This window comes from Thalassophryne amazonica, chromosome 1 (genome assembly GCF_902500255.1).
Source record: "Thalassophryne amazonica chromosome 1, fThaAma1.1, whole genome shotgun sequence".
Taxonomy (NCBI): Eukaryota; Metazoa; Chordata; class Actinopteri; order Batrachoidiformes; family Batrachoididae; genus Thalassophryne; species Thalassophryne amazonica.
Window position 1 is genome coordinate 148,958,852 of NC_047103.1, and position 144,179 is coordinate 149,103,030.

Consider the following 144,179-nt stretch of genomic DNA (forward strand, 5'->3'; position numbering starts at 1 on the left):
TTGCTTCAGGTTATGATCTAGAAAAACTATGGAACACTATTCTTAATACTGTATTTTGTGATTTTTATTTTATTACAAAACTGTCATGTTTCAAAAGGAAGGGGAGGGGGGTGTTAACATATGTACTAGTGCACATTAGACTCTGTGACTACAGCTTTTAAGTATGAAATCCATAATTTGATATGGATGCACATTCTCAAACCTTTCAGCAGGTGGCAACACGGCACTTGATGTCTTCCTCTTCACATGGACTCTGAAACAGTGTTCTAAAACATGGGTGTGTCTGTAGTTTCAGAGTATTTCAAATTCAGTAATTTGCAGCCGAGATGAAAGGTTTTGGGATCATTTTCTTGCACACATTCTGTCCTTTGTTTAATTCTGGTTTTACTTTCCTGTTCTGTTTTGTTCCATGTTTGGCCATGTAGTGAGCATCATGTTGAAGGTGTGTGGGAGACAAGTCTGACATAATATGTAGGCCACACAGAGTAGTGTTTTTGATTGGTCTATGTGTCAAAGATAACTACCAATTTATGACTTAATCCTCATGTGTTTTTAATTTGGTGAGGTACAACTCAATGGCATTTACTGTTTTTGAGATATTACAACAGCTAGCTGGGATGAACAAAGTCAGTCCTTCACCTGCCCATCTATATTTTTGTTGTTCAGGACTTGTGCTGCTCTCAGTGAAGGTAATAAATATGAGACTAAAACTTGGTGATGCTTCACAGTTTGAGAACTGCTTTAAAAAAAACCTGTTTACACGCTTCTTGTCTGCCATATTGAAACGACAACAACTAATCTCGAGTGCCTTCAAAATGTGAGTGAGGCCAAGTTGTTGTTGTGTAAACTGTAAATAGAATGTGTTGATGCAAGACACTCACTGCTAATAAACTGCTAATAAACTTTTATTAAACACATGAACTGTTTGACATTTCTGTTCACGTCACAACTTCTAAATATCATGCTTGTTCAAAGTAGGAATATCTGTTCTGGCATTTGGTAAATGTCTGTTAGTCTGGTTTTTCTGCCTGTCTGTTATGTCAAACTGACGCAAAGCAGTAAATTATGGGTACTGCTGAATGATTATAGTAAGAAATGACAGGAGCACTGACAAGTTTAACATGTCACTATAAGAACAACAGACAAGTTGATCCTGTGACAGATTTATCTGCTCCTGTTATTTAGAACGTAAAACTCGTGCCTCTGATCAGCTTGATGTTCTGCCTTTGTCTCCTTCTGGTCAGAGCTGATGCACAGTTCTGACTCCATTTTTGTGACTGAAACATCTCAGCCCAACTCTGTGCAAAGCACGAACTTCAAACTGCGAAAAAGATTTGGAGAAATGTCGAAACGATGCTTTTGTCCACTCCTCAGTGAGCTGTGTAGGACAGCTGCAGTTTCAAATAATCAGTCAGAAAAGTGGAAGTAATGCTGGAGTCGGACTGGGAGTGGCGTGCACCACCCCCCCTTTTCCCCTGCTGTCCATGTGCATTTGTTTTCAACTGAGCTGGTGAACACAATCCGTGGAGCCACATCTAGAGACGATACACAAAAATACATAAAGAACAGAGAGTTTATCTCAATTTACTTAAACATGCAGTAACAAGAACAGCAAGTCTACATCCGTTTTGTGTTTCATCTTTCACCTCTCACCATTCCGAGAAAGCCTGACCGATGTCGACGTGTGTGTGTGTGTGTGTGTGTGTGTGTGTGTGTGTGTGTGTGTGTGTGTGTGTGTGTGTGTGTGTGTGTGTGTGTGTGTGTGTGTGTGTGTGTGTGTGTGTGTGTGTGTGTGTGTGTGTGTGTGTGTGTGAGAGCGACCCCTCGCTCGGTCACATGCTCTTTATCTCTTCCTGTCTTCCTCCAAGAGCAGTTGTCTTTGCTTTTTTGCCAGCTCTGCCATGACAATGAACATGTGTTGGCTTGTTCTTATAGCTGTTTGCTCACCGTTGCCTTGAAGAGGTGGGGGGGGTATGTGTTGCAGTGTTGTAAAACAGCTCGTGTTTCTCGCAAGACCCGACATTCTCATTCAAAGGACATTGGGTCAGCATTCTTGAAGTTGTAAGGCTGGTTTTTGCTACACGACACCAAAAACAAGTCATTTAGTGATTACAGTTACTGTGGGACTACAAAAATTAACTTTCAAATGTTTCATACTTCACCTTTTAAGTGAAGCAGTGTCTAAATGATTATTTTGTATGTTTAACACACTGGTAAAGTCACTGTGACTTGCAACTTTTACTGATGATTCTGTAAAATCTCCCTGTACCCATCACATGGGGTTTGCATTTGGGAGAAAAGCATATAAATTTACCCTGAGCACAGGTGTTTGGACAGGAGAGGACAAATCAGTAATCCAGCAGCTCTGATACGTCGCAGTAGTACAGTGTCCTTGAGTACAACTCTGCTTTATTTTCTGCTGTTTTACAGTAGAAATGTTGAATGAAAATACAGCAATGTGCTGCGAACATGCAAAATCTCACCAAGTATGTTTGATCAATTTCTTATCGTGATCAAAAATCTTAAACAGTCGTGGCACTTTACTTTTAACTTATTACAAAATAGAAACACCTTATTTTAATGTGAAAAAGAAAATGGAACAGTTGAAACTTCAGATTTTCTGAATCTAATTTAGAATTAGATTTCACTAGTATTAAGAAGCTTAGCATCTCTTTAAAAAAAAAATCACAGTATCTTAAACTGCTAAAAAAAATATTAGTTGCACAGTAAATGTGGATCGTCCATTCTGTACCCTGTGCGCCAACACAGCAGGCTGTTATCAGTCGGCCCTATATGTGTCTCTGTGAACAAGTTAACTGAACATAAATTTTAAAATGCCTGGACAGATTTTCACGCTTGGTGGGAATATCACTTGGCCAGATATCTCAAGATGATTAACTTTTGGAGAGGATTGGCCAAAGGTCAAGGTCAACAAAAACATTGAGCGAAAAATATATTTACTGCTGTGTCTCCCCAAGCAATAGGGCAGCTAAAGGGGTAAAATATGATGTAATTTCTCTACTTCTGGGGATATAAACTACAGCATTTTCAGTGGGGATTTGGGCAAATTACATGCAAACAAAGTGAAAATGTAAAGAAAATGTGACAGTGCAGTGGGGAAGTGGACATATGTTGCGGTTTGTTTATGATCCTGAGCACAAACGTGTCCAGGCGGTTTTGCAGGTGAGAGAACGGACTTACTCTGGTTAGCTGTGTAGGCTAACACTTAATGACACAGCGTCTACCACCTCCTCGCCTTCTCTTCTCCACCGGGATCCAAAAAAAATATACTTTTTGCAACTGCTTCTGTGATTGCAGCCGAAAACAAAACTGTACACCATTTATCCATGTGAAGTGTGTATATAATGTGTATATATTAAATGTAGGCTCCCCCATAAGTGGCCAAATCCCGCGATATCACAGAGGGTTCAAACAAGATTACGGTCTCCCATAGGGTTAAAGAGATCTAAAGTTTATACTGATCATCAAAATATTTGTGATATACTGATGTCAGTGGTGTCACGATAACTTCATAAAAGGAAGTCGTGTTTGTTTAGCATGTGCAGGGTTTGTATCACCCCCCCAATGCATTTAATTTAATAGTTGTACTTTATGTTGCAGCTTCAATTCTAGAAAATAATCTCTCTCTCACTCACTCACTCACTCACTCACTCACTCACTCACTCACTCACTCACACACACACACACACACACACACACACACACACACACACACACACACACACACACACACACACACACACACGGTTAATAATTGGGCTTTTGCTGCCACCTCTTGGCAAAGCCTTTAAAAGAGTAATCCAGTAAGTGTTCAGATAAAAAGCCCCTGAAAATTCAAAATTCTCATCTGCTTGTTGATGTACATACAAGCGCTGTGGCATCTGCTGTGTGATGGAGAAAGAGGCAGTGTGTGTTGTGTTTGCTGTCAGAGCAGCAGTGGTATAAAAACCTGAAGAGGTTTTCTGTCCTCTTCCTAATAGTCAGTACAAACACACAGACTGGCCATTGTTGTCAGCAGTGTCCCACTGAGACACGAGCACGAGGCCAGATTTTCCCCACCTCATTGACTTTGCTGTGTGTGTGTGTGTGTGTAAAGAGCTTGCGGTTACAGCGTGCTGCCATGGCCTCACAAATATTTGTGCTTCCTGTGTGGAAGAATGAAGTGAATATAATCGCCTTCAGTTCTCCCTCTGTTTGTTTTAAAGTAAGATTTTGTGTGTTGCAATACATTTAATGTATAGGTTTAAGTCGTACACAGGCCCTGAGGCCTCTTGGGCCAGTGCTCACAGTCAGGGCCATAAGTATTTGGACTGATACTGTATTTTCCTCTGCACTCCCACAATGTATTTAAAATGAAACAAGACGTACTTGTTTTGTTGACTTTCAGCTTTAATTCAAGGGTTTTTAACAAAATATACCATTATGGTGTTAATCCCCATGTAAAATCCAGTGTTTACTGCAGGCGAATGCACAAGAGTGCATATGGACATTTCCTCCTCCTCTGCAAGGCGGAGCAAAAACTCAACATTTTCACTATTTTGTCTCCAATAGCTGAGTCGAGCTCTGTCGATGTCATTGTTTTTCACCTCAAACAAGAACCTTGTCTTTGTGTTGTGGACAAAGACATCTTGATCTTTGGGAAACAATCAATGGCATGGTTTTATTGTTTTCTGACACTTTATGGAGCAAGCAGGTTACAGCCCTACAGTCCAGTAATTTTGCTAACAAGGCACCAGCCAGACCTGGCAGCCTGATTGGCAGAGAAACGGTGTGCCAGCCTGTAGGAGGAGCAGCGTGGTGCAGAGTGTCTTCATATTATTCTTCCAATGAGGTTTAGTTTCAGCACTTTTTCTATAAAACACAGCAACATGACGAGCAGAACACAAGTTTCACAGACCAAAGAAGAAAAAAAGTCAACAAAAGCATTTCAGAAATTCTAAATAAAATCAGAATTAACCAGAAATAGGTGACTAATTAAAAGTTTGATTATAAAACAGAGATCTAAAAAAATACCAAATGATGTATTTGGCTGCTGTTGTTTTTCCTCTCCTCTGCAGTTGTTTGTGGGTCTGTCCTTCCCCTACGAAGGCCCTGCTCCCCTGGAGGCCATCGCCAATGGCTGTGCTTTCCTCAACCCTAAATTCAACCCACCGAAGAGCAGTAAAAACACCGACTTCTTCAAGGGCAAACCCACTCTGAGAGAGGTGAGGGAAGGGGAGGGGGCAAACGGGCTGCAACGATGCATTCGTGTGCATGCTGTTAATCTCTGCTTCTGCTTTATTGTCTCCAATCTGCAGCTGACGTCTCAGCACCCGTACGCTGAGGTGTACATCGGTCAGCCACACGTGTGGACGGTGGATATCGATAACTCTGCTGATGTGGAGAGTGCCATCCGCTCCATCCTCAGCCAGAAGGTAACCAGGAAAACACCACACAAGATCATTTTTGGAAATGTTAACATTTGGCTGCTTGCGTATGCACATGTGAACAGTGTGTTCTTGGATTCTTTTTCCAAATAGACACAAACATTACTGTAAATACACTGATACTTTGCCATGGAAACAGTTGAACAAAGGTGACCTTTTTCCCTAAATTTACAGGATTTCTAAATGTGTAGTGCATCACTGTTTGTGCCAGACATGTTTGCGGTAACGTGGCTTGTGTGACTACTGATTGGCCCCTTAAAACTGTAGCACCCAGCAGCTGCGTCCGACACTCTGGATGTAGCGTTTGTGGTGATTTATAATTATTTCTGCAGCAAGCTTACCTTCTCCAAAACAGAATAAGCCCCAGATTGACATTTGTGTTAATCCCACAATAACAACCTGTGACAGCACAAGATGGCCTCCACTGCATAGGATACATTTTTTTGTTTTGGTTTTACTGCTCATCAATCATGGCTAATTGATTTCATGTTAGTTGTGATGATTTTATGGCATTCGGTACTTTAATGTTTCCCATAGTCCCCCTCCGCTTCCCAGAATGCACCGCAGCACCAGCAGAGTTCTGGTGTTTCAAAGCCACGTGAACAATGGCTAGTGACGATGTGGATGGCGCTGATTCAGAGAGTTCACGAGTGATTATGATGACACGTTCTCTGAAGTTGAGAGGGTTATCTAGAGGAGGTGATGAACTTCTGCTGTGTCCCGATGTTGTCCATACTTCATGAAGTGTCTTTACATTGTCCTGAACCGGAACTCTGCTGAAACCGACCTCCCATGTGAGTCACGGGCTGCAAAACGGCACGTGTATGTAATTAAGTATGCTAATCTGTAACGGCAACTGTATTTGGCATAACCACACATGCCAACCAATGGATTCACTTTTTTTTTTTTATAAGGTCCACCAGTAGTCAAATGTGTCATGTCGGTGTAGCGTCTGCTCTAATTGGAATCCTTCAGTTTGTGGAATCATCTCTGTAACGAGGCAGTCTTGTCGTTAACTGCTTATACTTGCAAATGAGCCACATTCATTCGCAAATCTGGCACATCTTAAAAAAAAAAAAAACCTGGATTACCTCAATTATTATGGTTTTATGTTGAATTGAGGCCAAAATGAATGATACAGAAATAATTTGGGAAGTTGTCATGGGAGGTTTTTGTGAAAGAATTACTTTTATGGTTTCATTTAAGCTCATAACACTATAGTGGTGTTCGTAAAGAGGAACAGGAAAATAAATAAATAAACCCTGCCTGTATGTAATGTTGCTATTTCAGTTCTGCTTTCTAATTTGGCATCATGGGTTACACGAAGTCAAAGGCCGGAGAGAAGAGAGGTGGATAACATCTGTGCATCTGCTGCTCCTGCATATGTACAGCCAGGGTTCTGCACCTCGTGTTGTGTTGTGCTTCACCCTGCGGACCTGAACAATGGGTTTGTTCATCAGACAAGCCCACAGAGCCACATACGCTTTGTGAGCCACGGCGAGCTGCAACCTACCAGGCTCCGGTCCAGCTCGCTCAGCCTCCCTCTCCTGTGCCTCATCTTCTTTGGCTCACAAAGATATTGAAAAGGGACCAAGTGGCTTGGCACAAAACAAAGGGTTCAGTTGTTGGTCATCCGCGTTTGAAGTTCTGCTCTGCAAATGAGAGCCGTGTGGACACGACTCAAAAGACACTTGTACAAAGAGCAGACGGCAGGCTGATATTTCAGCACGCTGAGCGCTCGCTGTCCACAGTTACATGCGCACACAATCGCTGTGCATTCAGGCACATGTGACTTTACTGTGGCAGTGTGGGAGCCGCTGAGTCCAACACCAGGATATTTGATATTTCATATTAAAAGCATGTGACAGATTTAATTAATAACAGACAGTCTTTACTAATATTTGAATTTTGTGTGTAAATTCAGATTGAGCCCTATCTGCCGTACGAGTTCACCTGTGAAGGGATGCTGCAGAGAGTCAACGCATTCATTGAGAACCAGGTAACGCCTCTACGTGTCTGTCCGAAATAGAGTTGCCAACCGTCCCTTGAAAAACGGAATCGTTCCTTATTTGGAAATAAAAGTGTGCATTCTGTATTGACCTGAAACGGGACGCAGTTTGTCCCGTATTTCTGTGAGAATCAAAAAGTCTGTAAAATGTCAATGGAATTGACTGGCGCTTTATATGGAAACTTACGGTAAATTTGATCCCAGCCTCTCTCCTGCTCTTCACCAATGAGCTGACAGACACGAGTTGACAATACAGAATCACTCTTATCTCATTGGTCGAGGGACATCTGCTCGCAAGAAGATACCAACGTCACGAGCCGACGACGGTCGCTGGACGACAATAACAAAGCGCAGCATGGCTGATATCGAATCGATACAGACACCGACACTGCAGATATGCCTACGGACAGCAATGTCTGTAACGTCGTTACTCCTCCTAAAAAAAACAAAACAAAAAAGAATGCAAAAATACAGGGGCGAATGAGAAAAGGAAAATGGCTGGGTGGAAAAGGTGCGCGACAACAGCTAAGTATTGTAAGTATTGTTTACTTTTCAAACTTTATTTTTTGCACTTTTTATTACACTAAATATGTAAATGTGCACTGTTACATTGTTTTGGATGATGCAAATTTTCTGTTGTTTTGTTGTTAAGCACTACAGAGAGATTTTTATTTTATGCTTTGAAGCAGGACAGAATGCTCATATTGAAATTGTGAGTGAAAATTTATTTTGCACTAAAAATAAATTGCTAAATAATAATTTCCACGTGTTCGTATCAGAACAAATGCATGTATGCATCTACTTAAATTCAGGGTCAAGTCAACAGTCAAATGGTTAAAAATCATTTCACACAGACGCTGGGAAGGGTGAAGGCAATGGTCGGTCGGCCCTGGCGGTGAGGTGTCCCTTATTTATTTTTCAGAGAGTTGGCAACCCTAATCCGAAACTGCAGTGAGTGTTTCCGACGTTCCACTGACATTCTGAATTGATGTAGCCGATAACATCAGCACCTCCTGCTGAGGGACTGTACATAAGACTAATGAGGGAAGACGCCTGAGCAAATTGCAAGCTTTGCTGGCTCAGATTGGAGACTTTTGCCTCCTGTTTCACCATTTCCACTTTCATGGCAGAATGGCACAAAGATTTTATGAAACACACGCAAATGTCTGCTCGAGTTTGAAAGAAGTCACGTAGCAACTCAAGCCTGGATTTATACGGTACGTCTGGAAAGTATTCACAACACTTCACTTTTTCCACATTTTGTTATGTTACAGCCTTATTCCAAAATGGAGTAAATTCTTTTTTTTTTTTTGTCAAAATTCTATTCACAACACCCCATAATGATGTTCAATCAGATTCAGGTCTGGGCTCTAGCTGGGTCACTCAAGGATATTCACAGAGTTGTCCTGAAGACTATCTTGGCTGTGTGCTTAGGGTCATTGTCCTGCTGACAGATGAACCGTTGCCCCAGTCTGAGGTCTAACACGCTCTGGAGCAGGTTTTCATCCAGGATGTCTCTGTACATTGCTGTATTCATCTTTCCATCAATCCTGCCTAGTCTCCCAGTTCCTGCCACTGAAAAACATCCTCACAGCATGATGCTGCCACCATCATGCTTCACTGTAGGGATGGAGCCTGGTTTCCTACAAATGCCAGGTGTCATGCCTGGCATTCACACCAGAGTTCAATCTTTGTCTCATCAGACCAGAGAATTTTGTTTCTCATGGTCTGAGAGTCCTTCAGGTGCCTTTTGACAAACTCCAGGTGGGCTGCCATGTGCCTTTTACTAAGGAGTGGCTTCCATCAGGCCACTCTACCATACAGGCCTGATTGGTGGATTGCTGCAGGGAAGGTTCTCCTCTCTCCACAGAGGAATGCTGGAGCTCTGACAGAGTGACCATTGGGTTCTTGGTCACCTCCCTGACTAAGGCACTTCTCCCCCGATTGCTCAGTTTAGACGGGCGGCCAGCTCTAGGAAGAGTCTTGGTGGATTCAAACTTCTTCTATTTCCAGATGATAGCGGCCGCTGTGCTCATTGGGACCTTCACAGCAGCAGAAATGTTTCTGTACCCTTCCCCAGATTTGCATCTTGAGGCAATCTTGTCTCAGAGGTCTAAAGACAATTCCTTTGACTTCATGCTTACTTTGTGCTCTGACATGTACTGTCAACTCTGGGACCTTATATGTAGACAGTTATGTTTTTCCAGATCATGTCCAATCAACTGTATTTACCCCAGGTGGACTCCAATTAAGCTGTAGAAACATCTCAAGGATGATCAGTGGAAACAAGATGCACCTGAGCTCAATTTTGAGTATCATGGGCCTCTGAATACGTGTGTAGGTCTTCATGTGATTTTTGTTTTTAAAGTTTTTTGTTATTATTGTTATTAATAATAATAAATTTGAAAAAAAAATGTCAAATAGACTTCTTTCACATTGTTATTATGGGGTATTGTGTGTAGAATTTTGAAGGGGAAAAATTTACTCCATTTTGGAATTAGGATGTAACATAACACAATGTGGGAAAGTGAAGCACTGTGAATACTTTCCTGTTGCACTGTACATCTTATTTTCAATGTCTGCTATAAAAAATTGCTGTAATTCCTGAATATTTAAATTGATATTTTCTTAAATCACTGAAAATAAACTGAACATCTACATTAAAAGTACATTTCTATATTGTAGTGGTGTTCAAAGGCAAAATGATTAAATTATCTCAATGTCCAAATACTTATGGATGTGACCATTAAAGACAAAAACTCTCAGCAAAATTGTCCACCATTTACCTTTATACAGTTTTTTTTTATTTCTTTTGAAAATTTCAGGGCACTCAGAAAATATGTGGCCTGCAGTCTTTAGAAGAGTTGAAGTCTATCCAGGGGCGCTGTTTTACTCATGTACAAATAACAAAAATTACAAAAAAAAATAGTTACATATAAATGATCCTGGATCCACATCAAGCTCAGAGTCTTAACAGCTCCTTCGTGACCCCTGTCTGACCTCCACAAAATGTCACTGAAATCCATGTTTTTGAGACGTCTTAGCAGTCACATAAACATACGTGGCTGCTTAACACCATCAGTGGTGTCACACGTGAACATGGAGTGATTGTGTTTGAAGTCTTACTGAGTGATGATGTTTTTTTCAGGACTTTTGCCATGGTCAGGTGATGTGGCCTCCTCTCAGCGCTCTGCAGGTCAAACAGGCTGAACCGGGTCGGTCCTGTAAGCAGGTCTGTCAGGAGGCACAGCTCATCTGTGAGCCCTCCTTCTTCCAACACCTCAACAAGGACAAGGACCTCGCCAGGTGGGTCATTCCTGTTGGTGTTTCAAAGTAACCAGCAGATGACAGAAAAATTAGCTATTCCATCGCCAGTACTGAATTCTTACCACTAGAGGGTGCAGTTTGTTGCAGTTAAAGCCACTGAACAGTCAGATATGTTTCTGTCTCTATCTTCATCCATTTCATTTGTTTAAAAACAAAAATGGTGCTGAAACACTAGCAGGTGAATTAAAAATGAATAAAAAAAAAAAATTGTGTTCCCCAGGTTTGGTGTGGACTGTCAGACAGTGGAATCGAGCGCCGACACGGTTGTGCCTGCCTACAGCGACACTCGCCGCCACTGCATCTTCCAGTCCGACCTGCTGCTGTTCAGCTGTGCGGGTGCACACCAATCACTGCGACGCATCTGCCCCTGCCGTGACTACATGAAGGGCCAGGTGGCGCTGTGCAAAAACTGCCTATAGCAGCAGCACGGCAGCTCATGGGACGGAGCGCTCGCACAGGACTGACTGGGGACTTGTGTTGGGGGGCGTGGCGGCAGAGCATCATACCACACGGAAATCTGACTGAGAAACATTCATGCGAATGTGTGAGTTCATCTTATATTTTCGGCAGATGCTGCAGCCAACATGTTCACCAGCGGCAGCGCCGCCAAGTCTGACAGTGAATCCTGTGCGTCGGGCAGTGACGGGTGGCGGCAGCATGAAATCAGAATCAACCAAAAGAGTTTAAAGTTGTAGTAAATAAGCTCAAACAAACTGGCTGCTGGCCACCTGTAGTACTGCAGCACATATCACTGACTGTGGGAAAGCACAGGAGGAGCCTCCAGCTTCACACTCATGCACCCCCTGCTGCTGAGAAGCCAGACTGTGGTCACGCTCCTTCATGGCATCAAAAACTTTGTGTTTAATGTTGGGTAGGTTTGCACTGGAACAAACGGGCCGATCCCAGCCCGACAAAACCAGTTTTACACTGTAACTGCATCATGTCACTCTTCTCAACACAAGCGTGTGGACACAATGTAGAAATCAGTGTTTTTATTTGGGAAATAATTTCACCAAACACTTCATCATTCCCCCTTTAAAATAAATAAATAAATAAATAAAATTCAAGAAAAGTGGATGTTTTTGCCATGAAGCAAATATTCATGGCACAAAAAGATTGAAGTTCCACACGTTTAAGTGGCGCACTTGTTTTAAATGTCACATTTTATGTGCACTTCTAAAAACGGTCAAGTGCATTTGTGGAGACAGGAGCTCAGACTTCTGTTTTGTGACATCTTGTACTACACGAAGGGGGTGTGGATCAGAGGTTAAGGTCTGTCTCTGCAGCCGATGGGAGTTGCCGTGTCGTAGGATGTCGTGACGTGTCGTAGATGACTGTAGTCATAACGGCAGTAACGCCAAGAAGCCTTGGTGAGGACTCCACAACCTGTAGAGAGCCAGAGGTCATCTCGCTGAGACGTTTGTGTTCATGTATAGAAGTAAATAAAAATCCCAGCCAGCAGTTGTAAATCTTCAAAAACTGTAAGCTGCCACCAAACACTCCAACAAAGCAGCAACACAAAACCTCACATTTCCTCATTTTGTTTGTTAGACTCTTAAGTTGCCTGCAAAAAAAGAATAAAACTTGTAGTTTTTGTGGTGAATGAGTGGAAGAAATGCACTACTTTAATCTATTTGCAGAGATTTAATGACATATTAGTAACACTGTATATTCATATGGGTTTTAAAGAATTTTTTTTTTATTTATTTTGTATACAGATCTTTATCTCTGTGCTTTGCTGGAAATCTTTTTTATTTATAAGAGAGGTGTCTTTTCAGTTTTATTTATAGAGATTAATTTTAAGAAATGGGATAAAAAAACACTCCCAATTGTTAAGCGTGCAGCATAAAGACGGAGGATTTGTCTGCACCTGTTCAGCTTTCAGCAGTAAAGCAGGGTTTTGATAAAAACGAAGGTGAAAAAAAAAAAATTACAATCCAGCCTCAGTAAACTGTAGCAGACACAAAAATTTGGTATAATCTTAGAGTGGTAGTGATCAATGAAAGTGTTCACAGGGTTCTGAGCTTACAAATAACACAATTGTCAGGTGCATCATATATCTGCTAACAAAAGAACTGTGCACAGCTTAAAAAGTTGGCCCGGGTTAGGGTTAAGGTTAGTCCCAGGCCCAGTTCACACCCGGGGCCAACTTCTCCTATAAACATTTGTCTGATTCTAAGAGTTCCAAAAATGTATTTCTTGGACCATCTGTGACTCATTTATGAGGTAAAAACAGCAAAAAATGATGAGGGCTGTCTTTTAGTCCGTACAGGGTAAAAGGTGATGCAAATTATTAGTTGAGCTTGTTGCAGTGGTGAATACCGCTAACCTAAATGTTAGCTTCGATAACCTGCTAGCTGAAGCGATAACTATGATGCTGAAAAAAGACACAGCAAAAGAGCTGAAATTTGAAAATGTAGCATAAAGATAGGTTGCTAAAAGTGTGCCAAGATCAGAGGCAGTGGTGGACACAGCTAACCAAAAGGTTAGCTTTGATGGATGGCAGTGTTCTATGCATTTTGACCCATTTACTGGATAGCAGTGTGAATAGTGCCCGTCCGAATTTCACACTACAAACAGAATTTTCAGTTTTGCAAATCCCTTTTTTTACAAATGGAAAAAATAACATATTTTACAAATACACATTTATTTGTAAAAACCAACACACACGTTACAGTAACGTGTGTGTTAGTTTTTACATATAATAAATCAACCAATCAGTGATGACAGGAGGCTGATTTTCCCATAATGCCTTTTGGCTTCTGTGTGTGTTAATGTTCAAACCTTAAGAATTAGTGCATTATTTTAAGATATCTGTTATATTTTCACTTTGTAAAAATGACAGAGTTAACATTAATATCAATAAACCGTCCAGAATTTTTGTTTTAAATCAAAACATAAGTCAATCCTGTTTTGCAGTGTATGCCCTTTGCCACACATCGGGGGCTCTGTATGCTGCGAATGTAAATTGTTTTTGTTTTTTTGTAGCAGCCTGGCAGCCAGGCCCCTTCTGCTGGGGTAGAATTGAGCTCAACTGCTCACAGCTGCCTGACTGATGCAAAATACGTGACAGACAGGAACCTACATGTATGATTTTAGGGTTTACAAATGTTTTTGACCGTTACTATGCCAGTAAAAAAACGTTAGCAGAACTAAATTTCGTGGACTCTTATTAGTCCACTGGTGGTTTTTGAAGTTAGCTGAAAAGCTAATCTGCTAACAAAAAGTTAGCTTTGCTAATTAGCAGTTAGCGTATTAGCTGAACTGTGCCCACCACTGATCAGAGGATTATCCAGATATAGATAAATGAACAAATGACATTAAACACTAGTTGGCATTCAACATAGTTTCATATTGCAGAAAGTATTCATTATTAAGAAATAAAAATACACATGGAAAATAATTGATATATAAGCTCCAACAGGAACAGACATACGATTTTTCCGGTTTTTCAGATGTTTCTGACTGTAAACTTTATTTTAAAAAGTTATCTCTCAAAGTTAGCAGAACTAAATTTAGTGGAAACTAAACTGGGCCAATAGCTAACAAACCAGAACCAATTTATTAATTTTACAAAAATAAAACATGATTCTGTTGACCTTTAATTGTACTGTTGTCTATAAATCTGTTGAGTTGAAAATCAAGAAAAAAAAGGTAATTTACCATAATTAAATGCTTTGCTTTTTTTTTTGTAATTGTCACACTTTTGTAATGTTGCTTAACCGCTTAACCTACTTTAGTGCAGCATATAGCTTTCCATAAATGGAAAAACAACTGCAACATGCTCTGCTTAATACTAGGATTAGTGGGAAGTTCTCAAACTGCTTAGTTGAACTGTGGCCGCCGCTGGCTAATAGTAGCCTAAAAAGGAATAGTTTGCAGCATCTGTTACTCTTGTCCCATTATGTAGTAACTTATGTCATACAATGTAATTCACGTCATCCTTGTCTGTGTTTTACTTTGGAGCCAAAACTATTCCTTTTTTTTTTTTTTTTTCATCTGTAGCTGAACCAATCATTTACATCAACTTTTGCCAAAACTGAAGCAACTGTAATTTGAGTCCAATACAAACTGTTTTATCCTGTAACTCCAGTCTTCAGTCCTCAATAACTCAGAGTGTACCTGTCTGGAATCCTTATGATCAGACAAATAATTCCATGTGCTTTTCAACAGGATTGGACAGCTTTTAAATTTTGACCTCACTGTAGTCCTGCCTGGCTGTAGGTGCCACTCTTGAGATGGTTCTCATACCTATGGAAGCTGGATTAGGAGTGTTTAGTTACCTTTGGTGGTTGTGTAATCGTGAACTACGTTGAGGCAGTAAAGTACAGTTTAACATCACAGCGTGCCCAGATTCCACCTACTAGGAGTCTTTGGGTTTTAATGTTTTGAATTAGATAATTAGAAGCTTATGAATAAATACTTTTTTTAAACACTATGCATGAAGAATAATTTGAAGTGAAATGTTTCAGGATGAATACCGAACCCAGTTTTCCTCCACGTCACTGCCTCAAAGTCAAACGGCCAAATGTACCCCGTTAAAGTTGTGAAAACGTCACACACAGCGCTTTGTTTTGTTTTCAGTTTTTGCACATTGGTGTAGACTGAGTGGCACCTTTCACAAACACCACGTCACCTTTCTGTGCCAGCGCAGTCCTTTTTGTACTTATTATTATTATTATTATTATTCAGATCAGTGATCTGCCGCCAAGTTAGCGTTTCAAAGAACATGATGTGCCTTTTGATGGTAAACTCTGTTGTAGCCGTTAGTGGCGCACTGTGTGACTGCTGTGGTGCGTCACGTTAAACGTCAGATCTGGCGCTCTCTGAATCCGCTCTTCATTCTGATTCGTCACCACATCTTCAACTTCAAACTGCAGATGTTTCATGAAACTGATCAGAGTACCTGTGTAAAGTTTCAGATTCAGAACACATTGTGGGGTTGATTCGGTACCTAGGATGTGAACTTTGGTTTGTAGGTTTGGGTCACCTGAAACATTTTGACACTGCGACACATCTTATTTTCTGTACAAGCTTTTCAGGGGAGTCTGCAGAACAAAAATGGGTTTTGTCACTGTGTCTGTCTGTTAAACTCAGCATTGAATGTCTCGATTGTAAATTAAAAAAGAAAATGGAAACCTTGTTGTTGTTGTTTGGAGCCGTGATGGTGAACGCGGTCCGAGCAGTAAAAGCTGAACGACACAGTGACCGTGTCTTTGTTCTCACAGTTCCACAGGAGTCAGAGGGATATAACTTTATTTTTAAATAAACCTTTCTCTCGGTGACAAAGACTCCAACTTCACATTTATTTTACGTCACAGCGACACAGTTTTAATATTTACACCAGCACGTAGCCTACAATCAGCGTCTAAAGGGAAAAAAGTCAACAGTCTAAACAACAAACTACCATTTTACAAGCAAACTCTACAAACGGATGTGGGTAAAATAAAAATAAAACTGCAGTAACACTTTAATTACAGTCTGAGTACATTTGCATTCTTTGAGCTTCTACAGACATTAATCACAAAGATTTTAAGGCTTTGGAGCTTAAAACGACCAGAAATTAACTTTGTCAGAATGATGGAGCTGCTTCTTCAGTGCCTTTGAGCAGCTGAAACTGATCGGCACAGGTTAGTAAGAAGGTGATAACGAGCCAGGGTGGCGCTGCCCATTAGCTATGTAGTCAAATGCTAAGAAATGCCACGTGGCTTAAAAAAAGTTTGGCTGCTTTTAGGCACAGTGATTAACTTTTTCTCTGGTCACAGATTGGTAACAGGAATTACCAGGTGCAGTTACGGAGGTAACCATCTACTGTGATACCTTTGAAACAGCAGCTGCTGATGACAGTTATTTAATGACATAATATCGGCACAAACCCAGAACAACGTATGCAACAATCAGAACCGCCACAAACACTTCATTCACCACAACAGTTTCAGCTGTTAAAAATTTTGGATTCTACTTTTCATTTGTCAGATATTTTTAAATTACATGATTGTAAATTGTCAAAGCATGCGTTTTAACTGTTTTTGTTGTTTAAAGCTTCCAATCCATCAAAACTGCATGTCTTTGGATGTGGGAGGAAGCTGGAGGGAACCCACACAAACACGGGGAGAACATGCAAACTCCACACAGAAAGGCCACAGCTGGAATTGAGCCTATTACTAGGGGAGCTACGGCCACTACCTTTGCGTACCCCCCCCCCCCCCCCCCCCCCCCCGGAATAAACCAAACTAACTTTTTTAGGTTCTTACATGACCCCAAAACACAATCAGGATGTTCCCAAAAAATAAAAAAATATCCAAGATGGCCAGGGTTTTTCACTAAAACACCTATAAACAACTTAAATATCACAGCGATTCAATGAGAAGATCATTGCAGGTCACAGCAAACTCATTTGTGCCTAAACTAAATTCATTCCTGGGTTTAAGATTCAAAATAGCATCCAAAATGGTCGCCAATAGACTCTTATCATTGAATCTCTGTGATATTTAAGTTGTTTATATGTTTAAAGGTATTTTATTGAAAACCCTGTTTTGGCGGCCATCTTGGATGCCATCTTGGATAACTGGCTTGAGGCCAGTTTTTATTTATGGAAACATCCCGATTGTGTTTTGGGGTCATCTAAGGAACCGTAAAAGTTGGTTTGGTTTAGTCCTGGGGGGGCGGGGGTGCAAAGGTAGTGGTAATAGCTCTCCTAGTATTTGAGCTTTTTGCTGTGAAGTAACAGTGCTAACTACCAATCCACCGTGCTGTCACCGCTTATCTAACACAAGAAAATCTCAGCCCCAAATATCCAAAAGCAATAATTTACGTACGAGCTGAGTAAATGAAAAGAATACATTCATGCTTCCATCTATTAAACTTTAACGTCAGTTTGAAACACTCTGACAAACACTTCAGTTAGAATATATTAACTTAAAATGTGATTATTTTACCAATATACTCACAGGCCACTAGGGGCCACTCATGGCCTAAGAGGGGTCACTAATGGTCCACCAGTGGTCCCTGGACCACTCTTTGAGAAATGCTGCCCTAAAGTGACACTTTAATGTGAGGTTATTTTGTCACATGTGATGTTTTTACACAGTTTATTAAACAGCAGCAGTGATAATCCTGTATAAGTATGCATGGAGCCTTTTTTTGTTTTGTTTTTTGAACTGTGTAATTGGATTTGTGTGTTGTGTGATGGCAAGTTGGTGCCTCATTAGTAGTTTAAAAAGACATCTTTAGAAAACATTAGAAAATATAAAGCAATGCTAAAATACCCTCAGCTGTATGAGCAGAAAAATAGGAAACTGTGACCTTTTGACCTCTTAAAATAGGTCAATGTTAGCCATCTTTGAACTTGTCCAAGGTCTGTGTCCCAAGAATCTTCCCTGTGAATTTGAAGACCCTGGCAGTAATGGGAGTGGACTTATGCTGAGCACAGACGGACGCAAGGCCTTGGGTAAAAAGTATTTTCTGCATTTGTAGTCGCCATCTTGGATATTGGGGGCATACGGGATTTCGTAATTTTTTTGTGTGAAATTAAACCCCAAATACCCTATTATGTGATTACAAAATGTTTAAAGTTTTGTCTTATCAGGGTGATCATGAAAGGCTGTAAACTCAAGAAGCTCCATATTAACTGTTATCATGTTCAAATGAACTCTGGAGATACACTTTACCAACAAATAAGCATTTGTCTACACACACCCAGACAGTTATGAGCCAAATTTGCAGCACCCTAATTCCCAGGAAACTCTTGGTTTTTCTGTGTCGGCATAAAGATCAAAACCGCTGGATCAGACAAGGTGACGTATCCTGAATGTGGGGTTTGAGTGTCACTAAAAAGACATTCACTGCCCAGTCTGAAAGTAGATCCATGAAGAATTAATCTATGAAAATTTGACCAATTATAATGCAGAATCCACCAAACAGCCAACACGTTTTCAAAACAAAATTGGAGTTACAATGAACACTGTAACCCTTCTGTTGCCTGCCAGAGCTGGAGACTTCATTAACTCTTAATTACAAACTGAAGAAGTAGTGGAGCAGATAACTCTAACAATTGTTCATTTCTGGAAACAAGCACCAAAATTGCCACACATACACCTTAGACATTACTCTTTTATAAAAGCACATTAGCCGCCTCATTTTCATTAGGCAGCCAGGTCGGGGTCAATTTAAGAATTACACAGGGGTCAAAATTTTAAAATGCTCCAATCATGTTGAAAAATATACCACATTATTTGTCTGATCATGAAGATTCCAAAAAGGTATAGTTTGGACTATCTATGACAGATTGTTTTGGAGTTATGGGGGAAAACAGCAAGAATGGTGACAAAGGTCAATTTCAGTTTGTGGGTGATTCTTAGACTACGGGCACTTATGTCCTTTGATCATATTGTATGAAAAACAAAAAAGGGGAAATTTCACACTTGTATAGTTATCTTTACAATGAAAGTGTGTTAAGAAATTTGTTCTAGTAGTCTATGATGCCTTTTTCACCTTTTATCACCATCATTATATGCAAATATTGCCATTTTGTGCTTGTCCCACACCCAGACTTTTGATCTTCAATGATAAAAATGAATGGTAAAGAAACGTTTTTTTTCTAATGTTTTAAAATATCTCTGAATAAAATATCAGTAAAATAATCAAAACATAATTGGGGTATTCAATGTCATACAACTGTTGTGATTTTTTTAAACAAAATGTAGTTGTCCCACACTATTGCCGTAATTTCCACCACAACATTGTAATGTCCCTAAACAGTTTGTATGAAAAATTGTTTGGGTAGTTTCTATGGAGATAAACAGTGACATCAGAGCACATGTATATAGCACCAAATCACAACAAACAGTTGCCCCAAGGCGCTTTATATTGTAAAGCAATGGTGTGGTGGAAATTACATTTACAAGGCCAGTAGTGCCCATAGTTAAAGAATCACCCTTATAAGCCATATCGGAGTCTCGGGTAATGCAGTGCATTGTGGGAGAGGTCAGAGTCACTAGTACCAAACACAGCCAACGCATGTGAGCAGCCATTTAAATCCAAGGAATTTCTCTCTGTTTATCAGTATTTTGTGTCTGCCTTGTGCCAGCAGTAATTCCAGCCCCAATAGTGTATCTTAAAGTTGCTGCAGTTAAAAAGCTCATAGTTGGATCTCAGGATTGAGCTGCCGTCTGTCCCAGCCCCCGCCTCTTGGCATCCCCTCGAAATTACATTTACAAGGCCAATAGTGCCCGTAGTTAAAGAATCACCCTTGTATGAAAGATTGTTTGGGTAGTTTCTATGGAGATAAACAGTGACATCAGAGCACATGTATATAGCGCCAAATCACAACAAACAGTTGCCCCAAGGCACTTTATATTGTAAGGCAATGGTGTGGTGGAAATTACATTTACAAGGCCAATAGTGCCCGTAGTTAAAGAATCACCCTTGTACAGGGGTCAAAAGTTAAAGTTGCTTCAATTTTGCTAAAAAAAAGTGGTGCAAATTATTGGTTGTGTTGATAGGATTAACAAATTGAATAGTTTTGACTGTGTTGAATGCTTGGTCTGTCAGGTAAAGGTCAATGTCGACATCCATTGGATTGATTTGCATGTGACATATGTTACCCCGTAACATGACAACTAAGCATGCCACATGGTGCAAACTATTCCTTTTTAAAACCCCATTAACTCGGTCACTCAATCAATTGGAGCAACATTAACTTCTGACTCCTGTACAAACGGAAACTGACCTTTGTCACCATTCTTGCTGTTTTTACCCCATAACTCCATAACATTCAATCATAGATAGTCCAAACTATACCTTTTTTGGAATAGCTATGATCAGACACATAATGTGGTAAAGCTTTCAACATGATTGGAACATTTTTTTCATTTTGGCCCCTCTGCAATTCTTCATTGACCCCTAATTGGCCCCCGATTGAAAATTCAAATGGCTAACGTTATTTGTCTAAAATATACCACACAGTCAAATTTTGGTGCTTGTAACCAGATCTGAACAATTCCTCTGCAAATATTCTGTTATCTTCTGCACTAAAGTTGTTGTTCTTGTAAAACCATTGCATTGCTCACCCAAACGAATGAGGCTTTTTCAGTCTGTAATGCTCAGTTTCTCATAAAGTACTAATAGTATTTAGTAATTTGTTGATGCATTTTTTAAATCATGCCTAAGATTATTTTTACACAGTACTGTGGTGTTCTTTCAGCAGCATCTTGATCCATTTGGTTCACGATTTGATTCCATTCGCGGTACACCAAATATGATGAATTGAGTATAAATGTGGGTGAAAAGCTGTTCAAGTCTGACCCGTGCACAAACATTTCAACTAAAAAGTAGCAAGTGTGATCATGACTCAGCACAGATGGATTTATCACCAAAAAAAAAAAAAACTGAACTAACATAAAATAAAATGCACCATTGCCGAGACGTTCCAGACTGTGACTGAACTCAAACGTTTGATGCCGTAAACACAGACTGTAGAGGCGGGGCTTCTGTTGTCCTGACACCGTTAACAACAGAGGAGGGTAAGATTAGCAGTTAGCTGTATCAAAAAAATCACTTGTTTCAAAAAGGTTTCTTTATATTTAAAGAGGTAAACCCTTTTATTCACACCTACGTGTGTGTGTGTGTGTGTGTGTGTGTGTGTGTGTGTGTGTGTGTGTGTGTGTGTGTGTGTGTGTGTGTGTGTGTGTGTGTGTGTGTGTGTGTGTGTGTGTGTGCGCGCGCGCGCTCCCCCTCTGTGGGCCAGCAGATGGCACACTTCGTTCACAATAGATACACCGAGGAACTGGAGGCAAAACCAAAGTGTGACTGAAAACTTTCAGCTACTGACCTGCCTCGCTGCTATGAACCATGTGAAACAAACTACAGTATTGTGACAGGCATGAAAAAAGTGTAACTGAGGTATTTTACATCAACTTCCTGTACAAAACCTCTTCCCTTTGTTTGGAGGTGTGGCCCTCGCCGATGTCTGTAACATTTCTACATTTCTCTATCAACACGGCGGTGGCTGAACTTTATGACTTTCATGACTTTGTGTTTGATCTCCACCAGTTTGTTAGATTGGCTTTCACGGCTTAAAAAGACAAATATATTTGTTACAGCCTTATTTCAAAATTGATGAAATTCATTTTGTCCTTCAAACTTCTACTCACAACACCCCATAATGACAACATGAAAAGTTTCTTGAAATTTTTGCAAATTTATTAAAAATAAAAGACAAAGAAATCCCATGTGCATAAGTATTCACACCCTTTGCTCATTACTTTGTTGATACACCTTTAGCAGGAATTATTGAATCAAGTCTTCTGAAATATGATGCTCCAAGCTTGGTCCACCTATCTTTGGGAGGTTTTGCCTATTCCTTTTTGCAGCATCTCTCAAGCTCCATCAGGTTTGATGGGGAGCGTCGGTGCACAGCCTTTTCAGATCTCTGCAGAGATGTTCAATCGGATTCTGGTCTGGGCTCTGGCTGGGCCACTCAAGGACATTCACAGAGCTGTCCTGAAGCCACTCCTTTGATATCTTGGCTGTGTGCTTAGGGTCACTGTCCCACTGAAAGATGAACCATCGCCCCAGTTTGAGGTCAAGAGCACTCTGGAGCAGGTTTTCATCCAGGATGTCTCTTTACATTGCTGCATTCATCTTTCCCTCAATCCTGACTAGTCTCCCAGTTCCTGCTGTTGAAAAACATCCCCACAGCATGATGCTACCACCACCATGCTTCACTGTAGGGATGGTGTCTGGTTTCCTCCAAACATGATGCCTGGCATCCACACCAAAGAGTTCAATCTTTGTCCCATCAGACCGAGGAATTTTGTTTCTCATGGTCTGACAGTCCTTCAGGTGCCTTTTGACAAATTCCAGGTGGGCTGCCATGTGCTTTTACTAAGGAGTGGCTTCACTTTGGTCACTCTACCATACAGGCCTGATTGGTGGATTGCTGCAGAGATGGTTGTCCTTCTGGAAGGTCCTTCTCTCTCCACAGAGGAATGCTGCTCTGACAGAGTGACCATCAGGTTCTTGGTCACCTCCCTGATTAAGGCCCTTCTCCCCCCGATCGCTCAATTTAGACCAGCGGCCAGCTCTAGGAAGAGTCCTGGTGGATCTGAACTTCTTCCATTTATGGATGATGGATGCCACTGTGCTCATTGGGACCTTCAAAGCAGCAGAAATGTTTCTGTACCCTAACCCCAGATTTGTGCCTCAAGACAATCCTGTCTCAGAGGTCTACAGTCAATTCCTTTGACTTCATGCTCTGACATGAACTGTCAACTGTGGGACCTTATAAGTCGACAGGTGTGTGTCTTTCCAAATCATGGACAATCAACTGACTTTACCTCAGGTGGACTCCAAATAAGTTGTAGAACCATCTCAAGGATGATCAGTGGAAACAGGATGCACCTGAGCTCAATTTTGGCTTCATGGCAAAGGCTGTGAATACGTATGTACGTATAATTTCTTTGTTGTTGTTTTAATAAAGTGGCAAAAAAAATCTTTTTCACATTGTCATTATGGCGTATTGTGTGTAGAATTTTGAGGGGGAAAAAATAAGTTAATCCATTTTGGAATCAGGCTGTTACATAAAATGTGGAAAAAGTGATGCACTGTAAATACTTTCCGGATGCAGTGTATCTTAAAAATGTCCAAGTCAGTTCTCCATGAAGCTCCTCACCTATAACCACAGTCAACATCAACTCCCAGCATCCTTTGCAACTGTGGCATGGCATCATGTAAACACTGTGTATGAACACGCGGAATGCAGAGACACAGAAGCTTGCACCGCCGCCTCAGACTGAAGGGACGGTGTGATGCTGACAAACTTTGGAAGCTGCAGAAATCAGTCAGCTCCCCTCGAACCTTCCTCCCCGTCCTCCCCTTTCGCCTTTGTCTTCTTCCACCCAGCCACGGCCTGTCACTCAAAGCGCTCGTAGTTCCTGGTTTGCCGGATCCGTGGGACCATATCTAGCAGCAGCCTGCAGTGGAAGAGGAAAAAATAAATAAATAAACCCTCCAGCTGCACCTCCTCAGTGGTAGATAACTTCAACTGCCTTCACGTTTGAGGATCAGATTTCAAGGACTTAAACCTGATTAAATTAGACCCACTTAAAATAAATGACTAAAAATTATGGAACATGCTGTAACTTTTATTTTATAAGTTATATATCTATTGTTTTGTGCTGGTTTTTGTTTTGTGTGTTGTTTGTTCTGTGGGCACAAACAGCGATTGGTCAGCCTAAACCAGCAGGAGTTGAAATGTGAAATTTACAGGGTTGGTAGATGTCAGGAAAAACTCCCCGTGTACAAAAAATAGCCAGTGAAAAATGCTAGGTGGTGCAATAATTGAAAAACGTGTCAACACTAATAATTTTGATCCATGGGGTCAACCATAGGAAAACCTTCTACTGTTGTGATCAGTGGAGTGAGCCCGTTCTAATGGTGCAGGCCATGTGCATTTGCGCATGGAGAATGTTTTCACAATACTGTGAATCTCAATAATTGGACTGGAAACCTTAAAATTTGTTGCTGTTTGCAGTTTTCGTGGCTTTGTTTGACCATGTATGATGCTCTTTCCTTCATGTTGCATTTTGTCATTAATGGGTTTGGCAAACAGCATGAAACTGGGCAGGTATTATATACATGGCCTCTGTTGGAGTTAAGGTGCCAAATTTGGTGCAACTGCACCACTAGATGGTGCTGTAAAGCATGTTTTCGTTGAGTTTCAAAGCTACAAATTGCTCAAAATTTCATGTAGATTTTCCCTGAGAGTCCTACAAGGTAATGTTTATTATTAGACCAAATCAGTCAGTGGAGGAAGCCCTTTCCATGGCTATAGGCCACACCCATTTTTGCCATGATACTTTTTTGGAAAATTGCAAAATATGCCAAATCTACGTGAACTTGTCTGGATTTTTCCACACAGAAAGTCCAGATTGGTCTCAAAATGTTCTGTGTCATGACTCCATATTTATTAATTTCAGAGCTCTAACATACTCCAAAATTCATGTCGATCTTGCCTGAGTCTTACAGGGCTTCTCCATGGTCCCTGCTTGGGGCAGGCCTGGATCTGAAGTGGCGCGGGGGTGCATGGACCTTTAATATTATTTGCTTGGAAATCTAGTTTTATTTATTTTTGGTACAGTTCCAACAACAAATGTTTTTATTTTGTTTTGAAGAAAAAAAAAAATCTGTGAGGACTCACTTGACTCCATAGGCGAGGATGGTGAGGCCAATGAGGACACCTATTGTCCCGTCCAGGTACCACACCTTGGGTTCATGCTTGAACACTTCAGCGCTGATCAGGATAGAAAATCCCATCAATCCTCCAACCAGAGAGTTGAACCCTGGGGGGTATATAATTATATTAATTACAAGGTCTGTTAGAAAAGTATCCGACCTTTTTATTTTTTTCAAAAACCATATGGATTTGAATCACGTGTGATTGCATCAGCCAAGCTTGAACCTTCGTGCACATGCGTGAGTTTTTTCACGCCTGTCGGTTGTGTCATTCGCCTGTGAGCAGGCTTTGTGTGAGCAGTGGTCCACCCCTCTTGTCGAAGGTTCACGAAGGTTCAAGCTTGGCTGATGCAATCACACGTGATTCAAATCCATATGGTTTTTGAAAAAAATAAAAAGGTCAGATACTTTTCTAACAGACCTCGTAATTATATATGATTTGAGTATATAATTACTCAAATTTTAGAGTAAACATAAGAAACAAAAGAGAATATGAAACCATTCTTAAACTCTCAAATGATGCATAATGTATCTTAATTAAATAGTGCAAAGACTTTAAAGTGACTGAAGTGACTGTTGAACTGTTGGGTGGGTGGGGCCTGGTTTGGGAGGGTGCGCTGGTGCTGAGGGTTGTTAAGCCCCAAAACATTAATCAGCTGCAATCTGAAGACTAGTGAAAGATGAGTGTGAGCTACGACATGACAGTAAGAGAACTCTGAAAACCAACTAGATGACTAAAAATCAAAGCCTACGTATTGATTACGTAGTGCAACATACCGCTCTCTGCAGAACGACCTGATGAACCGAGAACATCCAACTGTGCAACTATTCTACAAACACAAATGCAGAGGAGCCCCCCCCCCCAAAAAAAAAATTCCAGGGGAGATCAGGATTTGCCACAGTTTGGGATGGAGGAAGTAAAGTTTTGGGAATCCACACGAGTAAGCGGAGGAGATGCTGGCTGGAGGAGATGTTTCAGCTGTTTGTCAGAGAGTAGAATTTGTTGAAAAGCCGTGAACTTCAATTCTGTTTATGTAAACAGGTGAAGTCAGGTGGTATGGCCCACTGTAGACATTATTCACCATGTGAACAAGCACAGTGGTGACAGTCACATCTGGGAGCATGCGCTGGTGCAGCACTTCACAACATCCACAACACCCAGACAGACCTCCATCCCCACATAGTAACCTATCAGCTGCAGCCAGGTGAAACGTGGGTGTGTCGGATCATGCACAGAGGAAAACACACCACATGGACAAAATGTTGATGCCGATATGTCCCCACTACGCAAGTGATGCTCCTCATCTTCGTCTGCCTAAATACAAAGTCTTTTTAAAAAAAAAAAAAAAAAACAGGAAGAAACCCGAAGCAGATCAGACTCAGTGAGGTGGCCATCTGCCACAGAAATTCTTTAAAGACAGAAGGACCAAGCTAGAGACAACATGCAATACCATAAATGTTGTAACTTAAAATTGAATTTTACAGCATTTGTCTCAATTTCAAAAAGCAGCAAACAAATACTGATGAAAACTGTCAGGAGTGTGTAATCTGGGATGGACGACCAAAAGCCAGATCTTAGATGCTGAACTGGTTGCAAATGAAATCTCTTGTTTTTTCTTTTTTTGGGGGGGGCTAAACTAAATTTAATCACATGAGCATATTTTTTATTTGAATAACAGGATTTTTGTGGATGCTACAAAGCGCAGCACCAGCGCATCCTCTCAGACTTGACTTGAATAACAGCAATAACACAACCAGTATGAATTACTGATCAATAATTTGTGAGGACATTTTGATTTTAGATCTGGATCCAGGATTATTAAGGGGAAGGAATTTAAACTCTATCCAAAATATGTCATTTATATGCCCCTCTGATTAGCAGGTTGATAATTTCCCCGCTGGTCTGCACCTACCGTCAGTGATGAGGGCTCGGCTGGTGAGAACTTTACCGAGCATGAACTTGAACACAGCCAGGATTACGCAGGCCAAGCCGCTGATGATGGCCACGCTGAAGAGGAAGTCATCCTGAGAAAAAGAGGTGGAGAACACGCCGAGTTACATTTCCTATTTTCTCATAATCTTACTGTCAGAACGGGAAGGTTTTCCGTTTGGTCACTTCAGGTCACAAACACTCTGACTCTTCGTGCTCTTTGTTCTTTCGCAGGTAAAATATTTTAATGTTACATTCGTGAGTCACTCTGGTTTTGAGATAAAGGCCAACAACAGATGATGAGAGATGGAGGGATGATGAGGGAAAGAGCCGCCAAGGCCTCAGTGCCTCTGCGGCAGCACTGTAGCCTCGGAGCTGTGAAAAGCTACTTTGGAGACGTTACAGACTTCAAGGAGAAACGGTGAGGGAGAACAACAAAAACATTTCATTAAGATCAGGCTGTGAAATAAAATCTGCTTCAGACATCAACACTGCAAAGATGCAATTTCACAAAGGGAGAGTTAGGAAATCCAGGATAGCAGAAAAACTGCGACTTGACCTATCCCAGTCTGTGCACCCTGGCTCAAAACATGATGGACAGCAGTGACTTTCCAAATATTCATTCCTTCATTCATCTTCTGACTCTTGTCTGGGTCATGTTGGCAGTAGACCAAGCAGCTCATCCAGCTCTTCCTAGTGGATCCAGAGGCATTCCCAAACCAGCTGGGAAATATCATCCCTCCAACGTTCCCTCCCTGGGTCTTCCACGGGGTCTCCTCCCAGTTGGACGTGCCTGGAAGACCTCCCTAGGGAGTGCACCAGATACCAGACAGAGGATTCTCATTTCGGCTGCTTATATCTGCTATCTTGTTCTTTTGGACATTACCCACAGTTGATGACCATACGTGAGAATAAGAGAGTCCCGCCTACTGGCTCAGCTCTTTCTTCACCAAGACAGACAGCAGGACCTCAGACACAGCACCCATTTGTCTAATCATCTCACGTTCCCATCTTACCCCCATTCGGGAACAAGATACCAAAACTCCTCCACTTGGGACAATTGGGCACTGCAGTAACATTTGAGGGGAGTCGCTAAAGGAATAAAATATGACACATGTGACGTAATTTCTCTACTTCTGGGGGAAAAACAATAGGTTTCAATAGGTTTTGGGGCAAATGACACACAAACAAAGTGAAAATGCAAAGAAAAAGTGATGATGCGGTGGAAAGTGGACATGTATTACAGTTTGTTTAGGACCCGGCGTACAAACGTCTCGAGGCAGTTTTGCAGGTGAGAGAACGGAGCCGCTCTGGTTAGCTGTGTAGGCTAACACTTACCAACACATCTCCCACTCCCTTCGTCTTCCCTCCTCCACTGGGAACCAAAAAAAAAAAAACACTTTGCAACTGGTTCGGTGATTGCAGCCAAAAACAAAACAGTACAAAATTTATCCGTGTGAAGTTATGCTGTGTATAAAATGCACAACGGCAGCTGAGGTCCCTGTAAGTGGTCAAAGCCCGCGATATCACGCCGGGTTCAAACGAGACCGCAGAGGGGACAATCCACCTGTTTCCAAAAAAGGAAAAGTTCACAGATTTGAGTGCTGATCCTCATCCCAGCAGCTTGACAGGTATACATAAAAAAAAAAAAAGATAAGAAAAAAATTTGAGGCTAAAAATGCCTCTGACCAAGAATGTGGTCAAACTACAATCCACAAACACAGCACTGTAATTCTTGCTAACCCCTCAGCATTACAGCAGTTTTGCTAATCGCTCCAACATGAATCAGATTAGTTATATTTTTGCAGAAACATTTCCAGTCATTTGCTAGTGTAGTGCAGATTCATATATACATAATTTATTTATTTTTTCACTAAATGACAGACGAGGAGTACAGCTTTGTTTTGAAAGCTAACTGATGCTAATTGGAAGCGGAAAATGAGCGCTAACACTCAAGCCTCGAAAAGACCTCCTGCGTATTTTTGCTGCCTCCTGAAGCAGCTGCTGCTTCATCACCATTTCATAATGTAGAGGGAGGCACAGAAAGCCAAAGTATTTGATCAGCACAGCAAGGAGACCCGTGACGCTAAAAATAAAAACAAGTAAAGGTGGGTCAAAAAATCAACAATGGATTTGAAAGCTGAATTTTGAGGCAGAGTGAGATCTGACAAACAGTCGGCACAATTAGCAAAAACTAAATATCGTTTTCCTTTACAGTTATGTTAATGATTAGTTTTCTGTAACCTAAGGGCATATTCTGATATTTCACAAAACCAAAAATATTTAGTTCATTTTTGGTAACTGTGGAGTTGCGTCAGGAGGGGCATCTGGTGTAAAACTTGCACCAAATCAACAGGCAGATCCATCTCTGAACTGCTGTGGCGACCCACGAGTGGGGAAAAAAAAATGGAGGAACTTACTGACTTATAGCCATTTGGACGTTTGAGCTAAATATACAGAATTAGGATCCATTTTTGTTCAAAGCACACCCCTGAATCAGTCCAGACAAAAACCAAAGATGAAAACGTTCATGGAATTATTGAATTTCTGAATAGACCACATGCTACTATTTGCACCAGATTTTATACTGACGTCAGGCATGACCACCGATGTACCGTATTACTGACAATGCAAACTCAAGTTAACGTTAACATAGGTGGTTATGCGTTAACGGCTGGTATGTGAAATGTGACCACACTTATCCATGGTTGGGACTAACATTTAGCAGCTGGCGCTAACAGTTTGGTTGGAAAACATTCATCAGTGTCAAAAAGCAAGCATTTTTCCAAACATTCCTGAGTGTCTTTTGTGCTCCCGCCAATGTAAAACTCCTTGTGAGCATGACACTGGAAAAACTGATCTTTTATTTCTGCACTACCTTGGAGTGCTGACACTTGATGCACGCACTTGCATGCATGTCGTTGTGACGATCCCACCCGCTGTGTTCCCAGCTGGATGCCGTGCTTTGTTACACCGACTGACACCCGCTGAGTGCTGGATGCTGTATATATAAAATAACTATTTCGTAGCGAATTAATAACTTTCTCTGCAAGTTGGCTACTGAAAACAGCTCTAATCGCTTCCTGAATCACAGCAGACTGCTCCAGCCCAGAGCTGTTCGCACGCGTGCGCCGAACGAGCTGGAGAAAGTATTTGGATCCGTCTATAAAGCTAATTATTAGTCATGTTTACATTGTCATGCTGTAAAGGTATGTCTATGATAGATTTAACATCTCATTATAATCATTCAGACGAGCTGCGCTCTGATGCGGTGCGCTGACACAACCACTCACTCTGTTCACTTCTTTACTCCACTTGACAAACTGCATGTAGTGTTGGTGAGCTGATCGCGCCACACTGCTCGACATTTATGCGTGAAACATTTTTTGAACATTGCAAAATTCTCTTTGCACAATTGCACGCACCAACAACCCTCTCGCGTTCAGTCTGCACCCATTAAAGATGAATTTACTCCCCTGCACAACACAGGGCGTTCAAGTGTGTGCATCAAAGTCGTGCAAGTGTCAGTGGACAGTAACTTTGCTTGGTGCCTTCGTCTGGAGGGCAGCACACATTATGAAGGTGATTGGCAGAAGCCTTTTGGATCCTCCCCTTCGCTACCACCATTACCAGTGTGCTTGCTCATGGGCTGGGTTAAAGGCGAAACCTTGCTTATGTGCATTGGGTTGGGGAAACTTGGAAACAAACAAAGGGAAAGCCTCCTTTTGGTGGAAGAATCAACAACAGAGACAGTGGCAGCTGTAATGAGTGTGCAATCGAGCGCACCACACCGTAATATTTGCATGTTTAATGATCACCATTACAACCCTCCACGGCATTACTTGGGGATGATTATTGCCTGGCAACAGGGTGATAAAGCTATTTCAGGTGGTGCGAATGCTCCTGGGTCATTAGACCTGCGATTTGTGACATTCTTCATCAGCCATAGCGATGCGCTGAAACATCATTCATCTTCATCCCATGCAGAAATAATTTTTTAGTGAAAACAAATGAACGCCGCTGCAGGCCTGCTTCCCCCTGCTTTAACCCAATTTGTTTGAAGGCACCGATTCTAAGACATCCTCAAAAACCAGCGGAACCTTTCTTTTTAAGAAATGTCTTTATTTACTTAAATTTAACCATTCAAGTCTATCTCGCTCTAGAGAATAAAGAAAAAACAAATACTGTTCAGTGTCAATGTGCTCAGCATCATCGGCCTTGAGTCTTGCTTTTACAAATGTTTCTGAGAATACCCGGCATTTTCAGAAGATCGATTACAATGTTACGCTTTATGCCAGAAGGCTGAGATATTTTTCATTGTTTCTGCCAAGTCCCACTTGTAAACACACATGGTGCATCCAGAAAGTATTCACAGCGCTTTACTTTTTCCACACTTTATGTTCCAGCCTTATTCCAAAATGGATGAAATTCATTTTTTTCCTCAAAATTCTACACCCCAAAATAACAATGTGAAAAGTTTATATTTTGTTTTTTGATTGTTGGAAATTTATTAAAAATAAAAACCTAAGAAATCACTTGTACAAAAGTATTCACAGCTTTTCGCATGAAGCTCAAAATTGAGCTCAAGTGCTTCCTGTTTTCATGGATCATCCTTAAGATGTTTCTACAGCTTAATTGGAGTCCACCTGGGGTAAATTCAGTTTACCCCAGATTGGACATGATTTGGGAAGACCGCACACCTGTCTACATATAAGTGTATGTACTGTAGACCTCTGAGACAGGATTGTCTCAAGGCATCAATCTGGGAAAGGGTACAGAAACATTTATGCTGCTTTGAAGGTCCCAATGAGCAGAGTGGCCTCCATCCTCCATTAACAGGACGAGGTTCAAATCCACCAAGACTCTTCCTAGAGCTAGCTGCCCGTTTAAACTGAGCAATTAGGGGAGTAGAGCCTTAGTCAGGGAGGTGACCAAGAACCCGATTGTCACTCTGTCAGAGGTCCAGCAGTCCTCTGTGGAGAGAGGAGAACCTTCCAGAAGGACAACCATCTCTGCAGCAATCCACCAATTGGGCCTGTATGGTAGAGCGGCCAGATGGAAGCCACTCTGGAGTTTGCCAAAAGACACCTGAATCTGGGGAAGGGTACAGAAAGATTTCTGGTGCTTTGAAGGTCCCAATGAGAACAGTGACCTCCATCATCCATAAATGGAAGACGTTCGGATCCACCAGGACTCTTCCTAGAGCTGGCCGCTCGTCTAAACTCAGCGATGGAGGGAGAAGGGCCTTAGTCAGGGAGGTGACCAAGAACCCGATGGTCACTCTGTCAGAGCTCCAGCATTCCTCTGTGGCGAGGAGAACCTTCCAGAAGGACAATCATCTCTGCAGGCACGCACTCACACAGCATCAGCAACATAGCGATACTGAAGAATGTTATTTGAATTGAATTTTAAAAGAAATAAATTCATTTTAAAAAATCAAAGACTCATCAAATAAATATATTGATGTCAATGCATTTTCAGCACGGACATCAGTGGTTACGTCAAGTAAACGTGGCAGCCCTATGTGAGAGCTTGCGCTGGCAGACAGAGGCAGACTGCTGCTCCACCTCCACCTTCCAAAAGTTGCCATCTGTCTGCCACAACCAGCATACCTGTGTACAGTATGCTGCAGAGAAATGTGCCACATGGCCATCATACTGTAGTTGATGTTTCCTCACAATGCAAGTCGTACACGTCATCTGAATCTTCCCTATGTAACTGTTTATTTGACACAATTAATCCATGGACTAGGACCCAAGGATTCTTCACCAAACGCGTTTGGTCATTGCCTAATGTTGCTGCTTAGAGACCAAGTCTTACAACCTGCTGTGGTGTAATCAGAGAATCAGAGTACATCGGAATCTACAGTCAGACTGGTTGCACCAGGATTCTGAAGATCACCAAACACCTCTGTCCAGCGGCTTCCTAACTCCATAAACCCTTCGTAGATGCTGTTCAATGCGACAATCTGAGATCCCAGAGATGTGAATGTCACTGCCAAGATAGGTAAATCTCTCAACAACATCAGCATTTTGACAACATACACACTACTGATGCTATAGTGCACCAATTCACTGAAAGCTTGGAGGTTAGCCTTGATCCAGGACAATCACAAACCCAGATATTCAGAGGTCTCACTCAGCCTCTCAAGTGCTAGCATTGATTCCACATACAGCACAGTATCATCCATAATGTCAAGGTTAGTAAAACTATCCTCACTGACAAAGGAACCAGAGTTGCTGGACTCTATGACACTGTCCAACACCAAAGCCATGCAAGAGGTGAAGAGAATAGGAGCCAAATGACTCTGAGAAATGTTAGAATTCAATGGGAAGAATTCAGAGACAGGCTCCACGTTGCAATCACAGGGCTGGTGTACAGGTCAGCTGTGGCATCCCACCAAATTCTCAGGATGTCCCAGAAAGCATCCCATTCAACCATCTCAAAATTCACAAGCTCCAAACAACCACTGCTGATGTTCCCCCTTGTCATCAGTGAGTGCTCTCAGATTCAGCACATGGTCAGTGGTTGACATCTTGGTAATTAAACAAGACTGTGCTGGTCACTGAGAAAGATCCTTGCAAGTACCTGACCCGGCACAGTGTGACATCCTTGTAATTGTTGTATTCCAGCCAGTCACAGTTTCTTCCTACAGAGGGACAACAAGTCTTTTGTTCTGCCTGCTGGGGATGATACCATCTTCCACATGGAAAGAAAGATTGCTTGCAATGTCAGGAGAACATCTCCACCTGCCACAAACTGGATTCTGCAGATCACTGCAGCTTGACCTTCTCTCGGCTGTTCCACCACCTTAAAAATGTCAACAAGAGCCGGTGGTTCACAGCTGACTGGCAGATAAGAACAATGGCACCAGAGATGTCCAACATCCTGGCAGGAGGATCAACCTCATAACTGCTCTAAATAGCCAGTCCAACAGGACAGTACAGCAGTGAGATGTGTCTGTACCATGCCATCACTTGTCGTGAGTGTGAGAGGATGACGAGAATGATGAGGTGTCTGCCAGCAAGCAGTGGATTGTGACTCCACTGCATGATTTTTCAGAGCGTCGTCAGAGATGAAACAATGACGTGAACGAACTCCCACATTCAGTTTGGGTCATTTGTTGTGTCTTTGTTTGCAAGTCCTCCACTCAAGACTGCATGCAAACTCTTACAAAACAATGTGATTTTGAAGTCTAGCCAAATAAAGTCTGGGACACCACATTAAGCAGTATGCAGGACTTCAACCAAATCCATGATGGACAAAGACGTGTGCTCTTGTCTTTTATCAGATCTACAAGGTCAAAATAACCAGAATCATCTGCATTTCCTCTGCAGTCTCCTTGGATATGCAAGCTGCAGTTTTATGCAAATCATGGAAATAACGACACTGCTTGAATGTTTGTGTTGGATGATGAGCAGTGCACAGAAGAGACCAGTTATTATTAGATCCAGGCCAAATGCCAAAAGACCTCCTTGCATCCTAAATGAAATCCTGAAAACTGGTGCTACAGCCTAGACAGCAGACTAATCTTGGCTGGTCAAAGAGGTATATTTGGCCACACTGTAAAAACAGAACTCTCAAATTCAGTTTTCTGTCATTTGCAATATTATGGGCAAAAGGTGAGTTTGGGTGTTTCTTGAATTTTGATGCAAAGTGACACCTGCTTTGTTAGAAACTAGAGTTTATCATTGTTACATTTGGAATGGGGGGAAAAACATCTGTATTTTCCAGACTATATCGCACACCTTTTTTTTTTAACTTGTTTGACTGGTCCAGCAATTTTCAAGTGACATACATATTAAAAATACTGCATTATCATCTATGGCCACAAGATATAAAAATTATTAGTAAGAAACCTCATTGTGAGCCAACCAACCCCTTGTTTGCCCATTTGCATATTTTGACATTTTGGGACTTGATTGATTACATCATAATACAAATTTGTTCAAAGCGAACAAAATGACTTCTGCCACAACACGTCCAGGACCTGTTTGAAATGAGGGACTTCAGTTACAATTTACGAGGAACATTATTATTTCAGAAATCAAAGATTCTAACTACCGCAAAAAGTCATTGTATTTCTGTCAAAGGTATAAATATTTGGAATAATTGCCCGGATAATATAAAATCACTCGGTAGTTTGGGTGGTTTTAAAAGGCTCTATAAAAATTATGTGAGTACTTGCCATGGCGTGTTAAATTAGGTTTATTGATTCTGTTGTGTTGCGATTGATTGTGTTCTGATTCTGTTGTGCACTGCTGCTTGCATGTTTGTGTTTTTTTGAAATTCAAATTCATGGATCAATGTATACTTTGTAGCAGTTATGATGGGTATATGTATAATTTTATATACATATGTACGAGGTCTGTTAGAAAACTATCCGACCTTTTTATTTTTTGCAAAAACCATATGGATTTGAATCACGTATGATTGCATCAGACAAGCTTGAACCTTCGTGCGCATGCGTGAGTTTTTTTCACGCCTGTCGGTTGCGTCATTTGCCTGTGAGCAGGCTTTGAGTGAGCAGTGGTCCACCCCCCTCGTCGGATTTTTATTACGAGTAAAATGTCTGAACGATTTGGAGCTTTGCTGCATCAAATTTTTCCAGAAACTGTGAGACAGCCAGGTGGACACCATTTGGAAAATTCAGATGGCTTTCAGGGACGATTTTATGGGGATCACACAGATTAAGGAGTGTTACAGCCGGTTTAAAGACCACCCACAGCGGCTGAGAGCGCGCCACGCTCCGAGCAGCGATCGATAGGCTGAAACGACCAGATCATTTCCAAAGTGAAGGCTGTGTAGATCCGGGACGTCGTCTGACTACCACAGAAATGGCAGAAGACGTGGACATCAGCACTTTTTCGGCACATTCCACTGTTACAGGAGTTTTTGTCATGGAAAGAGGATTGCGCCACAGAGCCGCGAATGGCGCGGGACAAAAGCACCTCCGTTTTGGTCTCACAGGACGGCTTTCAGATGGCTTTAAGACGGCTTTTGGTGGCTTTTCAGTCGTGTGACTATCCGAGAAATTGTGGATGAGCTGGACATGCCAGAACATGTCCTGTGAGGCTTCAACATGGCGTGTTGAAGCCATGCGGCTCCGTCCCAATGCGCGAATTCCTCCGCACGTCTGTCTCAATGTGCCGAAAAAGTGCTGATGTCCACGTCTTCTGCAATTTCTCTGGTAGTCAGACGATGTCCCGGATCAACACAGCGTTCAGTTTGGAAATTAACGGCACATTCCACTGTTACAGGAGTTTTTGTCATGGAAAGAGGACCTTCATATGCTCTTGGATAAAGATATGGAATAACCATCATACAATGTAACACACATTGCTTTCACATAGTGGGAAAGCCAGAGGACAACAAGGAGGGTGACTGGGCAAAGGTGAGGATAACTATTGTATAATATTATACAAAAGTATAATCAAAATGTTTACATACATTTAGTGAGGTAAACATGCACACGATTAGCCTCTTGAAGTTTTGATTTGTGTAAAAGAAGCAGTTTATGTCTTTGTTCCACATACAGTACCATTAATTACCACAATAGTTACTGCTGGCTAATGCAGTGTTTGCCTTATAAATAAATAATATGCTGTTCCATGAAGCAGTACCTTCCCATTTCAAAAATAAATGCGATCTATGTTTTTTTTTCCTCTTCATGATGCATTTTTGGACAGATGCAACTAATACTCGACATATGGTCCAGAAAATGTGGTAAATAAAAGCAAAAGACTTTTCTTTATATAAAATGTGTTTAAGTAAAAACAATTCTCTGCAACATGAACTCAATAAATAGAATCACTGCTGTACTTTTTTCTTTTTTACTCATCAATTTAACATAAATAAAAGATGTTCAGTGCCTTGGAAGTGTTCTTGTATCCATCGACTGACTTGCTTAACTTGTAAAAGCAGTGATTTATTGGTGTCATATTAAATGTTGAGCACACTCAAATCTAACATTAAAATAATTACATAAACCTTCTCAGCGTCAAAAAGACATTTGTGAGGGTTTGTTGGTAAATTCTTACCACTTCAGGCAGCAACTTAGTGGCCAGATCGTGGATGGCCTTACCCATAATGCACAGGGAGGATAGGATGAAAATCACGCCCAGTATGACACAGGATCTGTAAAGGAAAAGAGAATCAGCTGTGGTGTAACTCAGAGTACATCATAATCTACACAAACAATACTAAATTGCGGCTATTTTAAGAAAACTTGGTCTCCCCAAAATCTTAATCTAATGTAATATTTCTTCATGAACAAAGAAAGTGGTGTAAAAACACTGTCATAGATTTCAAAGAGTTTTGTTTGATTTAAGTCACTAAAAGCATTTTATTTGCTGAAATTACCATCTATGTTTCTATAACCGCTTAATATCACTGGCTTACAAGCAAAAAATGGGAATATAATAAATAATAATGTCCAAAATGGTAGTATTAGCTAAATTCGTGACGCAGTTTGCAACACAGATGGTATGAACACACTTACTCATTTATCGTATGGCTAGCAGCTTTACTAATGAGCAAATTCGCTACCATCACTGACTCTTCTTGTTAGCACCTAGCTGGCTTGGAAATTAGCTTGTTCTGTTTCCATTAATAGAGTAACACCAGGCTGCTTCCCGGTTGGGAACTTTATTAACTAGTTTGACATGGTAGTTGTGTTGTTATGTACTTGATGAAGAGTAGCTCTGCGCTGACAACACAGCAGCTGCAGCACCACCCAGTGGTCAGGCTGATACATGTCAACAAAGATCCTAATGTGACTGCTACATAACTACTCAAAATACTCAAGGAATATTATTGAAACTGGGAATAAAGCACAAACATTTCATGTATAATAGAAGATATACCTTACCGAATTTTCATGTATGTATTTCTCTGCAACTGTTAACTTATTCAACAAAGTTTCTGTGTAGGCTCTCAGTTGTCCAGGTGGTTTCCATAGTAGAGAAGCTTGAATCTTCGACTGGACTGGGTTGCTTGACGTGAGGATGTTTCGCTTCAAATCACAGAAGCTTCCTCAGCTAAAATTCTTGCTCTGGTAGTCTGACTTCTGTCTTGACTCTTGTAGAGAAGAATAAACTCTACAAGAGTCAAGACAGAAGTCAGACTAACAGAGCAAGAATTTTAGCTGAGGAAGCTTCTGTGATTTGAAGCGAAACATCCTCACGTCAAGCAACCCAGTCCAGTCGAAGATTCAAGCTTCTCTACTTATTCAACAAATTATTTCAATATGCAAAATCATCACATGAGAAGAACAGGTGATGCTTATGAAGCAAATTGACAACAGCAGCATCATTGGGCAGCGGCGGCTGCATCATTGGGCAGCGGCGGCTGCATCAGTGGGCAGCGGCGGCTGCATCATTGGGTGGCAGCAGTTGATGGTGTTTAGTTATGACACTGGGTTTCAGCTTTAGGAGTGAACAAATCCCTCAGAGTCCCCACAATGATTAAAACCCACAATCTCTCCAAAGGCTGAGTTTTTATTAGAGCCTCGTCTGGAGCCAGAAGAGGTAACCACGGCAACACTCAGCACCATGCTTGGATGTCCACAGCAGGACAGAGACACCAGAGGATTCAGTCCCCACTAACAGGCCCCCTGCTGATTCTGTCACACTGTGAATGTAAAAGTGATGTCAGCTGCTCGCTGTAACGCCCGAACAGGAGCGAGATCAGTGCAAGATTTCTTCTTCATAATTACCTCTACCAAGGAGGTTATGTTTTCGGTCGCGTTTGTTTGTTTGTCTGTCTGTTTTTCAGCAGGATAACTCAAAACGTTTTGTACGGATTTTGATGAAATTTTGTGGAGTGGTTGGAAATGACAAGAGGAACAAGTGATTACATTTTAGTGGTGAGCCGGATCATGATCCGGATCCAGGAATTTTTTTAAAGGATTCTTCACCATTGCGGGATAGGGGGAATTTTGACATTCTAGTTTCTAACTCCACAAAAACAAGGCAGAAAGGCTTGAAAAAAAATTAGGGTGTAACATAGTCAAATGTTCTATCAGACAACAAAGTTTGGTGATGATCGGATCCGGATTCCGGACCTGGTGATCCAGAATATGCAAAAATATAGGGAAAATAGAAAATGTGTCAGTGTGAGGTGACAAATGAAGCTAGAGATGCACAACTAACACCAAATTGTAGCTGAATCTGTACTGATTCAGTAAGGTGTCATCAGATTTGATGTAGCTTCAAATATTATGGAGCTAGACCCAGAAGAAAACCGCCATTACCGAAAAATCGTTTTTATACAATAACTTTTGAACTAATAAAGACATAAAAGTGATTCCAAGTTCCAGTGGTATGTTTTCATGGTCAAGGATGTCAAATATACAGGAAAGAAAAGTGTATGTATCATAGTTTTGGTTGTAACACTGGATTGTTGAATAGATCACTGTGCCAAGGAGGGAATCTCTTTAGGGTCAGTGACCCTATGGCCTTGGCGGAGGTTTGCACTCTCTGAGTGCTTCTAGTTTTAATTGTGCATTCATAATAATTACATTTAGTGGATGAAAAAAACTGACCTTATTGCCTTCAGAGCGAATCCAGACTGTGAAATTAATTTTTGTATTTTACCAACTTTGTTGATATTTGATAATTGAAGACACTAATACACATATTCAGTATGTAGTACATATAATTTATGCTTGAACAGTCAGAAATATTAATATCGCATCATAACATCAGATTTGTTGCCACAGTTTGCTATGTAGTATTTCAGGGCTGCTATTCTGCACATATCCACTAGGAGGCGTCACTCACATCCAATAAAAACTGTCACCAGATCAGTTAACCTGCTAAAATCCCTGTTATGTATTTTCCCTCTTTGCGCCAACAGCTGTTCACCTTCATTTCCCTGCCAGGTGACTCGTCTGTCAGCTGAATCTGGTATTCTGATTTTATTCACGCAATGTTCCAGATGAAGTGTAGCATCAGAAACTTCCCACTTCCAACCTCAAAGTGTTCTGGCCACCAGACATCAGAGTGTAAACCAGAGAGATGGCTCATTGAGCCATATCAGTGCTGGTGTTAAACGTTTGAGTAGAGAAGTTAATATTCTAAAAGAATCTAACATTTACACACGGATTTATTGGTCTCTATATTCCCCAAAGGGAGATGACGGTACCTGCAGGGATGCTTTGATTTACCCTCAGCACATGCACAAATGGTGTGCACGTGCTTGCTTGTCATATGCCACTTAGAACCCTATTTTGAGGGATCTATAACTCTCTCTATAACAGTCTGAAACACAGAATTCAAATTGTTTTGGGGGAGTGCCGCTGCTACTCCACGCTGCTTGTTTCTAACAGTGTGCTTCTATCTATAATATAATAGCCAAGTGGTCTCTGTGTGTATGTGTGTGTGTGCATGCGTGCGTGTGTATGGCTTTGATCACGGAGAAACTGGGGAGAGCTTGCATTTGCCATTTAATATGCTTAAGTATTTTGGGTCAAGGATGAACACTGCAAAAATGGAAAGTTGACAGGACTAATATTTTATGAGAAATTAGCAATATTAGCTAACAGTAAACAATGGACATGTGCTGCAATGCACCATGGACTTTGGGGTTTTAAATGTTATTGTGCTTCATGTTAGTTTAGCAGTGTTGTTACTGTTACTGATTTCTTGAGTTTTTGTAGTTCAGTTGGTTTAGTCAGTTTAGTTAAGTGTCATGTTGATGTTACCATAAGTGAAACGTGTAGTGTGTCTGTCTTCCGCCACATCTCTGTTTGTGGGTGTGTAAAAATAAAAGCGCCTGCTTGTGGCAGAATGCAGAAAAGACAAAAAGCTCTGCGTGCATGCGTGTTTGTGTGTGTGATTTTATTTGGTAAGTTCAATGTAAGTACACAATATAATTATAAATATGTTAAAAATACATGGATGACACAAGAAAGTGAAACCACTTACCGTATTTTCCGCACCATAAGGCGCACCTAAAAGCCTTAAATTTTCACAAAAATCGGCCGTGCGCCCTATAATCTGGTGCGCCTTATGTGCACACTGAATTCCAAAATCTGTAAAAACGACCGACGTTGTCTTTGACCGTCGGAATATCGGACCATTTCCCGCTGACACAAGGATGTAATACATAAAGTACGTACGCTAGCAACCTAGAGTATGTGGGTTGTCAATAAAGTAACGGTCCTTTTTATTTTTTTCAAAAACTATATGGATTTCATTCATATGTTTTTACGTCAGACATGCTTGAACCCTCGTGCGCATGCGTGAGTTTTTCCACGCCTGTCGGTGACGTCATTCGCCTGTGAGCACTCCTTGTGGGAGGAGTCGTCCAGCCCCTCGTCGGAATTCCTTTGTCTGAGAAGTTGCTGAGAGACTGGCGCGTTGTTTGATCAAAATTTTTTCTAAACCTGTGAGACACATCGAAGTGGACACGGTTAGAAAAATTAAGCTGGTTTTCAGTGAAAATTTTAACGGCTGATGAGAGATTTTGAGGTGATTCTGTCGCTTTAAGGACTTCCCACGGTGCGAGACGTCGTGCAGCGCTCTCAGCCGCCGTCGTCAGCCTGTTCAAGCTGAAAACCTCCACATTTCAGGCTCTATTGATCCAGGACGTCCTGAGAGAACAGAGAAGTTTCAGAAGAAGTCGGTTTCAGCATTTTATCCGGATATTCCACTGTTAAAGGAGATTTTTTTAATGAAAGACGTGCGGACGGGTCCGCGCGTCGGGACGCAGCCGACGCGGTGCGGCGGCACAGGAAAAACACCTCCGTGTTGATAACCATTTGTAAAATCCAGGCGGCTTTTGATGGCTTTCAGTGGAGTGAGTATATGAGAAATTGTTTGACAGGCAGGACATGTTCCAACTTGTCCTTAAGGCTTTCAACAGAGGTGTTTTTCCTGTGGCGGAGCGTCGCGGCGGCTGCGTCCCGACGCGCGGACCCGTCCGCATGTCTTTCATTAAAAAAATCTCCTTTAACAGTGGAATATCCGGATAAAATGCTGAAACCGACTTCTTCTGAAACTTCTCTGTTCTCTCACGACGTCCTGGATCAATAGAACCTGAAATGTGGAGGTTTTCAGCTTGAACAGGCTGACGACAGCGGCTGAGAGCGCTGAGCGACGTCTCGCACCGTGGGAAGTCCTTAAAGCGACAGAATCACCTCAAAATCTCTCATCAGCCCTTAAAATTTTCACTGAAAACCAGCTTAATTTTTCGAACCATGTCCACTTCGATGTGTCTCACAGGTTTAGAAAAAATTTTGATCAAACAACGCGCCAGTCTCTCAGCAACTTCTCAGACAAAGGAATTCCAAAGAGGGGCTGGACGACTCCTCCCACAAGGAGTGCTCACAGGCGAATGACGTCACCGACAGGGGTGGAAAAACTCACGCATGCGCACAAGGGTTCAAGCATGTCTGACGTAAAAACATATGAATGAAATCCATATAGTTTTTGAAAAAAATAAAAAGGACCGTTACTTTATTGACAGCCCACGTACGTACCCTGGCAGCGATAAACCAATCAGAGAACATTACGTAATATGTAAAGTACGTACGCTGGTAGCGTAGAGTACGTACGCTGACAGCGATAAACCAATCAGAGAAGAGTCCGTGAGTCCGTGGTACGTACACTTACCTCCGCCACTCCTCCGGTAGTTACCGTATACTACAGGTATCCTGCAAAACAACATTTGTTTGTCTAAGGACCCCCGAAATATCAGTTACGCGGTTGTTCATGGGAATAGAGTAGCTGCGAGAGGAAACAAGAAAATGAACTGCGCCAAGTTAAAAAGACCAAACGGAGTTTCCGCAGAAACAAAGCGAGGTGGCCACAGCTAGAAGACCAGCTGTTCAATTCAGACACAGAAGATGAAGACTTCGATGGATTTGTGACAGAACCATAATAAAAAATAATGTGAGTACCATATTGTTAAATACCGGTAGTTCAAACTTGTTAAAAAGTTCAAATAAACTCACCGTTTTGCTTCCGTGACCTTTTTTTTTTTTATTTTTTTGTAGACTATATGTTTTAGCATGCGCCTTTTGTAAGGGTTAAGTACCCGCTAATTGAGGCTGCACCTTATAATCTGGTGTGCCTTTTGTAAGGGTTAAGTACCCGCTAATTGAGGGCACGCCTTATAATCCGGTGCGCTTTATGGTGCAGAAAATACGGTATTTCCATTGTGGTCCATTTAAAAATCAAATGACAAAATAGAAGTAATAATATAATAATAATAATAATAATAAGAAGAAGAAGAACCTAAACAAATTTATAAATACATTAAGACAGTAAATTAACATTAAAAATTACATAATTAACAGGAAATAAAAGGGCTGACTTCTTCTAAAAATTGTTGAGATCTAAGTCACACACCTATTCAACTCACTGCTTAATTTATTACCACCTTGAAATATGTTAGCCACCTATTTTATAAACCCTACCCATTCTAAAGCCTGTGGATAAACCATTCAAAACTAACTAGATATATTTTGTAAAATAAAATATTTTGAGGTAAAATTAAAGCACTGTGCTAATCTACTGGTCAATCTTCGTTCCTACTCTCACCTATGGTCATGAGTGTTGGGTCATGACCAAAAGAATTAGATCGCGGGCGCAAGCGGCCAAAATGGGCTTCCTCAGGAGGGTGGCTGGTGTCTCCCTTAGAGATAGGGTGAGAAGTTCGGTCATCCGTGGGGAGCTTGGAGTAGAGTCACTGCTCCTACGCATTAAAAGGAGCCAGCTGAGGTGGTTTGGGCATCTGGTAAGGATGCCTCCTGGGCGCCTCCCTAGGGAGGTGTTCCAGGCACGTCCATCTGGGAGGAGACCCCGGGGAAGACCCAGGACTAGGTGGAGAGATTATATCTCCACACTGGCCTGGGAACACCTCGGGATCCCCCAGTCAGACGTGGTCAATGTGGCCCGGGAAAGGGAAGTCTGGGGTCCCCTGCTGGAGTTGTTGCACCCGTGACCCGAACCCGGAAAAGTGGCTGAAGATGAGTGATGAGTGATATTACAACTGGTGGCCTGTGAGAGTGCTGCATTGTGGTGATGACATTTCACAACACTATTTACAATTCAATTGGTCTGGTGGTGGTATGTGGCATTATTATGTAGTACTGGTCTGGTGATGGTCTTTTTTAATTAGATTTTTTTAGCCATTTCATCAGTTTTAAATGACTTACAAGTGGCAAAAGACTTTTCAATGGCAGTTTTTAATCCTGTCTTTAAGTGTATTATTTACTAAAAGCAGCAAGGGTGTAATTACTGATTTGTTTTATAAGACACACTTAGAACTTGATAAATGCAGAATGAAAACAATGAAAGCAGAATTAAAGTCAGTTAATGCAGACAGCCAGTCCATTTGTGGAAATTTATTGCAGACAATACACACAGGATAGTAAATAAATTTTAATGAAATCAAGATTTGAGCCATATTTTATATACCTCACACCTGTGGCAATAATGCTATGTGGATTCACTTACAGAAAATATTCAGTCAAAAAATTTTCAGTTGCTTGCAGCCATGTCTTTCACCACCTACGTGACTGTAAGCTACAGTAGAGAAACACTTCTGAACACTGGCAAAGTTCATGACGAACTTTAATTTATCCTCTTGAATCTTGAACCTAGATGCCTTCATCCGCTCTGCAGCCACTCCCCCACTCACATACTGAACGGACAACAAACCTGATACAGTAATGCTATCAACACTGTTGTGTGGGCCGCTGAAGAGGAGGTACTGCTGGCCCACCGCCAGAGGGTGCACGAGAGGGCGCAGCCACCTCCCAGAAGCAGCCTGGAGTGACAGCTGTCACACATCAACCATCAATCACCACATCCCATAAAAGCCGGGCAGCAACTCCACCTTCCTGCCGAGAAATCGTCTACCTGTCAGGTAAACCGCTCAGCCTGAGTAAACACAACAGTAGTAACGTCTTTGCTTCTGTGTGTAACATTATTTTTGCAGACGAACCTGTTTGTACGTAAGGAGTAGTAGTGTGGGAGTTGGCGTACTCCGCTCCTCGGTTGGGGACTACTAAGTATACCAACAGGATCTGCACTTAATTCTGGAATATTGTGATTAAGAGGTGGAGGTGTTTCCCACCCTCTTCTGACTGTTTGCTGGGTGTTCACGCACCCACCATCACCTGTCTGTTCTTCCTGCCAGCAGTACCAGATCTGCTGGCAGGAAGGCCGGAGGCAGTGGCCACCTGGGGACTCAGCGCTTGGTGGCTCCGGGGTGCTCCAGATCCGCTGGCAGTGGAAAGCGTGTGGGATCCGGCTCTTCTCTGGACAGGTGTCTTCTATCCTCCAGCCTGCCCACACGTCACCTTGAATTATTGACTGCTGTTCTAAATTGTGTTATCTGTTGTTCTGTTGTGCACATTCACAACATTAAATTGTTGTATTTTGGCTTATTCCATTGTCCGTTCATTTCCGCCCCCTGTTGTGGGTCCGTGTCCCTACACTTTCACAACAGGATTTCTCGGCCAGCGTCATGGATTCCGAGGGGCGTCAACCATCGGGTGAACCACCAGTGGAAACGCAGGGTGCACAGGTGCCGGCAGGAGGCATATTAGGTGAGCTGCAGCAAATCTTAACCGCCTTCACTGCTCGGTTGGACTTTGTGACCGAGCAGAATGTTATTCTCAGTTGGAGGATGGAGGCTCTCACCGCCCAGGTGGAAGCGCGCACGCAGGGCGCTGCTGCAGCTCCTCCTCCTGCTGTTCAGGTGCCGAATACAGACATTCCAGTGGTGATTCAACGAACCCCCCCCCACCGTCCCCGAAGCATACATAAGCCCTTCGGAGCCGTACGGAGGTTGTGTGGAGACGTGCGCAGACTTCCTGATGCAGTGTTCGCTCATCTTTGCACAGCGTCCCGTCATGTACGTGTCAGATTCCAGCCGGGTGGCTTATGTTATTAATCTGCTTCGAGGTGAGGCACGCGCCTGGGCTACGGCGCTCTGGGAGCAGAATTCACGGCTCCTAACGGTGTATATTGAGTTTGTGAGGGAGTTCAGACTGGTGTTCGATCACCCACATAGAGGCGAGACCGCTTCGAGTGTGCTGCTGTCTATGAGACAGGGGCGTCGGAGTGCAGCCGAGTATGCAGTCGCCTTCCGCATCGCGGCAGCGAGGGACGGTGGAATACTGTTGCACTCTGCGTCGCCTTTGTAAACGGACTGTCTCTGGTCCTTAAGGATCACCTGGTGGCGAAGGATGAGCCTGGTAGTACGGTTAGACAACCGATTAGCAGAACGTCGACGGGAGTGGGGCGAAGGGCGTGGTCAGGCACGAGCTGTCCCTCTTCCTTCCGGGTCCGAAAGGGAGCCGTCTTCCCCACGCTCCCCAGCCAGAGGGCTGCGTGTGGCAACAGCTCCCCCTGCTGACGTTATTAAGGAGACAAGCAGGGCCAAAATTAGATCAGATGACAGAATGAGGAAGCTGTCCCGCAGGGAGTGTTTTCTCTGCAGCTCCAAGGAGCACATACAGAGAAACTGCCCCAAACTGTCAAAGCAACACTCGCCCTTAGAGACTGGGCTCAGGGTGGGTCACAACACGCACGAAGGAAGCGCACGTAAATCAGCACGAATCCCAGTCACGATCCTGTGTGGGGATTTAACCCTTCACTCCTCAGCACTTGTGGACACGGGGTCGGAAGGGAATCTGCTGGATAGCAGATGGGCAAGGGAGGTTGGGCTCCCTCTAGTGGCTCTTCCTTCACCATTGAAGGTACGGGCACTAGATGGCACCCTTCTCCCATTAATCACACACCAGACACAGCCCGTAACATTGGTTGTGTCTGGGAATCACAGGGAGGAGATTGTGTTTTATGTAACTCCGTCTACCTCCCAAGTGATTTTGGGATTTCCATGGATGGTGAAGCACAATCCCCAGATGGAATGGCCGTCTGGGGTTGTGACGCAGTGGAGCGAAACCTGCCACTGGGAATGTTTAGGATCCTCGGTTCCACCCGGTGTGACAGCTAACGAGGAGGTCAAAGTCCCCCCCAATCTGACGGCGGTGCCTGAGGAGTACCACGATCTTGCTGACGTCTTCAACAAAGATCTGGCACTTACTCTCCCCCCTGCACCGGCCATACGATTGTGCCATTGATTTGATCCCGGGTGTTGAGTACCCGTCCAGCAGGCTGTACAGCCTCTCACGTCCACAGCGCGACTCGATGGAGACCTACATCCGGGACTCCTTAGCTGCCGGGTTGATCCGGAACTCCACCTCCCCGATGGGTGCAGGTTTCTTTTTTGTGGGCAAGAAAGATGGCGGACTCCATCCATGCATCAATTACAGGGGGCTGAACGAAATTACGGTTCGCAACCGATACCCGTTACCTCTGTTGGATTCGGTGTTCACACCCTCGCATGGAGCCCAAATATTCACTAAATTGGATCTTAGGAATGCGTACCACCTGGTTCGGATCTAGAAGGGAGACGAGTGGAAGACGGCGTTTAACACCCCATTAGGTCACTTTGAGTACCTGGTCATGCCGTTCGGCCTCACCAATGCGCCTGCGACGTTCCAAGCCTTGGTTAATGACGTCTTGCGGGACTTCCCGCATCGGTTCGTCTTCGTATACTTGGACGATATCCTCATCTTCTCCCCGGATCCTGAGACCCATGTTAAGCATGTACGTCAGGTCCTGCAGCAGTTGGAGAACCAGCTGTTTGTGAAGGGCGAGAAGTGCGAGTTCCACCGCACTTCTGTGTCCTTCTTGAGGTTCATAATCTCCTCCAACTCTGTCGCCCCTGATCCGGCCAAGGTTGAGGCGGTGAGAGATTGGCCCAAACCGACGAGCCATAGGAAATTGCAGCAGTTCCTCGGCTTCGCAAATTTCTACTGAAGGTTCATCAAGGGTTACAGCCAGGTAGTTAGCCCCCTGATGGCCCTTACCTCCAATAAAGTCCCCTTCACCTGGTCGGATCGATGCAACGCCGCGTTTAGGGAGTTGAAACGCCGGTTCTCGACTGCACCAGTTCTGGTGCAGCCCGATCCCAATCGCCAGTTTATTGTTGAAGTGGATGCCTCTGACTCTGGGATAGGAGCCGTGCTGTCCCAGAACAGGGAGTCCGATAAGGTCCTCCACCCTTGTGCCTATTTTTCCCACAGGTTGACCCCGGCAGAGCGGAACTACGACGTCGGCAATCGGGAACTCCTAGCGGTGAAAGAGGCTCTTGAGGAGTGGAGACACCTGTTGGAGGTAGCTGCGGTACCATTTACGGTTTTCACGGACCATCGGAACCTGGAGTACATCCGGACTGCCAAGCGTCTGAACCCCAGGCAAGCCCACTGGTCACTGTTCTTCGGGCGTTTTGACTTCCAGATCATCTACCGCCTCGGGACCAAGAACCAACGATCTGACGCCCTGTCCCGGGTCCATGAAGAGGAAGTCAAAATGGAGCTGTCAGATCCACCGGCTCCTATCATCCCCGAGTCCACTATCGTGGCCAACCTCACCTGGGATGTGGAGAAGACCGTCCAGGAGGCCCTGGCACAGAACCCGGACCCGGGGACTGGCCCTAAGAACAGACTTTACGTCCCACCAGAAGCCAGAGCTGCAGTCTTGGACTTCTGTCACGGTTCCAAGCTCTCCTGTCACCCCGGGGTGCGAAGAACCGTGGCAGTGGTCCGGCAGCGCTTCTGGTGGGCGTCCATGGAAGCCGACGTCCGGGAGTATGTCCAGGCCTGTACCACCTGTGCCAGGGGCAAGGCAGTCCATCAGAAAGCACAAGGACTCCTCCATCCATTGCCTGTGCCTCATCGCCCCTGGTCCCACATTGGCTTGGACTTCTTCACGGGCCTCCCGCCGTCCCAGGGCATGACCACCATCCTCACGATAGTGGACCGGTTCTCCAAGACGGCCCACTTCCTGGCCCTCCCGAAGCTCCCGACGGCCCAGGAGACTGCAGACCTCCTAGTCCACCATGTCGTGCGTCTGCATGGGATTCCATCCGACGTCGTCTCAGACCGTGGTCCCCAGTTCTCCTCGCAAGTCTGGTGGAGTGTCTGTCGGGAACTGGGGGCCACCGTAAGCCTCTCGTCCGGGTACCATCCCCAGACGAATGGACAGGCAGAGCAGGCGAACCAGGATTTGGAGCAGGCCCTCCACTGCATGACCTCCACGCACCCGACGGCCTGGAGCAGCCATCTGTCCTGGATCGAGTACGCTCACAACAGCCAAATTTCATCTGCCACAGGCCTCTCGCCGTTCGAAGTATGTTTGGGGTACCAGCCCCCATTGTTTCCGCTTGTGGAGGGAGAGGTCGGGGTGCCCTCGGTCCAGGCCCATCTGAGGAGGTGCCGTTGGGTGTGGCGCACTGCCCGCTCTGCCCTGCTCAAAGCCCGGACGAGGGCCAAGGCCCATGCAGACCGCCGGCGTTCCCTGGCCCCTGCATACCAGCCCGGGCAGGAGGTTTGGTTGTCAACGAAGGACATCCCATTGCAAGTGGAATCCCAAAAACTGAAAGACCGATACATTGGACCATTCACAATCCTCAAGGTTCTCAGTCCGGCCGCAGTGAAGCTGAAGCTGCCAGCTTCACTGCGGATCCACCCAGTTTTCCATGTTTCCCGCATCAAACATACCACGCCTCTTCCCTCTGCGCCCCCGGACCGGTGTCGCCTCCTGCCCGGATCATCGACGGGGAGCCTGCTTGGACTCTGCGCAGGCTCCTGGACGTCCGTCGTCAGGGCCGGGGATTCCAGTATTTGGTGGACTGGGAGGGTTATGGACCCGAAGAACGCTCCTGGGTGAAGAGGAGCTTCATCCTGGACCCGGCCCTCCTGGCCGATTTCTACCGCCGACATCCGGACAAACCTGGTCGGGCGCCAGGAGGCGCCCGTTGAGGGGGGGGGTCCTGTTGTGTGGGTCGCTGAAGAGGAGGTACTGCTGGCCCACCGCCAGAGGGCGCCCTGCCTGAAGTGCGGGCTTCAGGCACGAGAGGGCGCAGCCACCTCCCAGAAGCAGCCTGGAGTGACAGCTGTCACACATCAACCATCAATCACCACATCCCATAAAAGCCGGGCAGCAACTCCACCTTCCTGCCGAGAAATCGTCTACCTGTCAGGTAAACCGCTCAGCCTGAGTAAACACAACAGTAGTAACGTCTTTGCTTCTGTGTGTAACATTACTTTTGCAGACGAACCTGTTTGTACGTAAGGAGTAGTCGTGTGTTGGGGAGTTGGCGTACTCCGCTCCTCGGTTGGGGTCTACTAAGTATACCAGCAGGATCTGCACTTAATTCTGGAATATTGTGATTAAGAGGTGGAGGTGTTTCCCACCCTCTTCTGACTGTTTGCTGGGTGTTCACGCACCCACCATCACCTGTCTGTTCTTCCTGCCAGCAGTACCAGATCTGCTGGCAGGAAGGCCGGAGGCAGTGGCCACCTGGGGACTCAGCGCTTGGTGGCTCCGGGGTGCTCCAGATCCGCTGGCAGTGGAAAGCGTGTGGGATCCGGCTCTTCTCTGGACAGGCGTCTTCTATCCTCGAGCCTGCCCACACGTTACCTTGAATTATTGACTGCTGTTCTAAATTGTGTTGTCTGTTGTTCTGTTGTGCACATTCACAACATTAAATTGTTGTATTTTGGCTTATTCCATTGTTCGTTCATTTACGCCCCCTGTTGTGGGTCCGTGTCCCTACACTTTCACAACAGACACGAGCAGGAAAACACCCGACGCTACTATTTGGCACTATTTCAGGTTCATAAAAGGCAACAACTAAGATGAGCTTGACAAAAGCAAAACAATTTTCCAGGCATGCCACATGGAAGTTAAAGCATTGCAGAAATACAACTGTATACTAATGTGAGAGGTAAGCTTTAGTGGCCATTACAAGTGACACCTCACTTAAAGTTCGCTGATTTTGAAAAAATGACTTATTGTTTCAGATTCAAAAAGATGATTTTAATAGGAAATGGGGAAAATGGATAAGACTTAAAAACAAAGACACTAACATTTAAATGACAATTTGTTTTTTTTTTCTCTCATCTAAATGATAATGTTAACTCAAACTGTAAGCCCCCATTGATCTTTGTGAGCTGATCCCATACTTTTTGCTTCTTGTTGTATGCTCATATGTATATGTGAAAAAGAAAACAAAAAAACTAAAGTTAAAAAAAAAAAAAATGAAGATTTTGCAACAACATGCCAACACAAACACATCCATGTTGGTAAGAAGTCCATTAAAATGTAGCCTACATTTCAAAACAAATGCTGTTCCCGGACTGTCTGTAGATCACCTAAACAAATTCATACTTATTACAATATTCCACCATACATACCCTTTACCTTACCTCAAAAAAGAAATATAATCAGATTCAGCCTTCAAAACACTTTCAGAAATCATGCTGTTGCATTAATGTTTTTTGCCAATGGCCAAAAAAACAAACGGCACCAATAGCGGTACTTTCACATTACTAGAATGGGGTGCAACTACCTACACTGTCCTTGCTAAAAGCCAAAATATATGAAAACACAATAGTTACCAATCAGTCCACACATTTCACAACAAACCTAAATGTCCCTGACTCACATTATCAATAACTACTGTATTCACATCCATATGTTTGTGCTTCATGTACACTAACTGTGTTTATTCCTTCCTATATCGCTATGTGTGTATATATGTCTAACCATGTTGGGTGAATGTCAATCTTTTTCTTAAAATAACTGTATTTGCATGTCTCTTTGTATTTCAATGTCAACCAAGGCTTAACAAATGTACACTTTGTCTCTTAAAACTATGTAAGAGTAAGTACACCTCTTTGTGCATCCCACCTTCAAACACAGCCTCATACGACCATCCATGAAAAAAATCTACTTAAGTTCCCAATTTTCTATAGGAATACGAACCTCCTACGGGCACTGCATGAGTATCCATTAATTCCAAAAAGATCACAGCAGCGTCAAGGTCCGCAAAGCTTTCCTGTATAAGACACCTCTAATCTCTAATCATATTCCGTGTTATTCAATCATGACTGAAGAACTGAATGTGACTATGATGTCTTTTGAACATTCAAAACTATCAGGCTAAATGTTTCAGGAAAAAATATAACAATGGCAAATTTCACCACCTGTGACTGAATGAAATGACAAATTGACAGACTTCTTCTCCCAAAATGTATCCATAATACAACTTAATGACAAAAAGATTGGCTCATGAAGCAAAACATTTCCCGAATAAAACAAATTAACCAGCTATAAATACATGAAGACTGTTTGAGGAACATCTTAATGATGAGGAATTCATGTGTTTGACTCATCCATCTGCCTGCAGAAAGTATCAATGATTTACTTTAACAGTCATATAATTAAACTAGAAGCACGCGAAGAGCACAAACCTCTGCCTAGGCCATAGGGTCACTGACGTCACATGGAATACCCTTTGGCAAAGAGACTTATTCCACGTCGTTTCAGATTCAGTGGTTGAACCCTTAGATCTTCAGCAAATGTATTTATTTATTATTTTCTAATAACAAGTTTATTCAATGATGAGAACCAAATGCTAAATTATTGTTGTGTTGTAACTTAATTTTTGTTAAGCCTTTGTGACCCGTTTTCATGAAGTTAGATGCAAAAATGTTGAAATTGGCCCTATTCTGCAATGATAAAGAATCCTTAAAAAATTTACTCGATCCGGATCGTGTTATGGATCATTACCAAAATTTAATGACTTCTAAGTTAGGCCAAGATACACCCCTGGTAAAAAATTTCATTGAAATCCGTTGAGGATTTTTTGAGTAATCCTGCTAAGAATCCAACCAACCAACAAACAAACGGACACGACCAAAAACATAACCTCCTTGGTAGAGGTAAAAAAAAAAAAGGTTTCTAAGCCTCCAGTATAATGCACACTGACATGTGAAGTTGCAAACACAGAATACTACAAATTAAAACCTAGTTGTAAAATTGATAATTAAAAACAAAAAGTAAGCAAAATATTTTCTTACTAGTCTTTCATTGTGGGACAGCTCTGATGAATTATTCAGGTGGATTTACTCCAAACGATTTCACTCTATGAACATGGACTGCATGTTTCGGATGTGCAGAAAAACACAGAATATTAACAGCATATAATCAGAATATTAATTTTTATGACCCAGCAATCAATGGATACATTTTTATTTATTTATCCTTAAGCACACACGAACACACACACACACACACACGCACACAGACACACAAACCAATCACAACCCTGCAAGAGTTATTATATTAATTAACCTTTAGAGCCCAAAAGGTATTTTCTCAATTTTATCATACAAGAAATTCCCCTTCTGAGGTACTTTCTTTGAGTATAATTCCCATGTTTTGCGCATCAAAAGGTTCAGAATAATCTCAGCTTTCTAAATGTAAGACAGATTTGCCTAGAACACTGTGTAAAGATATGATCTGTTCACATAAATATGATGAAAAATTGACCAATATGCAGGAGAGCATCATTATGGCTCTCAGGATTAATCCTTTAACAAGCTAGTAATCCTGATGTTTGCAGCTACTTCCTCAATAAAACAGCTCTGTGCACCTGGTGCAGTGCAGTTTAAAGTGGACAGGTACCACTCTGATTGGTTGAGGTCATATTCTCACAACAAAATGCCCAACACTAATGAAGATGGTAACCTGATCCTTTTCCACACTGCCCTCGCTTTCCAAGCCCCAAATGGTCAAACAATGTCAGTGAAAGCCTATTAAACGTCCACCATTAAAACCAGGGTTTTGTTAAATAAACAGGCTTTAGGTCAAGTGTTGATTAGATTTTGAGACAGATTAATGATAATTTTACTGTAATTTATATTTCATAATGTCTCTCACGGATTTCTGGTGTTTAGACAACGACAAAACAGCACCCCCACCTACATTCCAACTCTGTAAAGGGCTGTTTTGAGGAAATGCATCAAGCTCATACTTTACTTTTTACTCATACTTTAGTGTCATCTCCAGAGGCAGTGACCTCATCCCCCGTCTGAAGAACAAGTAGAAGGTGGACTCTGTTCTGCCTGTCTATACACACTGGGAGAAACTGATTCCATGTACGAACCACCCAACAATCTGACAGATAATGAAGAGATGGAGAGTTTCTGATACGATGCTTGCAGCTCTATAATTTAGACTTTGCTTTACAGTGCTGTAGTAACACAAATTTATTGTTTCTTTTAATAGTGGGGTAGCATAGCAAAACAAGTGTTCATTTTGTGATAAAAGCATGGAATTTGGCACATATATTCTAAATGAACTAATGTTTATTTTCAGATATGGAGCCATCCTGGAGCTGACCTCTAATGAGCTACAGGGGTCAATAAAGAATTACACAGGGGTCAAAATTAAAAAATGCTCCGATCATGTTGAACACTGTACCACATTATTTGTCTGATCATAACGATTCCAAATGACTGAATGTTCAGGAGTTATGGGGTAAAAACAGCAAAAATTGTGACAAAGATCAGTTTCAGGTTGTACAGGGGCCAAAAGTTAAAGTTGCTCCAATTTTGGTAAAACGTGATACAAATTATTGATAAAAATAAAAGGATTAATAAATGGAATAGTTTTGACTGTGCTGAGTGCTTGGTCTCCAAAGTAAAGGTCAAACAAGGGTGATGTCCATTGGATTCTATGACTTATGACATCATGTTACCCTGTAACATAACTAAGCATGACAGATGGTGCAAACCTTTTTAAAATGCTATTAACTCAAACATTAATTTGTATCATATGCCATATATTGAATCACACACAGATATGATTTAAAACAAATCAGTAATCAGAGTAGCTGCGTTCTCTCGCCTGCAAAACCGCCTTGACATGTTTGAGCTCCGGGTCATAAACAAACCACAACACATGTCCACTTTCCCACCGCATTGTCACTTTTTCTTTGCATTTTCTCTTTGTTTGCGTGTAATTTGCCCATTTACCCACTGAAAATGCTGTGGTTTGTCCCCCAGAAGTAGAGAAATAATGTCATACGCGTCATATTTTACCCCTTTTAGTGCCTGCCCTCAAACGAGACTGCAGTGCCCATTTAGCTCATTTACTCCCCAAGAGGTACCTATGGTGTAAGCATCAAGTGCTTGTTATGCAACATTGTTGAGGTATGTTTATAAAATACTTAAAATATAAATATACAGTGCATCCGGAAAGTATTACCAGCACTTCACTTTTTCCACATTTTGTTATGTTACAGCCTTATTCCAAAATAAAGTAACATCATTTTTTTCTCTCAAAATTCTACTCACAACACCCCATAATCATAACATCAGGAGAGACCTCGCTGGTAATTATCAAGTGTCTACTCTGCATTATTATTTGGTTTTGTTCACAAAATGTCGACTTATTAATATGCAAATATATCCATCAAGCAACCTAAAAATCTAATTAGGTCATTTTTCCCCCTGGCGGTTACCTATGGTGTAAGTATCAAGTGTCTATGTATTGTTAATGTTCACAAAAAAATCTCAGTTCTTAAAACACAAATATATGTACCAAATAACCCAAAAATAACCCAATTCTGTTTTTTCCAGCACCAGTGTACAGTAGATTTTCCAGAGAAAATCAAAATAACACTATGGGAGGTGTTGAAATGACAAAATGCAAAAACACTTTTTGTCTTTACTGCAAACACACTTTTGCAGACACATGAACTATTCAGCAGTTGACTTCTATACTGACCAAAACCTCCAATGCAACAGCAAAAAAAAATATCTACCAGTATCTTGGTTTTAGATTGTGACACCCTCACACTGCTTCTGCACAAGAACGTAGTCCGTAGGTTTCATAAGCTACACAATTTACCACTTTACTCATGTTTATGTTGTGCTCATCAGCCAAAACTTTATAAATTCTATGACTAAACACACAGGTTAAGGTCCATATAGAAAAAAAACTAGTTTCCATCATCTTGCTTTAAATTCTATTAATTGTTTTTGCCCACTCTGAGTGAAAGAGAAATGACACTTATACCCCGTCACACATAGCCAGAATCACGCAGAATGGCATCAGAATGACGAATCGGCACATATCCGAAAAGTATCGGGTTTGAGTTGCAAAATGTTCTGACAGCCATTTGCGACAGTCCACACAGTTGGTCAAAATTGGCCAGCTCCCCCGAGTGTGGTGCACATGTTCAAAACCCTCCGGGCGCCGTCGAGATGGGTTACCTATTCGACGGCGGTCCATGTGCAATCTGAGGACCATCTGACCACAATTTACATATTCTGAAGGCGGCAAAACGGGAACTGAAATGATTTGAGCGTATACGAGGGAACCTCGAGATGGATCTGGCATGGCAAAGCCTGCCAGTATGACCTGCACATGCCACGTATAATAATGTCTCCCCGGAGCGCAAAGGAACTGTTGAAATGTATGTGGCATGCTTCATTATGATAATAATTATGAATTATTGTCATGTACAGTGAATGTGAACAGCAGCTATCAAACCGAAAGCACAGTGCGCAACTGTGCACACGCTGCGGCAAATCTGAACAGGCTGTTATATCCACAATAGACCTTACAGTACAGATATTTGTCAATTCCTTCCCATGGCCGATGTAAATAATGTGAACTATTGTCTCCATCATAACTGTATACAACCCGGGCAGATGCGCCTCTCCGTGGTGCGCAGTAATGCATCAGGCTCTGAGTTGAATGGATCTCACACTGTAATATATGATCACCTTCTGTAGGAGATATGACATGGAACTGTTTTGCCAGGCTGTGACACCATTAATAAACATGAATCTCACCTCCAACAACGGTCCAGGAGTGTTTCACTGCGCGGACGTGGACGCAGAGCCGAGACAGCAGCCTGTGATTAAAATCCTCTCACCCGGCTGCTGTGTGCTGGAATCAACAATGCAAAAATAAATCCCATGTGATAATCCAACCATCGCAGTGTCCAGAGTTTTGTTGTGGTGCTGAAGTGAGCCAAAACACACACACACAAAAAGAAATTAAAGTTCCCTGGAAAGGCTCCGTCTGATGCATGGTGGGACTGCTTGGCCCACTGCCAGCAAACAGTGCTCCAGTCCCGTCTTTATCATCCAGAGGTTTGGACATCGGGTAGTCTTCAGTGCCTTTTATGGCCATCTGACAGCAGTCTGTGTTATCTACCTGTTGTCTACATGCACTTTGGATGCCATCGTGCAGGTGTGGACGAGGTAACCTGGTTGCGTTCTGACACTGCTGACCACGTGTCAGATTATGGCAATATTTGCCATGTCGGGCATGGTTCCTGCACATTCTTGCTATGTCTGACGGGGGCTTTATTGTGCAGGATGGTGGAATGCCTACGTGAGCACGCCGTGGCAGTGTGTTACAGAATCGATAGAACACAAGCAGCACAAATGACACATCACATGCCTTCAGACCGCGTGCAGCTCCAGCTCAACATCACCACCATGACATCACTTCCTGCTCCTGTGACTGCAAACCAGAGAGCGCCACAATGAAAGAAATCAGTCTGTGGGAAGCCGGTTTTTCCAAAATGATTACTTCTGTTGCTCCATAAGGAGAATTTAAATCTACAGTGTAATTTAGTGTCACCTAGTGGTGAGGCTGCAGATTGCACTATGCCGTCACTGGCCATGATTTTGTTTGTCATCTTATTTTCACTTCTTTGGCAACAGTGAGTCATGCTCCTTTGTCGTTGCTCGCGATAATCAATGTGTGCTCCTCCAGTTGGGCTACTTTATCAACATGGCGGTGCAACATGGCGGCCCCCATGAGAGGGCCCCACTCCCATGTAAACATGAAGAGCTCAGTCCAAGACTATAAAAACACTGATTCTTTATTGCATACTTAATTATATGCTATATTCCATTTCTGCAAATAACCACCTTAACTCCTACACACTGTAGCTTTAAATTCCAGTAATGGAACCTGACAGGTCAATGGAGACTTTATTTCACAAAGATGTGTATTTGCAACAAACTTTGCCAGCTTGTACTAAATGTGTGAGTATATTCATGCTCAACATTGGGTCAGTATGTATCAGAGCTGACATCACGTTTGAGTGGTGACATGCACTTACATGTATTCACGATGTGCTGAGTGGACAGCTGCAGCGTTGCAGTACCGCCACAACACGATGATGGAGGACAGCACGTCCAGTGTGGCGTCAAACTGCAAAGTGACAACAAAAAAATTTTTTTTACTATTCATCTCTATAGTTTTAAGCCATGATCACATGAAGTGAACTAGAGTGAACAAACCTCCGCCAATACTAGATTCCAATTACACAAAATTTTATTTTGGAAAAAAATTTCAAGATCAAATTCCTGTTAGAAGTGACTTTTCATAAGCTAAATTAGATGTGATCAAATGTCAGGAGTGTGTATTTAGTTCATGCACTTTAACTGAATTTTTTGGTGGTGTTGTCGGAGTTTTTTCACTTTTTTCAGTTTCTGAATTCTTTGTCAGATAATTTTCACAGAACCTTGGTTATCTCTGCTATGCACAAATTGTCATTATTTATTGGCCCTTCGTTTCTGACTGATAACTGGAAGATACACAAACAGGCATAAAATTGGAACCTCTGTCAAATTTTGGTGGTGTACATAAATCTATAACATAAAAATGAGAGCAACTGAGGCACTTTTGATTGAGATGTAATGTAAAATGTACACCAGGTGGGCTTTTCAATGTTAAAGTCAAATGTCCACAAAATCTACAATCCAGATCAGATCTGGATCAAAGTTTGTCAGGCGATAGTGAGTGCCAGTCTGCACATCACTTTCAAATATGAGTGATTGTGGCACATTTGACTAAGTTATAATGTAAAATATACATTAAATGGGGTTTTCAATGTTAAATTTAAATGGCCACAAAATCTGTAATCTGGATCAGATCCAGATCAAACCTTGTCAGTCAATAAAGGATACCATCCTACATAATGTTTAGCCATAATGATAATACGAAAGAAATGTGATCGTTTTTGACAGAGTTCTGAAATTTTGAATGTTCGTTCAATGTTAAAGGATAGGGATTTTTTTCCAGTTTTCCAAGATTTTTCCTGACGTTGACCTTTGACCTATGACCTTGAAAATTGAATCAGTTCTTGCTTATCAGGATATGAATCTTCAATAAAACATTTCATAACGATATATGAATAATTGTGGGTTCCAGGCTGTTCACCATCAGACAGACAGACAAACACACAAACAAACAGGGACAAAAACATAACTCCGCCCAACTTAGGAGGAGGTAAAAATAAACAGTGCCACCAACAGTTCTGGGGTGGTAAAGAACTATGTGGACACCTTTACTTATGGCACGCTTTCCAATATAAAAACTTGACTTTCAACTTACAGCAAATCCAAAAGCTGAAGCACTGTGCCGCATGAGGGAAACAGCTAGAAAGAAAAGAGATCATTATTAATAACTCACAATTTAACACTGATACAGTGGTTGAAGACTGCAGATTCTGCAATATGTCATCTCTCCATCCTTCAGCCATTCCCCTGTTTGGACAGACAGTCTTCTATTCCATTTATCAGACTGTCTGTGTGCCTCCTTGTTCACCCATCCCTGTCTGAACCTGGTTTATCTTCAGTTAACCTCCCTGAAGTCGCTCACTCTAAATCATATTTAAGGTTGCTTTCTAACTTCTTTCTTCATTCCACAATTTCCTCACTGGAACATCAGAACTAAATCAAGAATTCATGTTCATCTGGGTCACCTTGGGCCTCGTTTATAAAACTATGCACAGGATCCATACTAAAACTATACAAGAACTAGAAAAAAAGATTGTTCGCATGCACACCTGCAGGAAATTTATAAATCGCACACTGCTTTGAATTACGCACATATGGATCTGCCTCATATCCCGCCCTCTACAAACCCACATTCAACCACAAATGGTCACTGCAACACACCTCGAATAATCAAGTATACACATAAAGCCCAAAACATGTACTTATCATGGCATCCGAGAGAAAGAACAGGAAATAATAGTGAGATGACAAAAAGAAAACACGAGGTGGCAACAACTCCACAAGCAGTTTGAAACCCCACCATTCATAACATAATGCAGCATGTCGGTTCTTAATTTTGATAGCGCAAAAACTTTAACAAGCTCACCACAAGCATCAGCATAAGATTTATAACAGAACTTTAGATTTTTTTACTTTACAATTTGCCAACTTTTTTTTTACAATTATTTATCCATATACTTGTTCCAGAATCCTTTGTGCTGCTGTGACATTACCACACTGCTGTCTTTATTAAGATAATATAAAATTACATGAGGGACATTGTTCGATGCTGGTATGCAGGCAGAATCTTTTGCAAATGATGGAGATAATCCACTCATGTTGACCATGAATATATTTTCATTTCAGCAGCTACGGTATGCCGAGAGAATATTAAATATATTGTTTGACACGAGAGCTGAGATAGCTTATATATTTAAGAAATGAATAATTACTTCGGAATAATCATGGCTATCACATCTAACAACCCTCATTCTTTATTTGTGATGAAGTGCAAAGATATTTCACATGCTTTATTAAGTGGTATTGAATGTATGAATTATGACTCACTAGCATACGGTATCATTACGGTGCATCCAGAAGTATTCACTGCGCTCACTTTTTCCACATCTTATGTTTCAGCCTTATTCCTAAATGGAGTAAATTCATTTTTTCCCTCAAAATTCTATTCACAACACCCCATAATGACAACATCAGTTGTGGGTATTGTGTGTAGAATTTTGAGGGAAAAAATTAATTTAATCCATTTTGGAATTAGGCTGTAACATAAAATGTGGACAAAGTGAAGCGCTGTGAATACTTTTTCTGGATGCACTGCATATGTATGCTAATGCTACACATTTTCCCCACTATTTAGCCTCACTGCACCCTCTCCTAAATTTTCATTCAAGAGTTACAGTTTGTGTACATATGTAAACATTTTGTCATCTATTTTATTTTTATTAATGAAATTACATGTTTTAAAATTGTCATGCACATCTTTTTGGTCTTGGTGTGTGTGTGTGTGTGTGTGTGTGTGTGTGTGTGTGTGCGCGTGTGTGCGTGCGTGCAGCAATTCTAGCATTAAAATACAGCATTAAGACTGCCAAAAACACAGGGATTAAAAAAGAGAAATGCTCATCTGAATATCTTTGATTATTATAACTAGCAGTTCCTTGACTGGCCACTTGAGGCTGACTCCAAAAATAAGCACTTTCCCATTCAACTCCATGTTAAAATGTCCAACTTTAGAGCAGAAATAAACATGTTTACACCCTGGTGGTATCTACAGATAGTTTCCTCCTCCATGACCACTATACAGGGATGAATTTTTTCTAACTTCTTAGTTTAAGATATTTTAAGCCATTAAGTTCTGTATAACAATATAACACTATATCAATATAAGATGGCGGCACCACAGTTGACAGCGGCGGCACCAGCTCATGACAACAACACAGAGAAAAGCATCAAGTTTAAAGTCAACCCCCAACAAAGAGAAGCAGGAACAGGAAAGTTTATGACCAACAACATCTACTGCTGCTCCGCAAAGCAAAAATTGGACACATCGATCTGAACACCCAGGATTTATTGCAAGTCCAGGGTCTGCTATGAGACACAGAGAGGCCTGCTCAGCACCGACGTCTCCACAAACGGCAGCCCACTGAGATAGGCCCTGACGGCGGTGATGTATGCTGAAGCAGAAGCGGGTAGTCCACGGCAGGCTCAGCATGAAGGCTATCAATGGTAAAAAAAAACTGGATTACCTGAAACTAGAAGTTACACATAAACATAAGTGAGAAATTGTTGTGCTTTTGTTTACACTGACACGTGGCTAAATGAGACAATAACGGACAATGCTATTAGCTTAGTGGGGCTAACCACCCATCGGGCTGATAGAAGCAGCAGGTCTGGTCCACATACATGGCTGTGGGCTAAAGGGGTGTGCAGAACAACTGGCACAGGTCCTGAAAGACATTTCTAACATCTCCCTGGGTCATGCAGTTGTGCTTTCATGCTTCAAAATGTCAGCCATCATCCCAGTGCCCAAAAGACCCTCCATTACCACCCTTAATGATTATCGCCCTGTAGCTCTTACTAATCATGAAGTGCTTTGAAAGACTAATAAAACAGCTCATAACCTCCATTTTATCCCCCCACATTCGCCCCTGTACAGTTTGCGTACCAACCAAACCGCTCTGCTGAGGACGCCTTATCCACTGCTCTCCACCTGTCCATCAAACACCTAGACAGGAAAAATGCATATGGGTCCGGATGCTGCCGTTTAACACCATAATCCCACAGTTTCTGACTGATAAATTGGTCCCACTGGGACTGAACACCCTCCTGCTAAACTGGGTACTGGACTTTTTGACAAACAGGCCTCAGTTTGTGTGCAGATGTAACAACAGCAGGTCGAACAACATCACCTTAACCACAGTCTCTCTACAAGGGTGTGTGCTGATTTCCCTCCTCTTCACCCTCATGGCCCATGACTGTTGAGTAAAGTTCAGCAAAAATCACATCATCAAATATGCTGATGACACAACGGTAGTGAGACTCATCCAGAACGAGGACGACACACACTACAGGGAGGAGGTGAGACTCTTCACTGATTCGTGCAACAATAACAATCTGATCCTGAATGTGGAGAAAACCAATGAGCTGGTGATCCACTTGAAGAGAAGATGCTTGCCCCCCCATACACCCATTATGCAGCAATTAAAATTCCTGGGGGTGCATGTCTCAGACAACCTGACCTGGACTCTGCACATATACTCTCTGGTAAAAAAGGCCAACCAGCGTCTGCACATTCTCCACAGATTAAAGAGTGCCCATCTGAGCCTAGCTGTCCTCACCTCCTTCTATACAGGATCAGTATAGAGTGTACTAACCAGTAGTATCTCACTGTGGCATGAAAGTAGCAGCCTTGCAGACAGGAAGGCACTGGGGAGGGTCGTGAAGGCAGCAGAGAAGATTGGGGCCAGGCTGCCAACCACTGGTGAACTGGCAGAACAGTGTTGCTTGTCCAGAGCAAGAAGGATAACCAGGGACACTTCACATCCCTTTAACAAACTGTTTTCCCTCCTGCCCTCAGGTAGATGGTACCGCAGGCTGAGTTCCAAAACACGCATTCAGGGACAGCTTTTACCCAACCGCCATAAGACAGTTAAATACAAATTGCTAGAAAGAACTGTGCAATATAGAATACAGGATATAGAATACACTGGTAGCAACTTTATCCTTGTAAGATTTTCATATGTACAATATCCCATGTCCTTTATTTATTTATTGTATGCTGTGTATATACAGATACAGAAACAGTTTTTGATTTTTCAAACCGAATTTATCACTATCACACATGTTGGACTTTTATTCTGTCATTTGATTTTGTGTTTTTATTTATTTGTGCAATGCATCTAGTGTTTAACAGCAGTTGTAATCTAGCTTACGCAAACCTGCAGAAAGGATTTCATATGAATGTAGCCAAAGCAGACACTTTCAGTCTCTCTCAACACAAATGGTTTTCAAATTATATATACGTAGCTTGATATGAGCACATTTGTTTCTTTTATTTCCCAAGACTAGGCCTGTTGACCTCCAAGACCACAGCTGTTTGTCTGTAAAATGATAAAGGAAAAAAACTATGTAAATTGTCTCGGCTGTTTTAAATCATGCACCATGGAGGGCCAACATCAGCAGGCAATTTTCTGCTTGTCTACTTGAAATCCATCAGGAATGTTTTGCTGTGATGAAAATCTGCACACAGTGAGCTCACTGTGACACATGGTTTGGAGACCAAAGACATTATGGACTTCCAGAACAGCTCCAGCTCTTCCATGTGTATTTTTCAGACTACATTTATATAACTCCAAATAAGAAAATATGGGACAATGTGGGGAAAATGCAAAATGCAAAAATCAAAATGCAAAATGCAAAAAAAAACAACAACAACAAACAAACAAACAAAAAACAGTGATTGTTACATTTACTTTGACTTCTATTTCATTGCAGACAGCATGAACCAAAAATATTTCATGCTTTATCTGTTCAATTTTATTTTATTTGTTAATATACATCCATTCCTGCATTCAAGGGTGGCAACACATTCCAAAAAAGTTGGTACAGGGCAATTTGTTCAGAATATAATGACTAAATTATCACTTTAATAGCCTTTTTTTTTTTTGTTTTTTTGCTTGTTTGTTTGTTTTAACAAGTCAGGGGATGGATACATGAACATTTCTAAGTCTCGAAATATATCTTGGACTTCATTTACAGTATCGTAAACCTGTGTTAATTAGGAAATTCACAAAAACTGAGTGACCATGCTGGAAGGAGACACCAAGACACCCAGATAGCCCTGCAATTTTAGCTGAGGTTTCTCAGAACACACATAGGGAACCTCAGCCTAGATTGGATCAGTTTTCAGATTTTACAGTCCTTCTCTATTCCACTCTAACATGAAGCTGTGAGTGGAGATCCAACGGGCAAATGTTGGAATCATTCCCACCATACTGGCTTCATCAATTCATAATGAGTGGCTTGGGTGCATGTATTACAAATTACGACGACAATATTCACTCAGTAACAATGGCGTAACATCACCAAGCTGTTGATACCTGCTAATTAGTGCTTACGGCACTAACATACAAAATAATAAAATGTATCTCAATGGAAATACTGGAGCTCAGAGCATTAGCACAGCTAACCTCACCACTAGCCATATTAAATCAAAATCAAATCAAATCAATTTTATTTATATAGCGCCAAATCACAACAAACAGTTGCCCCAAGGCGCTCTATATTGTAAGGCAAGGCTATACAATAATTACGGAAAAACCCCAACGGTCAAAACGACCCCCTGTGAGCAAGCACTTGGTGACAGTGGGAAGGAAAAACTCCCTTTTAACAGGAAGAAACCTCCAGCAGAACCAGGCTCAGGGAGGGACAGTCTTCTGCTGGGACTAGTTGGAGCTGAGGGAGAGAACCAGGAAAAAGACATGCTGTGGAGGGGAGCAGAAATCAATCACTAATGATTAAATGCAGAGTGGTGCATACAGAGCAAAAAGAGAAAGAAACACTCAGTGCATCATGGGAACCCCCCAGCAGTCTAAGTCTATAGCAGCATAACTAAGGGATGGTTCAGGGTCACCTGATCCAGCCCTAACTATAAGCTTTAGCAAAAAGGAAAGTTTTAAGCCTAATCTTAAAAGTAGAGAGGGTGTCTGTCTCCCTGATCTGAATTGGGAGCTGGTTCCACAGGAGAGGAGCCTGAAAGCTGAAGGCTCTGCCTCCCATTCTACTCTTACAAACCCTAGGAACTACAAGTAAGCCTGCAGTCTGAGAGCGAAGCGCTCTATTGGGGTGGTATGGTACTATGAGGTCCCTAAGATAAGATGGAACCTGATTATTCAAAACCTTATAAGTAAGAAGAAGAATTTTAAATTCTATTCTAGAATTAACAGGAAGCCAATGAAGAGAGGCCAATATGGGTGAGATATGCTCTCTCCTTCTATTCCCTGTCAGTACTCTAGCTGCAGCATTTTTAATTAACTGAAGGCTTTTCAGGGAACTTTTAGGACAACCTGATAATAATGAATTACAATAGTCCAGCCTAGAGGAAATAAATGCATGAATTAGTTTTTCAGCATCACTCTGAGACAAGACCTTTCTAATTTTAGAGATATTGCGCAAATGCAAAAAAGCAGTCCTACATATTTGTTTAATATGCGCATTGAATGACATATCCTGATCAAAAATGACTCCAAGATTTCTCACAGTATTACTAGAGGTCAGGGTAATGCCATCCAGAGTAAGAATCTGGTTAGACACCATGTTTCTAAGATTTGTGGGGCCAAGTACAATAACATCAGTTTTATCTGAGTTTAAAAGCAGGAAATTCAAGGTCATCCATGTCTTTATGTCTGTAAGACAATCCTGCAGTTTAGCTAATTGGTGTGTGTCCTCTGGCTTCATGGATAGATAAAGCTGGGTATCATCTGCGTAACAATGAAAATTTAAGCAATGCTGTCTAATAATACTGTCTAAGGGAAACATGTATAAAGTGAATAAAACTGGTCCTAGCACAGAACCTTGTGGAACTCCATAATTAACCTTAGTCTGTGAAGAAGATTCCCCATTTACATGAACAAATTGTAATCTATTAGATAAATATGATTCAAACCACCGCAGCGCAGTGCCTTTAATACCTATGGCATGCTCTAATCTCTGTAATAAAATTTTATGGTCAACAGTATCAAAAGCAGCACTGAGGTCTAACAGAACAGAACAAGCACAGAGATGAGTCCACTGTCTGAGGCCATAAGAAGATCATTTGTAACCTTCATTAATGCTGTTTCTGTACTATGATGAATTCTAAAACCTGACTGAAACTCTTCAAATAGACCATTCCTCTGCAGATGATCAGTTAGCTGTTTTACAACTACCCTTTCAAGAATTTTTGAGAGAAAAGGAAGGTTGGAGATTGGCCTATAATTAGCTAAGATAGCTGGGTCAAGTGATGGCTTTTTAAGTAATGGTTTAATTACTGCCACCTTAAAAGCCTGTGGTACATAGCCAACTAATAAAGATAGATTGATTATATTTAAGATCGAAGCATTAATTAATGGTAGGGCTTCCTTGAGCAGCCTGGTAGGAATGGGGTCTAATAGACATGTTGATGGTTTGGAGGAAGTAACTAATGAAAATAACTCAGACAGAACAATCGGAGAGAAAGAGTCTAACCAAATACAGGCGTCACTGAAAGCAGCCAAAGATAACGATATGTCTTTGGGATGGTTATTAGTAATTTTTTCTCTAATAGTTAAAATTTTATTAGCAAAGAAAGTCATGAAGTCATTACTAGTTAAAGTTACTAGTTAAAGTTAGTAGTTAAAGTTAAAGGAATACTCTGACTCTTTGTCAGCCTGGCTACAGTGCTCTGGGAGCAGGCACCGTCTCTACGGGGATGGGGTAATGAGGGGATGGCAGGGGGAGAGAAGCTGCAGAGAGGTGTGTAAGACTACAACTCTGCTTCCTGGTCCCAACCCTGGATAGTCACGGTTTGGAGGATTTAAGAAAATTGGCCAGATTTCTAGAAATGAGAGCTGCTCCATCCAAAGTGGGATGGATGCCGTCTCTCCTAACAAAACCAGGTTTTCCCCAGAAGCTTTGCCAATTATCTATGAAGCCCACCTCATTTTTTGGACACCACTCAGACAGCCAGCAATTCAGGGAGAACATACGGCTAAACATGTCACTCCCGGTCCGATTGGGGAGGGGCCCAGAGAAAACTACAGAGTCCGACATTGTTTTTTCAAAGTTACACACCGATTCAATGTTAATTTTAGTGACCTCCGATTGGCGTAACCGGGTGTCATTACTGCCGACGTGAATTACAATCTTACTAAATTTACGCTTAGCCTTAGCCAGCAGTTTCAAATTTCCTTCAATGTCGCCTGCTCTGGCCCCCAGAAGACAATTGACTATGGTTGCTGGTGTCGCTAACTTCACATTTCTCAAAACAGAGTCGCCAATAACCAGAGTTTGATCCTCGTCGGGTGTGTCGCCGAGTGGGGAAAAACGGTTAGAAATGTGAACGGGTTGGCGGTGTACACGGGGCTTCTGTTTAGGGCTACGCTTCCTCCTCACAGTCACCCAGTCGGCCTGCTTTCCCGGCGCGGGATCTGCTGGAAGGGAACTAACGGCGGCTAAGCTACCTTGGTCCGCACCGACTACAGGGGCCTGGCTAGCTGTAGAATTTTCCACGGTGCAGAGGCGAGTCTCCAATTCGCCCAGCCTGGCCTCCAAAGCTACGAATAAGCTACACTTATTACAAGTACCATTACTGCTAAAGGAGGCTGAGGAAAAACTAAACATTTCACACCCAGAGCAGAAAAGTGCGGGAGAGACAGGAGAAGCCGCCATGCTAAACCGGCTAAGAGCTAGTACCTGCGCTAAGCTAGCGGATTCCTAAAAACACACAAAGTGAATAATGTGTAAATAATTTAGAGGTGATTCAGCACAGGGAGTACTTTAGTTAAGGCACGTGAAGATTACACTGTGAAACAAATCGTTATCTAGTTAACTAGATCAATCTAACTGTGCAGATTAAACAGCTAACAGATACAGCAAAACACCGCTGTGCTCCTGAACAGGAAGTGATACAATACCGCAGTGAGAGCCAACCACCAGTAGAGGCCAGCAGAGCAGTAGACCAGTAGAGTAAATATTATCTCAGATATGTCTAAGAAAATCCTCAAAAAGGACAAACACTGGAATGTAAGCACTAATTAGCAGGTATCAATAGCTTGGTGACATTACGCCATTGTTACTGAGTGAATATTGTGGTCATGTAACAACATGGATTTTTTTTCCAGTAGTTTGCTGAAAACAGGATTTCTACCAAAATTTCTAAATTTGTCTTTAAAGCTTTTAAAAATATAATGCAATGCTAAAATACCCTCGACCGTATGAGCATTGTGTTCTTCACAATTTGCAGTTGTTTAATTATTATGATCCTATTGTGTTACATACAATTTGTACATGTACAATAAAGCTCCTCTATCAATCAATCAATCAATCAGAAACAATATTTGCATTTCAATGGCATCTGCAGAATGCTGAAATGGCCTTGTGTGTGCACATGTATGAGCTTTTGAGAAGAGTGGAATTTGTGCAAATCAAGCAATATTTGTAGATTACCGTCTGTGCATTTGCAGGTATTAATCAGATAAGTCTAACTCCACAGCAGTTAGCGGAGGCTAGCATAGACACTACCGTCCGCGAATTGTCTTGTAAATCAGTTCAGAGATGTTATTATCTTCCAAAAAAAGCGTTTTCAGTTTTAGAAGTGTTTATTTTTCGCTAGCTTTTACATAATATATGAGAAAGATGTTATTTCTAGCCAAAAACAAAGTGAAGTTAGCAGCCAGCGAAACCAGTAAGTGACGTCACCACGCTAACATTCGCTAAATGATTTGTAAATCCTTCCAGAGGTGTTATCAGGTTACAAAAACAGTGTTTTCATGTGTAGAAGTGTTTATTTCCCACTAACTTTTACATAATATACGAGAAAGCTGTTATTTCTAGCCAAAAATGTGACGTTACCAAGTGATACCAGGAAGTGATGTCACCACGCTAACATTCTCGAGATCATACCATAAAATCAGCTACAGAATGTGACATTTTAACCTCTTAAAATACCTCTTTATAATATGTCAAGGTTAGCCATCTTTGAACTTGTCCAAGGTCTTTGTCCCAAGAATGTTCCCTGTCAATTTGAAGACGGTGGCAGTGATAGGACTGGACTTATGCTGAGCACAGACAGATGGACAGAGAGATGGATAGATGAAAAGCCTTCGCAATACCCGATGGTCATATTTGATTGCCTCGGGTAAAAATTAAACAGTGGAGCTGCTAAATAATTATTCTGTTAGAAAGGTTTTGCAATAAATCCATCATGCCCTCCTAAATATCTCTGCAGAGCTGGTATCTTAAAATTTTCACTTATTTGTGAGTTGTTGCTGGGGTTTTTTATTTGTTTGTTTTTTCTCTGAGGTTGCTGGTGCCTTCAGCACAGGGAAACGTTATATGTAGATGAGATGAGAGCAGGAGGAAAATGCAAAACGAGGGTTGCTGAAGAGGGAGCGACATGATGGATCGAAGGAAGACTTGGTTGAAAAAAGGTCTTGCTGTTCCTGCAGCAAAAACAAAATGAGAACGTAAGTGGGGAACAAAAAGGTGAGAGATACCACACAGGCTATAAGTCTGCATGCGAGTCGATGGTCCCCAGTGAGTCTGCTGCTCGCTAAAAATAAACCTGAGAGATGGAGGAGAGGATTCCTCCCCTCCATCTCTCTGCATATTTTATCGCTTCTTCCCTCTTGGATTTTTACACATCTGCAGCTACATATTGTTGGGTGGTAGTACAGACAAATGACATTAGAATAATACTGCCTCCATCCACAGGGCGTGAAGTGTCACAAAAAATAATGCAAACCATGTGTTATGGCATTCAGTCATTGGATCTATTTTAGGATTTGACCACCAGCAGAAAGACCAAGTACAAGAGCATCTTGTGGATGGCTGTTGCACAAAAAACGTAGAAATATATGGCCCTAACCTCCGTTGCAAAAAAATGAAGCCAACATGGAAGTGGCAAATATTGCAGGTCCTTGAATGGCCACATGAGGCTGGCTCCCAAAATGAGTCACTCCACATAGACTGTTGTGGGCTGCCTTTGTCTGCCTCCCTTGCCTGTCTGTTTTTAACCTTGTGTGTAGTTTGTTAGTGTTCCCCCAGATGGTGCACTATGAGCTGAGGAACACCTGCTGCTCATCATCAACATGCACAAGACGTTCATGAGCGGCTCATCAGCAGCGGGTTACTTAAACCCAAGCTTTCAGCTCATTCACTGCCAGATTCTTGCGTTGCATCCCGATCATTAAGCTTGCATGACCTTGACCTCGTCTTTCCTGCCACTTCAATGCGCTCTGACATCTGAGCTCTCTGCAGCTCCTTCCAAGGTAATCTGGCCAACTCTACTTTCTGTATTAGAGCTCATTGATGTTTTTGATGTTTCCAGATGCTCTCCTGCGTAGCTTCCTTGTCGCAGACGTTCCTGGCTCCCATGCCACATTCTGCCCAACGTCACTTTGGAACTCTCAGGCTCTCAGCTACAGAGCGCGTAGCTATGCCACGCTTCAGTTAAGTTCCTTCATGTTCTGTGAGATCCCGTTCTCACCCTCCCCCTGTTTATGACTGTGCATGACTAAGAACTGTTTCCAAGAACTGGGTCCTTGAACTGTTCCAAGAACTAGTACCAAGAACTATTTCCCAGAACTGTTTTCCCAGAACTGTATGAACTCTGATATTGAACTACTAAGAAATTTCCAAGTCATTTCTAAAGTCAAGTCCTGCTTAACTGTAACTGCGTCACAAGATGTGCAGCACCTGACCTTTGACCTGTGAAGATATTCATGAACTGTGAACGATTCCTGAACACCAAACCTTATTTCCTAGACTGTGAACATTATTTCCAGAACTGTGAACATTCCTGTTTTAAGCCTTCAGTGAACTGTCTGTTGTTAAAGGCTTCAGTGTTACGAGTGCGATCACTCACCTCTTCTCTCCTCTGTTCTCCTAATTTCTGTTCTCGGCTCTGTGCGTCCCACTTGGCCCTGCCTCCAGTACCATATACTCTAGGATTTCAGTTCTCTTACAAGACTGGCTCGAGAACCTGCAGCTCCCTAATTTCTACCGCTACGTTTGGGCTGACTCTCCACTCTGCAGACACCCCCAGCACAGCATTATTATTTATCTAGTTAATATAAATAAATATCTTTCTTTCCCACCAGTTATGTTCCTTGCTCCCAGCATTTGAGTTCATCGTCTGTACCAGTCCAGTCCCGTTCAGACCTCTAACCATAACATAGCCGCCCATGTTAAAATCTCCAACTTTGCATGGTACAAAAACAGTTTTGCTGCCTATAACTGGTTTCCCCGTTCACAACTATACAGTGAAGGAATTTTTACATAACTCATCAGTTTAAGATATGTGAAGGCATGAAGTTATGATTATTTCAGGGCGTGGTCACTTTGATTGACCACTATTTTATACGAGCAGGTCGAGGTAGCCACCCGCTAGCAGTGACTGCTACCTGGTGCGGACTTGAGTACTGGATGTCCCCTCATCTGAAGACATCGATGCGGAACCAGTCACCTGTGCTGCCAAAGCCGTCATCTGGGAGCCGTCCACTCCCACAACTGGAGACAGCAACACAGGTCTGGCCACCACAGCAACAGGGCAGGGCTGGATGTCCCCATCCCAGGAACAGGGGAGAACGGTGGGCCATGCGGTTGCCCAGCTGTCTCTGACAGGACCCCCGGGGGCCACACTTCTGTCTCAACCTTGGACTCCTGTCTTGTCTCTGAACTCCAGCCAGACACACAGCCAGATTCCTCTCTCTGCTGAGGACCCGAGCCGGCCGAACAATCAGAATCCCGTGCTCAGCTTCAGCCTGTCACCAGCTTCCGCTTTCGGCGGAGGTCAAAGTTTTCATTCTCCATTCCAAACTTTGTTATTACATTGTGGTCTCCTGGGCGATTCACCCTGGTTTGGGAGCGTGACAGCCTTGCTTCCCAGCCCTGCCTCCCACCTGGCGGGTGTTTTTGGGGGTCAGAGTTTTTGTTGGGCTCCTTGTTTGGATTCCCGTGTGTGTGTTCCATGTCTGTTGTTTTTCTCTGTTCTAGTCCTGCCATTTTTGGGGGGGGGGGGGGGGGGGGGGTTGGGCTGTCGGGGGCCAGCCCATGGGGGAGGGGTACTGTTGTGGGGTCATCTGTTCATGAGGTTTTTATTGGTGTTTGTGTCATATTTGTCCTCCGTGGATCTACCTCCTGAGTCCTGTGTGTTCCTGTGCACCTGCTGTTGTCTGCATGTGTGTGTTCATGTGCACTTTCTGTTTTCTGCGTATGTGTGGGTGTGTCCAGTCCATCCGTCAGCTGTGTATGTGTGTCCGCCTTCCTGCTTTGTGTCCGTGTCTGTTGTGAGTCTTTTGCGGGTATCAGTCATCTGCCCTTTGTGTATGTGTCTGGCTGATCATGTGTCTGCCTCCTTGTTTTGTGTCCGAGTCTGGTGTGAGCCCCGTGTGTGTGTGTGTGTGTGTGTGTGTGTGTGTGTGTGTGTGTGTGTGTGTGTGTGTGTGTGTGTGTGTGTGTGTGTGTGTGTGGGCGTGCGCACTCCTGGCAGTACCGCTCTGGCATTTGTCATGTGGGTCCTGTATGTGTATATGTCTGTGTCACTCGTGTGGGTCTGGGCATGTATGTGTCTTGTCTGGATCTTATGTCTGTGTTTGGGTTGAGGTCCTTATTCATTGTTTGCATTTGTTTACAGTTTGTCGGTAATCAGGGTTGAGTTAATTATCTATCATGTTGTCTGTTACTCCATGTATTATGTTGCAGTTTTGTGCACTCCATATTTTGGTTTTATGATCTGGTTTTAGTTACATGTACCATGTGTTGTCCATTTTTATCTGTTATCTCATTGTGTTCCTTTAATTCCTCTCGTGTTCTCCCATCCTCACTCAGTTATCACACCTGTTGTCAACCAGTTCTCAGGCTTATGAGGTAAACCCGTCTGCTTTCTCCTTTGCTGTTTGATTTATCTTTGTCTTCTGTCACCCGTCCTGTCAGTCTCAAGCTCGTTTATCCAGTTTATAAACGTTTGCACCCTGCTGTGTTTTCTGTCCGTTGTTTTGGTTAGTCCCTCGTTTGGTCTCTCATTTAGTCTTTTGTTGTGTTGGGGTTATTGCTACGTTGGATCATCCTGTTAACCCTTGTTATATCACTGTCGCGCTGAAAGATTAAACACCTTGGATGTTTTAAATTAACCCTTTGTGTCCTGGCTGTCCTGCATCTTGGGGTCCTATCTTGACCCCAAGATGCTACCATATAGCGCTAACCATAACATATATAACTCAAACTGAATTTAATTAAAACTGTACATTATTGCACTGTGAAGTTATGAAGGTTTTCTTGCATTTCTGTAAGGATTAATATGCAATACTTTACAATTAAAAACTGACCGGTGCCAACTAATCTCGGGATCAGCTTGACATTAATTAGTACATTATATAAAATAATACATTGAGCAAGTCATATTTCTTTACTTTGCCACTAATGTGCCAGCAATTCTAAAGCTGATTTCTAAAGTTTAGTTGCTATTTTGCTTGTCTAATTCCTAAAAACATTAATTCTCACAAACAAAACAACTATCAAATGTGAGTACAGCAGTCAGATGTTTGATTACAATGTTAAATATGACTATGGTTGTAACGAAGTGTCCTTTACCCTGTCTCTTGCCCAATGGGTGCTGGGATAGGCTCCAGTACCCCTGGCCCATAATTCTAATAAGCAGGTTTAGAAAATGAATGGATGAACATCCAAAGTTGACCTACTTCATCTCTGACTAACACACAACATAACCATTCAACCATGCTTAATCCACATGGGTGCTAAACAGTTGTGGAGATACATAGTTCAAAAAGAGCTTGAATTTGAAGTTTCAAGGTCACCCAGGGGCATGTGACCAACACAAAAAGGTGATATATGAATTTGCATTAGTGTTTAAAATTAACCATAATTTAGATGTATCTTTAATTAATATACAGATTCTTAGTAACCCCTGAATAGAAGAATTACAATAACATTTTAAACTTAACCCTAACCCCAAGATGCAGATAGCCAGATATAAAGATAAGTGCAAAATAACAAGATGTTTAATATCCAGGTGACCATGGAAAACTACACAGCTGGCACAAAAATCAAAATGGCACTGGCAGACAATTAAAGAAACCAATAACTAAAAGACAACTGTCCAAAAGAGACAGTAAGGAGAAACTATTCTTGCTCAGACAAACAAATGATAAAAACCAATAACTGAAAAAAAAAACAACTGCCAAAAGTGACAGTGAGGAGGAACTAACAAATAAACCACAGGTGGAATTCTCAGCAAGAAATGCAGGCATGACTGGCATGAGGACTAAACAAGACATATAAACGACCCGCACTGAACTGTGACAAAGGTGTGGCTTAAAAGCAAACAGGGCAAAAGAACACAGGTGTAACACATCAAGGGAGGAGTGATACAACACGTGAGAACAGAATAAACACAATCAATGAGCAAGAAGCAGAGTCCTCGCAAGTACACCTGTCAAGATGCCACACTCAACTGTCAGGCAAAACCCCGACAGCTGAGCGCAGCCGCGGACCAGGAGCAACAAGTACAAACATATAACAATACAAACATAACCCAGGACACATGAACCAAAATAGACATCAAGTAAAAACAAAAGAGCACAGGGAGCGGTAGGGGACAGCAGGACTACAATCAGGAACTGACAAATAAGCCACACGCACATTCACATGCACAGCAAAACATACACCTGAGACCACGGGAGGGGTGCTCGGGGAAACATACATACACCCACTTGCACTCACCCACTCAGCGCAAAACAAAGAACCCAAAAAAACCCTGCGTCCCCCAAACCATGACGCATGGGCCTGGAGACCAGCATTCATAAATATAACTACCAGTACAGGATCAATAAAATGACTGCAGCTGAAAATGGGGGTCGGCGGTGGAACGGCGGGCACGTCCCCAAACCAGAGCGAACTGCCCAGGTGGCCACGATGCAACCTGACTGAATGAATGATACCAGACAGCCCAGTCCCACGTTTTTTTTTTTGTGTGTGTGTGCTCCTGTGACAAAATGAGTCAAATAACCATACTCCTACCCCTGACCCTAACCTTAACCATAACCTAATCTTACTCTTTCCCCCACCCTAACCGTAACCGTTGACAGCAGAGACTGGTGGCTGAACGAGTCTGGAACCCCGACCGTGTGGCTGGCTGGAGTTCAAAGAAGAGTCAGTAGCTCGACCAAGTGGCTGGCAGGTGTCCTCGGTGGAGGCAGAAGTGCGACTGTGCAGCCCCCCAGTGTTCCAATCAGAATCAGCAGAGCGGTGGCTGCACGGCCCACCGGAGTTCTCCGCCACATCTGGGACGGGACATCCAGCCCAGCCCCCAGATGATTTCAGGAGTGGGGATGTCCCACCCCACCTCACCAATGTATTCAGGAGTGAGGGCATCCAGTCCCACCCCACTGATGTCCTCAGGAGCCAAAGACTCCCCTATTATGACCGCTGTTGTGGGGCAGACACGTCATTAACGACACGCTCAAGGGTGGAGTCGGGAAGTTGCTCCGTGACATTCATCAGGAGCCAGAATGGCTGACTCCTCGGTGATGTCTTCATTGGCTGAGGCGGTGGAATCTGTGTTGATGTCACCAGCCATGAGGACAGCCGCGTGTCCCCGGTGACGTCTTCAGCCTAACCTAGTGGGGGCTGGGACTTGGAACTCCTCCGTGATGTCAGCAGTCTGCAGTTTTGCAGGTCTGCCCACAGACCTGCAAAAGATGGCAGAGGAATCAGTTGTCCCCCCACCCAGCCCAGGGCATGGAGGAGGCTCAGTGACATGGCATGACACGGTCCCTTGCAGAATCCCCGGAAGATTCTCCTCTGCTGCAGGCAGCATGCCGGATCGTCCTGGGAGTACTGCTCCCACCTCAGTCGTGGATGGATTGCCAGAGGGCACACAGAGATCCACTGATGTCACAGGTGGATTGCTACATGGCCCCTCGTCCACTGATCTGTAAGAAAAATGGCAGCCATTATCATCCCCCCTCTCACCCCAGAGCCAGGTTGCACTCTGCTGAGGGTCCAGAAGTTTCCTCCAGGACTGGCCCTGAGGCAGGAATTGGTGGAGAGACTGTAGTTGTTGTGGCAGCCGGCTGTAGGTCCCATCTATCAGCCCTTGTACCACCCTTTTACCTCTTCCTCCGGGCCCCACCCATGTTGTCTGTGACTTCAAGCACAGACAGCAGCTCGGGGAGGTCGGCTGCATCCACCTCCTGCAATGACGAGGCGACATATGGCAGCTGGAGAGGAGGAAGGGGAGCTGGATGCAGATGGTCTTGGAATGCATTCGGTGGACTTAACTGAGGGATGGCAGAACACAGAAGGTTGTACACCATGCTAAAAGCAGATGTGAACACAGAAACAGCGTGGGGATCCAGAGACCGAGAGGAAATCTGGAGCTCCTCCATGGCCATAAGGAGGGTGATGGTGTGTTGTGTGAGCCAGGATGCCACGTCCAAGGACAGCATGGTCCGTGCTGAAGTTATCAATTGCTGCAACAGTGTGGGGTTGGTATTGCTGGAGGGTTCTGTCAAGTTGTGTAGTTGGATGTGACTGCAGTGACGGAGGGATCCAGAGTGACTTCTCTGCTTGGGGAGTGTGTCCCCTCTGACTCTGAAAGGCATGGTGAGGGTGGTGGCCAATAAGACTCTGGGTGCAAAACCCAGTGTGGGAGCTGGTCCTTCTCCAAAATGTCCTCCAAGGCGTGCAACTCTGGAAATGGGTCAAACACCAAATGGTGTGACTCTATGAGGTCCCAGCTTTGTTTGATAGAGCAAAAGTGCACATAATTAAACAGAAGATTAAATTGATCACAAAACAATCTGTGGGGTCCATGGTCTGGTGGGTCATTTCTGTTATGGTTAGTACCACAAAGAGCAGGAATTAGAATGACTGGAACTAGGATGGACCCCATGATGCAGATAGCCAGACACAAAGGCAAAATAACAAGGTGTCCAGGTGACCATGAAAAATTACAGAGATGGCAAAAAATCAAAATAATCCAATAACTAAAAGACAACTGTCCAAAAGAGACAGTGAGGGGAAACTACTCTTGCTCAGACAAACAATGTGATAAAAACCAATAACTGAAAAAACAACTGCCAAAAGTGTCAGTGAGGAGGAACTTACAAACAAACCACAAGTGGAATTTTCAGCGTGAAATCCTGTTGTGACTGGCATAAGGACAAAACAAGACATATACACTGAACTGTGACAAATGTGTGGCTTAAAAGCAAACAGGGCAAAAGAACACAGGTGTAACACATCAAGGGAGGAGTGATAAAACACGTGAGAATGGAAGAGACACAATCATTGAGCAACAAGCAGGTCCCTCACAAGTACAGCTGTCAAAATGCCACGCTCAACTGTCAGGCGAAACCCCGACAGCTGAGCGCAGCTGCAGACCAGGAGCAACAAGTACAAACATGTCATAACAATACAAACATAACCCAGGACAGGTCACCTCTTTAAAAAAAAACCCCAATGTTAACCCGTTGGTCCTTAAAAACTTTAGACTGATTTCAAAATGGCCTTTTATTTCAAAAGAGAAAAACTGGCCACCAAACAGCTTAATGAGGTTTTAAGTCAATATAACATTTTGAATAAATTCCATTCTGGGTTCCATCACTTGCACTCTACGGAAACTGCCCTTCTCAGAGTTTCAAATTATATTTTAATGCGCAGAGATGCACTTGTCCCTTTGGATCTCTCTGCAGATTTTGATACGGTTGATCATGGGGTTTTAATTGAGTGATTAAGGACTTGGGTGGGCATTTCTGGGTCTGCCCTGGACTGGTTTTTATCTTTTGCACTAACGCTTCGCTGTTGCCAAGGAAAAATTTATGTCCTCCTCTGCCATGTTATCCTGTGGTGTGCCTCAAGGCTCTGTTCTGGGACCTATATTATTTGCTCTATATTTGCTCCCAATTGGTCATGTCCTGAGCTTTTTTAAAGAGGTTTCTTACCATTGTTATTCGGATGACATCCAGCTATATATTTCATTCACTACTCAAACAGTTTCTAGAGTTTCTGCTCTTCAGAGCTCTGTTGAAGTTATTGGTAACTGGATGGTGGCTAACTACTTCTCCCTTAACACAACAAAAACTGAGGTCCTTGTTTAAGCCTCTGACAAGTTCATTCCGACTATTGTTGGGAACCTTCATTCTCTGGCCCCTTTTGTTAGCTCAGCAGTCATGAATGTAGGTGTTGCGTTCAATCAGTTATTCAATTTTGATGCGTATGTTACCCGCCTGCCCCAATCTTGTTTTTTTCATTTGTGTAAAATTGCTCGTTTTCGCAGGATTGTATCTAGGGCCGACATGGAGATGATCGTTCATGCGTTTGTCTCATCATGCCTAGATTATTGTAACTCAGTGTTTTAGCCTTAGCAAGACCTCTCTGGACTGCTTACCAATGGTCCAGAATGCGACTGGAAGGCATCTTACGAGGTCATCAAACAGGTCAAATGTAACATCAATTCTTTCCAATTTGCACTGGCTCCCAATCCATTTTAGACTTCAATTTAAAATTTTGGTCCAGATTTTAGAGCACTGCAGGGTCAAGTGCCACCTTATATCGGTGAGCTACTAGATCTGTATGTGACAAGCAGGCCTGGTTTTCGGATCTGGGGCTGTTGTTTGTGCCTAGGACAAGACTGAAGACTAGGGGAGACTGTGCTTTTGAGTTGTTGGCTCCTAAAATGTGGAATGCATTGCCTTTGGGCCTACCTTCTGTGGACTCAATCGAAATGTTTAAAGTGAAGCTCAAGATGCATTTGTATGTGCTGGCTTTAACTTAGTTTTATTTGTTTTCAGTATCTGCTGGAAGTTCTTTGTGATTTTATCTTGAAAGGTGCTACATAAAGAAACTTTATTTACTTAGAGTTTTTCAGAGGGACTTTTTCCTTACCACTGTTGCTCTGGGGGTTGGTAAGGTTAGACCTTACCTGTGTGAAGCGCCTTGAGGCAACTGTTGTGATTTGGCGCTATATAAAGGAAAATAAATTGAAATTGAAATTGAAAAATTACTTACTTACTTACGGGGAGAGGGAGCACACAACATCAACCCCCCCAGCAAAAAAAAAACCACTAGACTGAACCAAATCCCAACATTGGGCTGTAATCTTGACTTTTAACAAATTTTTCCAAAAATGAAATCACTTTGTCCTTGGCTGACCCTCAATAATTCCAGCAAGCTGTGTGTGAATTGGATCAGAACTCTTCATTTTGTTCAGACACACGGTGCCAAAAATAGCATCGCTGCACACAAGTGTGGAAATTAAAGAGAGAAGTCCACACTGGGATCAGTGCAACCATTAAGCTTTATTTAAGATGTTACCCCCAGAATCATTTGACTGATGAAGAGCTCTGACTCCACATGTAGTGTTGTGAAAGTGTAGTGACACGGACCCACAACAGGGGGCGCAAATGAACGGTCAATAGATGAGCCAAAAATGAACAATTTAATGTTGTGAAGGAGCACAACGAACATACAGACAATCTCAGAATATGATTACAGTCAATCCACAAAGGTGACGTGTGGGCAGGCTCGAGGATAGAAGACGTCTGTCCTGAGAAGAGCCGGAACCACACCATTTCCGCCGCCACCGAACCTGGTGAATACTGGAGCCGCCAAGTCCCGAATTCCCAGGTGATCACCGTCCCCGACTGTCGGATCTGGTACTGCTGGCGAGAACAAAGACAGTCAAGTGTGGGTGTGTGTACACCCCGTAACAACAACGGTGGGAATGCCACTTCCACCTCTCACTCAATATGTTGCAGAGTACCGCAGTGATTCCTCAGGGGAAAAGAGTGCCGTCCAGCAGTCTCTCAGCTTCCACCGACAGAGGTACCGGTACTCCTGCAAACACTCATAATATACAAATTATATTGTACCACACAAACGGCTGAGGATATTACCTCCAATGAAGTACGATATCTCGGCAACAAGGTGAAGATGACGTCTGGTCTTTATGGAGTGAGATAATGTTGAGTAGATGGGTGACAGCTGTCAAGAGATAATGAGTGACAGCTGTCACCCCCGGCTGTGTCCGTGGCGGCAGCGCCCTCTCGTGCCTGAAGCCCGCACTTCAGGCAGGGCGCCCACTGGTGGTGGGCCAGCAGTACCTCCTCTTCTGGCGGCCCACACACAACAGGACCCCCCCCTCAACGGGCGCCTCCTGGCGCCCGACCAGGCTTGTTCGGGTGACGGTGGTAGAAGTCGGCCAGGAGGGCCGGATCCAGGAGGAAGCTCCTCTTCACCCAGGAGCGTTCTTCAGGTCCATACCCCTCCCAGTCCACCAAGTACTGGAACCCCCGTCCCATCCGACGGACGTCCAGGAGCCGGCGCACCGTCCAGGCCGACTCCCCGTCGATGATCCGAGCAGGAGGCGGCGCCGGTCCGGGAGCACAGAGAGGTGAGGTGTGGTGAGGTTTGATTCGTGACACGTGAAAAACCGGATGGATCCACAGTGAAGCCGGGAGTTGGAGCTTCACTGCGGCAGGACTGAGGACTTTGAGGATCTTGAATGGTCCGATATATCTGTCCTGAAGTTTCGGGGAGTCCACCTGGAGGGGGATGTCCTTCGTGGAAAGCCACACCTCCTGCCCGGGCTGGTAAGCAGGGGCCGGGGATCGCCGGCGGTCTGCATGGGTCTTCGCCCTCGTCCGGGCCTTCAACAAGGCAGAACGGGCGGAGCGCCACACCCGACGGCACTTCCGCAGGTGGGCCTGGACCGAGGGCACACCGACCTCTCCCTCCACCACGGGAAACAACGGGGGCTGATACCCCAAACACACCTCAAATGGGGAGAGGCCGGTGGCAGAGGACACCTGGCTGTTATGCGCATACTCGATCCAGGCCAGATGTTTACTCCAGGCCGTCGGGTGTGCGGACGTCACACAGCGTAGAGCTTGCTCCAATTCCTGATTGGCCCGTTCTGCCTGTCCATTGGTCTGCGGATGATACCCGGACGAGAGGCTCACAGTAGCCCCCAGTTCCCGGCAGAAGCTCCTCCAGACGTGTGAGGAGAACTGGGGCTCACGATCTGAGACGATGTCGGTGGGTATCCCATGCAGACGGACGACGTGGTGGACCAGGAGGTCTGCTGTCTCCTGGGCTGTTGGGAGCTTCGGGAGGGCCACGAAGTGGGCCGCCTTGGAGAATCGGTCCACTATCGTGAAGATGGTGGTGTTGCCCTGGGACGGCGGGAGGCCCGTGACGAAATCCAGGCCGATGTGGGACCAGGGGCGATGAGGCACAGGTAACGGCTGGAGAAGTCCTTGGGACCTTTTATGGTCTGCCTTGCCCCTGGCACAGGTGGTGCAGGCCTGGATGTACTCCCGGACGTCGGCCTCCATAGACGCCCACCAGAAGCGCTGCCGGACAACTGCCACGGTCCTTCGCACCCCTGGATGACAGGAGAGCTTGGAACCGTGACAGAAGTCCAAGACTGCAGCTCTGGCCTCTGGTGGGACGTACAACCGGTTCTTTGGACCTGTTCCTGGGTCCGGGCTCCGTGCCAGGGCCTCCCGGATGATCTTCTCCACGTCCCAGGTGAGGGTGGCCACGATAGTGGACTCAGGCAGGATGAGCTCCGGTGGATCCGACAGTGCAGTTTTGACCTCCTCTTCGTGTACCCGGGACAAGGCATCCGACCTCTGGTTCTTGGTCCCGGGGCGATAGGTGATCCGGAAGTCAAAACGCCCGAAGAACAGTGACCAGCGGGCTTGCCTGGGGTTCAGCCGCTTGGCTTTCCTGATATACTCCAGGTTCCGATGGTCAGTGAAAACCGTGAACCGCACCGACGCTCCCTCCAACAGGTGTCTCCACTCCTCAAGAGCATCTTTCACCGCAAGGAGTTCTCGATTGCCGACGTCATAGTTCCGTTCAGCCGGGGTCAACCTGCGTGAAAAGTAGGCACACGGGTGAAGAACCTTATCAGTCTCTCCGCTCTGGGATAGCACGGCTCCTATCCCTGAGTCAGAGGCGTCCACTTCAACCACGAACTGGCGGCTAGGGTCGGGCTGCACCAAAACTGGCGCAGTAGAGAACCGTCGTTTCAACTCCTTGAACGCGGCTTCGCACCGATCCGACCAGGTGAAGGGGACTTTTGGAGAGGTCAGGGCTGTCAGGGGGCTAACTACCTGACTGTAGCCCTTAATGAACCTCCTATAGAAATTAGCGAAGCCGAGGAACTGTTGCAGCTTCCTACGGCTTGTTGGTTGGGGCCAATCTCTCACCGCCGCAACCTTGGCCGGATCAGGGGCGACGGAGTTAGAGGAGATGATAAACCCCAGGAAGGACAAAGACATGCGGTGAAACTCGCACTTCTCGCCCTTCACAAACAGTCGGTTCTCTAACAACCGCTGCAGGACCTGACGTACATGCTGGACATGGGTCTCAGGATCCGGAGAAAAGATGAGAATATCATCCAGATATACGAAGACGAATCGGTGCAGGAAGTCCCGCAAGACGTCGTTAACCAAGGCTTGGAACGTCGCGGGGGCGTTGGTGAGGCCAAACGGCATGACCAGGTACTCAAAGTGACCTAACGGGGTGTTAAATGCCGTCTTCCATTCGTCTCCCTTCTGGATCCGAACCAGGTGATACGCATTTCTAAGATCCAGCTTAGTAAAGATTTTGGCTCCATGCAGGGGGGTGAACACGGAATCCAACAATGGCAACGGGTATCGGTTGCGAACCGTAATCTCATTCAGCCCCCTGTAATCAATGCATGGATGGAGTCCGCCATCTTTCTTGCCCACAAAAAAGAAACCTGCCCCCATCGGGGAGGTGGAGTTCCGGATCAGCCCGGCAGCTAATGAGTCCCGGATGTAGGTCTCCATTGATTCGCGCTCAGGTCATGAGAGGTTGTACAGCCTGCTGGACGGGAACTCAGCGCCTGGAACCAAATCAATGGCACAATCATACGGACGGTGCGGGGGAAGGGTGAGTGCCAGATCCTTGCTGAAGACGTCAGCAAGATCGTGGTACTCAACCGGCACTGCCGTCAGATTGGGAGGGACTTTGACCTCCTCCTTAGCCTGTAAACCGGGAGGAACCGAGGATCCTAAACACACCCGATGGCAGGTTTCACTCCACTGAACCACCACCCCAGAAGGCCAACCAATCCGGGGATTGTGCTTCAACATCCATGGGAAGCCCAAAATCACGCGGGAGGTAGAAGGAGTTACAAAAAACTCAATCTCCTCCCGATGGTTTCCAGACACCACCAGAGTTACTGGTTGTGTCTTGTGTGTGATTAAAGGGAGGAGGGTGCCATCTAGTGCCCGCACCTGCAATGGCGAAGGAAGCGCCACCAGAGGGAGCCCTACCTCCCTTGCTCATCTGCTGTCTAGCAAATTCCCTTCTGACCCCGTGTCCACCAGTGCTGGGGCTTGAAGGGTTAAATCCCCGCTCAGGATTGTAACTGGGAGTCGTGTGGCAATCTGTGTGTGTCTCACGTGAATGTTTTGACCCCCCCTTAGCCCAGTCTCTGAGGGCGGTTGTTGTTGTGGCCGTTTGGGGCAGTTTTTCTGTGTGTGCTCCTTTGAGCTGCAGAGAAAACACTCCCCGCGGGTCAGCCTCCTCATTTTGGCCCTGTGCGTTTCCATAACAACGTCAGCAGGGGGAGCTGTTGCCCCACGGAGCGCTGTGGCTGTGGAGCGTGGGGAGGGCGGCCCCTTTTCGAACCCGGAAGGGAGAGGGACGGCGCGTATCCGGCCACGTCCTTCGCCTCGCTCCCGACGGCGTTCCTCCAACCGACTGTCTAACCGTATAACGAGATCGATAAGCCCATCTAAATCACGCGGTTCCTCCTTAGCTACCAGATGCTCCTTCAGGACCAATGACAGTCCGTTTATGAAGGCGGCGCGGAGCGCAACGTTATTCCAGCCGGACCTCACAGCCGCGATGCGGAAGTCGACTGCATATTCGGCTGCACACCGGCGCCCCTGTCGCATTGACAGCAGCATTGTTGAAGCGGTCTCTCCTCTGTTAGGGTGATCAAACACTGTTCTGAACTCCCCCACAAACCCAGTGTATGCTGATAACAACCGTGAGTTCTGTTCCCAGAGCGCCGTAGCCCAGGCACGTGCCTTACCCCGAAGCAGAGCAATCACATAAGCTATTTTACTAGCATCTGACGCGTACATGACGGGACGTTGTGCGAAGATGAGCGAACACTGCATGAGAAAGTCCACGCACGTCTCCACACAACCTCCGTACGGCTCAGGAAGTCCACACTGGGATCAGTGCAACCATTAAGCTTTATTTAAGATGTTACCCCCAGAATCACTTGACTGATGAAGAGCTCTGACTCCACATGTAGTGTTGTGAAAGTGTAGTGACACGGACCCACAACAGGGGGCGCAAATGAACGGTCAATAGATGAGCCAAAAATTAACAATTTAATGTTGTGAAGGAGCACAACGAACATACAGACAATCTCAGAATATGATTACAGTCAATCCACAAAGGTGACGTGTGGGCAGGCTCGAGGATAGAAGACGTCTGTCCTGAGAAGAGCCGGAACCACACGATTTCCGCCGCCACCGAACCTGGTGAATACTGGAGCCGCCAAGTCCCGAATTCCCAGGTGATCACCGTCCCCGACTGTCAGATCTGGTACTGCTGGCGAGAACAAAGACAGTCAAGTGTGGGTCTGTGTACACCCCGTAACAACAACGGTGGGAATGCCACCTCCATCTCTCACTCAATATGTTGCAGAGTACCGCAGTGATTCCTCAGGGGAAAAGAGTGCCGTCCAGCACACTCTCAGCTTCCACCGACAGAGGTACCGGTACTCCTGCAAACACTCACAATATACAAATTATATTGTACCACACAAACGGCTGAGGATATTACCGCCAATGAAGTACGATATCTCGGCAACGAGGTGGAGATGACGTCTGGTCTTTATGGAGTGAGATGATGTTGAGTAGATGGGTGACAGCTGTCAAGAGATAATGAGTGACAGCTGTCACCCCCGGCTGTGTCCGTGGCGGCAGCGCCCTCTCGTGCCTGAAGCCCGCACTTCAGGCAGGGCGCCCACTGGTGGTGGGCCAGCAGTACCTCCTCTTCTGGCGGCCCACACACAACATGTAGGACCATCACATCAAATAAATCCTGGCCGTTACCTTGCTCTGATGGTCAGAGAAGGTTTTAAGCCACCTTGACACTTGCACAAATTTGGTCCCTGCACTGGCACACAGGGGTGCCGAAAAGGGGAGAATATGGAGAAAGATTCTAGTGGTCCATGAGGAGCCCAGAGAGGCCCTTAATACAATTATAATACTGACAAAATAATATGGGGGGTGGCCCAGTAAGATTTGTTTTCATGGGGCCCAAAATCCCTGGCGGCGCCCCTGCTGGCAATCTTATGTGTCAGTGAGCAAACTCGGCATGTACTGTTGTAACCTGTGCATAAAGTGTGCGAGGCTACAGTGTACAAAGAAAATTTTGAAATGTTCAAAATTTCTGACACGCATAAATTTCATGCCACTTGAGTAAACTAGTCATGAACATTGCGCAACCTATTCGCAAACACTGCGCGTCACTACATGTCATTGTGCGCAGGGCATCACACAGTTTGCACACAGTTTACAACAATTCATGACGAGTTTGCGGGGATCAAATTCATGCAAGTGTCAAGGTGGCTTTTCACCTCTTCTGTGAAAGGTGGCTATCAGATTGACCTAGTGAAGTATTCTCTGGTACTATGAGCATAATTTTTGAAGTATTTCCAATTCAGATTTCTGATTTGAGAGACAGCTGGGTGGCTTTGATCCAGGGTGGAGAAATGCTCGATGAAGCCCTCAGCGGAGTGTTGTCACCAAATAGATGATTCAATAAACAGAAGCTGACAGCCGGCAGAATGAAAGTAAAGAGGGTGGGAGGGGCCGCGCAGACACCAAGGTGTCACACATCTGCAGGAGTTCACACGCTGAAGCAAAAGCAGAAGGCAAATAAAGATTTCTTCTTTTGTTTGCATGTAAATTACTTTCTGTACGCCGAGCACAAAAACATCTTTGCCCCGATCAGCACTTCCAAAATCATCTGAAAAACATCTGCTGCATTATCATTTTACCTGAAAGTGAACCCATAACAAATTCTATACCGCCTTTTTGAATTTTAGCTTCATGACGTCACACAGATTTTTTTCAAAGCTTTCATTTAGGCTAAATCCCAGAAGATTCTAACTTCGCCGTGGCACGTGGGTGTGTTTCTGCCTTCCTCTTGTCCTTCATTAGCAGGAGCGAGAGGAAGCGTTCATCTCGTGTCTAAATAAATCTACCGTGGCTCTGCAGTCAAAAGCTGAGCCTGGCAAGGGATAATTGGCTCCCAAGAAATCTGGATGGGTGTCACCAGGGACATCCTGTAGCTGCAACATGGCATTAAGCATTGTTGCGCGTGCGCGCACACACACACACACACACACACACACACACACACACACACACACACACACACAGATATCTCATCTTCACCACCACGTCTGGCAAACAAAGCCAGAGAGAAGAAGATGAAACACCATCCGAGCCGCGCTGGTTTATTGGCTATTGGTGGAGCTACATTATGTGTATCAGTGGAACATTTTGCTGTCAAAGTTGTTTGTAGAGTTGGCGGATTGATGACAGGCTCGCAGTGCTGTGGTGGCACGCCTTTTACAAATGCACAGGCCTCGACAGTAAACCAGGAGCAGGATTTCAATCAATCAATTCTTTGTTTTGTCATAGGTATTTCAATTTCCTCAGAATCGCACAATAGGGCACTTTCTGCATTTTTGTAGATTTCACGTGGAACAACGTAGTAGCACTTGAGCATGACAAAATGCACCAAATTACACCAGTTGCATGCTGGTGAATGAATTTCAGACAGCTATTTGTCCTACATTTTGAATTAGGAGTCACATGACGATGGGTTATTTATCCTGTTCACCAGGGAGCATGGGAACATATGCATGACGAGATGGTAGTCAATCCTTTATCAGTATGGCATGATCAAGTATAAAGAGATACAAGAAATTCTAGTTAATCTTTTTATTAGTACAACCCCAATTCCAATGAAGTTGGGATGTTGTGTAAAATGTAAATAAAAACAATACACTGATTTGCAAATCGTCTTCAAATTCTATTCAATTAAATTGACTTCATTGTTTTTGTGCAAATATTTGCTCATTTTGAAATGGAAGCGTGCAACACATTTCAAAAAAGTTGGGACGGGGCAACAAAAGAATGGGAAAGTTGATAAATGCTCAAAGAACACCTAATTGGAAACAGGTGAGTGTCATGAGTGGGTATAAAAGGAGCATCCCCAAAAGGCTCACCCATTCACAAGCAAAGATGGGGTGAGGATCACCACTTTGTGAACAACTGCGTGAAAAAATAGTCCAACAGTTAAAGAACAATGTTTCTCAATGTTCAATTGCAAGGAATTTGGGGATTCCATCATCTACAGTTCATAATATAATCAGAAGAACTTTCCACACATAAGTGACAACGCCGAAAACCAAGACTGAATACCCGTGATCTTCGATCCCTCAAGCGGCACTGCATTAAAAACCGACATCATTGTGTAAAGGATCTTACCATGTGGGCTCATGAACACTTCAGAAAACCAATGTCAGTTAACACAGTTCATCGCTACATCTACAAGTGCAAGTTAAAACTTTACCATGCAAAGCAAAAGCCATACATCAACAACATCCAGAAATGCTGCCTTCTCTGGGCCCGAGCTCATTTGAAATGGACGAACGCAAAGTGGAAAAATGCGCTGTGGTCTGATAAGTCCACATTTCAAATTGTTTTTAGAAATCATGGACGTCGTGTCCTCAGGACAAAAGAGGAAAAGGACCATCCGGATTGTTACCAGGGCAAAGTTCAAAAGCCAGCATCTGTGATGGTATGGGGGTGTGTTAGTGCCCATAACATGGGTAACTTACACATCTGTGATGGCACCATCAATGTTGAAAGGTACATCCAAGTTTTGGAGCAACACATGATGCCACCCAAGCAACATCTTTTTCAGGGACATCCCTGCTTATTTCAACAAGCCAATGCCAAGCCACATTCTGCACGTGTTACAACAGTGTGGCTTCGTAGTAAAAGAGTGCAGGTACTAGACTGGCCTGCCTGCAGTCCAGACCTGTTGCCCATTGAAAATGTGTGGCGTATTACGTATGAAGCACAAAATACAACAACGGAGACCCTGGACTCTTGAACAACTGAAGTCGTACATCAAGCAAGAATCGGAAAGAATTCCACCCACAAAGCTTCAACAATTAGTGTCCTCAGTTCCCAAATGCTTACTGAGTGTTGTTAGAAGGAAAGGTTATGCATCACAGTGGTAAACATACCACTGTCCCAGCTTTTTTGAAATGTGCTGCAGGCATCCATTTCAAAATGAGCAAATATTTGCACAAAAACAACAAAGTTTAACAGTTTGAACATTAAATATCTTGTCTTTGTGGTGTATTCAATTGAATATATGTTGAAGAGGATTAGCAAATCATTGTATTCTGTTTTTATTTACATTTTACACAATGTCCCAACTTCATTGGAAATGGGGTTGCAGTTACATTCATTCAAAATTGGGCATTCGTTTGTATATTTGTGTAGGAGTAATCATGTTAACATTCTAACTCAATAATATTTTGAGGATCAAAGGCCGGCTTAGTGCAGGGAATCATAGACATTATAAAGCAGTGGTCTCGAAACTATTCCAGAAAGGGCCGAGAGGGTGGAGGTTTTCTTTGCAGCCACCGACTCCAGCAGGTGATTTCACTGATGAACTCATCCCACCTGCTCCAAGTGATGTCAATCAGTGAAATCACCTGCTGAAGGCAGTGGCTGCAAAGAAAGAGTAGACACCGCATTGGTTGCTGAAGAGCAAGAAATGTCGTCATAGCGATTCCATCACAAGGCACAGTGAAGGTTTGATTTTATAATCTTGTTTATTTTTTTATTTTATTCTTTCTATATTAAAGTTGTTTGTTCTTTGTTATTTCCTCTGTTCTCTAAAGTATCTTTTATTACTGTGCTATATAAATATATAAAGTGCTATATAAATATAATGCATTATTGCTATTAGTATTGTAATTGTTATTAGTATTATAATAAGGTGCTGAGAGCTGCAGAAGGTGATTGGCCAAGCTTCAAAGGTGTCAAGAGTCACACACACAGTCCAGGAGGAGACTGGAACGGAGGATGTTTTTCTGCACCATGTTGCCAAATGCTCTTGACTTGCAGAAAGGGCGCACGAGAAAGAAAGAAGCTCTGCCAAACAGTCCTCTTTCAGGGCTTTTAGCTGGAAAACTTTCACGAGAAAGTTTGTACATGTGTAAATATGGTTTGGGGCAGGACGTCATGTTTTTGTGTTAATTTGACAATTTACATTTACATTATATTTTATTCTCGCTCTGCTTCTCTCTCTGACCTGATATGAAGTATATTGATGTGATTTATATATATATATATATATATATATATATATATATATATATATATTATGATTTTCTCTGATATATAACTATATAAGATATATAATTAATCTATTATATGTATGTATGCCACTTCAGGCCTTAACTCGTACTGTGCCTGTGGTCTTCCATTTCCTCACCATGTTCCTCACAGTGGAAACTGACAGCTGAAATCTCTGAGATAGCTTTTTGTATCCTTCCCCTAACCCATGATGTTGAACAATCTTTGTTTTCAGGTCATTTGACAGTTGTTTAGAGGTTCCCATGTTGCCACTCATTAGAAGAGATGCAAAGAGGGGAAACATTAGCAAATAGGCACCTTAAATACCCTTTCTCATGATTGGATTCACCTGTGTAAGGAGGTCAGGGGTCAATGTGCTTAACAAACCAAATTTGTGTTCCAATAATTAGTGCTAAATGTATTCAAATCAATAAAATGACAAGGGTGCCCAAATTTATGCACCTGCCTAATTTTGTTTAAATAATTATTGCACACTTTCTGTAAATACTAGAAACTTCATTTCACTTCTCAAATATCACTGTTTGTCTGCTATATGATATATTTAACTGACATTTCTGATCCAGACAATCAATGATTTATAAAAGGAAAATCATGAAAATTATCAGGGGTGCCCAGACTTTTGCATACAACTGTAGATGCCTTTCCCTGGATTCTATAGTGTGAAGAGGATGAAAGTCTGCGACTGCCTTTGGACAGGACGTCAGGACAATGCAGGTTACTTCACCTACCCGAGGCCATTCAGACTGTAAACAGACATCCAACCATTTTCCACTGAGGAACACTGACCTCTCCAATGTGGAATATGGATCTCGGTGATGAATATGAATGTGATGAGACAATAGCGGATGTTGGCCATAATATTTTGGTCAAAAATATATTAATTCTAGAATTCCATTAAATGAAAATATCTAACCCTAACCCTGTTGTTATTATTTCAAGTGAAACCGTTGACAGGTTCCTTAAGGTTACAGTATGTTTTATTGGCATCATCACTTCTCTTCCAGATGCTGATGTCAGGTATCTGAAGTCCAAACAGACCTTGTCAGACTGAACCACTAATCTTGAACTGTCCTCTCCTGTCTGACTCAACTCAATCAACTCAACTTTTTTTCTTATATAGCGCCAAATCACAACAAACAGTTGCCCCAAGGCGCTCCATATTGTAAGGCAAGGCCATACAATAATTATGAAAAACCCCAACGGTCAAAACGACCCCCTATGAGCAAGCACTTGGCAACAGTGGGAAGGAAAAACTCCCTTTTAACAGGAAGAAACCTCCAGCAGAACCAGGCTCAGGGAGGGGCAGTCTTCTGCTCAGACTGGTTGGGGCTGAGGGAAAAAACCAGGAAAAAGACATGCCGTGAAGGGGGGCAGAGATCGATCACTAATGATTAAATGCAGAGTGATGCATACGGAGCAAAAAGAGAAAGAAACAGTGCATCATGGGAACCCCCCCACAATCTACGTCTAAAGCAGCATAACCAAGGGATGGTCCAGGGTCACCCGATCCAGCCCTAACTATAAGCCTTAGCGAAAAGGAAAGTTTTAAGCCTAATCTTAAAAGTAGAGAGGGTGTCTGTCTCCCTGATCTGAATTGGGAGCTGGTTCCACAGGAGAGGAGCCTGAAAGCTGAAGGCTCTGCCTCCCATTCTACTCTTACAAACCCTAGGAACTACAAGTAAGCCTGCAGTCTGAGAGCGAAGCGCTCTAATGGGGTAATATGGTACTACGAGGTCCCTAAGATAAGATGGGACCTGATTATTCAAAACCTTATAAGTAAGAAGAAGAATTTTAAATTCTATTCTAGAATTGACAGGAAGCCAATGAAGAGAGGCCAATATGGGTGAGATATGCTCTCTCCTTCTAGTCCCCGTCAGTACTCTAGCTGCAGCATTTTGAATTAACTGAAGGCTTTTTAGGGAACTTTTAGGACAACCTGATAATAATGAATTACAATAGTCCAGCCTAGAGGAAATAAATGCATGAATTAGTTTTTCAGCATCACTCTGAGACAAGACCTTTCTGATTTTAGAGATATTGCGTAAATGCAAAAAAGCAGTCCTACATATTTGTTTAATATGCGCTTTGAATGACATATCCTGATCAAAAATGACTCCAAGATTTCTCACAGTATTACTAGAGGTCAGGGTAATGCCATCCAGAGTAAGGATCTGGTTAGACACCATGTTTCTAAGATTTGTGGGGCCAAGTACAATAACTTCAGTTTTATCTGAGTTTAAAAGCAGGAAATTAGAGGTCATCCATGTCTTTATGTCTGTAAGACAATCCTGCAGTTTAGCTAATTGGTGTGTGTCCTCTGGCTTCATGGATAGATAAAGCTGGGTATCATCTGCGTAACAATGAAAATTTAAGCAATACCGTCTAATAATACTGCCTAAGGGAAGCATGTATAAAGTGAATAAAATTGGTCCTAGCACAGAACCTTGTGGAACTCCATAATTAACTTTAGTCTGTGAAGAAGATTCCCCATTTACATGAACAAATTGTAATCTATTAGACAAATATGATTCAAACCACCGCAGCGCAGTGCCTTTAATACCTATGGCATGCTTCTAATCTCTGTAATAAAATTTTATGGTCAACAGTATCAAAAGCAGCACTGAGGTCTAACAGAACAAGCACAGAGATGAGTCCACTGTCCGAGGCCATAAGAAAATCATTTGTAACCTTCACTAATGCTGTTTCTGTACTATGATGAATTCTAAAACCTGACTGAAACTCTTCAAATAGACCGTTCCTCTGCAGATGATCAGTTAACTGTTTTACAACTACCCTTTCAAGACTTTTTGAGAGAAAAGGAAGGTTGGAGATTGGCCTATAATTAGCTAAGATAGCTGGGTTATCCAACCTCATGACTTCCTCATCACAAAACCAGACTTCTTGTGATGAAATGAGAAAACTGTGCAAGATTTCCATCTCCCGTGGTACATTATCTGACACTAACCAACACAGATTTATGATTCATCATCCAAAATCACTTTCGTCCAGTCATCTGCACTTCATGATTACTCATGTTTAACCTGCTATGACCTTGCTTTCTTCTGTTGAGGTGTTATACTGGTTTTCCTTTGACCTTGCTTTATGTAAATCCCACTTACTGCTAATTTAGCCCATTTCTTACAGTTCTGTTGCAAACAGGTGCAACAGAACTGCAAGAACTGCAGAACAGGTGCTCATTTGCTTTCCCACTTATTTTGTTGTGCTTTTTCTATTTTTGAGATATGTTGCTTTGAGGTTTCTAAGCTGAAGCTTTGAGCTTCTTTGACTGGTTCATACATCCCTTACTTGGAGAAGTTGTTTAATTTATCAGGTTAAAATTACTAATCTATTCAACTCACAGTCTAGACTTCAATTCTTAAAATAAGTGAAATTACATACGGACAAAAATTAAAATTATCATTATTATTACCTTCCCATATTGTGTATACTTCTACAAATTTTTTGACACAGCCAGTTGGATACAATCAGCATCTTGTGCCACACTCCCAGTCTGATTTCCTTCTTTCCATGAATGATAATCCTTTCAATCATCAACTCTTTTTGGGGCCATTTTTTCTTTCGATCGCCCATATGCAGTAACTAGACAAGAACCACGAGCACTCTCACTTAACTACAGACAAATCAGCAGTTTTAGATCAGTGTCAAAGTCAAAGTGCACTTTGTCATTCAAACCACACAAGCACACAACAGAATGATGGAATGAAGGCACTTGTTTGAGAAAGCCAATCAACAAGGTGACTCTATACGTTTTCCCCTCAATACTGAGTGATGCCATCATTTTTTCCTCTACTTGACCAAGAAAACAATGCCATATATTCAAATAATCATATCTGACTTGTTTGAAGCATATTTCATGAAGCCAGAATGTTCAATTGTTGAGTCACATCTGTGATATATTTTTTTTAATTTGCTCTGAAGTGAAAAGGCTGAGTAAACATCCTGTATGTGTGACAGTCCCTACATTTAACCAGTATTTGTAATTCTTTTCCTTTCCATTTGATACAGTGTACTACAAAATTTAAGGTGGGTATTTAGTGTCTCTTCCTGACTGTATTAAGATGATGGATTATCAATACAGCTGTTTGTGTGTCCCTCTGTGCACATGCAGGACCATCTCTGGCTTGGTGGAAATGCACCTGAAACATCTGCTGTCTTTACAGAAGACAAACATCATTCTGATCACAGTGGCCCCTATGGACATCAGGTCCAGTCAGGTGGAGTGGGTAAGTCCCTTTTGCTATTCAGTTGTTTGCACTTGGGGTCGCCACAGCAAATCCGAGGTGGATCTGCAGGTCGAATTGGCACGTTTATGCCGGATCTCCTCCCTGTCCACATTACATGGAGAAATGTGGCAGGGGTGGGGTTTCAACCCGAAACCAAGTGCACTAACCACTTGGCCACCACCCCTGCAGGTCCAATCATGTGTCAGAGCACCAAAAAAAAAATTATTGGTGTTACTTCAGACAGCCAGCTCGTTTGGGCAAATCACATCTTAAGTGTCTGAAAACATGAACGATGCACACAGGTGTGGAGTTGCAAACAAGTTACACCTGAAGGGTTGGACTACTGGTTTACAAGGTATATGTGCGTAGCATTTGAATGGCTCAAGGATAATCCTCATCAAACTTGATTCTATCCAAAGGAAGGCTGACAGGATTATTAAAGTGAGTGAAGCTTAAGAAGCTGCGAAACTCACTATTGTCTCTATACCACAGGAGGCAACTGCTGCAACTACTGTTAAACAAAATGCAGACTAACCACTGCCCAGCAGACCTCACTGATATGTACCATCACAGTACAAAAGATGGCGCTTCATACGCTTCATAAACTCTAGTAACTCTGTGCTTGCCCACACCCTCTAATACTGAGACCTTCACTCTGGACCAAAGTTTCCTTCAGGCAGCATCAGAATTGGGAACAACTTTTCTGATGCAGTAGCCAGAATCATCACCAGCAAAGGAATTTAACCATTCAGGAATCAGGAATACTATCTCTTAATGTGCCCTGACACTTACATGACTTTGATTTGTGCACTTGAACCAACTCTTCCGCGCACAGGAGTCAACTCATCTCAAACTCGTAAGCTGTGCACGGCTTCGTTCAAGTGTGCAAAGAAAATTTTGAAATGTTCATAATCTCTATCACGCATTAATAATGCAAACGTCATGTGAATATTGTGCAAACAATTAAAAAACACTGCATGTGAGTACGAGTGATTGCGTCAGTGCACCGCATCAAAGTGCAGCTCGTCTGAATGATCATAACGACATGTTAAAGCTATCATAAACATACTTTTACAGCTACTCATAAGAAGGAATGAACATGCAAACGTTTTACCAAGCTATTACAATATAAACATGACAAATAATTACGTTTTTAGACGGTTCTAAATGTGTTCTCTACCTCATTCAGCGCACGAGAGAGATAGAAAAAAAAAAGCTGCTGCTGGAGCAGTCCGCTGTGATTCCAGAAGCGGTTAGAGGTGTTTTCAACAGCCAACTCGGAGAAAAAATGACTAATCCGCTACAAAATAATTATTTTATATATGCAGCGTATATATACCACTGGAACAAAGCACAACATCCAGCTGGGAACACAGTGGGTGGAGATCGTCACAATGAAGTATGTGCAAGTGCATGGATCAAAGTCATGCAAGTGTCAGGGCACCTTTCGGTGTTCTCTATAAATTTACATGCTGGACATTAGTTCCAATCGCTTTCTTCTAAGTTCACTCATATTTTTTTCTTATGATTTTCTGCATGTCCTAGAGGGCCAAGTTGAGTTTTCTTCACTGATGATTCACAGTTTATGTATTTTTTTCTATTTGGTGTCATAACGTATTTTTTGTCTTAACTGCATACAGATGAGCAGCAGTGAACCTTTAAGTAGCCCATCATTCACACATACATTTGTTAAAAAACAGTGCTGATACCTGTCTTGCCTCAGCCAAAAGCCTAGGGACCAACAACCAGACCAAAACAACTATTTCCTATCCACCGAAAGTAGGCATCATCTGCCACAGCCAGGTGATATTTGAGTGTCCTTGACGTCATCCAGTTTTTGGGCTCCACACTGATGCAAATGTGTTCTGAGTAGGGATGGGTATTGATAAGATTTTATCGATATCGATGCCATTATTGATTCTGCTTCAAAGCGGAGCCGGTACAGAAGCGGTTGATTGCAGACCTGCTGCAGGGTCTGCAATCAACGTAGAGAAATTTCCCGACAAGCGTCCTCAAAAACAACGGCCGCTCTGAAGGACCGATAAGGGAATCATTAAGCAAAAAGACTATTGATGTCAGTGGATCAACAATCAATCAACAATTCTTGAAAAGAACAGTTCTCGATACCCAACCCTAATGTTGGGTCATACTCAGAAAAACAATCCACATGACTTGTAGTGTCAGAATTTATATATATATATATATATATATATGATGGTTGCTCTTGCTGAGATACAAGACATTCCACATGCCTGCTTGTATGGCCTCCCTCAGGTGGAACCTGGTTACCACTGTGTAATGGATGACACCAAAGCACCACAACAGGTGCCTCCCTCAAGAAGAATGACCCTTGGTGCTCTGTGATGACATCTATTTCAAGAGTGAGGTTCCAAATGGAATTACCCCATGGTCCTCCCATGAAAAGTGGAAACACACTCCAACAAACTCAAGAAACAACAAAGTCATTTTTCTCATTTTTTTTTCTTGGTGACTACTGTGCTAATCTTATCACCAAACTCCAAATTGAGTTTAGAGTGGCTGGAGTACCTGGATGTTTATATTCTCTCTGCGAATAGTGTGGTACTATTCTACACAATGCTGCCGTGTGGCAGTTTAGTGGAACTATACACCTGAAACATCTGTCTTTCACAGGTTCTAAGTTCAAAGATCTGACCTCCACCTCATCTCTACCAAGATGCAATTTTAACTTTTGACCCCTGTACAAAATGAAACTGAACATTGCCACAATTTTTGCTGTTTTTACCCCATAACTCCATAACATTCAGTCATAGTTAGTCCAAACTATAACTTTTTGGAATTGTTATGGTCAGACAAATAATATGGTTTATTTTTCAATATGACTGGAGCATTTTTAAATTTTGACCTCTGTGTAATTCCTCACTGACCCCTACCTGGCTATAACTACAAACCTGGGATGGCTAGTTCACATTTTTGTGTAGGCCGTGGCACACTGTGGCTGGATTCTAAGTGTCGTTTTGTCCCCTAAGTGGTACAGATTAGGTCAAAATTGATGACTGGCTCATCAGTAAACACGATCGTCATGTGTCTGTTCAAGAAGAGCTGACGTAGGATCTTGTGCATGAGTGAAAATGTGCAAACAAGAAGAAGGATATCCAGAATTAAGTGTAAAGAAATTAAAGAAGCCATTCTATTTCAAGAGGGATAAAAGTAGTTTGTGTTTCTGAGAGAAAACACTGTATTTCATGCAGACTTAATATACGTAAGAACAGACCGGCACCTTTAAAAACTGACTTTAAGGCATCAAACCTACTGCGTGCAGCACTGAAGAAGCTAAGAGCTATTACCATTTACACAAACAAATCAACTTCAGTGCAACACTTTCCTCACACTGATCTGTACCTGCAGCACAGTAACATGAGAATGCACTTTGAATATGGCAGAAAATAAACTGTTTTAGTGAAATAAGAAGCAGAAGTTGAGTAAGTCAGCACAAGAGGAAGAAACTGTGAGACGGCACATCCTGTCCGGTGTTTCGTTATCGGAACACAAAGGTGTCAGAATGTTTGAAATAACAGGCGTTTGGCTCGAGAAGAGGCTCTGGGTTAGAAAACCACAGCTCAGCTGCTTACCGACTCTAATGGAAAGCTGCTGCCACTCACCACAAATTAAATTCAAATTTTAATTTCCACCCCCAACCACAGCTCCAGCTAATTAATGTTTCATATTATTGTCTTTAGCCTGTTCTGGTTTTCTGAAACCCAAATAAAAAAAAAATTAACCTAATGATATCGGCCTGTTTAGAGGAATCACTGACATCCATTTGTCCCACGGCCTGTTTCTACAGCAGATGTGAAAATCTCACTCCATTTCATTTGTGAATCAGGGCCAGAAACACAGAAAGTTAAGATCAAAGCTGTTGGGAAGGTGTCGTAGCACGGACCCACAACAGGGGGCGCAAATGAACGGACAATGAGTAAGCCAAAAGGTAACAATTTAATGTTGTGACAACACACAACTAAACACACAAAATCTGCAAAGTCAATTAACACCAGGTGACGTGTGGGCAGGCTCGAAGATAGGAGACCCCGATGAGAGAGAGGCCGCGTCCCACACGGCTTCCACCACCAACGGCCTGAAGAACACCGGAGCCGCCAAGTCCCGAATCCCCAGGTGACCTCTGTCTTCGGCTGTCGACCCTGGTACTGCTGGCAAAAAGCAGAAACAAGATGAATGAGTGTAAGTCTGTACACTCAGTGGTCCTCGGTCTGTACACCGTTAGGAGGGGGAACCTCCACCTCCGAATCACACACTCGTGCAACTCTTGTGTAACCACTTATCTGTCCAGAGAGTAAGGCGCAGTCGTCGTCGTTACGCCAAACGCCGAAGTCCCAGACAAGGCTCCGTCCACAAGAATAGGGCTGCAAATGAGAACTGGATTATAACACAATGTGTCAGTAGCAGAGAACGTACCTCTCGGTAGTCGATTTCTCGGCGGGGAGGTAGAGTTGCAGTCCGGCTTAAGTGGTGGTGTAGATGAGTGACAGCTGGTGTGATGAGTGACAGCTGTCACTTCCTCTGGGTCTGGCGCCCTCTCGTGCTTGGAGCCCGCACTCCAAGCAGGGCGCCCTCTGGTGGTAGTGGGCCAGCAGTACCTCCTCTTCAGCGGCCCACACAACAAAAGCATCTTACTGCAAGGCATTCAATGACAACACAGTATGAAAAGACGATTAGTGGCAACAAATATGTCAGGCTCTATTCACTACTGACTGTTGTACATGTGAGGGTTTTATGAATTTTAACATCATAATGAATTTTTTCCACAAAATCTACATAAATAAATAAAAAATAATCAGTTGGTAACTCTTGGGATGGCTGCCTGACTGACTGCCATAATACTACTGCGTACCACCAATTATGAATTCTTTTCAAAAAGAATTCCTCACAAAATAAATAACTGTCAAAGAAAAGAACAGCTCTGAGGTTTTTCTAACAATGATATCATATAGGTTGTAAAAAGTTGTTGTTTTAGACAACAGCTCCCCAACTCTTGATTTGGCTTTGCTTGAGTCTTATTGAGGCTGCAGTCATCCCTGTTGCTTGTGCATCTTTTCCTACCACACTTCTCCTTTCCAGTCAACTTTCCATGAATACTCGTATGCTTTGATATAGCACTCTACCTTCTGTGTCTGACCCGCCTTGTGTAGGTTGTCTTCTGGACAAGTGTCGAGTCAGCTGTCTTCCCTATGATTGTGGTTGTGCATACTGAACCAGGAAGAGATTCATGGAATTTATAGTGCATAAGTAGTGGCTGACTCAAACTTGAAACTAAATACTCTTATATGTTGAGATACAAAATTTTGAAACATTTTAGGTTTCATGTAATGAGACAAGTTCGGTGTTTCTCATTTTTCCTGACCAAGGGCCACTTAACCAGTTAAAAAAAAAAAAAAGGTAACAGCTCACGAACTGGCCAAATATCCCAAAATTTTCAATTTGATCAGCTTATAAAGCACTAAATCACAACAAATGCTGCCTCAAGGTGTTGGGAAAGTGTCGGTACACGGACCCACAACAGGGGGCGCAAAGGAACGGACAATGGAATAGGTCAAATAACAACACTTTACTGTTGTGAATGTGCACAAATACAACAGATTACAACAATAGATCAGAATCAATTCACAAAGGTGTCGTGTGGGCAGGCTCGAAGATAGGAGACACCTGTCCAAAGCAGAACCGGAACCACACGATTTCCTCCGCCACCAGACCCCGGGAATACTGGAGCCGCCAAGTCCCGAACTCCCAGGTGGCCACTGCCTCCGCGTGTCGGACCTAGTACTGCTGGCGAGGAACAAAAACACAATTAAAGGTGGGCGCGTTTGCACCCAGTAATCCGCACGGCAGGAAAGCTACCTCCACCTCTCGTTGGAAAAAAGGTCTGTTATCACTCACAAAAATCACAAAAGGTTACTGTCAAGCAGTCAGCTGAGAATATTACCTTCCAGGTAGAACGATATCTCGGCAAAGAGGTGGAGACGTCGTCCTGCTGATGTACCCCTGCTGATTGGTAACAGCTGTTGCAGGTGATGCGTGACAGCTGTCACCCTAGCTGCTCCTGTGAGGCGGCTGCGCCCTCTGGTGCCTGGAGCCCGCACTCCAGGCAGGGCGCCCTCTGGTGGTGGGCCAGCAGTACCTCCTCTTCTGGCGGCCCACACAACACAAGGTGCCTCACACAGAACAGTTCAATGCAAAATTTAAAATAAATAAAAATTGAAAAATTCAAATACATAATTAACTGCTGGGATAGGCTCCAGCCCCCCACGACCCTTAACTGGACTAAGTGGTTGGAGATGAGTGTGTGTGAAATACATAACTAAAAACAGAAGTAAAAGAATAAAACAGATTAAAAAAAAAATAAAAGCTGTTCATAAGAAAGAGAATAAAATTAGGTTTTAAGTCAAAAACAATAATAATGTTCATACTTGTTAAATTTGTAATGAAAATAATACATACCACTATATGCTGCTATCTATTACTCTTTAGAGACATTTTTAAACTATGTGAGAAACACTTTTCAGGTAGAATATGATATTAATTTAAAATATGAAATTTTACCAATATACTCACAGACCACTAGGGGTCACTCACAGACCACACTGAGAATGGCTGGTCTAGAATAATATTTTCCCTTTCTGAAATAACATGTTAAAAAAATACTGAAGTTTTTCACAATATTCTAAATTTTTAGACGCACCTGTATCATCTCTCTATTGGTTATATGAGCTCTGACATCAGATGACCCTGAAAGGTCAAGCTCAAGGTCATGACTGCTGAACTCAAATAGTTTGGAACGAATGTGGATTAAACACGGTGAAAAGGATGTGCAATAGTTCAGGATAAAGTGTTTAAATTTTGGACAGAATTGAACAAATGTCAAGGCCACACAGAACCATAAACTATGGGATCAGTAACTGAAAAAGAATTTGCAGGAATCTGCGTCCAACATGTAAGGCGTGAGAGTGTTACATGATTAAATGATCAAAATTAATTTTATCTTGATTTAAGACACTTTGAACTGAAATTCCTATGAAATGCTTAAATTATTTCATTCATATAACTGTGAATTTTTTGTAATTACCTACGGACAATACTGTACATATTATCAATATGCAGAATGAAAAAACTTTGACTCTGAGTTTTGTTACTGAGTGATACAGAAACTTGCTTTTTTTTCTCCGTCACCAAATCCAAGCAGTGTGTTCCACACAGAGACTCATTTTGAGGAGTTTGAACAAAAAGAAAAAGCATCACTGAACTGGTTCTCTCTCCAGTGACTGAAGGAAGCTGGAGTTTACACACTTGACAGTGAGAACGTTCAACGTCACTTTTTCAGTGGAGAGAAATTTTATTTTAAAGAAGCGGCAGGAGACCGGAGGCACAAAAACAAGTAATCACAAGAATAACAACACAGCACATGTGGCACAGAGTCTGTCACACACACAAGACCCACAGGAGTGTTACTCACTGAAACCAGCGATGGCCAGGATGATTGTGACCACGATGGATGCCCAGGACACCCATAGAGCCTTCTTACGGTAACTCTGTGCTTCGTGAGGCTTCAGTCGCATGCTGCTTTCCAGAAGACCTGATGGCAGCAAGATGAGCCACAATGAGTCACAATATACTGTTTTATGTCCAGCTTTGCTTCATATTGTGATTTCAGAAATGTTTGGTTTGTTTGTTTGTTTGTTCTACTGCTCCTCCTCCATGCTCAGGTCAATTTACACCAAACGTGCCGTGGGCATGTAGGTTGACCCCGGAATAGACTTTAAGGGGGTTTGTTTTGGCAAAGGTCAAGGTCACTGGGGAAAAGGTCAAAGTTTTGGTTTGTCTGCGCTTGATCCTCAAGTCCTATCAGGTCCTTTGGCCAATTCCAACCAAAGTTTATAAGTGGATGGAAATTTCTCTTAAGGGGTTAGTTTTGGCTAAGATCAATACCACTGGGGTCAAAGGTCAAAAATTATGATTCACCCCCACCCATTCTAATGCCCACCAAACTTAGCACACATTTATGCAGTTGGGTTCCAGAACTGCCTGGACAATATCAAATTTACCAAAGGTCAATCACTGGGGTCAGAGGTAAAAAAAAAAATAAAAAGTTTAAGTATGAGGGTTTTGTCAGAATTGTCCAGCAAGGTCAAGTTTGCCCAAGGTCAGTCACTGGGCTCAAGGTCATGTCTACCTGTCTGTTAGTCCTCCCAGCTTATTTTGCTGATTTCTGCCAAACTTGGAAAGCCAACGAAGGTTGGCCCTGAAACTGCTGTTAAAAATATATATGTATCAGCCAGAAGTCAACCATTTGAGTGAAGGTCAAGGTAATTAACCAAACCAAGGTTAAATATTACATTAGTGTAGCCATTGCTGTCTCCATACCCACAGGTGTTCTCACGTATTTTTATTTGACGCTGCTCCAGTAACTGAGAAGTACAACTATGGTTATGGTACAACTTCAGATAAGTGGACTACACTAACCCAACTAAGTAAGTAAGTCCCTTCGGCTGCTCCCTTGTTTGCTCCGTTGGGTCACAACAGCAGATTCAAGGTGGATCTGTTGAATTGGCACAGGTTTTACGCCTTCCTGATGCAACTCCACATTACATGGAGAAATGTAACAGGGGTAGGATTTGAACCGAGAACCTTATGCCATGAAACCAAGTGCACTAACCACTTAACCACGACCCCTGCTACTACAGTAACCAAAGTAACTGGAGAAAAACCTCCAACACAAAAGCAAAAACTTGTATCTTGTGCAAATATTATGACACGCTGATCTAGAAGAGTGATTCCTTCAATATATATAGACTACTCTTGGAAGCATCTCTTTCTGAGCCAAGAAAGTACTGCACCTGATACATTTTGTTATCTATACAACTGACTGGCTCACATGCATTTGCTTGCTGGCTGAACCATACCTAGTTTGATAAATAAAGATCCAGAGTAGATTTTCTTGATGCTAATTCAAGAGATTGTGCTATTACAGCAATAAAAGCAGTAGAAGAAAGCAAAACTCTGGCCAGACACACGTGACCTGAGAGAGCTACTGCAAAGGTTTAAGACGGCATGATCCCCAAGACCAAACCCATAACAGAAGGTCTGGAGAACCTCTTCTGGTAAAATTTGAAATTCTACATGCTTTCATCTGCACTTTGACAGCCAAATCCTGTCACCCCCCCCCCCCCCCCCCCCCCAAAAAAAGAAAAAAATTACAAGTTATACTAAAACAGAAACCTGTGAAGACCTGTGATGAAAGATGTTCACCATATCACAAGTGAAACAGGTGAGGTCTGGGAACTAGTCAATAAGCTGAAAAATCATTGTTTGTAACAAAAACAACAAATTTGGTGCATGTGATCTATGACACATACTAAAACAAATAAGGATAGGTGCCACAAAACAAAAAAAAAATACTCACAGTAAGGGGGTGGAACCCACAAAAAATATATATCTTAAAATATAATATCTTCATGACTTTCTTTGCAAATAAAATTTTAACTATTAGAGAAAAAATTACTCATAACCATCCCAAAGACATATCTTTATGTTCGACTGCTTTCAGTAATGCTGGTATTTGGTTAGACTCTTTCTCTTCGATTGTTCTGTCTGAGTTACTTTCATTAGTCACTTCATCCAAACCATCAACATGTCTATTAGACCCCATTCCTACCAGGCTGCTCAAGGAAGCCCTACCATTAATTAATGCTTCGATCTTAAATATGATCAATCTATCTTTATTAGTTGGCTATGTACCACAGGCTTTTAAAGTGGCAGTAATTAAACCATTACTTAAAAAGCCATCACTTGACCCAGCTATCTTAGCTAATTATAGGCCAATCTCCAACCTTCCTTTTCTCTCAAAAATTCTTGAAAGGGTAGTTTTAAAACAGCTAACTGATCATCTGCAGAGGAATGGTCTATTTGAAGAGTTTCAGTCAGGGTTTAGAATTCATCATAGTACAGAAACAGCATTAGTGAAGGTTACAAATGATCTTCTTATGGCCTCAGACAGTGGACTCAACTCTGTGCTCATCCTGTTAGACCTCAGTGCTGCTTTTGATACTGGTGACCATAAAATTTTATTATAGAGATTAGAGCATGCCATAGGTATTAAAGGCACTGCACTGCAGTGGTTTGAATCATATTTATCTAATAGATTACAATTTGTTCATGTAAATGGGGAGTCTTCTTCACGGACTAAGGTTAATTATGGAGTTCCACAAGGTTCTGTGCTAGGACCGATTTTATTCACTTTATACATGCTTCCCTTAGGCAGTATTATTAGAAAGCATTGCTTAAATTTTCATTGTTACGCAGATGATACCCAGCTTTATCTATCCATGAAGCCAGAGGACACACACCAATTAGTTAAACTGCAGGAATGTCTTTCAGACATAAAGACATGGATGACCTCTAATTTCCTGCTTTTAAATTCAGATAAAACTGAAGTTATTGTACTTGGCCCCACAATTCTTAGAAACATGGTGTCTAACCAGATCCTTACTCTGGATGGCATTACCCTGACCTCCAGTAATACTGTGAGAAATCTTGGAGTCATTTTTGATCAGGATATGTCCTTTAATGCACATATTAAGCAAATATGTAGGACTGCTTTTTTACATTTGCGCAACATCTCTAAAATTAGAAAGGTCTTGTCTCAGAGTGATGCTGAAAAACTCATTCATGCATTTATTTCTTCTAGGCTGGTCTATTGTAATTCATTATTATCAGGTTGTCCTAAAAGTTCTCTGAAAAACCTTCAGTTAATTCAAAATGCTGCAGCTACAGTACTGACAGGGACTAGAAGGAAAGAGCATATTTCACCCATATTGGCCTCTCTTCATTGGCTCCCTGTTAATTCCAGAATAGAATTTAAATTTCTTCTTCTTACTTATAAGGTTTTGAATAATCAGGTCCCATCTTATCTTAGGGACCTCATAGTACCATATCACCCCAATAGAGCGCTTCACTCTCAGACTGCAGGCTTACTTGTAGTTCCTAGGGTTTGTAAGAGTAGAATGGTAGAATGGGAGGCAGAGCCTTCAGCTTTCAGGCTCCTCTCCTGTGGAACCAGCTCCCAATTTGGATTAGGGAGACAGACACCCTCTCTATTTTTAAGATTAAGCTTAAAACTTTCCTTTTTGAAAAAGCTTATAGTTAGGGCTGGATCAGGTGACCCTGAACCATCCCTTAGTTATCCTGCTATAGACTTAGACTGCTGGGGGGTTCCCATGATGCACCCAGTGTTTCTTTTTATTCACCTCTTTTTGCTCTGTATGCACCACTCTGCTTTTAATCACTAGTGATTGATCTCTGCTCTCTTCCACAGCATGTCTTTTTCCTGATTCTCTCCCCTCAGCCCCAACCAGTCCCAGTAGAAGACTGCCCCTCCCTGAGCCTGGTTCTGCTGGAGGTTTCTTCCTGTTAAAAGGGAGTTTTCCTTCCCACTGTCGCCAAGTGCTTGCTCACAGGGGGTCGTTTTGACCGTTGGGGGTTTTTCTGTAATTATTGTATGGCTTTTGCCTTACAATATAACGCGCCTTGGGGCGACTGTTTGTTGTGATTTGGCGCTATATAAATAAAATTGATTTGATTTGATTTAAAAATCAGCCAATTTTGCAAAATATTTTGACAGAAGCATCTTGCTATAAAATACAAATCCTGTTCTAAATCTGGACATGAATGCAAATTACCCTAAAACTTATTATCTTCACAGAGAATCATATCTGCAAACTTTGCAAGTGCAGGATTTCCATGAATATTTTAGTTTGTATGAAAATTTCTTGTGCCTGTGACTGCAGATGTAACTACCCATAAGACTGAATTCATGTACTAGTTCCCTTCATTACTGTCCTATATTAAACTGTTCATTTGCAGGTAGACAATTTTTTTGCAAATTTTGTAAATACAGGATTCTGTTTGTTTGTTTGTTGTTGTTTTGTTTTGTGGTAAGAGAGTTACCAGCTGTAATTTATTCATGATACATCTTTTGTCTAGCTAGTCATTTTCATTTGTTTCGGGATGTAGAATTTAGAGAGCTAAAATTGTTTCTATCACACAAAGAATAACATTTTTTTCAGTGGATTATATTCCTGTGCAAATGTTATTTCCTGTTTTTCAGGCATACTCATTTGGTTCCCCTCCCCACACACACACACACATTACATTTGAGTGTCCCCCACTTTGGGAACCATTGATATATGGTATAATGAGGATAGATTACCTTTTGTTCCATTAGCCAAGATTTCTGACAAACACATGGCTTATTTGTTGGTGTCTGACTGAGATTTTGACAGGAACGTACCATAGCTGAGCATCCTTAAGCTGAAGCCTGCACATAACTGGTGCCTAGGTGTTTGTGCATGTTAAAAATAAATGCGTTGCACAAAAAACATGGTGGGAAGCGCATTCGCTACAATCTGTCATCAACGCTTTCCTTCCGAGGAGTGCTCCTCTCCATGTTTTCTGCCCCACCTCATTTATTTTTAGCAAGCGCAAGCACCTGAGCACCAGTTATGTGCACACCTGATTATATTTTAATTTAACTAAGAGTGGATATAGTAATTATTGGTGTTAATAAGTGCAGTATATTTATATTATATTGTCATAATAATGGGATTAGTAAGGTGTGAAGTCCCTGGAGGTGTTGTTGTGATTTGGTGCTATATAAATACAATAAATTTAACTGAATGCCCTGTGATAGACTGGCGTCCTCTCCAGGTTGTACGTCTTGCCCTGTGTCTCCCCCCATGATTCTTGATTGGTGTAAGCGGGTATATAACATGAATGAGTGAACGTTACGTTTACCTTTGTTTAATGTGTCTCTCAAAGAGCGCACTGACCAAGTTACTGAAGGAGTAATGTTGGTGTAGCCACACTCACATTTTAAGATAAACCACTACTTACACCAGGGGTGAGCAACGTGTTCCAGAAAGGTCCAAGAGGGTGCAGGTTTTCTTTGCAGCCACTGATTTTTGATTTCACTGATTAACTGATTCCATCTGCTCAAAGTGATATTAATCAGTGAAATCACCTGGTGGAGTCAGTGGCTGCAAAGAAAACATGCACCCTCTTGGACCTTTCTGGAACATGTTGCCCACCCGTGACTTAGACCTATTAAGAGGATTAGACAAATATGCTTTTGCATTATTGTTTTCTAATCAATGTGGCATTTGGAAGATGTTGTACTTTGATTTTCATAATATGTTTATTTCTATAAATTCCATAAGAATGAGAAGCTCAACATTATATTTCAAACTGGAGAGCATTTCTTGTAAATTTCGTTGTTTTCAGCTGTGATGAATCTGGGGTTAGAAGTTTCACTAAATATGGAGATATTTCTTGACAGAGCATACTTTACAGTGTGTATCTGCCAATTTTGGTGCTTTTATCACAAAGTGAACAATTTGGCTGCGATTTAAAAAAAAAAAAAGTTTATATGGTGGACTAAGCATGTGCTGATGCCATACATCTCTGCAAACGTCACCCTGGTTCCTGGTTAACAACCACCAATGCAAAAAAAACAGTGCAATGCAAATTTTTCGGGCGATCTGGACTGGACCAGAATGAACTCACAGTCGACTGGAGTCTCCACTCAATGACCTGAGTCTCCTCAGTTTGTTGTCCTGGAAAAGCCTTTGTGGAAGGAAGACAGTCTCTTGATTGCTTCCTGGACAGACTATCTAGAGATGTCTGTATGTGGGTTTGTTTGACATTGGAATTTTGCTGCTCATTGACAAACGTGATCCTTGACAGATCCTTAACCTGGTAAAATGGCTGAGAAATCCCAGATGATCAGGGTCCAAGGATCTGCTGCAGCCTTCATCTGTCTTCATAGCCATTAGGTTACAAGCTATCACCTCTTCTGCCTGATCCCCCATTGAGAACTTCTAGTTTCACCAGAGCCCGGTTAGCCTTCTCATGTCCAGGCTTCCTGTTGGGGCTTTGTGGTTACCGTAGCAACCACTGGGCACACAAGGCCGGATTTCACCCCAACAGGCAATCCCCTACTGGATCCATTACCCAAGCATCATAACGTGATCTCAAAATGACTCGGATTGGGGGCAAAATGAATAAATGTATAGTAAAGTAAGTCCCTTTGGCTGCTCCATTGTTTTTCACTTGGGTCGCCACAACAAATCCAAGGTGGATCTGCGTGTTGATTTGGCACAAGTTTTACACCGGACGCCCATCCTAACACAACTCTGCATTGCATGGAGGAATGTGGCAGTGGTGAGGTTTGAACCGGGAACCTTCCGTACTAAAACCAAACGTACTAACCACTCGGTGTGGTCATCATCAAAGCCCACACACAAAACATGAATGAAATGAAAAATAACACTTTGCACACTGAGTTCATTTTCATCTGCTTTCAACTCTACTGTCCTGTGAAAGCTAAAATAATAAAAGCTTTTCACTATCCAAATACTTGTACATGTGGCTCTATTTGTCATTGTGGTTAACTACGTCTGCCAAGGACGTAATAAAATCAGTGTTTATTTATTTATTTGTCTGTCTGTGAGCAGGATTACATCAAAAAGGATTTTGACAGCATTTTCAGCACAGACAGATATTAGGCCATGGAAGACTCCATTCAATTTTGGAGGTGATGCAAATCCAGATTCGAATTCCGAATCAAGATTTCACTTTATATAGGCTTTGAAGGATTACAGCAAAACTACTTCACAGATTCTCACCACATTTGCACCATATTAGGCCATGGAAGACTCCACTGAATTTTGGAGGTGATCCGGCTCCCGATTGGTGGACATCAGAAATCTCTGTTTGCTCTTGTTAAAAATGCAATCAAAATCTAATCTTTTTTTCTTCATGTTTCGGTGATTCAGATTGTCTACATGGGGTACAATTAGTTATACCTAACAGCTAACGTTAGCTTATCTAGCCGGCCTTAGCAAAGTTCATCATAGCTTACAAAATAGTTGGTTCCTTTGTGTTCGATAATCTTCTCCTGTGATGTCTTATCCTTCTTATGTCTTATTACTTATTATAATACATATATATATACCTTTTTCTTGAGCTGCTTGGGTGGGTAGGGAGAGTTCCCATGGGATAAAAAAGCTTTTTAACCTACCATCCCTGGTTCTCAAGACCAGGCACCTAAGTAGCTCTACTCTACTCTTTTCTACTCTCCTATTTCACTCTTCCTTTTTAGATATACCTTTGTATACTGGCAGAGTTCCACCTTAGAATTGGAATATAATATATACCTTACTGAATTTTCATGGACCTATGCAGACGAAAACAGGAACACCTGGCACAGTGTAAATAGCTGTGAAAGTGAATTTCATGCTTTCAAAATGCCCTAACTGAGATGAATTTCAAACAGCAGACTGTTTGTGGTTTGGTGGTGTTCCATGTTCCAGTTAGACTCCAAACCTGCAATGACTGGATCATATTGTATTAAAATAAATGTCAGTCATCACTTTACTCTTATGTTTGAATTTGTGGTTGCAAATTATTCGAAACGCGGGAGGTTATTTTTGCTTTGTTTACTGAATTTGGACGGAACGTGCGCATTACGCACGGCCGGGGTGTGCGTGTGCGCCCTGCAGCCACCTGCTTCAATCTGAAGTCGCACACAAACCTCGGTCCTCTATGCTGTCCGTTATTTTCATCTCGTGGTCCATCTTGAGAGCTTCTCCCTGACTTGGGGCGCCGGGTTCCTGCTGCTGGGACTCGGGGTCCGCCTGCTCGCACTGGCCGTTCGCCGCCGCGGGCTCCTCCGCTGCCGGCTCCGGGACGCCGGTGGAGTCTGGCGCCGTGGAGTCCGTCATCTTCTCCGCGGTGCAGAACCGGGGGGGTGGGGGGAGGAACTCCGAAAATGTCACACCTGAGCGTGAAGTCCAAGCTTTGAGCCGGGACAGAGCCGCAGACGGAGCGCAGGGAGCAGGATCCACGCAGAGACGCGGCTCCGGGTGCGTCAAGTTAGATGAAAGGTTACCGGAACACAGAACCTGTGGACTCCAAAACAAACGTCTGGAAATCCAACGAAGCAAAAGTCCATGTTCTTTGTCCTACAGACCGAAACCACTGCTCTTGTGATACACACCTCCTAGATCCTTATGGCTCGGTAAAACTTGTTTTTTTTAAATGGGTAATTAAAAAAAATTGCCAATTTTGTTTTTCCCTTCATATTTTAGCATTCATTGACATAATGAGAAGTTAACTTGCTTCAGTTTTGGCCACTATTTTGTAATAACATTTCAAATCATTGAGATAAAATACTGTTATTTACGATCATTTTGGACCTCATCATTGGACATTTTTTGAAAGTTAGCTACTTGTAAGTGAATGCTAAAATATGAAGAGGAAAAATAAAATTAGCCAATTTTTAAATTACCCAAATGCTATGTGCATGTTTTAATTGACATGCTCAATCCAGCCAGTTCTGACATTTTATATAAATATATATTAAATGTTAATATTATATATTAAAGAATTTTTGTCACTTGATATTTTATGTATGGACCACAATGGAAATAAGTGTTGTCACTTTTGTTTAACAGCCAATGTATTTTTATTTTTCAGTGAGTGTATTTATTTTATGTACATGCATTGAATTTTACTAAATAACTGCAGTTCAGTTCACTATGCACACTATTTTCACAACTGTATTTTGGTTCACTAGCACAATGCAATGGGTTCACAATCATCTTTTTTTTTTTTTTTAAAGTCAATTTAATGCATCTCACTTTTACAGTTAGTGATTTTATTAAAAAGTAATAATATGATGGGGCAAATGGGTGGTCACGCAATAAAAAATATCCACATCACTTAGGTTAGTTCAGTTAATCTGGCTCAAAACCTTCACATACCAGCCTTATACTGTCACTTCAGGTGTGCCCCAGGGCTCTGTCCTGGGGCCCCTTCTCTCCATCATTTACCTCCTTACCCCCTCAGCAATATTTCCACAAATACAACAAAAATTTCCACTGCTACGCTGATGATACTCAGCTCTAGCTCTCCAGCAAACCCACTTCCACACTACCACCCTCCTCGCTTACTGACCGCATGGCAGAAATAAAATCCTGGTTCTCTTCAAATTTTCTCAAATTAAACATTGATAAAACAGGTTCTCCCCACTGGTACAAAATCAACTCTATCCAGACAATTTTTCTCGAGTTATTGACAACTTCTCTGTCTCCCCCTGCCCACAGATTAAGAGTCTAGGTATCCTTGAAAGTATCTTCCAGTCCCACATCAGTAACATTACCCGGTCTAAATACTTCCACCTATGCAACTTTAACTGCCTCCGCCCCACCATACAACTGCTATATTTCTCATCTGGACTGCTACAATTCCCTCCTCTTTGGTATCCCTCAAAAATACCTCCATAAGCTTCAATTGGTTCAGAATTCGGCCACCCGTATTGTCACCAGACCACCACATAACCCAGGTTTTGCAGCAACTCCACTGGCTCCCGGTTAAGTTCCATATTGAATACAAAATCCTCTTGTTAACATTCAAAACCATCCACAATCTCCCACCTCCATATCTCTCACCTTCTCCACATTGCCATTCCCTCTCGCACCTTCAGCTCTTCCTCCTCCATCCACGTGACTGTCCCCCACCTGTCTCCAGGTGTAGAGAATTTAGTTGCTCTGGTCCCCAGCTCTGGAACTCATTATCACCTGTGCTCAGAAATACAAACTCTTCAAGTCCAAACTTAAAACCCATTTGTTTAAGACTGCTTTCTCTCTCTGACCAATTGCACTGCCTAATTTTAACCTGTTTTTAATTCCCATGTATTTTCACAAATGCTTTTACTGTTGTTTTGTTTTTATTCATTAGGCGGTGTCCTTGAGTGTTTAGAAAGCTGCCTATAAATAAAATGCATTATTATTATTATATTACTATTATATCACTTTATCCTGCTAATTATCACTATCCATCCATCCATCCATCCATCCATCCATCCATTTTCTCCCGATCCACACACACCTCCCCCAGCTCCACCGGGGGAACCCCAAGGCGTTCCCAAGCCAGCTGAGAGATGTAGTCCCTCCAGTGTGTCCTGGGTCTTCCCCGGGAACTCCTCCCAATGGGATGTGCCCAGAACACCTCTCCAGCGAGGCGTCCAGGGGGCATCTGGAAAAGATGCCCGAGCCACCTCAACTGACTCCTTTCGATGTGGAGGAGCAGTGGCTCGACTCCGAGCTCCTATCATACTAATGGTAGGAGGAGGGAGGAGGGATACTAATGATAGGAGGAGGGAGGAGGGATACTAATGATAATCAGTAATTATCACTAATGTGTTGATATAGTTCAGGAACAATATTTACACTGATTGCAGTAACACCTGAAGCACCATCTATAATTACATAATCGTGCATAATATTCATGTTGTCTATTGAATTACATCCATCTGAGGTGCTGGTGATCTTACCATGGGGTCTTGCTCTGAGCGTCACTTACATATCTGACAATGTTTTCTGGAAGTAATGCTTCAGTAGATAGAATTAGATCACTATTAGAATATTGTGACTGATTTGGAAAATAATGACAGTATTTTAAATTCATTAAGGCATTGTGTCACTGCACCTATTGGGGCATGAAAACGGACATTGTGTGAAATGTAAATAAAAACAGAATACAATTATTTGCAAATCCTCTTCAACCTGTATTCAATTAAATACACCACAAAGACAAGATATTTAATGTTCAAACTGATAAACTTTATTGTTTTTGTGCAAATATTTGTTCATTTTGAAATGGATGCCTGCAACATGTTTCAAAAAAGCTGGGCCGGGGCAACAAAAGACTGGGAGAGTTGATGAATGCTCAAAGAACACCTGTTCGGAACATTCCACAGGTGAACAGGTTAACTGGAAACAGGTGAGTGTCATGATTGGGTATAAAAGGAGCATCCCCAAAAGGCTCAGCCATTCACAAGCAAAGATGGGGTGAGGATCACCACTTTGTGAACAACTGCGTGAAAAAATAGTCCAACAGTTTAAGAAAAATGTTTCTCGATGTTCAATTGCAAGGAATTTAGGGATTCCATCATCTACAGTCCATAATGTAATCGGAAGATTCAGAGAATCTGGAGAACTTTCTACACGTAAGTGTCAAGGCTGAAAACCAACATTGAATGCCCGTGACCTTCGTAGTAAAAGAGTACGGGTACTAGACTGGCCTGTCTGCAGTCGAGACCTGTCGCCCATTGAAAATGTGTGGCGCATTATGAAGCGCAAAATACGACAATGGAGACCCTGGACTGTTGAACAACTGAAGTCGTACATCAAGCAAGAATGGGAAAGAATTCCACCTACAAAGCTTCAACAAAACACTTATTGAGTGTTGTTAGAAGGAAAGGTGATGCAACACAGTGGTAAACATGCCACTGTCCCAGCTTTTTTTAAATATATTGCAGGCATCCATTTCAAAATGAGCAAATATGTTTATCAGTTTGAACATTAAATGTCTTTGTGGTGTATTCAATTGAATATACAAGGTCTGTTAGAGAAGTATCCGACCTTTTTATTTTTTGCAAAAACCTTATGGATTTGAATCACGTGTGCTTGCATCAGCCAAGCTTGAACCTTCGTGCGCATGCGTGAGTTTTTTCCCGCCTGTCGGTTGCGTCATTTCCTTGTAAGCAGCCTTTGTGTCAGGACGTGTGCTGTGCGCTCCGCGGATTTTTATTGCGAGGAAAATGTCTGAACGACTGGAGCAGCGCTACTGCATCAAATTTTGCCAAAAACTGGGCGACAGCCAGGTGGAAACCATTCGGAAGATTCAGACGGCTTTCGGTGATGATGCTATGGCCGTCACACAGATTAAGGAGTGGTTCAACTGGTTTAAAGACGGACGCACAGTGGTGGAGAGCGCGCCGCACTCTCGGCGGCCATCGACATGCCAAAATGACGAGATCATTTCCAAAGTGAACGCTGTAGTCATGCGGGACCGTCGAGTGACCATCAGAGAAATTGCAGAAGAGGTGGACATTAGCACTTTTTCGGCACATTCCATTGTGACCAAAGATTTGGGCATGAAGAGAGTGGCTGCGAAATTCGTGCCGAAGTTGCTGACGGCGGAGCAAAAGCACCTCCGCGTTGAAGTCTCACAGGACATGCTGGACTCCATACAAAGTGATCCCAGCTTTATGGACACCATAATCACCGGTGATGAGTCCTGGGTGTACGGGTACGACCCGGAAACCAAATTCCAGTTGTCACAATGGAAGCATTCCACGTCGCCACAACCAAAGAAGGCGCGCCAAGTGCACAGCAACATTAAGGTCATGCTGACTGTTTTTTTTTTTTTACTCCTGCAGTGTGGTACACCATGAGTACGCACCACAGGGTCAAACAATAACGAAGGAGTACTACAGGGATGTCCTCCGTCACCTCCGTGATGCTGTACGGCACAAGAGACCGAAGTTGTGGGCCACAGGAACATGGCGCATTCATCCCGACAATGCTCCGGCACATTCCTCGAACTTAATTCTGACTTTTTTGACTAAAAAACAAACTCCTGTGGTTCAACAGGCTCCTTACTCTCCTGATATGGCCGCTTGCGACTTCTGGCTGTTCCCAAAACTCAAGAGGCCATTGAAAGGAACACGTTTTGAGACGAGAGAGGACATTATGGCTGCAACGATGGCAGAGCTGCACTCCATTCCGAAAGAGGCTTTTTTGGAATGCTTCCAACAGTGGCAACACCGCTGGGAGAAGTGTGTGGAGTCCCAAGGAGACTACTTTGAGGGTGATTAGGTTTCCAACGCTCCAGGTAAGCCAGTTTTTTTCCCCGGCCAAAGGTCGGATACTTTTCTAACAGACCTCGTAGGTTGAAGAGGATTTGCAAATCATTGTATTATGTTTTTATTTACATTTTACACAACATCCCAACTTCATTGGAATTGGGGTTGTATATATGTATGTATTGCACTGTTTGCACTTTTTGTTTGACCAGTCATGTCTTAATGTCTTTATGTGCGCAGCAGTTAACAGCTTGTCTGTGTCCGTGGACCCCATCCCCTGTGATCCAGTTATGTTTCCTCATTCTCCTCATTCACTATGAATTATGGTTCTCTGTTTTTTTCTGTTGTCTTATCATTTCTGGTTCTGGTTCTGGTCCCTTGTGTATTTCTGTTTTTTATCTTACCTGTTAGTTCCTGGTCCCTGGTCAAGCTCAGTTTCCATGGTGATGTCTGACAGCTGAGTGCAGCGTTTTGACAACTGTTCACTGTGAGGGCTCTGCCTCTTGCACATTTATGGGTGATTCTTAGACTACGGGCACTTATTATGTCCTTTGATCATATTGTATGAAAAACAGAAAAAAAGGGAAATTTCATACTTTTATAGTTATCTTTACAATGAAAGTGTGTTAAGAAATTTGTTCTAGTAGTCTATGATGACTTTTTCACCTTTTTTCAGCATCATTATATGCAAATATTGCCGTTTTGTGCTTGTCCCACACCCAGACTTTTGATCTTCAATGATAAAAATGAATGGTAAAGAAATCAAAACATAATTGGAGTATTCGATGTCATACAACTGTTGTGATTTTTTTAAACAAAATGTAGCTGACTCACACTATTGCTGTAATTTCCACCACAACACTGTAATGTCCCTTTAAACAGTTTGTATGAAAGATTGTTTGGGTAGTTTCTATGGAGATAAACAATGACATCAGAGCACATGTATATAGCGCCAAATCACAACAAACAGTTGCCCCAAGGCGCTTTATATTGTAAAGCAATGGTGTGGTGGAAATTACATTTACAAGGCCAGTAGTGCCCATAGTTAAAGAATCACCCTTATAAGCCATATCGGAGTCTCGGGTAATGCACTGCATTGTGGGAGAGGTCAGAGTCACTAGTACCAAACACAGCCAACGCATGTGAGCAGCCATTTAAATCCAATGAATTTCTCTCTCTGTTTATCAGTATTTTGTGTCTGCCTTGTGCCAGCAGTAATTCCAGCCCCAATAGTGTATCTTAAAGTTGCTGCAGTTAAAAAGCTCATAGTTGGATCTCAGGATTGAGCTGCCATCTGTCCCAGCCCCCGCCTCTTGGCATCCCCTCGATGCTCTTAGCTGAGTGTCCTGCAGGGTCCGAAACATTTACTTTGAAAAAATTAGTGTTCAAACCAGGCCAGGTCGCCTGGATACCCCAGCTAGGAATAATGGAATAGGACTCCAGTTCTATTTTATGAGTTTTCTTCTCTGAACTGGGGCCATGATTAAGAGGGATGACCGGGGGCATTCATACGGTGCCACTAGAGGTGAAATTCTTGGACTAGTGCAAGACGGACAAAAGCAAAAGCATTTGCCAAGATTTTTTTCATTAATCAAGAACAAAAGTCTAAAGTTCAAAGACGATCAGATACCATTGTAGTTCCGACCATAAACGACGCCACCTAGCGATCTGGCGGCGTTATTCACATGACTCACCGGGCAGTGTCCGGGAAACCAAAGTCTTTGGGTTCTGGGGGGACAGAAGGGTGGCACCAGGAGTGGAGCCTGCGGCTTAATTTGACTACACACGGGAAACCTCACCCGGCCCGGACATGGAAAGAATTGACAGATTGATAGCTCTTTGGCTCCCACCGGCTCCTGTGGGTGTTTAGCTTCTGTGGGTGTTGGAGCAATTTGTCTGGTTAATTCCAATAACGAACAAGACTCCGCCGTGCTAAATAGTTACGCGGCTCCGTGCGGTCAGCATCAACTTCTTAGAGGGGCAAGTGACATTTGCCCACATGAGCTTGAGCAATAAACATCGGCAATTGTGACAGTAGTGAAGAAGAAAGCAGACATGCAGACATGTTTGGTACCCGTGACCATTGACCCGGAAGCGCTATATGCTTTCCAGGCACACACACTCGTAACTGTGAGATGGATTTTTCATGTCTCACTTTTTTGCTTCTTGTCTTTTATTTTCTCTGAGCATTTATTGTATTTCTGTTGTTCACAATTGTGCCATTTCTTGCTAACGTTGTCATGGGTTGTCATTTCATGATTTGGTTTTATGTGTCCTTGTGCCTCAGGTTGTCCGTTTGTGTTCTGTGAACTCCTTTATTTTTATCACGTGTCCCTGCATTTCCATTTGCATTTGTTGCACCTGTGGTTAATCAGTTGTGTATTTAAGCCTCTCCCTCATCACTGTTTGTTGCCAGTCGTTTAGCTATGATTCTCTCTGTCTCACATTTGTTCGGCCCCTGGTTCTCCCGTCCCTCCACACTTGATACAGGAGGTGACGCTTTCTAGTGGTTAACGCATTGGGCTTGAGACCAAATCAAATCAAATCAAATCAATTTCATTTATATAGCGCCAAATCACAACAAACAGTTGCCCCAAGGCGCTTCATATTGCAAGGCAAAGCCATACAATAATTACAGAAAAACCCCAACTGTCAAAACGACCCCCTGTGAGCAAGCACTTGGCGACAGTGGGAAGGAAAAACTCCCTTTTAACAGGAAGAAACCTCCAGCAGAACCAGGCTCAGGGAGGGGCAGTCTTCTGCTGGGACTGGTTGGGGCTGAGGGAGAGAACCAGGAAAAAGACATGCTGTGGAGGGGAGCAGAGATCAATCACTAATGATTAAATGCAGAGTGGTGCATACAGAGCAAAAAGAGAAAGAAACACTCAGTGCATCATGGGAATCCCCCCAGCAGTCTAAGTCTATAGCAGCATAACTAAGGGATGGTTCAGGGTCACCCGATCCAGCCCTAACTATAAGCTTTAGCAAAAAGGAAAGTTTTAAGCCTAATCTTAAAAGTAGAGAGGGTGTCTGTCTCCCTGATCCGAATTGGGAGCTGGTTCCAGAGGAGAGGAGCCTGAAAGCTGAAGGCTCTGCCTCCCATTCTACTCTTACAAACCCTAGGAACTACAAGTAAGCCTGCAGTCTGAGAGCGAAGCGCTCTATTGGGGTGATATGGTACTATGAGGTCCCTAAGATAAGATGGGACCTGATTATTCAAAACCTTATAAGTAAGAAGAAGAATTTTAAATTCTATTCTAGAATTAACAGGAAGCCAATGAAAAGAAGCCAATATGGGTGAGATATGCACTCTCCTTCTAGTCCTCGTCAGTGCTCTAGCTGCAGCATTTTGAAATAACTGAAGGCTTTTCAGGGAACTTTTAGGACAACCTGATAATAATGAATTACAATAGTCCAGCCTAGAGGAAATAAATGCATTAATTAGTTTTTCAGCATCACTCTGAGACAAGAACTTTCTAATTTTAGAGATATTGCGCAAATGCAAAAAAACAGTCCTACATATTTGTTTAATATGCGCATTGAATGGCATATCCTGATCAAAAATGACTCCAAGATTTCTCACAGTATTACTAGAGGTCAGGGTAATGCCATCCAGAATAAGGATCTGGTTAGACACCATGTTTCTAAGATTTGTGGGGCCAAGTACAATAACTTCAGTTTTATCTGAGTTTAAAAGCAGGAAATTAGAGGTCATCCATGTCTTTATGTCTGTAAGACAATCCTGCAGTTTAGCTAATTGGTGTGTGTCCTCTGGCTTCATGGATAGATAAAGCTGAGTATCATCTGCGTAACAATGAAAATTTAAGCAATTTTTGGATTAAGTAACTAATGAAAATAACTCAGAACAATCGGAGAGAAAGAGTCTAACCAAATACCGGCATCACTGAAAGCAGCCAAAGAGAACGATATGTCTTTGGGATGGTTATGAGTAATTTTTTCTCTAATAGTTAAAAATTTATTAGCAAAGAAAGTCATGAAGTCATTACTAGTTAAAGTTAAAGGAATACTCGGCTCAATAGAGCTCTGACTCTTTGTCAGCCTGGCTACAGTGCTGAAAAGAAACCTGGGGTTGTTCTTATTTTCTTCAATTAGTGATGAGTAGTAAGATGTCGTAGCTTTACGGAGGGCTTTTTTATAGAGCAACAGACTCTTTTTCCAGGCTAAGTGAAGATCTTCTAAATTAGTGAGACGCCATTTCCTCTCCAACTTACGGGTTATCTGCTTTAAGCTGCGTGTTTGTGAGTTATACCACGAAGTCAGGCACTTCTGATTTAAGGCTCTCTTTTTCAGAGGAGCTACAGCATCCAAAGTTGTCCTCAGTGAGGATATAAAACTATTGACGAGATACTCTATCTCACTCACAGAGTTTAGGTACCTACTCTGCCCTGTGTTGGTATATGGCATTGGAGAACATAAAGAAGGAATCATATCCTTAAACCTAGTTACAGCGCTTTCTGAAAGACTTCTACTGTAATGAAACTTATTCCCCACTGCTGGGTAGTCCATCAGAGTAAATGTAAATGTTATTAAGAAATGATCAGACAGAAGGGGGTTTTCAGGGAATACTGTTAAGTCTTCAATTTCCATACCATAAGTCAGAACAAGATCTAAGGTATGATTAAAGTGGTGGGTGGACTCATTTACATTTTGAGCAAAGCCAATCGAGTCTAACAATAGATTAAATGCAGTGTTGAGGCTGTCATTCTCAGCATCTGTGTGGATGTTAAAATCGCCCACTATAATTATCTTATCTGAGCTAAGCCCTAAGTCAGACAAAAGGTCCGAAAATTCACAGAGAAACTCACAGTAATGACCAGGAGGACGATAGATAACAACAAATAAAACTGGTTTTTGGGACTTCCAATTTGGATGGACAAGACTAAGAGACAAGCTTTCAAATGAATTAAAGCTCTGTCTGGGTTTTGGATTAATTAATAAGCTCGAATGGAAGATTGCTGCTAATCCTCCGCCTCGTCCCGTGCTACGAGCGTTCTGGCAGTTAGTGTGACTCGGGGGTGTTGACTCATTTAAACTAACATATTCATCCTGCTGTAACCAGGTTTCTGTAAGGCAGAATAAATCAATATGTTGATCAATTATTATATAATTTACTAACAGGGACTTAGAAGAGAGAGATCTAATGTTTAATAGACCACATTTAACTGTTTTAGTCTGTGGTGCAGTTGAAGGTGCTATATTATTTTTTTCTTTTTGAATTTTTATGCTTAAATAGATTTTTACTGGTTGTTGGTGGTCTGGGAGCAGGCACCGTCTCTACGGGGATGGGGTAATGAGGGGATGGCAGGGGGAGAGAAGCTGCAGAGAGGTGTGTAAGACTACAACTCTGCTTCCTGGTCCCAACCCTGGATAGTCACGGTTTGGAGGATTTAAGAAAATTGGCCAGATTTCTAGAAATGAGAGCTGCTCCATCCAAAGTGGGATGGATGCCGTCTCTCCTAACAAGACCAGGTTTTCCCCAGAAGCTTTGCCAATTATCTATGAAGCCCACCTCATTTTTTGGACACCACTCAGACAGCCAGCAATTCAAGGAGAACATGCGGCTAAACATGTCACTCCCGGTCCGATTGGGGAGGGGCCCAGAGAAAACTACAGAGTCCAACATTGTTTTTGCAAAGTTACACACCGATTCAATGTTAATTTTAGTGACCTCCGATTGGCGTAACCGGGTGTCATTACTGCCAACGTGAATTACAATCTTACCAAATTTACGCTTAGCCTTAGCCAGCAGTTTCAAATTTCCTTCAATGTCGCCTGCTCTGGCCCCCGGAAGACAATTGACTATGGTTGCTGGTGTCGCTAACTTCACATTTCTCAAAACAGAGTCGCCAATAACCAGAGTTTGATCCTCGGTGGGTGTGTCGCCGAGTGGGGAAAAACGGTTAGAGATGTGAATGGGTTGGCGGTGTACACGGGGCTTCTGTTTAGGACTACGCTTCCTCCTCACAGTCACCCAGTCGGCCTGCTTTCCCGGCTGCTCAGGATCTGCCGGGAGGGAACTAACGGCGGCTAAGCTACCTTGGTCCGCACCGACTACAGGGGCCTGGCTAGCTGTAGGATTTTCCAAGGTGCAGAGCCGAGTCTCCAATTCGCCCAGCCTGGCCTCCAAAGCTACGAATAAGCTACACTTATTACAAGTACCATTACTGCTAAAGGAGGCCGAGGAATAAACATTTCACACCCAGAGCAGAAAAGTGTGGGAGAGACAGGAGAAGCCGCCATGCTAAACCGGCTAAGAGCTAGTAGCTGCGCTAAGCTAGCGGATTCCTAAAAACACGCAAAGTGAATAATGTGTAAATAATTTAGAGGTGATTCAGCAGAGGGAGTGGAGTGCTTTAGTTAAGGCACGTGAAGATTACACTGTGAAACAAACCGTTATCTAGTTAACTAGATCAATCTAACTGCGCAGATTAAACAGCTAACAGATACAGCAAAACACCGCTGTGCTCCGGAACAGGAAGTGATACAATACCGCAGTGAGAGCCAACCACCAGTGACCAGAGGATTCTCAGTTCAAATCCCAGCCTGACAAAAAAATCACTAAGGTCCTTAATCCCCTAGTTGCTCCTGCTGTGTAGTGAGTACCTTGTATGGCAGGAGCCTCACATCGGGATGAATGTGAGGCATTATTGTAAAGCACTTTGAGTGTCTGATGCAGATGGACAAGCGCTGTATAAATGCAGTCCATTTGATAAACCTTATTTTGTAAGTGACATTGTGTTGACTTTGTGTCGGCTGCCTTGCATCCTGAGGTCCAATTCCTTCTCTCTGTGACGCGAACCACAACTCACTGTTTCAAATAAAACAAATAGAAAGACTGCTTTAACAAACTTCATTGTTCAAGTATGCACAGAATGAAACAATTGCTTTTGACAGTTACTCATTGTTCCCAAATTATTAAAACCCTAAATATTTTCTCCAAAACTGAATCCATTTTTAAATCAATGAACCTTTAAATTAAACTGTAGTGTCAGACAGTGATTAATCTTTGGACTTTTTCAATGGCAGATCAGGTGAGGGAGGTAATGGCTTGTAACCCAGTGGCTGTGGATGCAGATGAAGGCTGCGACAGGTCCTCAGACTCCGATCATCTGGGATTTCCCAGCCATCAGACGACGTTAAGGATCTGTCAAGCACTGTGTGCTGTACAGTGTACAACAACATTCCCATGTTAAAGGCCCCTTCACACATAACACGATTGAAGCTGACTGGTGCACAAAGGAGGAGTCGCATGCCACTCGTGAAAAATCGGAACCACCTCAAACACCTTGTACAGTTGCCGCCACAACCATTTGTGCACTCCGGTGGCCAAAAGACAGTGAGTGCCCATTCGACACCCCACTTGGCAGGTGTCGGCCACATTCCAGGTTCCACACACGAACATCCAACACCGCTGGCTGGGCACTTAGAAAAGGCGGGGCTGTTCTCGCTCCTGGAACGATAGTGGAGTGCAGATGACCACATTCGAGCTGTCTGTGAAAACTGGCTTGTGGAGTGCGTTGTGGCGCACACACACACGCACACACACACACACACACACACCATGAATCCAACATGAATCCTGGTGCTGTTGTGTGTGGTTGATTTTCTGTTTTATTTTTTTATTTGTTAAGAGCCACAAATATCACAAAGTTGAATGCAGAGTGATATTTAAATCGCAAATTGCCTCGCTTGAAGCGTATAATGGCTCTTATTTTGAAGGGTTCCAGCCGAGTTATTTTTGTTATGCTGACAAACTTGACAGAATATGTTCCGCGCGGTTTGGGAAAAGCAATAAAAATATTTCACTAAAGGCTGACAATGAAAACACAAACAGCTGCTCTCTACTGATCCCGCGCCGCAATCGAACGTGCTGCGCCGCGTGCGCGCGCGCCCGTCGGGCTAACATCTGTCCCAGGTGGCCTCGCGCGCGCGTGAGCACGTGCACGGGGATTGGTCCCACCTGTCACGTGCGGCGCGAGAACAATAGTCTGTCACATCAAAGCGGGACTTTTATGACGTTGCTTCGAGATTTTGTCCCCCTGAGACCAATAATCGATATTTGAGTTTCTTTTTTTCTCTCTTTCTCTTGCTGTGAGGACTGAAAAGCAGCGTGACGTTCCACAGACCCGGTGGTCAGGAAAATTTCCATCACGCTACACTTGCAAAAGTAACGTGATTCCTGTAACGTGTTGCTAAGCAGAGAGACGGAAGCACGAGAAGAAAACAAACCTGACCATTCCATCTTCATTGACGGGTTTTTATGGAAAAGTATCCAGTGTGGGTTCAGAGCATTTAAAGGGGTCACATTGTGTAAAATCAGTTTCTGATCTACGCTTATATAGCATGTTGATTTTTATTAATATTTAAGATTTTTTTTTAAACCTCATCGTTCTACCACCAATTCAGCGATGGGCAAAATTTAAGACTGAAATGGTTCATCTGCATACATGTCAACCCCTTTAAGGGTCGCACCAAAAATCAGTTTTATTACAATTCACACAACCGCATAGCGGTGTCACATAACTGGGTTTTTGTCCACATTTTATGAATTGCCACAATGACATTAAAGTCAGGATCATTAGTATTTCCTCCACAGTTGCATGTCAAACAATAGAGATCTAGTATTCATGCGTCAAGCTGAATTTTATAGAACTGAATGTGTCAAATTTAGTTATTTTTTTACAGAAATAACTGTGTGTCACTAAGGAAAATACATTAATAAAATCATGAACAAATAAATCGAATATAAAGAACAAAATAAAACATACCTCAGTACTTCATCAAGTGTATCGAAAATCGCCTCACCAGTGCCAGTGTTGCAGACTGGCGTGTCGATGATCCTCAGCTTCGCCCCTGTGTTTATTAGGGATGGGTATCGTTAAGATTTTATCAATATTGATACCATTATCTATTCTGCTTATCAATCCGATTCCTTATTGATTCCCTTATCGATACCTCTTGTGAATTTTTTTACAAAAACACTTAAAGGTCATGAAAACTCATTCAGATTTAGCAATTTGATGATGCAGCCATCTTAATTATTAAAAATATCAGTATCGGTATTAGTGATACTGGTCCTGTATTTACTTGGTATTGCATCAATACCAAATCTTGCTGTATCGCACACCACTATTTTCAATACCCACTTATTCCAATGTAAGGTCACGAGGGAGCTGAAGGCTATCACAGCAGTCAATGGGTGAAAGGAGGGAAACACCCTTGACAGGACACCAGTATGTCACAGGGCCACATACACTCAACAAAAATATAAACGCAACACTTTTGGTTTTGCTCCCATTTTGTATGAGATGAACTCAAAGATCTAAAACTTTTTACACATACACAATATCACCATTTCCCTCAAATATTGTTCACAAACCAGTCTAAATCTGTGATAGTGAGCACTTCTCCTTTGCTGAGATAATCCATCCCACCTCACAGGTGTGCCATATCAAGATGCTGATTAGACACCATGATTAGTGCACAGGTGTGCCTTAGACTGCCCACAATAAAAGGCCACTCTGAAAGGTGCAGTTTTATCACACAGCACAATGCCACAGATGTCGCAAGATTTGAGGGAGCGTGCAATTGGCATGCTGACAGCAGGAATGTCAACCAGAGCTGTTGCTCGTGTATTGAATGTTCATTTCTCTACCATAAGCCGTCTCCAAAGGCGTTTCAGAGAATTTGGCAGTACATCCAACCAGCCTCACAACCGCAGACCATGTGGAACCACACCAGCCCAGGACCTCCACATCCAGCATGTTCACCTCCAAGATCCTCTGAGACCAGCCACTCGGACAGCTGCTGAAACAATCGGTTTGCATAACCAAAGAATTTCTGCACAAACTGTCAGAAACCATCTCAGGGAAGCTCATCTGCATGCTCGTCATCCTCATCGGGGTCTCGACCTAACTCCAGTTCGTCGTCATAACCGACTTGAGTGGGAAAATGCTCACATTCGCTGGCGTTTGGCACCGGACATGTCACCCATTGAGCATGTTTGGGATGCTCTGGACCGGCGTATACGACAGCGTGTACCAGTTCCTGCCAATATCCAGCAACTTCGCACAGCCATTGAAGAGGAGTGGACCAACATTCCACAGGCCACAATTGACAACCTGATCAACTCTATGCGAAGGAGATGTGTTGCACTGCATGAGGCAAATGGTGGTGACACCAGATACTGACTGGTATCCCCCCCCCCCAATAAAACAAAACTGCACCTTTCAGAGTGGCCTTTTATTGTGGGCAGTCTAAGGCACACCTGTGCACTAATCATGGTGTCTAATCAGCATCTTGGTATGGCACACCTGTGAGGTGGAATGGATTATCTCAGCAAAGGAGAAGTGCTCACTATCACAGATTTAGACTGGTTTGTGAACAATGTTTGAGGGAAATGGTGATATTGTGTATGTGGAAAAAGTTTTAGATATTTGAGTTCATCTCATACAAAATGGGAGCAAAACCAAAAGTGTTGCGTTTATATTTTTGTTGAGTGTATTGTATATACAGACAAGCACATTCACACCTACAGCCAATTTATTTGGCTGCATGTATTTGGAAGTGGGAGGAACTTGGAGAGCCCAGAGCGGACCCTCACAAAGTCCACACACAAAGGACCAAGCTGGATCCGATCCCACAACCTTCTTGCTGTGATTTAACAGTGTTAACCATATGCCACTGTGTCACACACTAATGCAAATATCCTGAATTAAAACTTCTGCAACAGTTCAGTAGTTATGAAAAATTGACACACAGATATTATATTAAACTCAGGTCCAAGCTGACCCCATAAGAACAGTTATTATAGAGCCCCCACTACGAGGTCTGTGAGAAAAGTATCCGACCTTTTTATTTTATGCAAAAAATATATGGATTTGATTCATATGTTTTTACGTCAGCCAAGCTTGAACCTTCGTGCGCATGCATGAGTTTTTTCATGCCTGTCGGTTGCGTCATTCGCCTGTGGGCAGGCTTTGAGTGAGCACTGGTCCACCCCTCTCGTCGTTTTTTCATTGCGAGGAAATGGCGGAATGATTTGGGCTTTGTTCCATCAGAATTTTTTCAGAAACTGTTAGAGACAGGCAGCTGGAAACCATTCGGAAAATTCACATGGCTTTCAGTGAAAAGTTTATGGGCTTCACAGAGATTAAGGAGCGTTACTACCACTTTAAGGACGGCCCACAATGGCGCACGGCGCACCGCGCTCTGAGCCGCGATCGACAGGCAGAAACGACCATTTCATTTCTAAACGGATGGCTGTATGGATCCGGGACCATCGTGTGCAATTTCTCTGGTTATCACAAGAGCTGGACATCAGCCATTTTCCGACAGATTTCACTTTTAACAAGAGATTTTGTCATGGAAAGCGGCACGGAGGCTTCGCGCGTCGCGACGGATTCGCTGATGGAGCGAGACAAAGAACACCTCCGTTTTGGAGTGTCAGAGGACAAGTTGGGACATGCAGCTCTCCACAATTTCTCTTATACTCACTTGACTGGTAAGCCACTGAAAGCCGAGATAGGCATTTGTGATATGACACATGCTGCTTGAACAAACAACGTGATCACGTCACCCGCTTACCATGCCGATGCACCAGTTTGCAGCCAGTCACATAGTGACACTGATACACAACAGCAGGGCAAGACCACCTACCTGGGGGCAGTGCATGTGATGTCTGCTCCTGGAAGACCCCAGCACTGCCTTAGATGACTGTGTTCTCAGTGTAGGCATCTCTCAATACATCTGTTTATTTGACATCCATCTCCTGTCAGTTATTGAGTTCGTTCACCACATAAAACTACCGGGTGGGGTTCAGGCATGCAGAAAAATCCCGAGTATAATGGTTTAGAAAACACACTAAAAAATATACCCCTAGGCCCCAGGTTATTAATTAGGGTTAAGCAGAAACGGTGCATTAAAAACCCATCTGCATCATGCAAATGTTGGGACTATGGGAGCTGAGAAGACCATTTTTGCAAAACGTTTTGAGGAAATTCTGGCAAAATGACATAGGTTCACATATGTGTTTAATACAAAATAATCTCAAAATACTCAATGTTACAGCCTTTGCTGTACAAAATAGCACAGACTATCTAATACAATAATTCAAAATCATACAATTCCATATCAGAGCCGATGTGGACTTGCACGTTGAATTGGCACAAGTTTGACGCCGGATGCCCTTCCTGACACAACGCCACATTACATGGAGAAACCGGCAGGGGTGAGGTTTGAAGCGGGAACCTTCCGCACTGAAACCAAGCGCCCTAACCACTTGGTCTCCACACCTACTAAAAAAGCACAATTATATTATTTCATTTTGGCAAGTTGGCTTATAAAATATTTGCAAGTGACCAACAATGATTGGATGATGCCTCTGACACACCCACCAGATGAGATAAAATCTACATCAAACCCTGTTGTACATTGCTGCACTTCATTTCAAGTAAAAGTGTCATTCAACCCGGAGACAAAAGTGAAACATTTTAGGATTGAATGTGCCCCTGGTCTCCTGTTTGTTCTGTCCAGACAAATTTTTATTTCTGCACTAAAGAGACATGGAGATTTAAAGCAGCCACTGAAGAAAAGTTGATGTCCCCGTCCCTCTGAATTTCATACAGAACAATCAATTTATAAGAAAAACCCATGGAATAAAAATAAATTAATTTACTTACAGAAGCCATTGCATTTGCTTGGTAGTTTTGCAAAAAATGTATCCCACATGGAACAATGATTAATAAACCATAATGCCATTACAGCAGGCAGAGCTTCTCTTCTCAAAGTCTATTTTTGCAAAGGGCAACAGCGCCCCACGGTGGCTAAAAGCACTAAATACTCTGCTAAGGAAATTCATCATCTTTAGCAATTATTAAAACCGCTGAAGTGCTTATATTGGCAGAAAGAGTCACACAGGCTCTGATGTGGTAGTTGGAATTATATTTCAGTTTATGTTATTTAAAATTAAAACAAAAATAAAAAAAAACAATTTGTCAGGAAGTTACACATGAAACCATTTTCTAATTATAACACAATGCTAAAATACTCACAGCCGTATGAGCGTTGTGTTCTTTATAATTTGTAGTTGTTTAATTAATTATTAAGATCCTATTGTCTTACGTACAATTTGTACATGTTCAATAAAGCCCCTCTATCAATCAATCAATCAAAAACAATATTTACATTTAATCCCCTTTCACACCGGGGCCAACGTAGAGCTGCGTATTGCGGTTTACCGACTAGGCCAAGCTATGCAGCTCTATGCTGACTTTAAGCAGCTCTACGCAGAGGTTTTACTCCCCCATGCAGCAGTATGCTGAGGGCTACACGACGCAAAGAATCTACACAACACTGTGCTACTGTACATCAAGCCTCCGCAATTCTACACAACCGTATGCCAGGGCGAAAAATCCTTTTATCAGTACATACCTGGATTGAAAGCTCTTATCCATCCCACTGGACTTTGCTGGCAGTGAAGTTTCAAAACCACTGAAAAAGAAGAGGCGGGGCCGGCAAAACTTCCACATTCAGAGGACATGTCCATGACCATGTCCACATCACCAGCGAGAAGACATGACCACCGTCCACTTCTCACGGGCGGATCGTGCGCACCATCGCTGCTGCAGTTTTCTTTCACCTCCAAGTTCTCTCAAGATTGTGGCAAGTTAAATAAAGTCCATTAACCTCTGCTCATGGACCGATTGCCAGCGAGAGGACATGTCCATGTCTAGGTTAACTCCTCATGGATGGATGGCCAGCGAGCGGACATGCCCACTGTCCACTCCTCATGGACGGAATGCGCGATTGCCAGCTGCACCTTCGCGGCACTTTCACCTTCTAAGTTCTCTCACGATTATGGCACATTAACAAAGTCTGTTAACCCTCTGGGGTCCGAGGGCATTTTTTGGACAGTTCACTCGCCTGGCATAAATGTTTTATTATTGCTGTTAACAGCTCTCCCTGCATCCCACAATCAAGTTTTATGTCTCTTTATTTTCAGGACAACCTGTGCTTTCATAATATATATGCTTTTGTTGTGTTTTATAAGTGTAATAAAGGTTTACAATCAGAAATAAGAAAGGAAAAAGTAAAGCAGAAAGTTATTTTCCACACACATTTATTCAAAACACACAACAAACTATAATAAACAACTGTTTTGACACTTTATAAAAGTAATTTGAGGTCTTGTGTGAAAGACCGTACAACAAAAAGGTTCAAACAATAAACACAAATGCATATTTTGAACAATATATACAAAATGGTCTATGCGTTTTGTTTGTCTCATCTCAAAGCAATTTCTGTCTGCTATTACACAAAGGATACATCACAAACGTCTACTTCTATTGTGTTTTGGAGTGTTCTGTGCTGCTCCCAAAGCAGCTTTCATTCACACTTTGGCCCACTTTGGCTCCTTTGCTATGGTAAACAGTGCTTCACGCAGAGAAAGCAACAGAGTTATCCAGTAACATTCACATGCAAACTATTGGAGCAATCCTGATATTTACACACTCTTTGTATGAGCACATGAAATTGTCATCAGAGGCTCTCTGTCTGCTTTCTCTGATTGCTGTGTGTAATGGCGCAGGGCGCATTGGACACCAATAGTATGTACTCATTGGAGCACCCAGGGGGCTATTAAAACGGGCCAACTACTAACATATCACTCCTGAAAACGATCTTTGGCTTTTCACGTGAGGTAAATCTGCCCTACGATTGGATTTTAGAAAACCTTGTGATGGTGAACCAATTCCGATTGGACACTCACATTGCGCACGTCATCACACAGCTTCTATGAGGAGTACAAAGATGGCTGATGGCTGACTCGAAAGTCCGCTGAGTTAACTTTTCCGCAAAAAAAAGTGTTTCTATCTCATATCATTAAAAAGTTATTTACAATCTAGTAAAGCTTGGCCTTAGCCATCGTATACGACGGCATCGGCCCCAGAGGGTTAACTCCTGGAAATAATGTTTTTGACTTTTTCTAATGTATCTTATCCACCTGCATGTCTGGTAGTCTGTAGCGTCATGCAGCCAAACTTCTCCCCTCTGCGAACAAGCTCTCTCTCTCTCTGTCTCTCTCTCTCCCTGCGTGCAACAACGTAGATGTGATGAGGCAGCAGCTTGTGCCCACCTGTATGTCTGAAAATGTGAGTGCTGTTCATGTACCATTTTGAGAATGGAGTTCATTTCCACAATGCCAAAAAAACAAAACAAAACGTAGGCAGGAGTGGACTGTGAGAGGCAGAAAAATAGCGGCGAGGGCTACATACGTGGCAGTAAGCAACCATATGCAACTGTAATCAAGACTAGGAACGCAACCATACACCATCACACAACAACCTACACAGAGAACACGCCAAATCTGCGCAATTTTCCAGTGTACTCTATACGCATCACAATGCAACTGTACGCAAGCCCAGTGTGAAACGGGCTTTAACAGCATCTGCAGGAGGCCTTCCGTGTGCACATATATGAGCTTTTGACAAGAGAGGAAGTTGTGCAAATCAAGGAATATTTGTAGATCACCCTCAGTACATTTACAGGTATTAATGAGACAAATTTAGCTTCACAGAACATTACCTTTGAGTTAGCACAAATTATCTTGTAAATCAGTTCAGAGGCGTTATTAGGTTCCAAAAATAGCATTTTCAGTTTTAGAAGTGTTTATTTCTCACTAGGTTTACATACAGTTGTATGCAAAAGTTTGTGCACCCCTCATCATTTTCATGATTGTCCTTTATAAATCATTGGTTGTCTGGATCAGAAATTTCAGATTATATAGCAGATTAACACACTGATATTTGAGAAAAAGGAAAGGAAATAGTATTTACAGAAAGTGCGCAATAATGATTTAAACAAAATTGGGCAGGTGCATAAATTTGGGCATCCTTGTCATTTTCTTGATTTGAATACATTTAGCACTAATTATTGGAACACAAAATTGGTTTGGTAAGATCATTGACCCTTGACCTCCTTACACAGGTGAATTCAATCATGAGAAAGGGTATTTAAGGTGGCCATTTGCAAATGTTTCCCCTCTTTTCATCTCTTCTAATGAGTGGCAACATGGGAGCCTCTAAAGAACTCTCAAATGACCTGAAAACAAAGATTGTTCAACATCATGGTTTAGGGAAGGATACAAAAATCTATCTCAGAGATTTCAGCTGTCAGTTTCCACTGTGAGAAACACAGTGAGGAAATGGAAGATCACAGGCACAGTAGTTAAGGCCTGAAGTGGCAGGCCAAGAAAAATCTCAGGTAAGCTGAAGTAAAGGATGGTGAGAACAGTCATAGTCAACCCACAGACCTGCTCCAAAGACCTACAACATGATCTTGCTGCAGATAGTGTCGCTGTGCATCGTTCAACTATACAGCGCACTTTGCACAGAGATGCTGTATGATGCTGTAATGCAGAGGAAGCCTTTTCTGTGTATACGCCACAAACAGAATCACTTGAGGTATACTAAAGCACATTCAGACAAGCCAGCTTCATTTTGGAATAAGGTCCTGCAGACCGATGCAACTAAAATTGAGTTATTTGGACATAATAAGGGGCGGTATGCATGGCTGAAAAAAAAACACAGCATTCCAACAAAACGCTTGCCGTCTACAGTAAAATTTGGAGGTTGTTCCATCATGCTGTGGGGCTGTGTGGCCAATGGAGGTACTGGAAATTTTGTTAACGTTAAGGGTCACGTGGATTCCAGTCAATATCAGCAGATTCTTGAGAACAATGTTCAAGAATCAGTGACAAAGTTGAAGTTGCGTGATTTTTCAACAAGACAAGGACCCTAAATACCGCTCAAAATCTACTAACGTATTCATGCAGAGGAACAAGTACAACATTCTGGAATGGCCATCTCAGTCCCCAGAGCTGAATATTATTGAAAATCTGTGGTGAGATTTTAAGCAGGCTGTCCATGCTCAGAAACCAACAAACCTGAGATGTTTTGTAAAGAAGAATGGTCCAAAATACCTTCAACCAGAATCCAGACTCTCACTGGACGATATAGGAAGTGTTTACACGTAGAGGCTGTTATTTCTGCAAAAGGAGGATTGACTAAATATTGATGTATTTTTTTTCTGTTGGGGTGTTCAAATTTATGCACCTGCCTAATTTTGTTTAAAAAATTATTGCACACTTTCTGTAAATTCTATAAACTTCATTTCACTTCTCAAATATCACTGTTTATCTGCTACATGATATATTTAACTGAAATTGCTGGTACAACCAACCAATTATTTATAAAGGAAAATCATGGAAATCATCAGGGATGCCCAAACTTTTACATACAACTGTAATATATGAGAACGGTGTTATTTCTAGCCAAAAGTGAAGCAAAGTTAGCAGCTAGCGAAACCAGGAAGTGACATCACCACCCTAACGTCTGCAAGATCATACCATAAAAATAGGTACAGAATGTGACTTATTAACCTCTTAAAATAGGTCAAGGTTAGCCATCTTTGAACTTATCCAAGGTCTGTGTCCCAAAAATGTTCCCTGTTAATTTGAAAACCCTGGCAGTAATAGGACTGGACTTATGCTGAGCACAGACAGATGGATAGACAGACAAAAAGCCTTTGCAATACCCATGCTGTGTCCAGGCTTATGTAAGGGTTTGAATTTGTGAAGAACAGGAGTTTGCATGTTCTCCCTGTGTTTGAGTGGCTTCCCTCCAGGTGCTCCAGCTTCCTCCAACATCCAAAGGCATGTAGGTGGGCTGGAAACTTTAAATTGTCTGTTGGTGTGCATGTGGGTGTGAATGTGTTTATGTAACATATTTCACGTCATAGAATCCAATGGATGTTGACCTTGTTTGACCTTTACTTTGGAGACCAAGCATTCAACACAGTCAAAATTATTCCATTTATTAACCTGGCCACCTATTGAAAATTCAAGTGGCTCATTGGTTTTGTTATTTTTACTCGGTTCTTTTATGCAAGATTCTGCCCCTTACCAAAAACCAAACCACTGTATTCCTCATTTTGAGTTTATTAAAGGTCACATTAAAACCCAGGCCTGGGACCCTCACAGACAGTGTCCATCTTGTGAAAGGCCCCTAAAACGAGTCATACAACACTTTCTATACCTTGTGGATGTTAACAGTGGGTGTGGTTTAGTCTCACATTTCTAATGTTACTGGCTCTCACCAACAGGGGAAGATCTTCCTGCGACTGAAACTTGGACACATGATGAAGTAAAACTTATATTTCTCAGAACTTCCAAACAAATAACACAAATACTTGATAGCTAACATAAAATAAAGAATTAGCACAGATATTTTTGAACAGTTTTTTTTTTTTCAAAAGAGTAATGTCTAAGGAGTATTTGTGCTGAATTTGTTGCTTGTATTTGAAGGATTGTTTCAGTTATCTGCTGCACTATGTTGCTGATGTCTAAAACCGAGGACGAGATCCGGCCTCTGGGCTCTATTGTTAAAGTGGCCTATGCTTGGATGCACCCTGAAATGATATCAGTGTGATATCCTCAAGGAGTGAGGTTAGTACACTGTGACTGATGTCAAGCGTTTTGGAATGGAATAAGTATATTAGAAGCTCTAGTGTGCCATCACTTTATGTTCTTTGAGCTTCATCATCTACAACCAGTATGTACTTTGGATAGGTTTTCCTTTTGCTTGATCAACTGTTTCATGTTTGTTTGTTTGTTTTTTCGGAAACCTGTAATATATTGTATTAAAAAAAAAACTGCTGGAATTTATGTGATAACCTCTGTCTGTCTGTCTGGTGGTAGACAAGATCTCACAAAAACTAATACATCAATTTTCAACAAAATTGGCCATTGGTTCTCCATAAAATTGAGTTGAAATTCATTATCTCTTCCACTTTGGTTCGATGAAATATTCTCTGTGCACAACAGCAGAGTGGATGTGGGTTTTTGCATCATTAATTTCACAATTTGGCTTTGAAATGAGAATTTGAAATGGATAGAAAGAAGTTTCACAAGAAGGTAAAGCATTTGGTTAGTAGTGTAGTAAGTAATTATCTGTAAAGTGTTGTCCTAAAACATAAGTATATTCATTAATTTTTTTTATTATACTCATGCATGCATATGAGGAGCTGGCACATGAGATTACAACCACAGAATCAGTCATTCTCCAAATACTGGGTGAGCATTGTTTCATTCTCAGGACTGAGCATTGCCTAGTTCACGCAAATTCCACCACATTTCACACACGAGGTTGAACAGTTTAAGATGCAGACCTTGAAACATGATTCTGAATTTTAACGTAGACATCTGATTCATCATCATTTGATATTTTCACTGCAAGTTTCGATTTGTTTGTTGATCAGCCGCACAGATATCTTCTCAGGTATCTGAAGATGGTGAGACGCAAAACACTCTTTATTTTCCTTTTTAAAAAATCATTTTCCAGATGTCTCTTTTATTTTGTTGTTAGATTGCCAATTTAATCTGGATTTAGATCTTTTCATCTTCTTGGCTGCATCAATACTGTCATCTAATTGAAATGGTACAATATGAATGTCATAGCAATATTTCTGTTAAGTCCCCCACCCCGAGCAATGCAGAATTCAACTCAAATATGAATTTCCTTCTTTTACAGCAAGCAAGGAATTGTTGCTGACTTCCTTTTCTATAACTACCAACAGGTATTCATTCCTCTGTTTACTGACATTCTACTGCAGCTTCAGCTTTTGTAGGGTTGTTCTTCCTACACTTTCTGTTTGCACTTTGATCGTATGAACCCTCATAAGGGAAGGTTCAAGCAACGAGTGCCGAACTGATACAGATTTTTAGTGACCTGACACCGATATCCATAGTACGGATTGAAAAAAAAATACTATAGTGATATTTCTGCCAATATGTACATAAAACATGGCAAACATAAAAAATGACAGTGAGTCATAACACTTCATTGTCTGACCTTTAGAAATGTAACGGAGGCTTGACGTTTTACAATTTACTATAAATAACAAAAATATAAGCAACAACAACCAACATACAAGACTGCCTACACTTGGATAGGCAGTTGCCTTATCGCATCGCTAAGCGTTTGCCAAAAATATTTTGACCCCACCTAGCTCTTGACATAGTGACCACTTGTTTCTTGTTACAGTAAAACAGCCACTTTGACTGAAAATGAATGGTAGCTGGTCGCTTTGCCGCTGTCTCGTCGTTCATGTGACCAAGGGGTGATGATCCCAGCCATGTTTGACAATGTTGTCAGAGTGCTCTCTGCTGGACAACCTACATAATGACACTATTTCCAACAGCCAACGTTTTTTTCTGCATTATTTGGTAAAAATAAAAGTTTCCTTTCTGGAAAAATAATGCAGATATGATATGTTCATGAAACCTCATATCGGCTGATATTATTGCCCAACTGATATATCAATGGGGCTCTAATGTTTTGAAGTATCAGGTACATGAGTGTTTGGAGAGGGACAATTTCTGAAGTTGTTCCTCTGTACATCATTACAAAGACAAATGAAGCAATCAAGATGCGTTTGTAGTGTAAATGTGCATCTCAAATTCAAAGACGTTGGCCAAAAATATTGCATTAATCCCTGAGGAATTACAGCCACTTTAACAGCATACTGATTCCATCATTTTAACTCAATTGTGGTGGGGTACAGAGGCAAAATGGTGTCACTGTACAAATCTTTATGGACCTCACTGTACATGTTGGCACATGCAATTTGCAGGATTTCTAATAAGTTGTTGGACTTCAGAGCTGGTCTACACTCAGGTACTGTGAGCGCTGTGTGGAGCGCAGTCGGAGCATCTGAGTTCTTCCCTGTACATTCCAGCGATGGTTAGGGATGTGTTCTTGGTCCTGTTGAGCCCTAAGCCTTCACGGACTGGGTCTTGGGGAGGGTTGTGGAAATCAGGTAATGAATAGCTTTTGAGGAAAGGTTTTCTGACCTTGACTTTGCAGTTCATGCTGTGATCTTTGTAGAATCAGTGGATGCACTGATTGCAGCACTTGAGATGCTGGAGGAGCTGAAGTGTTTGAATTTGTGATTTCCATGGATCAAGATTCAGCCAGTAGACAGGGGTGTTTGGCGAAGCTGATACTTATGCATGAGAATGAGGGTCCAACCAAGTCTTTGCTGATGTACTGCTTCCAAACTTACTTTGTGGTTCCCACACTTGGATGCTAACCAGTGACCTAAGGTGATGACTTGATATCTTTGGGACTAGATATCAACAGAGAATGCTTGGGTACCACCGGATTGACTTTGTGTAAAACAAACAGAGACTCAGACAAGGAGTACTACCTCCACTGTGAGGGAACATCAGCTATGTTAATATGACCATGTGGCATGCTTCTCTGGGCACGATCAGGTGCATAACCCCTGCAACGGGAATAGGCCAAAGGGGTGCCCTGGGGCAGACATATGGTTCCTTTTGGAGGTGGAAGTCCAGCTCTCAGTATGGTTCCATAGTGTGCTGGATGTTGGTGACATGCAGCACGTGTGTGCACACTCCCAGACCTGACCAGAGTCTTTAGTGCGCAGTAATAAAGTTCATCACAACAATCAAAGCGTGGGAGGATGCAGGATTTAATCAGATGATCTGAGAATATGGGAATATGCAGGAAAACAGGATTTGCTGTGGGAAAGAAAATCAAGAACCATTAGAGCAAGTTGTTTATTGACGTGTCTTCAAAAGACAAGTGCATCAATAATCCACAGGACGATATTATTGGTGGTTCTAATGAGAGATGGAGCAGAGAAGTGTGGTGATGGAACATGTTCAGGCAAGGTTGCCACCTATTGGGATTCAGAAAGTATAACAGCACTGGAAAGATGTGAAAATAGTGTTTTCATAGAGTGGATAATCTTGCTGTCATGATTACAGGGTTTTCATAGATTATTCAAATTACAGTCACATAAAATTCCACTTATTGCTGTTTTCTCAAATGCTTGTTATTAATATAATATTAATAATAATAATAATAATACCAAGATCTCTTTGAAAAGCAGGAAGGCATCTTACACAATGTTTATAATTCTACAAGGTGGAAAATGTAACATGAAACAGTAAGAAAACAGCTGAAGCATTAACATTAAGAAGCTACAAACTGTTGATACTGTTTGTCACGTGGACAGAAATGTTCAGTGGGTTTGTAAACACTTTATCACTGGCTGAGAAATAAAAGAAGAAAAACCCAGAAAACAATAATCCAAGAACAGTTATGCTTTTTCCCTCATTCTGTTATATATCCACAGGATAAAGTTTTAATAATAATAAATTAAACTGATTAATCATTGATCTTGTGAAAAAAAGTTAAAGCATTACCATCAACTTATTTTGTTCAACAATAAAAACGTTCTATTTAACAGTGATGCAAAATGGTAAATCTGCACAGATTGAAAGTTATTTTTGGATATTTTATGAGCAGGCACAGTTTTGACCAGGTTTCATTTTTAATATTTGGATGCCACTGTTGCAGTGTTTGTTGTTGTTATTGTCCACTCGGAACTAGAAAATGCGCTGCTTCTTGAGTAGCTACTTGAAACCGGCTCCAAAAGCAAGCAGGTTCCCACTGGAGTCCAATTAGTTGTGCAAGCGCAATAACCAGAGTAGAAAACTTTGTGCTTTATTCAGTAATTTTATGGTTCCCATATTCCTCCTGGTGGCCCCCTGCGCTTACCAGACTGCACTGCGGTGCCAGCAGAGTTCCGGCGCTCCCAAAACATTTTTAAGGCCTTGCATGATCAGAACATTTGATGTTTGAGGCTGGACTGTTGTGTTGTCTTGAACACATTTGGACATATGCTATCTAAATTCTCATTACAGTCATGGAAACAGTGTGTTAGTTTAAAATGAATGAGACTATGTCTTACGCAAAATCCTCTGTTTGCAAACATTTACATATTCAGTTTCATGAACGATTCTATGAAGAGGTCCTGAGGCTCAGTGTGTGACATTCATCCTCTGTCATCATTATTTGCACTTCAATTACACACCAGTCAATAGCAAAGTGGAGATGGCCATGCCCCACATGTACTTTAGTGTGATATAGATTATCATTATCGTTCTCCAATGCCATATACCAACACAGTGCAGAGTAGCTACCTAAACTCTGTGAGTGAGATAGATTATCTCGTCAGTAGTTTTACATCCTCATTGAGCACAACTCTGGATGCTGTAGCTCCTCTGAAAAAGAGAGCCTTAAATCAGAAGTGTCTGACTCCGTGGTATAACTCACAAACTCGCAGCTTAAAGCAGATAACCCGTAAGTTGGAGAGGAAATGGCGTCTCACTAATTTAGAAGATCTTCACTTAGCCTGGAAAAAGAGTCTGTTGCTCTATAAAAAAGCCCTCCGTAAAGCTAGGACATCTTACTACTCATCACTCAACAAAAATATAAATGCAACACTTTTGGTTTTGCTCCCATTTTGTATGAGATGAACTCAAAGATCTAAAACTTTTTCCACATACACAATATCACCATTTCTCTCAAATATTGTTCACAAACCAGTCTAAATCTGTGATAGTGAGCACTTCTCCTTTGCTGAGATAATCCATCCCACCTCACAGGTGTGCCATACCAAGATGCTGATTAGACACCATGATTAGTGCACAGGTGTGCCTTAGACTGCCCACAATAAAAGGCCACTCTGAAAGGTGCAGTTTTATCACACAGCACAATGCCACAGATGTCGCAAGATTTGAGGGAGCATGCAGTTGGCATGCTGACAGCAGGAATGTCAACCAGAGCTGTTGCTCGTGTATTGAATGTTCATGTCTCAACCATAAGCCGTCTCCAAAGTCGTTTCAGAGAATTTGGCAGTACATCCAACCAGCCTCACAACCGCAGACCACGTGTAACCACACCAGCCCAGGACCTCCACATCCAACATGTTCACCTCCAAGATCGTCTGAGACCAGCCACTCGGACAGCTGCTGAAACAATTGGTTTGCATAACCAAAGAATTTCTGCACAAACTGTCAGAAATCGTCTCAGGGAAGCTCATCTGCATGCTCGTCGTCCTCATCGGGGTCTCGACCTGACTCCAGTTCGTCGTCGTAACCGACTTGAGTGGGCAAATGCTCACATTCGCTGGCATTTGGCACGTTGGAGAGGTGTTCTCTTCACGGATGATGCGAAGGAGATGTGTTGCACTGCATGAGGCAAATGGTGGTCACACCAGATACTGACTGGTACCCCCCCCCCCAGTAAAACAAAACTGCACCTTTCAGAGTGGCCTTTTATTGTGGGCAGTCTAAGGTACACCTGTGCACTAATCATGGTGTCTAATCACCATTTTGGTATGCCACACCTGTGAGGTGGGATGGATTATCTCAGCAAAGAAGAAGTGCTCACTATCACAGATTTCGACTGGTTTGTGAACAATATTTGAGGGAAATGGTGATATTATGTATGTGGAAAAAGTTTTAGATCTTTGAGTTCATCTCATACAAAATGGGAGCAAAACCAAAAGTGTTGCGTTTATATTTTTGTTGAGTATATATAGCGCCAAATCACAACAAACAGTTGCCCCAAGGTGATCTATATTGTAAGGCAAAGCCATATAGTAATTACGGAAAAACCCCAACGGTCAAAACGACCCCCTGTGAGCAAGCACTTGGTGACAGTGGGAAGGAAAAACTCCCTTTTAACAGGAAGAAACCTCCAGCAGAACCAGGCTCAGGGAGGGGCAGTCTTCTGCTGGGACTGGTTGGGGCTGAGGGAGAGAACCAGGAAAAAGACATGCTGTGTAGGGGAGCAGAGATCAATCACTAATGATTAAATGCAGAGTGGTGCATACAGAGCAAAAAGAGAAAGAAACACTCAGTGCATCATGGGAACCCCCCAGCAGTCTAAGTCTATAGCAGCATAACTAAGGGATGGTTCAGGGTCACCTGATCCAGCCCTAACTATATGCTTTAGCAAAAAGGAAAGTTTTAAGCCTCATCTTAAAAGTAGAGAGGGTGTCTGTCTCCCTGATCAAAATTGGGAGCTGGTTCCAGAGGAGAGGAGCCCGGAAGCTGAAGGCTGTGCCTCCCATTCTACTCTTACAAACCCTAGGAACTACAAGTAAGCCTGCAGTCTGAGAGCAAAGCGCTCTATTGGGGTGATATGGTACTATGAGGTCCCTAAGATAAGATGGGACCTGATTATTCAAAACCTTATAAGTAAGAAGAAGAATTTTAAATTTTATTCTAGAATTAACAGGAAGCCAATGAAGAGCAGCCAATATGGGTGAGATATGCTCTCTCCTTCTAGTCCCTGTCAGTACTCTAGCTGCAGCATTTTGAATTAACTGAAGGCTTTTCAGGGAACTTTTAGGACAACCTGATAATAATGAATTACAATAGTCCAGCCTAGACGAAATAAATGCATGAATTAGTTTTTCAGCATCACTCTGAGACAAGACCTTTCTAATTTTAGAGATATCGCGCAAATGCAAAAAAGCAGTCCTACATATTTGTTTAATATGCGCATTGAATGACATATCCTGATCAAAAATGACTCCAAGATTTCTCACAGTATTACTAGAGGTCAGGGTAATGCCATCCAGAGTAAGGATCTGGTTAGACACCATGTTTCTAAGATTTGTGGGGCCAAGTACAATAACATCAGTTTTATCTGAGTTTAAAAGCAGGAAATTAGATCATCACTAATTGAAGAAAATAAGAACAACCCTAGGTTTCTTTTCAGCACTGTAGCCATAATAAATAACAATTTATTATGCAAAAGTGCAAACAGAAGACGAATATGCTGAGTCCAATTAATAACAAAATGGTGACACGTGAGCCGGAACCCACGAAGTTCCACCGCCAGCCGGAGGCCTGCAATACACCAGAGCCGACAAGTCCTGCTCCCCCAGGTGGCCACCGCTCGAGGCTGTCAGACCGGTACTGCTGGCAGGAGCAAAAACAGGTTAAGGTGGGTGTGTGTACACCCAGCAAACAGTCAGCAACTCATAGTTATCCTCTTGGAGGAATAAATCCAGATACTCCCAGAGTGCAGAGGAAAAACTGGAGGACGTGCAGTGTCAAATGTTATACTCAGTAGTTCAGAAGTGAGGAGTGGAGACGCCAACTCCTCCAACTTCCACAAACTCGGCTACAAGCTGCAAGTATAAGTCACAACTGCAAAGACTTCAGTAACAATGAATGTGCGTACGGCACAAAACGGCTGAGTTGGTTTACCTGTGTGGTAAGCTGATAACTTGGCAGAGTTATGGTGTCTCTCCCAGGCTTTTATGGTGTGGATGATGATGATGAGAAACAGCTGACAGCCTAACGGTGTGCACCTGGTGGTGCCAAAAAAGGCCAACAGGCCAGTGCGACCTCTTCAGGGCAAAAAGGTGCCCACAAGGCAGGCGCCATCTGGTGGTGGGCCAGCAGTACCTCCTCTTCTGCGGCCCACACAACAGGAACCCCCCCCCCCCTTCCTGGCGCCCGCTGAGTCGGGTCGGGAGGCGCCCCACCCGGCTTGTCGGGGTGCTCCTTGTAGAAATCCGCCAGGAGGGCGAGATCCAGAATGAAGCTCCTCTTCACCCAGGAGCACTCTTCTGGGCCATACCCCTCCCAGTCTACCAGATATTGGTACCCTGACCCCTCCGACGTATGTCTAGGAGTTTTTTGACTGTCCAAGCCGGTTCTCCATCCATGATGCGGGCAGGAGGCGGCGCCGGTGCGGGGGTGCAGAGGTCCGATGTGTGGTGTGGCTTGATCCTGGACGCATGAAATACTAGGTGAATCCGTAGTGAAGCGGGGAGTTGTAGTTTCACGGCAGCGGGGTTGATCACCTTGAGTATCTTGAACGGTCCAATGTAACGGTCGGTCAGTTTTGGAGAGTCTGTTTGTAGAGGGATGTTCTTGGTGGACAGCCAAACCTCCTGCCTGGGCTGATAAACTGGGGCCGGGGCTCGTCGGCAGTCCGCATGGTCCTTAGCCCGCGTCCGGGCCTTCAGGAGAGCAGAGCGGGCTTTCTTCCACACCCGACGGCATCTCCTGAGGTGGGCCTGGACCGAGGGCACCTCGACCTCACCCTCGACAGCCGGAAACAATGGGGGCTGGTACCACAAACAGACCTCGAACGGGGAGAGGCCGGTAGATGACGAGATTTGACTGTTGTGTGCGTACTCAATCCAGGCCAGATGTTGACTCCAAGCCAAAATCTTGGTTGGCCCGCTCTGCCTGACCGTTCATTTGTGGGTGGTACCCGGACGACAGGCTCACCGTGGCCCCCAGCTCCTTACAGAAGCTCCTCCAGACCTGCGAGGAGAACTGAGGACCACGGTCTGACACTATGTCCATCGGGATACCATGCAGACACAGTTGGTTTACCTGTGTGGTAAGCTGATAACTTGGCAGAGTTATGGTGTCTCTCTCCGGCTTTTATGTTGTGGATGATGATGATGAAAAACAGCTGACAGCCTAACGGTGCACACCTGGTGGTGCCAAAAAAGGCCAACAGGCCAGTGCGCCCTCTTCAGGGCAAAAAGGTGCCCACAAGGCAGGAGCAATCTGGTGGTGGGCCAGCAGTACCTCCTCTTCGGCGGCCCACACAACACTTTCTTTGCTAATAAAATTTTAACTATTAGAGAAAAAAATTACTCATAACATCCCAAAGACATATCGTTATCTTTGGCTGCTTTCAGTAATGCTGGTATTTGGTTAGACTCTTTCTCTCTGATTGTTCTGTCTGAGTTATTTTCATTAATTACTTCCTCCAAACTATCAACATGTCTATTAGGCCCCATTCCTACCAGGCTGCTCAAGGAAGCCCGACCATTAATTAATGCTTCGATCTTAAATATGATCAATCTATCTTTATTAGTTAGCTATGTACCACAGGCTTTTAAGGTGGCAGTAATTAAACCATTACTTAAAAAGCCATCACTTGACCCAGCTATCTTAGCTAATTATAGGCCAATCTCCAACCTTCCTTTTCTCTCAAAAATTCTTGAAAGGGTAGTTGTAAAACAGCTAACTGATCATCTGCAGAGGAATGGTCTATTTGAAGAAATGATCTTCTTATGGCCTCAGACAGTGGACTCATCTCTGTGCTTGTGCTGTTAGACCTCAGTGCTGCTTTTGATACTGTTGACCATAAAATTTTATTACAGAGATTAGAGCAAGGCACTGCACTGCGGTGGTTTGAATCATATTTATCTAATAGAATACAATTTGTTCATGTAAATGGGGAGTCTTCTTCACAGACTAAGGTTAATTATGGAGTTCCACAAGGTTCTGTGCTAGGACCAATTTTATTCACTTTATACATGCTTCCCTTAGGCAGTATTATTAGAAAGCATTGCTTAAATTTTCATTGTTACGCAGATGATACACAGTAAAATCACCAGTGTTAAATTAACACTGCCAGTGTTAGTTTAACACTGGTGATTTTACTGTGTACCCAGCTTTATCTATCCATGAAGCCAGAGGACACACACCAATTAGTTAAACTGCAGGAATGTCTTACATAAAGACATGGATGACCTTTAATTTCCTGCTTTTAAATTCAGATAAAACTGAAGTTATTGTACTTGGCCCCACAAATCTTAGAAACATGGTGTCTAACCAGATCCTTACTCTGGATGGCATTACCCTGACCTCCAGTAATACTGTGAGAAATCTTGGAGTCATTTTTGATCAGGATATGTCCTTCAATGTGCATATTAAGCAAATATGTAGGACTGCTTTTTTGCATTTGCGCAATATCTCTAAAATTAGAAAGGTCTTGTCTCAGAGTGATGCTGAAAAACTAATTCATGCATTTATTTCCTCTAGGCTGGACTATTGTAATTCATTATTATCAGGTTGTCCTAAAACTTCCCTGAAAAGCCTTCAGTTAATTCAAAATGCAGCAGCTAGAGTACTGACAGGGACTAGAAGGAGAGAGCATATTTCACCCATATTGGCCTCTCTTCATTGGCTTCCTGCTAATTCTAGAATAGAATTTAAAATTCTTCTTCTTACTTATAAGGTTTTGAATAATCAGGTCCCATCTTATCTTAGGGACCTCATAGTACCATATCACCCCAATAGAGCGCTTCGCTCTCAGACTGCAGGCTTACTTGTAGTTCCTAGGGTTTTTAAGAGTAGAATGGGAGGCAGAGCCTTCAGCTTTCAGGCTCCTCTCCTGTGGAACCAGCTCCCAATTCAGATCAGGGAGACAGACACCCTCTCTACTTTTAAGATTAGGCTTAAAACTTTCCTTTTTGCTAAAGCTTACAGTTAGGGCTGGATCAGGTGACCCTGATCCAGTGTTTCTTTCTCTTTTTGCTCTGTATGCACCACTCTGCATTTAATCATTAGTGATTGATCTCTCGGTGTTTGATATTTTGGAGCCAATATAAAAACTCCTAATTTCCTGATGTTCCTTGTGTCCTCCGCCAGCTTGTACCTGATGACATTCTACGTGGAGTACAAGGTTGAAGTGGCTGCATATGTGCCTGCCTTCACCTCGCCTGCAAGTGGCACAAATACACAATCCGTTTGTCCACTCATGGCAGACACTAAGATAAGATAAGATAAGATAAGACT

At 42.8% G+C, this 144,179-nt stretch overlaps 2 protein-coding genes across 2 annotated transcripts in view; one reads left to right on the top strand and one right to left on the bottom strand.

Annotated features, from left to right (window-relative positions):
* The window catches only part of mgat5 (alpha-1,6-mannosylglycoprotein 6-beta-N-acetylglucosaminyltransferase), a 160,469-nt gene extending 147,887 nt beyond the window's left edge, over positions 1-12,582 (top strand). The window contains exons 12-16 of the mRNA XM_034175756.1: positions 5,079-5,225; positions 5,319-5,435; positions 7,372-7,446; positions 10,604-10,761; positions 11,003-12,582. Of these exons, the coding sequence (XP_034031647.1) occupies positions 5,079-5,225; positions 5,319-5,435; positions 7,372-7,446; positions 10,604-10,761; positions 11,003-11,201 (696 nt within the window). The 3' untranslated portion in view covers positions 11,202-12,582. The remainder of the gene's footprint in view (positions 1-5,078; positions 5,226-5,318; positions 5,436-7,371; positions 7,447-10,603; positions 10,762-11,002) is intronic.
* A 10,911-nt stretch (positions 12,583-23,493) lies between these two features.
* On the bottom strand, positions 23,494-109,910 carry LOC117515277 (transmembrane protein 163-like). Its single transcript, XM_034175766.1, has 8 exons — positions 109,544-109,910; positions 101,411-101,530; positions 59,248-59,291; positions 57,971-58,062; positions 36,988-37,084; positions 26,931-27,042; positions 24,983-25,124; positions 23,494-23,756 (listed from the first exon to the last, which is right to left on the bottom strand). Exons 1-8 carry the CDS (start codon positions 109,731-109,733, stop codon positions 23,696-23,698), a joined length of 858 nt encoding a protein of 285 aa, XP_034031657.1. The 5' UTR covers positions 109,734-109,910; the 3' UTR covers positions 23,494-23,695.
* Positions 109,911-144,179: the final 34,269 nt, after the last annotated feature.

What these genes read in the sequence shown, in the direction of transcription:
- LOC117515277 (XM_034175766.1), bottom strand. Translation starts at nt 109,733, where the DNA reads ATGACGGACTCCACGGCGCCAGACTCCACCGGCGTCCCGGAGCCGGCA. An exon ending in CCTGGCCATCGCTGGTTTCA is followed by an intron (nt 59,292 to 101,410) that starts GTGAGTAACACT and finishes TTTTCTTTCTAG; the next exon opens with CTGTTTCCCTCATGCGGCAC. An exon ending in CTAAGTTGCTGCCTGAAGTG is followed by an intron (nt 27,043 to 36,987) that starts GTAAGAATTTAC and finishes TCTTTTTCTCAG; the next exon opens with GATGACTTCCTCTTCAGCGT.